This window comes from Megalops cyprinoides, chromosome 8 (genome assembly GCF_013368585.1).
Source record: "Megalops cyprinoides isolate fMegCyp1 chromosome 8, fMegCyp1.pri, whole genome shotgun sequence".
Lineage (NCBI taxonomy): Eukaryota > Metazoa > Chordata > Actinopteri > Elopiformes > Megalopidae > Megalops > Megalops cyprinoides.
In genome coordinates this window covers 27890148-28034326 of record NC_050590.1, presented here as the reverse complement: position 1 = coordinate 28034326, position 144179 = coordinate 27890148, and the positions used below count along the sequence as shown (strand labels likewise).

General features: G+C 40.7%; 2 protein-coding genes across 7 annotated transcripts; one reads left to right on the top strand and one right to left on the bottom strand.

The window, feature by feature from the left end:
• Positions 1-39666: 39666 nt before the first annotated feature.
• Positions 39667-57546, top strand: LOC118781854 (BTB/POZ domain-containing protein 10-like). Of its 3 annotated transcripts, XM_036534971.1 has the most exons (9): positions 39667-39798; positions 40793-40933; positions 49200-49396; positions 52437-52743; positions 52891-52993; positions 54365-54485; positions 55014-55211; positions 55347-55457; positions 56657-57546. In XM_036534971.1, exons 2-9 carry the CDS (start codon positions 40833-40835, stop codon positions 56980-56982), a joined length of 1464 nt encoding a protein of 487 aa, XP_036390864.1. In that variant the 5' UTR covers positions 39667-39798; positions 40793-40832; the 3' UTR covers positions 56983-57546. The 3 variants fall into 3 exon arrangements, with proteins under 3 accessions (XP_036390864.1, XP_036390866.1, XP_036390863.1); XM_036534973.1 differs by lacking the exon at positions 39667-39798 and having other exon boundaries at positions 40844-40895; XM_036534970.1 differs by lacking the exons at positions 39667-39798; positions 40793-40933 and adding an exon at positions 44924-45292.
• A 2087-nt stretch (positions 57547-59633) lies between these two features.
• LOC118781735 (aryl hydrocarbon receptor nuclear translocator-like protein 1) lies at positions 59634-86002 on the bottom strand. 4 transcript variants are annotated; one of them, XM_036534756.1, is made up of 20 exons: positions 85925-86002; positions 75588-75653; positions 73732-73879; positions 73335-73355; positions 72995-73111; positions 71772-71810; positions 71359-71394; positions 70884-71041; positions 70571-70650; positions 70393-70485; positions 68869-68986; positions 66840-66989; positions 66051-66297; positions 64955-65061; positions 64038-64188; positions 63449-63537; positions 62997-63105; positions 60825-60918; positions 60412-60505; positions 59634-60257 (listed from the first exon to the last, which is right to left on the bottom strand). In XM_036534756.1, exons 2-20 carry the CDS (start codon positions 75598-75600, stop codon positions 60100-60102), a joined length of 2022 nt encoding a protein of 673 aa, XP_036390649.1. In that variant the 5' UTR covers positions 75601-75653; positions 85925-86002; the 3' UTR covers positions 59634-60099. The 4 variants fall into 4 exon arrangements, with proteins under 4 accessions (XP_036390649.1, XP_036390650.1, XP_036390652.1 ...); XM_036534757.1 differs by lacking the exon at positions 72995-73111; XM_036534759.1 differs by lacking the exon at positions 75588-75653 and having other exon boundaries at positions 85925-86001.
• Positions 86003-144179: the final 58177 nt, after the last annotated feature.

The window sequence follows — 144179 nt, the reverse complement described above, 5'->3', positions numbered from 1 at the left end:
ACATTGTTTAACATGCATAACCCCACAGCCCCAATAACATCACTGAAAGTCCACATCTCCCTGTAATGTAATCATATTACACCAGTATTGGCACCAGTGTAAATTTGTTCCAAACTGTAACTGTCAAAAAATCAAGATCTGTGTGTTTCATCCATAAACAGTTTATCCAGACTTGAAAATATCAATAATTAATGCCAAAAGCAAATTCATTTCCATTTTGAGCTCCTGAGATATCACTGACTCCTTTACCAGAAGACTGCATGTGCTGACCAGTCCACTGCTCTCAGTTCTGGTTGCTGCACAGGACACATTGAACAATTAATGCAGCAGGTGATTAATTAGCCTGCCCTGTTTACCCAGGGAAAGGATCCAAGGTTAATTCCTTCTGCAAGGAGATACTGTTCTATTAACTGGCATACAACTGAACTCTGTGACCTTTAGTTTGCCATAGCATTCAAAGGAAGACTTTAATTTGCCCCATATGGTGCACCAGGCTGTGTTTGCCTTTACACTTACAAAATAAACAGTGCCCAATGCATGTGGCAGCCCGAAATGCATTGTGTTTTCAACTGCAAAGGTCAGTCCCATTTCAACACTGTGATTACATCTTATTGCAGGTAGAGTACATTTTACTTATTTAATTTTCCTGGTATGTGAAAAGAACAGCCAGTGCTGATCAAGATGCAGAGTGTAATGCTTATAATAGCTACCAGAAAGGTGGTTTTAAGAATGTTTTGCATAACAGCAAGTCTACATGATCTTCACAATGTCTATAAGGCCAAAATAGGCTGGCATTTCACACTGTCTCCATTTCACTGATCTATGGATACAGCCTTTGCCATAGTCTGCTTATTAATGGTACCAATTTCTGGGTAGAAGACTGCACTCTGTGCAAGCTCCCTGCCTCTCACAGCTGCAAACACTCTTCTAATGAACCCATACTGGGAGAATCTGTTTTTTTTAGATCACTAATGGTGTCATCACTTTTCACAGAGATTATGCCTTTCCTCTTCTGCATTATTAAAGGAATCTGGGTGCAATTACTGTCTGTGCCACCCTCCTTCCCCTTTACTTTCAATGGCATTTGTGGTAAATGATAGAGGCTCAAAGCTAATAAGTCACATGAGTGGTGTTCCGATTGCATCGGTAATGCCGAGCGTGTCATTTTTTTTTTTTTTTTTTGACCAAGATTGACTCCTCTTTTCTTGTCTCTTGAAACTATCCCTTATTGCAGAACAGGCTCCATCTACTTACAGACTAAGCTATTCTTTCAATCTCTCACACATTAGGCAACACTTTCTCCTTCATACTCCACTGCAGCTCCACCGTAGTTGCTCTGTGGATCACCAGGAGGTTCTGATCCACATCTTTGATCACTAAGTTTGCAGCATTGCCATTAAGCCCCGAACAGAATGTAGACGTAGCAGGGAGAAGTGTCATCTTGTGGAGTGGGCTGGAGGAGAGATGCGAACAGTGCTGAGAATAATAAGGATGATTCTGCATTCCTGAGGGCTTATTGTTCCTGCTGATTGATGGCTTTAAATCACAGCCAATGACTGGCTCCTCCTCACCTCATATGTACCCTGGGTGTGGTTAGCAGATGGCCCAGTTCCTAAAGTCAGTGGTGAGTTCTGCATCAGGATTAAAAATACATCCCTTGTGTGCAGCAACAGGTTTTAATAGTCAGTTACATCACCTGGGGTTGCATTTAGAGTCCTTTGAGGAACTGGAGTAGTGCTAAAAATCAGATACTTCATTCAGCTGCGTTTCATTGATTCTGCATTCATCTCCATCCTGCATGCTGCATGACAACACGTGTGATGAATTGAGTAAAAGAAACATAATTTCCCTCAATATATCAAAGAAAAGAGCACAAAAGCCAATTAAATCAAGGAATTCAATCCCGGATGCTGTGAAATGAGTTTCAATGAAAGTCTCAAACATCCCTAGTCAGCCATGAATTTTTCATATACATGCTTATCCATTCAATTACAAGTGATCTGTTGAGAGAGAACATGAAAATGCCACACCTCTTCAATGCCTGGGAGAGAAAGTACTTTATTTTATAGGGAGCAAATCAGATGGCTTCTCCGCTCTGGTTGGCTATGTGGAGTCACTGTGTTTGAGTATCTAGGTGGTTTGGGTCAAGCGCAATCTCTCAGTCATTGGTCTTGCACACTAGAGTATACAAACTGTAGAATCACAAATCTCCATTATGATTTATGATAAGAGAACAGGTGGCCTGCTGGGCAGTGAGAAGGATGGGAACTTTAGCCATTTACAAATACACAAGCCCTGAGTTTTAACCCTGACACAGCATTGCTTTCTTAAATCTTTTACCCCAGATCTGTGTAACAGATGTGGTGGCAGGGCTTTGATGAATTGTGCAGAAGATACTTTGACATCCCTTTCCTGGGATTTCATAGCATCGGCAGACATAGCATTTGTCTTTGGAACATGTATGATGTTTGCTGTGGCCTCTGAGGTAGAATTAAACCTAAAGCATCATGTTTCATGAAGCCAGATCTGGGATTCCAGAACAGATGGAAGAGTGTTCTGGGAAAATGAGGTTAACGGGGTCTCACTGGTCTCACCTACAATTACAAAAATGAGTTCTGTCCCGGACATACTGTATTATCCCCCAAACTGGATCCAGTCTGCATGAGACATGCAGTGAGTGTTACATCTCATAAGTTTCTGCTATTGCTCTTAAATTCACCCGATCACTTCTTATGCCTCTTTGCAGGAAATGTGAGTGAAAAATGAGTATTAAAACTCCTCTTATAATGCTTCTCATAAAAGCTTGGCTTTGCTTAGTTTATCATTTGTATAATGATATTTTTATTTGACAGTATATGAGAAAATATTTGACAGAGATGTAATATACAGAGATATTAGTACTTTTTGGAATAAGGTTTATTAGAAAAAGATTTATTACAGCAATAAATGCTGTGTGCATGAATTATCAATGGTAAAAAATAAAATTGTAAAACAATTGATAAATCATTGAGCCACGCTTTAAGGGTAAAATACTGTTACTATAAATCCTCATGGTGCAAATGTAGAATCAGACAGAAGTCATTTGTTAGTGTTGTTGTCCTCTCATCTGGCAGACATTTTTAAGCGGGGTGACTCATATGGCATGCCTTGTGCAGAAGAACTACGCTGAATAGAAACAACTTTAACATAAGTTGCTTTTAGACAAATGTAAATTGGGGAATCTGGGTATAGCTTGTATGGGTGATAATCTGACTGAGTGTGAAGAATAACTGCTGCACTAATGGCAAGGTAAAGTTCATTCTACCACCAAGGAGCCAGAGATGAAAATGCAGGGGCCGTTTAATTGATGAGGAGGCAGTCAGCAGTCAGACAAGCACAGGACGTGTGCAGGGGTGAAGAGAGGATATATAACAGCAAGCAGAAGAGATGGAACTGGAATATGACCGTAGTGGCATTGACACTGAAAATCCCATCCTTGTCTTAAAAGTGCTGGTTTTTGTGATTCACATGCTCTTTCTGTATTTATGTTTTGTTTTCTCTATCAACCTGTCTGAATATTGAGAAACGGGAGTGAAAGATTGGTGGATCTGCTTGTATTTCAGGTGTTTTTAAAATAGAATAGGAGTCATGCAACCAGACTACAGAGGACAACTGCCAGCAAAGATGTAGTCACAACTTAGAAACATTAGCGCAGCATACCTGCATGACAAGGACTTAGAATGATCATTCACAAGAGTTTTGAGGTTCATGAGAAAATCTCAGAAAGCATTGCCACACTCTTTCACATTATCCTTTTAAATTGAGCTGGCAAGGCAGAGGAACAAATGCAATGAGTTCTGTAACAATAATACCCTTGCAAGAGTAATAGTTTTTCTCTGTACCAAATCACCACAGGATTCAAAGTAATATTTTGGCCTTCCTTTGAATAAACACTATAGCCTGGATTCAGTCAACATTGGTCCTTAACTTTAACTTAAGGACATACGCAAGGTTAAATTTTGTCTTCTTGTCAGACACAGCTCAGTAGATTCAACCATCACCAAATTGAATTAGAAAAGATATATCTTGATTTTTTGCATAAGTAATGTTTGCATTTATTCTTAAATCAAAAGTAAGGACACAGTTTGATTGAATCCAGGCCAATATAATAATATTTTTCCTCATGTGCATGAAGTTGGCACATGGTTAGTCATTGTTCCCTTTTTGGTAACCTAGACAACAGTGGAAAACAGGACAAAATGGGGCTAAAAATATGGAGCAAGCTAACATATGTTGGCTTTCAGTCTAGTACAATTCTACAAAACTAAATAAGCCTGTTTCAGCCATCTTTGTAAACCCATCAGAAACAAAATACCTGTGTAATTGAAAGATAATTGAGGTCACAAGGCCACTTTCCTCTGAGCACACCAGCTCACTAATTGCTCTTTATGATTCACAAGCAGAAAAGTATATTCACAATTAAGTTTCTCAATGAAGTTGAGCATGAACTTTTCTAGTTTTCAAATTTAATAAAAGCTCTGCTGAAAAATTAGTATCCATCATCAAAGTAAATTGAATGGAGCCAGTACTAGCTAGGGGATATGTGTCTTTATGAATCTCAGCTTTAGGCAGAAGGTCCTGAATAATATTATATTGCATAGAGAACACATACCTGTTTTGTAAATCAGGAGAATGCCCCAGCAGGAAGTGTGGATCTGAAGAGGCAAGAAATCAGCTTTCTGAATCAGACAACCAGACTCAATGTTACCTGGTGATCACATACACAGCAGCAATCTGCAGAGAATGTACTTATTTTAACCACTAGATTATTATACTGTTATAATGCCACTATATGATCCCCAGATCTCTATTACATCATTTTACAGCTGTGTGAAAAACACAAAAGGAATTTATTTCAGTCAATGACAACAATATGCGCATAATGATAACAAGGATATAGTGCGCTGCTGCCATAAAAATGTCTGCCCTTTGTTTGTGATTGTTCTTTATTGTCCCAGAATAATCACAGTAGTTGCCACCTTCACAGAAGAGGACCTTCGGGGGACCTCTTGGCTGTTAGCAGCCTATTTAATCTATTCAGTGACAGCTGAGGCATGAAAGAATTTCCCTGGCTGCTGTGTGGGAAGGTAGATGGTTTCCTAGTAAGGCTCTGAATAGATGATGAGATTTTACCCGTTGGAGAGTTTCTCTTGCACAGCCACACTTTATGCATTTGGGGACACTGTGTGATGACACAGCAGATTCCACCAGGACATAGCCTGTCAAGTTCGCTGTGGGCTGCTGAACCACAGACCAAACTAATTGCCAGGAAATGGAAGGGGGGCCATTTTAGTGGTGGGAGACTGAGACTACACGCACTCCATAATAGGTTGAGCTACCGTGCGCTGTCAAACCCTGGCCTGTTTCAACATATTCAAAAGGCTTTACTCTGTCTCCATGATTTGTTCATATCAGTGAGTCACTGACAACACATGACTTTCCCACAGAGTGCACAACAGCACCAGGCAACAAGTATGACAATCACATACAATGAGGCTCAATCTGTGAAATTCTGTGAAACAATTTAAGGAGTAAAACTTGCATTAATACTTAATTGCTTCTGAAGTTTGTGCCTAAATGTCAATATTTGGAAGCACACAGCCTTATCCACAGCAACTTACATTGGTTACAGTTTTCTTTTCATAATGTTATCCATTTATACAGCTGGATATTTACTGAGGCTTACTGTGGGTTAAGTATCTTTCTCAAGGTACAACCCAGCAGGGAACTGAGTCAGCAACCTTTCGGTTACGAGTCTTACTCCTTAACCACTATGCAACACTGCCATCCTGCTCCACAAAACACAATCCAAAAAACTGGTTTAGTTTATGTATTGACAACCTAACAGAGTTTGTTAGCGAGGGTGATAATTATAATTCACAAACTTATGCCAAGTTTTCTCTTCAAACACCTTCCATATCAGTTTTTGCAATTTACTGAACTCAAAGTAATTTTCAATAGATCTGAGCAGGTTTCTCAGGCGAAGATTTTCTCTCTCTCCCTCTGCCTCTGCCTCTCTCTTTCTTGTTTTTCCCTCTTTCTGTCTGCTGTAGGAGGTATAAAATGCAATTTGTTTGAGTTTCAAAGTGCCAGATGATGTTGAAGAGAGATCTTAAGTATTCCCAGCATGCCTCTGTCCCAGATATTGTCTCTTCTGCAGATCCTATTGATCCTGTGGTGCACACCTTCAGGCAATATAAGAAGGCCCTTGTTTAGCACCAAGAGGGAGGTAAACAAGCACTGGAGGTAAAGACAGAAGCTTGGTTGTCAACGTCTCAGCATTTTGATCGCACGCTATCTGTGGTTGGATCTGGCCTTGACTCCTCAACAAATGAATGAATGGAAATCACTTGATACAGTGATGGTACAATGTAACAGAAGATATGAAAGAACTTTAGTATGTGACAGCTACTATGTATATAATGTTAGACTATCTATTGGAGGCCATTTCCCTTGGATATTTAGCTCAATGCACTCTAGGTAGAAAAGGATCATAATTCACTCGCCTGACATGAAACAGAGCAGGGCAGACAGTTTGTCATGTAAGTTACAGTTGATGTACAGCCCCAGGGCAGCCAGTGAATCTGATTCCCAATGACAGGCTGCAGGTACTACTGCAAGAGTTTCCAGCAAACATCCAATAAAAACATCCGAGTCCAAACATAAGCATTTTACTCTTTGTTCAGGCAATTGGTCCAAAAAACATTGCTGTATTTAAAAATAGTTCACATTTCCAGATGATAAAACAACAATAATGTGAAGGTGGATTTTAAGCTCTGCTCATCTTGAATGAGCTGAAACACAAGAAATGCCTGCTTTATGTAGTGTCACACTGCTGTCTCTCCATGCTCCAATGGTGAGTTGGTGTTGGACTATCATCTGCAGTGTGATTACAATCAAAAGGATGGGATTATATAGTTTAATTTGTTTCATTGTTTGTCTTCGCTACATGTAGAGTTGTTAGCCAAGGAGCCAATTTTCTGCCATGGGTAAATGGTAGCATCATTGGTCACTTTCTTCAGTCTGTTTTTAGAGGTTCATATACTCCTTCTATCCACAAAGAAAATTCTCTTTCTCTGCTACCGCATGCCAAAAAACAAGGAAACATGACAGCATAGGATAAACAATCAGACAGAATCAATATTTTACCAGATTGTTTTCCATGCCACCCCATCATTTCAGCTTGACTGGAGTATTTCCACAGCTGGCAGCTGGCTCAGTCCTACAGCACCACAAGGCTCTGTTCAGTCTAGAGTTCTTTCCAGTAACACCCGCCACTGCTTTACAGAATCTCTGAACAGGTCTCAGATCCGTACCATGAGCCACAGCTCTAACTGTCAATTGACTTCAAACAGATGCGTTTCAGAGACAGAGAGAAAAGGGGGGTGCTGGGAAAGACAGGGTGAGCTGCTGACTGAAAATTCACCCTCAAAATCAGCATTACAGATGAGGTAATGGCAGGTTCCTAACACTGTATAGCGTGGTTTCAGCTTTTGCAGTATAGCAATCATTGATTGATCAAAAAAATACATTCTCAGTATTTTAATTTTTTTTGTATGGGCTTATAGAACTCACAAAGAATACATTCTAGGAGCTGGTTTACATACTCTCCAATGAGCTCTGATGTTAACCCTGAAACAGTGTAAGTAATTGGACTTCTCTTAAATCATATTGTCATGCACCACTTATCTAATAATGTTCATTGTCACTAACTACTGAGGATGTTCACCTCTCCATCTCAAGAGTGGCCTCAGTGTAATGAACAGGGATTTGTCTAAGTGGCTAGCTATGTCATTAAGAGGGCTAACTGAAAAGGCACAATCAAGGAGGTAAAATTTACTGAAGTTCCCTAGAGTGTCACTTTGTCTGCTCATCGTTGAGAAAAACTGTCATCAGTGTGCAAATGTAAGTGTCGTACAGGAATTCCACCACATAAATCTCTTTTCTTAAGACACAAAGAAAAAAAACATGAACAGTTCTCAGCGATGTTGATGCAAGGGAATGAAGCATGGTACTATTCAAAAATAATGAAGATAAATTAATATTTCATTATATTGTGAAAAATAGTCTGCATCATACATAACAGGTTGCCAAAGCCTATAACAAATCAAACTGATACAATGCTTGTTATTTTGCATCCTATATATGAAACCAGATAAGCAATGTGTGGTTCTCCAAGACAAAACACAGCCAACCAAGTTGGAAGGTAACAAATAAGGAGGTGAAAAGGCTTGTTCATCCAACTGGGAATTGAGCAGAATGCCATACAATCCTGATTTCTTATCAGTGTTATTTTGGACAAAACTACAGGAGAGTGCTGCCTCCCACTGGTTGCTTTCCCTTGGGGAAGTGAACATAGTAGAAAAACAGTGTTCTTCTGCACTTACACAATGTTGCCTCCCAATGAAAGCAATTCTCCAGGTTTTGTAGAGACGGGACGGGATTCTGCAGAAGGACACAGAGCATCTGAGCATCTGTCCATCACAACCTGCATGCAGTTTCTCCTTGTCTCAAACCCTTGTTTAGATGGAATGAACAGCAGTATCATTCCACACAGGCAGAAATACCATAAAGAACTCCACTCCAAAAGTATCTGCTTAGCATCGACTCAGACAATATGCACATCTGGACTCCAATTACTTTGTGAAGCATGCAAATTATATAATATGTATAACAGCATTTGTGTAATATGAGCCCATGTGCTCATTACATTATTTAATTTTCTTAGCAGACACCCTATTGTAAGGCAACATAGTTACATATAAGCTCTTTATGTCGTAATATATTTACAGAAACCTAGATTTAATATAAGAACTTTATTCAAAGGTATAGGAATAGGAAATCTCCAATATGGCAAACTTACAACATTCCGGTCACTAGCAAAGTTCTTTAAGGATTGCTTGTCACTGCTGCTCATGTATTGGTAAAGCTCTTGTGTTCTAGCCTCATTGCCTCTGCCCCTGTTCTGATGCTCAGTATGTAGCTCCTTCTTTTGGGAACCTATATAGTATAATTTAAGATGTCTTCTTCACTGGTCTAATTTACATCTATGATTTCGCTGTGTGCATCTCAAGTTCTGAATAATGCTCTTTTTTAATGAAGTTTGGAGGATATCTGTACAGTCCCCAGAGGATCGGATGGAATGACTAACAAAAACAATAATGTGGAAATCAGAAAACAATATTCACAGCTTCAGATATTTATTGTTGGTCTTTATATGTAAGGAAGACACTAGCTTTCATCTTTGTTACAGTTCTCTAAGAAATTGAAGGGAATCTACAGAATATTTAAACAGTGTATACTGGGGTCATTGGCATGCAAGCAGAGAGGGGCACAAAATAATTGCCAGTGAGTCATCTGTAAAAATGCTAATTAGACTTATTTGTTCATTTAGTATCTTATGATTTCCATGGTGATGTCTTGACACCAGGGTCAGGGACAATTTCAGCTTCCCTCTTCAAAGTGTTTCATCAAAGGGATAGAGAGGAAGCTGTGTGAGTTGCAATCAGGAGGCAATTTCACTGTCGCCACATAAAATGGGATAATCCAGTGCATTAGATTCTAAACTCTTTCTTTTCATGCCTGTGACCATATTGTCTTTATTTATGTTCTGGCTGCTTCTTGTTAAGATTGGGTACAGTTTGATTAATTCAAGGATAGACTTGCTTAACTTTTCACAGTTTTAAGTCTTATTTCATAGTTTACACAGGACACATCATTCTCCACCAAGGTCATTTGCAAAGGTTGAACTTCAATAATTCAAAGACATCTTTTAATTACAACAATATGCCTGATATGTCATTGTGATGCCTAGCCACTAATTGCCTAGGCGTAAAGTGATAAGTAATTAAACAGTTTTCAGACTGAGAAAGACTCTCACAGAATACACAAACAGCTTGGTTGTAATTCACAACACTAACGCCTCAAGGACTCCTTGTTTTTTTAAAATGTATTCCTGTACAGACCTCTGTTTACCATTCGTTCGTCACAGCAGAAGATTAATTACAGCTGGAGGTGTATACAAAGGGATCATGTTGTTTGGATTTGAGCTTAAGTGCTGTAAAATCGCGTGCCTGAAAACTGTATTCAGCCAATAATGTCATTTATTTCAAGGGCACCAACGATTCCTCTATGAAGAACAAAAAACAGTGTAGTTTGAATGGGTGTACTAAGCTTTTATAAATGTACCTATTTTTTAGTACTTCCAAACAACCACTTTACCAAGATTTATTCCAGATTCCAGATTTTTCCATATTATTTATTTTCAGATGATTCCAGATATATTTTTAAAGCAGCACTGATGAAAGGAACATTATTAAAAATAATTTTAGGAAAGAAAAAAAAACTGAAGAAAGAAAAGTGTGAACAGTTAGCTGTGTTATCATCAGGACCAGTGTGACATTTTTGTGACTTAGTTGTCCAGATATTTGTTTTGAGCCCATGTGGTGGGCCCATTAAGGTGTGGTCAAAGCTTTCTGTTTAAGATGCAAGGTACCTTGCACCATAAATACAGAATAGATCAATGGTATGCAACCTCTGGTTAATGTCCACAGTTAATACAGAATTACAGCACAAGGTCAACTGAAAATGCATTTACAATTTGGCAAAGAAATTGGAGAGTCTGGAGACTGCACTGGCGGTCATCCCATCTAAAAGGTTTTCACTGAGCTATTAAATTGTTACATAAAACAAATAAGCACTATGAGGTATTACTCAATAGTACAGCTGACTGGGCAACATTAGATTTTGCAACCTTTAGAGAACTATAATGAGGTGGACTTGGATCTTACTCCTTCTTCTGTGACTTTTACTGCTGGGTAACTAAGATATTTAATTTAAGTGCAGGTGCTGTTAATTCTAACCAGGCCCATAAATCACAGAGATTCTCAGTCCAATCCTGTGATGTTGAGGAATATGCAATGATCATTGAGAGATGTGTGAGAAGGAGGTAGATCATTAGGCAAATCTCAAAATCAAAACATTCTTAGAGAGGTTCAGAAAGAGTTCTCCAACAAGAGTGCTACTCAGTGTTATGCTATATTGGTGACATCATTGGGTTCATGAGATGTTGGTGTACCCTTGTGACGGGGTCTTTACTTGGATATGTCTATGAACACCTAGCTATATATATATATATATATATATATATATATATATATATATATATATATATATATATATATATATATAAGACTATTACATCAGGAAGAGTCCAAGAGGAAAGCATAGTACTACCCCCTAACTAACAGATCCTGTTGGGTGACTTAATAATTATAGAATGAATTGTATGTGTTTTTTAATTTGGCAGCGCTGATAAGTCAGTGTACTGCAGTAGAAAGTCAAACACATTAATTCTACACTGTACACACAGCACCACAGAGAGAAGCACTGTGTTAATCCATGTTATTGTGTCTCTCTGCCACTCTTTTCCCCTCTCTCTACAGCCGTTCTCCACACACTTGAGGAGAGAGCTGTGTCCCAGTGGAGGCAGAGAGGTTACTCTGAGTATGCTGGGAGGATTGGCGGGATGGTGATTGTGGGTGCCCTTGTGTGGCATCTTGGTGGAGCTGCCCCTGCTTTAATCGGCTGGATCTCAGCCAGGGCACAGCTCCTTTATTACTGGCCTGATACTCAGGATCAGAGCGTGATTCCTCTCAGCACTTGGTGATAGGCGCTGTGCTTCCACCACACACCAGAGGAGCTTCTCGCAATGTGTGCTAACCAGTGAAACCAATTAACCAATTTAACCATTATACTGAGAAATTGACAAGTTTTGTCAATGACCAGTGTTATTTCTAATGTCTTCCTATTGAATGCTCTGTTAAATTTTATATCCTATATAGCCTACAAAGTAATTTGTACTGGCTCTTTAAGTAAGTAAGTTCTTTCCAAGTAATTAAATGAAGAATAATTTCAGTTTCATCCCAATTATTTCTCTTTGTCCCGCCCCAGTCAATGTAAAGAAGCCATCCCTAGCTGACGCAAACTGCCACGTTCTTCTCTTGTCTCATCTCTAAACGTCTCATCTCTAAACATTCCAGACGTTCTGATCTTTGTTTTCCTCAGCGAGCTTTCTTGGCATCAGTTGCCAGTTTCATCGCCAAAATGTCCTTTTAAAAAGTGAAAAGTTGCCACAGAAAACAGGCAATTTAATCGTCAATGGACAGAGAAGTATGTGTTTATATCAGTTGGTACGAGGCCTGTGTGTTTACTATGCAATGAGTGCCTATCAGTGATAAAAGAATATAACTTGCAAAGGCATTTCAAGACAAACCATGCTAACTTCGACATGTCATTTTCACTGGGCTCTGATGCTCGTAGTCAGAGGACTCGGGGGCTAACCTCCTGTTATGAGCAAAGACAGAGCACCATGTTTTGGGCTTTTACAGAGCAAGAAAGACCTACATCTACTTTACTATGATTGGCATGGATATTAGCCAAAAAGATTTTTTTCATTTATGGACGTGGAGACTGTCAAGCATTGTACGCTAGCATCAATTGAGGAGGTGGTTGTTAATGAGAAAACCCAAAACAGCATGATTATCAGAAGCATCAGCCATAAGGCGAGTGGCAGTCCTTGAATTGGATGTCTTTGACACTCTTTGTGTCAGTTGAGCTTCTCACAGTTGTGCTTCTACGTTAGATGTTTTGCTCGCGAATGCTTTCAGGAAGATTTACTTGGACTAATTCTTTTGTAGGGACACACAACTGGTGAAACAATTTTAAATAAAATTGTGTCATCTTTAAAGAGAATAAGTTGGATTTGGAACATATTTATATGCTGTTAACAGACAGTGTGCCTGCAATGGTGGGCAGGACACAGGGCCTGTCTGCTAGGTTGGCTGCTGTGGCTCCACACCTGAGATCACTACATTGCTTTATGCACTAAAGCCTATTGTGTGCCAAGTTTAGTGGTGACCTAAAACAGACCATGGACTCTGTTATGGCAATTATTAACTTTATTCATGTTCTATCCTTTGAATGTAAAAATGATTTATGTGTCTTGAAACAATGCCATACTTATACCATGCACTCATGTGTTGTTGTTACAGTTCTGTGCACCTATATGTCTTGCTACAGCACAACTCAGATTTTGGCCATATTTTAGCCATATTTCATATTTTGGCCTTATTTCCCTGGCCCCTCATTTAGGATCATTTTCATTCATTTTAATCTGGCCCACGTTCCAAACTAATTGAATAGCCCTGATCTATGTTAAAACATGAAGTGCCTATTTTGCAACTTGTGCCACAGGAAAGACTTTGGTATCTCTATTTTTATGTCTTTAACCTTACTTAATTTAAAGCCACTCCTCTCCTTATCTCCCTCTATTGGCTAACAATCACAGCCCATATCTACTTCAAAATGCTATTACTGACACTCACCCATGCTACTCTAATTTACTCCCTCCATGTTATCTCTCCCTACAAGCCAGCAGCTCATGTTTTGCAGCTAAATGCAGCAGAGAGGACTGGCTAACAGTGATTCCTGTTGGAAATCATTGAAAAATCAAAGCTCCTAGTGGTCTGGTACAACATCAGAAAGCAAAGCAGCAACCTCACAGTGTGAGCTGTAACAATCTCTCTCCACGAGTATTCATTTTGATCCAGCAGAGTACTTTTCAAAGTTCAAAGTCATTTCCAATTATGAAGCCTTGGAAAATGCAAGCAGGCAGCATCCACCTGCACTTCCACAATGAATGTTTTTTGACTGCATTTATACTCACCTCAAAGGACCCCCCTGACCATCTTCTACTTTGTCTTGCTCCTTTTTGTTTGTTGTTTGTTTGTTTTGGCCATTTTCATCATCATATTTCAACTGTAGAGCCATTCAGGGCAGAGTTTACCCAGAGATAAGGGAACAGCTAATGTACCTCTTCGAGGCTGCACAGACCCATTTCAAAGCCATGTATGTTCTTTGTACCTGCTGAGGAAATATAGTGCTGGGTGAGTCTTAACGGACTCTGGGTGCTTCTTCATTCCGAATCCATGCTGCTGTGGAGTATGAAAGGTAAACCAGACTGCTGCAGGAGAGCTGCCATATCTCTGTGGAACTCTACCAGTGGCCCACTGAAAGATTACAAGTTGGAACAGAGGGTATGTGGCAATCTTGCCTCACTACGTTGTTCTGCTAGAAGTTGTTCTCACTTTAACACCACAGTCATTGTATCATTTCAAATCCAAAGTGCTAGAGTACAGAGCTAAAATAGCAACACTCACTGTCCAAGTACTTTTGGAGTTTGCTGTATGTCTGGCATACCTGATAGCAGTGGTGAGGTGGCTCCAGGACAGCCTGTCCTGTGGAAAGGGAAGGAACCAAGCTGGTTACAATGGTGCCAACACCGGCTGGTGGAGCAGGGCCTGGGGTGAAGCACAGTGGTGTGGATTGGGAGTGCTCTTCTGTGCAGTACAGAATGTACTCAGCTGATGGGGCCAATTGTGTGAAAATGGGATGCTTTGTGAGCTGGGTGGGCTTTTGAGCCAAGACTGCTTCCCTTCTCTCCTTCAGTGTGCAGTTCCTGTCAGCACGGGAGAGAGGATGGCAAGGAACGCACAGAATGGAGGGGTGAAAGTGTGAGTTGAGGCCGGTTCACGGACACACTTTCTAATCTGAGTTTCTTTTTTTGGGTGTATATAGACCTCTCAGAGCGGCACGGGCTGACACTCCATCCCTCCTTATTTTTCTTGTGTGTTAGTGGTTGTATGTGGACTCACCTGTTGGTGTTCCTTGACCAACCAATAGGGGGCAGTGGTGAGAAGGGGAGTTGCATCCCTGTGCAGAGCGTGACTATCCAGGAGGAGGCTTTAAATGCAATGTGATCTGCATTGCAGCACCAGAGTGTGTGAGGAGAGGGAACCATCTTAGAGTGTGGGTCTGTGCAGTGTGTGTACTCCAACTTCTCTCTCCTGGGTCTGCCTGGGGGAGTTGCCTGGAAAACCTTTGAAAAACAACCTGGTTACAGTCTTGGGGAGTGGAGTAGCCACTAACAATGCAGTACTGTTACAATCACAAGACATATAACACACAGGGTACTTTCTAAATTGTAATTTATGTACAAAATCAATTCACATTATGTCGTTGACTGAAGCGATTTCATTTATAAATCAGTTTGAACAATGAACTTGAACATTCCAGGCACTGCTGCTACATAAATTCTACCAGTCGACAGCCTTGACACTCCATTCATAAAAGGCTGCATGGGGAAGCAGTGCAAACTTCCACTGACTTTTTCCTCACTGAGGAAGATTACCAGAGACGCCAGAGGGCTGCTTCTCACCTGATCTGAAAATTGGTGCCGTCACACAGGAGCATTTCATTTCAATTCCCCGCCACCCAAGTGTCACCTGCGCTGCGATTCCCCCAGACAGCTTGTTTGAAAAGCATAAAAATTTTCAATTTGTTTTACATTTCATTTTATTTGTGCATCTCTTCCTGTTTCAATTGTATGGCTCTGGAGGGAACAGGGCAGTGATACACGCCGCACAAGAAAGCACAAAACCACAGCCGAGGGTCATCCAGGGTGAACACGAGCAGGCTATCATGCTCCGATAGATCTGATCTCAACAAACAATCTTCTTGAGGCAGAAGGGAGAACAGTGCTGGGACCTATCGATTGATGGCTGGTAACAGAACAAAGCAGGATGAGTTTTCCGACCTTTAACCTTTCCTTATTCCCTTGTTTAAAAAGCAGTACTGGAAAGCATGACTTCAGAGTTCCTATTTTTGTAGGTAGGAATTTAAGATTCATAAAGTTTGTTTTCCAAAAAATGGGATGACCTTTGTTCTTATCTTCTCATTAACCTGCTGGAGACTTCAAGATGCTCTCAGTGAGTGCTTCAAAAACAACAAACATTTTGATGATGATGATGGTTGTATGTTAACTGAGTGACCAAAATTCTTCAGTAATGTACTGTTCCCTCTGAATTAATAGAAGTGGTTGAAGGGTCAGCTGGGCAATACAGTCTGCTGCCAATATAATAATATAACAAATGGCAGCCTGTGGTGTGATAGAGAAGAGCAGATTCATTTATTTTGATTTCCACTCCCACAGTGTGTTCGTTTGAGTAGTGAATGAGCCCAGAATGTGGCATCATTGGATTCGGCCTCTTCCCATTAGCCATTGAATCAAACAGTAACACAAAGCTTCAGCAGCCCCCTTATCACTAGGGAAGGGACAATAAATCAAAATTGGATATATCGCGATATCCAAAAAAAGTATTATGATCCATTTTGTAATTGAGAAATGATATTGCGATATTTGCTACTTTGGACTATACCCTAATCTTGCCCAACGATACGCTAGTAACTAGTTAGTGCAAGTAGAGCTTTACCTGCATATGTCAAGTTCACTTGTCTCTCGTTGCCCATTCACAACCAAGAAATATCTTTTCATTGTTGCTTTTGGTCCGAGCTAACTTTAGCCAAAAATAGTCTTTGCGTTACCTATAATACTGGACCGTATCTCCATCACGTCCTTGGCAACGTATTTACAAGTAGCTAATGAAGTTGTGTAGAAGACACTCATTTTACATGTCCCTATAATGCCTTGACTAGTAGGCCTAGGTAGCTAATGTTCATTTCTGTCGCCGAGTTGCAGATCGCAAAGATACTGTATGATGTACTTATAGCCATAAACAAACTTTAGGTTGATGCGTGATTGAGTTAAACAAAACTAATTTATTCTCACTAATGCAAAAGCAAATAGAGTACATAGTAGAAACAGATATAATAAATTTATATTTTGTTACTTGTTTCTTCCTTAAACTTCACGACAGGGTAAGAAAACCGTGCAGCTCCACTGTAAACAAAACAGAAAATACCGGAAAATTTGTTACATTGCATTACCACGTCAACCAACATCCATGTCTTTCTCTTAAAGTGACATGAGCCAATCATGTAAACAATCGAAATATAAGGGTATTGCAATAAGCACTGTTACTTAGGAACACTATATTAAAATTACATGTAAGTACTTATTTTAATAAATGTGTATATTCTGATAGCAAACAACATGAATTTGGCGCTTACAGAGACTGATCGCAAGGGTGCGAGTGGATCAATATTTAATTTTGCACCGAAATAATTTTCAATTTGAATATTTTTTAATGTGCAGCCCTGATATGCATGCACATACAGTGTGTGAATGTGAGCTTCCAATTGAATGTACAAAATTCAGGCTCTGTGGGACTGCTGGACCCCTGGTGTGAATTCTAACCTTAGGCTTCTGCTCTTGCATCTCCTCTCCTGTCTGTTGCCTTTTCTCTGCTGTTTTCTGTATTTTGTCAGTTTCCATATTGTTTACACATTATGTAACAACAAAAGCTGCCAAGTGTGTTATAGCAGAGGACTCTGCAAGCTTATGTTTGTCAGGACAATTTTATCTTTGTGGATAGTTGAGAGATACTGGTTTCTATCCACTGGATCACCCTAAATGTACACAACTATTATTGAATGTTAATTTTACTTGTAATTTTTGGTGTATTTATTCATTTATTTGTTGTATTTATGATGCTTTTGTTGTACTCCTGATCTTTATGAGAATTTCTGTTGTTACTTTCATCTCTATGTGTTGTCTAGTAGAGAACTTTATTCAAATGAGAATTTATTTTGTATTTTGCATGGCTAAAAATTAAATATCAATTCTGAATGTTCATACTTTGTCACTGAACTGTTATTAGGCTCTGTCAAATCATGGTGATATCGAATCGCGAACCTCATATCGTATATCGAACCGAATCGTGAGATAACTATATTGTCCCATCCCAACTTATCACACATATCATGAGACATGCTGTATCACTTACAGTAACTCTTTCAAGATGTGCCTACATATTTAGATATTACGGCATGTTCATACCCCTGGTGTCAGTACTCCCGCCTCCTAGCCCTGCGCTTTTGGTTTTTTTTCCTTTTTTCGCCTTGTGTTTCTGCCCGGCCCTTCTCTCCGCCCTGTCTCCGCCTGATTACCTGCGCACCTGCATCTCATCCCCTCGTCGGTCTGTCCTTATATATACCCTGCTCGCTGTGCAGTCATTGCTAGTTCGTCTCAGTGTTTTTTTGCCTGTTTCGTCCCCGCGTTTTCTTTACTCGCTATTCTTGTGATTTCGACCTGCCCGTTTTTGACTCCGTTGTTTGCCTGCCGCTTTGCTTAGTTTGCCTGATCGTGCCTTCCTGTTGTCTGACCCTGCCCGTTCTGACTATCCCGTTTTGGATTTGCCCACGGACTGCCTCCCTGGTTTTTTGACCCTGCCTGTATTCTGGTTTTTTGATTCTGCCGTGTGTTTTTTCTCTGCCCTCGCGTCTTTTTTGGGTCTGCGACTGTGTCCTACCCTGTGCTGCCTGACACCTGGGTGTCATTCCACACGGCAAAGAGAGTGATTCACCAGAGAAAGAGGACGTTATGAATTGGGGGGTACCATTTTTAAGTAACCTCATGAGGATATTCTAAGCCAATGAAATGTGTGCTCCAGTGAGTCATTCATTACTGAATAAATGACTTCTTCCTTTTCAGAAATATTCCCTTCAAGATTCCCAGCATTCTATTGTAAGGTATTGTACCTGACTCCAGGGGACTGGAATTTGGACTCCCCTTCCATTTTCACTTCATTAAAATATTATACTGCCAGTGCTGCTCTCCCTACATTGTTAAATGGAACTCTCATATTATAATAACTGTATTTTTTATCTTACCTAAGTGGACAACAGTTATAATAAACAATTATATCAAAATTTATCTTCTTTAAATTTTGAAGAGGTTAAAAAAGAGAATTAAAGAAATTGTGTGTAAGTGTCATGCTATTATTCCTTTATTATCCATTTCTGATGTGATAAACAATTACTTAAGCACTTGATATATATAAATGACATGCTAATTAATTGGCTGTTGAGTAGTTTGCTGTTGTGTGTCAAAAACACTTTGTGTTTAAATATGCTATTAGCAGCATAACAAGCTGAGTTATCATTCTCTCCCATTTTCAACCATTTTCACTATATGCAGGATGCTGTGGAGATAAAGCGCCCCTCTAAACATCACTGAGAGGGTGCTCCCAGAGCCCCAACACAGTTTATACCTCCCCTCCAATGTGCTTCCAGCCCACTGAGCCCAGGCAGGTCTGTTTGGGAGTGTTAGACACACTGGCAGGTTTCAGACAGGTCACAGTTTCGCCTCTCCATCAACCATGCTCCTGTGTCTCCTGTGTGAGGGAACTGAAGAGAATAGGGAAGAGAGGACCAACAGCAGTAAAGTAAATATAGTCTCAAGTTAGAGTACAGGTGTTTTATACTCAATTTCCATTCACAAACCTAGCAGACTCTTAACCTGTGGATGTTTGCACACGGGTGTCACATGGAAACATGTTTTTTTCTCTCACTCTCTGTACCTGATCATCCACAGCACAGCCAGTGCAGTGGTTCGCCAATCATTTTGGACTGAAAGTTAATCCACCTGACCATCACAAACTCATCATTGTCAGTCACCTGCTTGTGCAAGTGGGGACAGATTTATTTCAGCAGGTACACAAGGGCCTGGGAGCAAATATTGACTGACCCCTCTGGAGGTTGCTGGAATACAAACACAAAACTGATTAAGTCCAAGCAGAGCTCCAGCGAGAGAGAGAGATTACCTTCTGGCTCCAGGCAGAGGCCACACCTGCAGTACTGCTGGCAGGAAGCTGAATGATTGAAGCCAGGCTGAGGGTTCTTTCGGAAATGGCACCACTGGCTCTTCTGGCATGGCTGCAGACATTTCCTTCAGAGGTAAATTTAATATATTATGCTGAACTTTGGGTGTGTTTTGTGCAACAGGATCATTAGGGCTGAGTCAATCAAATCACCTGTCTTTCGATCCATTTCACATTTCATCTAGTTCACATTAACAACTATGGGCAAAATCACAGAAACAGCTCTGTTTTGGTCATTCTGTCAGACTGATTTTGGAAATTTTTTGACTAGAGAGGACAGTTATTAGGAGATTAATCAACACATCTACTTGAGAATTGGAGCAATGTTTGCGCATGTGCATGTGTGTGCATGATGTATTCATTTTTTATTTGGTCAACATATTGTAGGAATGAAACTGCATACAGTTTCTCAAAGGAATTCAGGTTAAATATCTTACATTAAGGTTACAACAGCAGTGTTCTACCCAAGATTTGATTGAGCAATTATGTCTCCAGACCACTGTCTCCTTACTCGACATTGCCAGAAGATTGGAATAACTAGAAAACACCAAAAACTCTATATATGTTGTCTCTATGTCTCCGACACAGGCAGATACACAGTACATCTACATACATTCTAGATAAGTACAAGTAGGTATGCGCTAATACTTTGTGCAGTATCATCATTTTTTATAGAATTGCATGGTACACTGCCCCTAGCCACTTGTTATGGTATTTGCTTTTTAGGAGGTAGCTATGTATGTACATGTTAAATAATTCAGAATGGAAACAACACCCAGAATGTGTTGCAGGATTTGTATTTGCATAATCATCCTTCATGTTGACACAGTGGAGCATGCAACTTAGTGCACCAAGGCAGTTAGAGGTCACAGCTCTCTTTTTTCAAAAGATACAACAGCACCCTTTGCTGGCTATATGAAAAATCTGCATCTGAGTATGTCTGAGCGTTCCCCTTCCTCGTTTCCTCTCAAACAATGCTTTAAACCTTAAACCTAAAATCATACCTTTGCTAAGTGAACCGCATATCACTATGCATCCCCAGACATGGTGTCCCCTTCATATTAAATGCCAGGTTATTCAGTATCATACATCCTGTTTTGCACAATATTTGGCTTGAAAAATATCCCAAACTTCCCCATGTTGTGGGACAAACTGTCAGACCCATCACACAAACCAGATGGCACCAAACAAAGCAGATTACAATGTTGTCGTATATAGAAAAGGAAAATCATATACCTGGAAAGGCCTGAAAAGGAAACATCTTTGTCACAAGGTACTTTCGGGCATGCCAAACAAAGGCACTGTTTTTTCATCCAGTAACTTTACCAACCTTGACCAAACTCCTTATCACATTCCGCACACCTAGAAATTCTGCAGGTCAGTGAAATAATATCTCACAGTACAGAACAGATATTCTTGTCCATTCCCAACAATGAAAACACATAAAATCTGATGCCACCTTCTTTTGCATGCATTTTTTTAGGTAACATTGTTATGGTCTTGTTTGAGGCAGAGTGAAATAATGTGAGTATGAGTATTTCAACATGATTTCCTTTTGCCCTCAGGTTATGTGGAATCCAAAATAAACCCTGTCTTGCAAATATATTGCATACATGTTTCCAAGTGTTGAAGAATAAAAACAACACTAAAACCCTTATACAACTTTAACAAATCTCACTGCAACCCACATACCACCTCCTGCACTTACAAGCACTGATAGCTGTAACCAGCAACCTGCAACATACAGTAATGGACAAGCAAGTCATAAATTAATCCAGCTACCATAGCCACAGAACAGAAGCATTTGGACTTCAAAGCTCAAAAAAGTTCCTTTTATTGATGGAAAAAAGGCTCCATATTGTTCTGCTTCCATTTTTTTTTCAACCAAATTTTCAAGCATCAATAAAACAAACCCTAAATAATAAAGGTATTCATCCTCTGTGGGTATAAGGCCTTTCTCTTGCAAAGTTTATTGACATTGATATGTGACACATTCTTGCACCTGCTACATGTTGGTTAGATTTGCTTAGTTCTTAGATTCAGTTGGCATTTGATGGAGCATACACTACATTTCTGAAGTATAGTACCCAGGCAACAGCTGACAGGTTCCTTGATACTCTGCAGTTCAGACATTAATTCATACAGATGTGCCAATTTAATTTCAGGTCACAATTAGAAACAAAATTACTCTTACATGTGATTTCCACTTTTTAAAATTACCTTTAAATGTTAACGTACAGAGAAAAAGGGATGTTTCTTAAAAATGAAGTAAATCTGAATTTAACTTGATGATTAAAGACTAACTAGAAATTGTGCAGTTGTTAAATGAATAGTTAATGCCCATTAGTGATGAATTGCCTAACGACTTTTCTCCAGTGTCAGCACTTTGTAGATATACTTCAAATTAAAGTTTTATAAAAGAGGTTCAGGAGAGTTTTCTGAACCACACCTACTTTCCCAAAACCAATCAAATCCAGCAAGTGATGTATTTCAACTACCTCCCTTGATGTATCCAGAGCCAGCACCAGCAGAAAACGAATCGGGGGGCAATTGAAGTGCAGTGAGGGGGCAGTGTCTTAACCCAAAAAGTTACGCACGCTGCGCACAGCCATACGATCATTTAACAAGTGCATTATTACACCACACACACACACACACACACACACTCACAGTTCAACAAACCTCAGGAAACACGTACCATGAATATAATTTTTTGAAGGAAGAATGGCGGTTTGGTTAGGTTATATCTACCTTTATAATAAATAAATATTATCACACCTTCGGACGCTGCAAGTCAGGTTCCGCTCTGTTACACAGTCTGTCTGTTGTTTTGCTATAAACACCTCCTTTTTCAGATCGAAAATATTCGGGGCTAGGCTTGAAATATCCTGGGCTATAGCCCCGAATGATAGGACCAAAATAATAACCAAAATCTTGTCCAAAATAAGGCGACAAACGGACAATATCAATTCATTTTCATATGTTGTTTGAGAATTTCCTTTTTCGGGGAAATGATGAGAACTGATAAGTGTATACAGTAAATGCCACATTCCTCCTATGTCTGGTACACCTTATGTTCAAAGTCAGCACTACCTGGATTAGACATGTGCACAGCTACCACAGCAAGGACTAGGGGAGAAGGCCCCTTTGTTAATGAACTAATTATCAAGTCATAGTGGTTATACCTTTAACCACTGACATATCTGATATACTAAAATCAGGTCTTTGGCAGTAATCTCTTTCATGTTCCCACCTGATGCAGCAGGGGTGTGGTGGTGGTGTTGGTTGGTGGGGGGGCAGGAGGCAGGGAGCGGGGGTGAGTATCTGGTAGTTCTCAATTTTTCAATTAAAGGGAACAGAAAACAAACTGGTGTAATGCTGGCTTATGCTTTGACCACAAATGAAGGAGCTGTACTGTCAGCTAGACATTTGATGTGTTGTAGGTCACACACACACACACACACACGTAAACACACTCATACATATGCACACATATACACACACACAGATCAAAGTGGTCCTTCACAGCATTTTCTTGTAACACAATATATTTTAAGATCAGCAAAGATGAACACTTGCAAAAATGTGCAAAATTTGTGCTGTGTATTGAAAATACCTGGAATGAAATGAGCATGACTGAACATTAATGTGTTACTCATTAAGCAGGCTTTTCTTATGGAAAGAATGGGCCTTTCAACAGAGTGAAAGCCAGTCAGCTGTGTTTGCCATGTGTGGAGTGAGGTCTGTCAGTGTGGAGGTACAGTAATCCATAAACACAGCTAAGATTATACTGATTTCATTTGTACGGCACCTCCAGCGTGGCTGCCAGTGACTTATCATGAACAACACTTTGCAGCCGTGTCACATTCTTCATTCATTACACATTGTAATTACCTGGAACAAGTCATGCTTTTAAACAGTATTAGCACAGATGGAAGTGTAATTCTATTTACAGGAGATGAATGGGTAGATCGTTTTCCCTCTCAGCACTTATGAATGCATTTGATGCAAGAACATTTTAAATTCATTCATGCCCCCATACCTGAAACAGTGAGGGATCAGAACAAGGGATCAGGATACAGGGTAACACTCTGCCTCTCCCAGGAATGGACACAGGCATTGCCAGATTGCTTAACATGTTATGATGCAAAGGTACTTTAAAGCAGGAAATTCAGCACTACATCACCAAATCAAGTCACTAAGATCATAAGATAAAATCATTTCTTACTCTCTTTTTCAGCCTGTCCAAATTTAAAGTAAATTAGATTTTGAGTGAAAAAAATAGCCTGGAAATGCACAAAGCTGAAAAAGTCTTGTGTAGTTTCACAAATACCTGGTCAGGGGTGCAGCATACTAAAGAGCACAACCAATACAATAACATGTTGATAAGGTGGGTAGACTGAAACTCTGGAGGGTTGATTGTTCACTACTGTTTTCTTCATTTGTTATTGATGGTTGAAAGGTCTAAGGTCCATAAAAAGTTATCAACATGGACAAGCTCTAAACAATAAGTCAGTTCTTATTTTAAGCATCCTATTGGAGTCAGAATGGTGCTACATTTTATTTACCTCTGTGGCACTCAATCTGAAGTGAAAGGGTTTCACCCTGCAGTAAAGAACATTAAGTGCGTGTTTGAGGTTTGGCTAGAGATTTCAGTAAATTAAAAAAAAAAAACAGAACAAACCTGTAGAAAAACTTCAACCACATGTCTGCGTATGCATGAGTTCCCTGGCTGCCTGCAGGCAATACATCTGTTATGGAAATTGTCTTGGGACTTTCTGAGGATCTGAAATCCTCACCCACTCTGACATATCTGACATATTACCAGTGCAGATGGAAAAAAAAGTTTTTCCTGATCTGAGTCCGAAATTTTCAAGATCAGCATGTTGCCTTGACCTTCAGGTTATGAGAAATAGAAAAAGGAGAAAAAACAGTGCAAGTTCCTACAATGGCCTAGAGCTTATAAGGAAATGTGTAAATAAATATTTTATATTTTTGGGAAGTTGATGCATCGGATGAGATAAACAAAGTAGGACCAGCGCAGTGACTAATGATGAAATGTTTTCCCTTTCCACTGGTACAGCATTGAAAAAAGGGCTTATTGTCTTAATATGCAATGGAAAAAATCTGTCATCTTTTCATACATGGAACAATCAGATCATTTTATAATCTAAAGTAATCTAATCCTCCTTTTTTACATGTAGAGCATGAAACAATGAAAAGTGGGTTATCAAGGTCTAAGCTTTTCACTGGTGAGCTAAATTTTGAGTTCTTGTATTGAATGTTAAATGAGAACAATCTCATCTTCATTTAGCTTTAGGTCTGCAGGGCTGGCATTATCTGTTTTGGGAACAGTGAAGCTGACAAAGGTAGGATGATATCTAATTATCTGGGGGGATTTCAGGGCTGGAAGCCTTGAATCACAAAGGAGAATATTCAAACTTTCATTTCTACCATTCCAAAACAAGACTAGAATTATTGTACCAAATGCAGTGTTTGGAGAATATCCGATATGCATTACTACTGATATCTCTCATTTTAATGGTATGGCATTGCTGCCACACCATGCCATTTGGGGAAATGATATTTTTGCATAATGTAGTTTTTACACAGCAAGGTTTTGTGCTTCTCGACAGTAACATTATTCACAGCAACAAGTAATATACAATTTTGACCACTGAGGTCACTTTCTAGAACAAACTGGTGTCTAAATTTTGACAGGAGCTCTAAAACATTTCATTAAGTGCATCAGGTAACATCATCTAAAAAAAGAAGCATGCAAACATTTAGACAAGCTACTCATGAGTGGGTGCTTGAAAAAGATCTAATTCTACAATTGATTTTTTCAATGGTACTTTACATGATCAGCACTTGAAAATTCGGATTACTGTCCTTTGTACCAGGATTTTCAGAGTTTCAGAGTGGATGCCTGCAAGATGCTTGTAGTCTGTACAGAGCCACAGTGCCCTCCTGTGGCAGGTTCAACAACTCTGTCAGAGGACTGTTTCAGTAAATCTGTATTTTTCCACTCTTCCAGGTATCATGTTTTTGATAACAAGGCAGTCAAGTGGAAGGAAACAAGGCTATTTATATAACATCCTGAGAGGTTTGTAACCTTTCAACCTTTGTGACCTCTCTGAGATAAACTTTGTGGGATTCTGAATATGTTATTTTGGTTTCATACATAATACTTATCCAAGGTCATAGGTTTGGTTTCTGGCTCACCTTGAGGACAATTGCCACCTAAGAGGATGATTTGGTAACTAAAAATGGATGAATTAAGACACTCCTTCAAATGGTACAAAAGTCCTCCTATATTTTAACTTTCCCAAATGCGTTCACACAGATACACAGAGAATGACCTGAAAGGACACTGAATTAATCATGTGTCTGTACTTACTTTAAACATGTGTCTGTACTTATTTTCTTTTTATACTATTCCCTGTTTTACATGTGGTAAATTCACATGAGATGAAATCTAATCTGTCAGACACCTACAGCACATTGTGGATCATTCTTTTAACTACTCCTGATGGCTGATGGATTTCAGTCCAAGGGGGAGTACAGACAATTTGCCTGTCTGTAATAATCATTGGAAGATTTCTGTACATAAATAGTGACCTTGGAGCAGGCTGCAGATATTGTCTAAATTTGTTTTGGATAGAGGCAATTCCACAGAGAGGAATAGTTTTGCAATATTGCAGACTCCTGCAGATGTGAGAGTGACACCTTCAAAATATTGAATTATAGCTCTTACTGATAGCCAATCATCTGGCAGCATGCAGTTTAGTGGAGTGCTTGTGGTTCTCTGTCCGTCTATCTGGTGGAGTAAAAGGACCACTGGGCCATTTTGGTAGTTAATGGATGGGATGAGGTGTATGTGGCACGGTAGTGATTGGGTAGGAGTTGCACGTCTTGCAGAGCAGAACAGATTATGGTATCATGATGACCAATCCTGCCAACACCTCAGCTGTAGTATCTCCCACCTTGAGCAAAAGTCACATGGTACTCCGGGAAATTAGTTTCTTTACTAGTGCAGAGGTCATTTCAGGCCAGGAGCATGAGGCTTCTGTTTTAACACACACTACACAGGCTAACAATCTCCAGGTGTTTCACGATCATGCCATTAAAATTTGAATGGCAATTCTCCCAAATTATTTGCAGCACAGGATGTACTCAGGTTTGCAGTGCCCTTAGGTAGGGCTATCAACTGTGCAATGGAAGAATTTTGCATGGGGTGCAGTGACCCATTTTAAGTGTTAACAGGTAACACATTTTTTGATGGATTTCTTACAGGATCAGTCCAGGTGACCACTCTCTGGGTTTTGTGATGTGACAAGTGCATTTGTACAGCTGACACTCTCCCCTGGTCTTTACTTTTTTATTGTGGTCTTGACAGGTAGACAGGGCAGCAAGTGCTTAAAGTCCATCAGGCAGATACTGGATTAAATCACACAGAATCCATGATATAATACTTTTTTACAGGCTACAGCTAGGATGCAATCTTACTCTCCAAATTACTTTCACATAAATAGTGTCAAAAAATACATTATCTATATTTATTTATTGATTTTCATTGATTTAGAATTTGTGGCATATTCTGCACTTTTTCCAGGTCCTGAGAATAACTTTGGAAGATGAAGAATCTGTTGTCCCGTGATACTTTGTTGACAGAGCCGGTTTGGGTCTGTTGGGTCAGCCTCTGTGCTCTGTGAGCATGCAGGCTCCATAGTTCCTCTCCCCACTGTCAGTACACACCTAGCCAGCATACAGCTGACCCAGGTCCTGACCTTGATCCGTCTCCCTCTCTCCACTGCATCTGATCTGAGACGCTCTTCTGTGAAATATTCATGGGGTTTGCAATATTAAAACAGGGTGAGATTTTTCACCTTAGGGCCCTGGGTCTGTAATAAGAACTGAAACTTCTCACCAGCTCAGTGGAGTTTGGCAGGTAAGACTGATACTGCACTGCAGGGCCAGTATGGGCCAGTCTCCCACTGTTTAATGGATTAACAATGTTGGCATTAGTCAAGTATTCTAGTAATAGTATCAATTACACCATGTAATTCTTATTATTCTTACTAATAGTCTACCATTCAAATGTCTAAATGGATTGGATTAATAGAATGGATGAATACAGTTCCAACCTGAAGTGACTCCACTTGTCAGTCCTTCCGCGTGAGGTCCTGCTTGCAGTGCTGTGCAAGTTAACACTTCACAAGAGTTAGCTCAAAGTTCAGTTCACACAGATTAAAATGAACAAGTTCGCGTTCATAGTTCACAATTCTGAATTTTGAACAAGTTCACAGTCCCAGTTCGTTTCTTCCATTTTTTTCTGATCTTATCTTTTTCAGTAGAAGCTCCTCCTACCCATCCATCCCCAGCCCCCAATCATTGCCACTTCCCACTGGTTGTGTATACTTGTACATTCATAAGTTATGTATTTCACAAGTGGAAGTGCAAAAGCAAATAAAGTAATAAAAAGTTCAAATCACAAAGTAAATTCTATTGTTACTCGCCACCACTTGGACTAGCCATTTTGCAAAAATTGTTTAAGTTAGCCAGTGTTTACAGTGCACCATATACCCTGTCATATAAGAGTATTGTCCAGGGACTATTTTATGTGTACGTCTACATGCACAGTGATTGTTATGCAGGATATGGGCAGTTGGTTGCGAACTGTCGAGCTGTCTAGCTGATGAGTCGCACTAATAAATATGTCTCAAGTATGGAATAACGCTGTCCGTGTTTATTCATAAAGCAGTAACTTTAACACACCCAAGAATTCCAAATCTCACGCAAACCTGAACAAGCTCAAGTTCACGTTCTTTAGTTGCAAACAGATACGTTCAAGTTCACCATTCACCGAAAAAATGAGCATGTTCAATGAACGCGCTCTTCTAACGTGGTCATGCACAACACTGCCTGCTTGTATTGTTTCTGTGTTCCCGTCTGTCAGTGTGGGTGTGTCTTTTTTTGGAGTTTTTTTTTTGCATGCATGTGCTTTTGTTTTGTTTTCAGCCCTTCGCCCCACCTCATGTCCTGCCTGTCTGCCCTGCTGTCACACCTACCACCTGAAGCCCCTCCTGCACCTGTTCCCTGTTCTCTCATCACCAGTCTGTGTATATATACCCGTCTATCTGCTCTGTTTTTCTGCCAGTATGCCTCATCTTATTTGTCTGTTTTGTTCCTGCCTGTTTCTTTTCTGCTCACTCTGGTTTTTTTGACGTTCTGCCTGTTTCTTTGAATTTGACGTTCTGCCTGTTTTGACGTTCTTTTCTTTTTTTTCTGTATTTACTGCCTGTGGATTTTCTGGTTTTGACTTGGACTGTTTTGTTACTACGGTTTGTATTGTCATCAAATAAACACCTGGTTTGTCATCCCGGTCTGCCCCTGGGTCCTTCTACCTGAAAGCCTGACACCACTGTTTCCTCCCTGAAACAAATTTTGGAAAGGAGAGAGGATTACACATCTGTAAATTGACATTTGTGGATTATTTTGCTTGTACTAATAACCATGACAGAATTTTTTAAAGCAATTGTGGTGGAAAACCTCTCCCAGTCTCTCTCAGAACTTGAATTCCAGTGCCCAATAAAGAACAAATATCATTCTCAAGAGTCTGATGTAATTAGGTTTATTGCATATATGGTGATCAATCGCGTACAGTAAACCGGGCTGGTCTGCGCGGAGCAGTAGCGTCATCAGCCATAACCCCAAGCAGTCCCCCCAAGCAGTCGGAAAATCCCCCAAAATACATCTTTCTTCTATGCTCTTACCCCCTCCTTCAGTTTCATAACACATTTTCTGTACACCATTGTCTTTCATTCTGGCATCATTCTCATTCCATATTTGGCCTTTCCTGTACACGACTGTTGCCAAGCTCACATCTGTTTAATTATAAAAATAATTACCCCATCTTAGCTGTACACTATTATCTCCAAGGATGCACATATCTAGTATATAAAAAATAATTAAAGAATGTCAATCCTGCTTCGGCTGCCCTCCAATATTGCAGAGGCCACACATACCTAATCTATGTATAAAAATAACTATCCCCTCTTGACCTGTTCTGCCTTGGCTATATTCCATGAAGAATCCCTGTTCAGCAGCCCCCCCTTTACAGAGTCCAACTCTTTTATCTTACACTCAAGGTCCATCTCTCCGAGCAGCACTTCGACAGAGTCTAGCCAGGCCCCAATAACAAGCCTTACTTGGCATACAGGTATCTTACGGCTGCTTACCCCTCCCATCTCTTCTTTTAGTTTCTGCTCACTTGCATACAAAGTATAATAGGATACATATTGTTTATTAAGGCTAACATATTAAATTATCTGTGCATAGTTAAAATAAAGTGGTTAAAATCAAAAACTAACACATACTGGCAATGCTTAGAATTTACATATGGGGTATACACTTAGTCAAAAATTTTCCACCACACAATGTTATACCTCACATGTTTTAAAGGACAAGTATTTAAACCTTTGAACCTCCAAAGCCACGCTAAGATGTACATTATTTCCTATTTCACAAGGTAATGATTGGTAGTGTACTGGTAGCATTTTATTTTGTTTTTTGAGTGTGAAATGACAGTATGCAGCACTGATAAACAGCTGTATACCAGCTATTGATCTGTAATATGCCATGAATGCTAATTGAAGTTCTAATGCTCTCTTCGGGTATCAAGTCTATAATGTCCACAGGGCGGTCAAGACTCATTCACATCATCAAAAATGCCACTAACATCACTGTTCTGGTAACATGGTTTAAATTTGCTGTTCATGTATTCACTTGATAACCACACACATTTGACAATGTTTTTTAATGCTAGCTTTCACTTATCACCCACCTTTGTAAGCCATTTTAAATGATGCCATCAAATGAAACTTGGAAGTGATAAGACATTTCAGTTCTTGTTTTTATCTGTTTTGATGAGTGATTAGCTGTTTGCAGATGAGAAACACAGTAGAAACTGTCTTAAATGGCCCAGGAGAAAAGGAGTGGAGTTTTATCACAAGTGTAGAGCAGTGAGATGAAAGCTAATTCTCTACTCTGTCCACTAAAGCAATGACTGTTACAGTAATCCTGTGTGTGTCTTCCTGTGTCCACGCTTATTATTGCAAAAAAAAAAAAAAAGAATAGATCTGGGTTACAGCTCTTGGTTACCCTAAAGGTCAGGACCTGTAACATCCTGTCACCTGTCAGTGGATTGCGTATATATACAATACAGATATAAGGAATTTAGCTCATTTGTACATTCCTCACACATTATTTTCAGAAAAGCTATAGTCTGCAATGTAAATTTAAAAGGTGCTGACATTGAACACTGACTTTTATACTGTACATTGCAAGCTGGTTGAATGTGTACGTGTCTAAGGTGTATCTATACTAATGGAAAGAGATGGCAGAATTCAGGTAGGAAAAATATTAGCTATATGAGGCCAAAATCAGGAGGATCACACACACAGCCCCAGCAGGATCCTTCACTAGCTTCAGCAATAATAAAGCCAGTTAATTGTGACAAATTCTTGCAGATTCAGGAGAACATGATTTAGTTAATGAAGAGTGTGGAAAAAGCGCTGTCACTTTCATTACTCGTCCCGTAGGCGTCCTCTCACTCCCTGAATAAGGCGCTGAGCAACAGAAGCATGACCAAAGCATTTACAACACAGCAGGAAGGGGTGGGGGTGGGTGGGTGGGGGGGGGGGGGGGGGGGGGGCAACAGCACCTGTCTTCTCACCCTAACCACGGGGCACAGAGAAACCCAAACCCACTGTGATGCTTTGTAAAGAACAGGATAATATAATAAAATGGGCACAGGAATTAACTGGAGAAGAATATATAAAACATGGTATAGTCTCTCTTAGAGGGCACAGACAGTAAAAGTTGTTTTATTTCACTGCCTGAAGAGTAGCAGCCAGACAGACAGGGCATTAATACCCTGCCCCAGACCTTCTCAGTCTTTGGGAGGTGAAACCCTTGATATGATGCTATGATAGCAACAACTGACATATGGCAGCTTAGTGACTAGATGATCTCTCCATGAAAACCAGTAGCAAGAACCTGGTGATTGTGGGTGGATGAAATTTTGGCCTATCCATTTCCACACTGATGACTCTTAGGGGGGTCAAATGGGTGATAAATAAATCAATGTGTGATAAAGAGTCACCATAACAACAGCAGAGTTTTATTGTTATGGTCCAGGAACTCTGGTAATTTAACCAAAATAGATTCCTTTGTACAATTAAGGCAACAGATGAAAATTTGCATGATGTGTTTGCCATACTACCAGAAATTGTATATATTTTTTCTCACTTTATTCATAGTTGACTGACTATGGTTTTCTCCAAAGGCTCAAGGTAAAAATAAATTTTTGTATTGCTCATTTAATTTGCAAAGCTGACTCTTCTGTGATTAACTGGCATAGAGAATCTTGCCCCAAAGCCCAAAGTAATTGGTTACTATGGAAACACTTTCGTGAGAATGTTACAATTCAGAAGACGCATTTGTTTTTCTACCAGTTATATTTAAATAGTGTTTATGCTCCAGATGTAAGCTTATTAAGATATGGAAATTAAGTCTTGTTAAGAACTTATGGCAACTCACTTATGGGACTGGGGAGTTCAACCTTACTTTTTTGTAAAACAGACATTCTTTGGAGTAACTGCAATGTGAAGCAGGAATCTTTCATACCATAAAGACAAAGGAAAGACAAATAATTTTATTGCTAATGCATGGTGCTGAGAAAGCATTTATCCACAATGACCACAGCTTGAGTAGGGGCGTATTTCTCATTCTGATCTCTTTTTTGGCTCTTGACTGTATTGCATTGGCCTCTCTGACTTCCTTTTGTTGTCAGATATCAGATAGGATACTTACTGCACAGTTTGGAAAAGGTCACACTATTTTGGTTAGCTTACTGTGTTATACATTAGATATTTATACTTCAGCCTCAGGGCTGTACATATGAGTGATATGATGACTTGAACTAGTGATATGAAGCCTGAACTATGGCTCAATTGCAAAATAGAGATACGTTGACCTTATTCAATTGGTGACCACATTTTTTGTCATGGCACAGGATGGTACTAAAAGGTAGCATCTTTGCCACAGCAGCTTCAGTGAATTCAGGGACTGAGCCAGAGACTTCAATCATTAACCAACAATTTATTAGAATAAGTGCCTGTAGAGACAAGCAGATACAACACAACACATACATAGAATGTAAATGTAATAAATATGCAAACAAGATATAATCAATGTCATAATGAATTGACTGTTTAGCCACTTAACTTTCTTGTTTTTATTGACAGTTGGCTTTCACTTCAATCTACCCTCCTCTCTATTTGTACATTATCTAAATTATCACCATTCATTTGTTGTGTTTCACTCTCCATCCCTTTCTCTCTCTTACCATTACCAGTTAGGAAGCTAATAAGGTTAAAATCAATCTAGCTGGCAAGGTATTTGGCTAACTCACTTAAATCTTATTCATAATTGCAACAGCTGTCACAAGAAGTACTTTGCAAAAATCATTGGGATGTTTTTTTTTCCTCTGTGACTCTCCCCTTAAAGCACATACTCATGATATAATGAGGGCACATGCCCTATTTGGCCATCAATTTGTTTATGGTGTGAATTACCTTGCATTTTCCAAAAACTTCCAACCTTGTAATTCCATTATTTCAGCTCTGTTATTAGTAGATACACTGTAACACAAGAGAACCAGTAATGATTAGGGCTGCCAAATATCAGAGCAGAGCCACTGTGTATGTATAGCAAAGTATGAACCACATAGACTATGGACCTATGATGGAACTCAACTTGAGCTGCTTACTGTCAATTGGCTGCAGAGGAAATGTCCTTACGCACATTAGGGGGACATTCTGAGTTTATTCTTTGTGTGTGAAGAGGTCTCTGTTAGTCACTGGCTGGATGACATTAGCCAGCAAGAGTGACCCTGTAAAGATATTCACAGGCTCACTGAGTCCCTTGTTGATAAAATATGTAAAAAGAAAAAAAAGTGTCCCTTTTTGTAGAAAAGAGTCCTCAGTTGTACAACAGATAATATATTGTAAGGTGTATAGATTCAAGATTGTCTCAGGTTTCTGAGACCTTTGCTTTTGATTTGCTTTATTTCTGGCTATGATACCCTTGAGGGTCACCTGTTTTCGGTTATCAGGAACCACAGTACAATGTGACTTTCTGCATGTAACAGTCACATGGAGGAACATTGTGCCTTTGAAGAATAGAAGGTATTTATATCTAAAATATATGCCACTAGGTGAGTTAAATCAGGCAATTTAATGTTGGATGTAGTTTAATGCTGGAAGCAAGGTATCATAGTGTCATCTTGCTGTCTGACCCAGGACAAGAGCTTCAGTGTCAGTGTCACTGCTTGATCTTTTGTAGCTTCTGTCAGGTGTGACAGTGCTAAAGTGCTCCAAATGGTCTGGCCACTACCTGTTCTCTGCTTAATCATGCAAGCCCTCAGCCCATAACTGGCTGTAAAGAGGACTACTGGCAACAATAACATCCTAAAACAGACTTTGAAGAACACTTACACTGTCATACAATTTGTAAATGAGTTTGCTGTGTGAGAGCAGTCAGTCTTGAATAGCTTCACATCAGTGATGAATTGGGATGAGGACAGTCATAAATGGCACCACAGAGACCAAAGGGGAGTGCAATGCTGGAAAAGCCACTTAATTTATTGTTTGCAATGTTGACTGCATTTTGCCCAGATGTGCTGTACAGGTATGCAGCACAGCCCATTGTGTGCCAAAGATCCGAGTGGGTGCATGCCAACTTCTGGTCCAGTTGTTGAACACTGTCTCTTTACTGAGTTGGAGGAAATGGGAGAGTTGTTGCTTCACAAATTTTGTATAAATATTGTTTACGCTTCTTCACACACAAGTAACAGCGAAACACTCTGAGGATATTCCATCCTCTAGATAGCCACACACTGGGCTTGTGTTTGTCCTGCTGTCTGATTCTTCAGGGAACATGCTTAAAGCTTTGCATTTTCCACTATTTTGTAAAACATATATCTTGTAGATAATGCATTGCATCTGTCAACTAGTGTTGTTCAATAAATCCATAGAAAAAGTAATCTGAATAGGTATTTCCAGTCTGTTTTTTCTGTAACATAAACCTGTAGAACTGACAACATTTTTACATTTTTTCACATTTAGAGAGAGCTGTTAAATTAAGTTGTGACTCTCTATGCTAATTAAATGTAATTGTCTACTTTTGATTGATAATTGACCACATAAGCCATCATATTTACACTTTGCAATGTTTATGAGGCACTAGACACTATACTAATTGATGGGAGAGATTAAACACTGCATTTGTTGTATCCAGTTGCACCATGTGCTTTTGGCACAAAAGAAAAAAAAAAGGAAAAAACTTTCCAAGACAAGAAAAGACCTCTTTTTATTTTTAACCTTAGTTACAGGTCTACACACCCATCAAAAGAATACTCCATGCAGATATTTAAATAAACAGCTTAAACCATTTGTGTTAGAGAGGAATCATCTTAAGAGAATGCTTGATTTTGCATAGTGTGAATATTCTTGGCTCATGACTGCAGCACTATATTATTATATAAGAATAATATCTATTTGATTCTGAATGAATTCCAAGGCTGCTAGATACCAGCAGTGAAATGGCTGTCATTTGTTCAGCATGAGGTAATGAGAATTACTGTTTTGGGGTTGCAAGGTCCACCACTGCCCCCTTGTATAGGGTTTAGGATCTCATGCAAAGGGCAAAGGTCAGTTTGCTCGGTAGGTGTCATCTAAACAGGGAGCGTCCACCATGGACCACAGTAGTGTCACATGAAAGGTACAGCAGGTCAGCCGTGTTAAGTTGTTTATTCATAAATCTTGTAAATCTGATACGCAGCTTCCTTCCACCTGTGGGGTCTGTTTCACATAACACCTGCAAATTAAAGACTATATGCATCACTAATACTAACGGAAAGATGGAGCACAGTGTTATCAGTATTAATGGAATCAGTGATTATGGCATTTACTGAAGCTTTAACTAAAACACAGAATACCATAAAAACAGACAGGAGGTAAGGGGGATAACCCAATCCCTGGACTTCTGTACCCCTTGCCTGAAAGTTGCTGATGTCCTCACAAACCATCCTGGACTGCAGGCCACTTGCTGTCATGTTCTTTTTCCTCATATGAGTGGCAGAAGGCATGCTTACTGCCCTGACAGAAACCCTAACCATACCATGAGGAAAGATCTAAAGGGCTGAGCTGTTTGGTTCTTTCGGAGGACTTATTCCCTGTGTCATGACATAGCCATTCCTGGTCTACATTTAGAAAGCTTCTCTCATGGTTAGCGAATGTGTCATCATGGACCTGTCAAACTAGGTCAGGGTTGTCCACTCCGCATGGATCAGTAAGGTATAGGTAAGCCTAGCTGGAGAGATCACACCTGTTACAAGAATCTGGATCAGAATGAGTGTGAATTGTGATCAATAGTAATATGTCACTTTGGTTGTGGTATTGTGTGCTACTGAAGATCTAAAGACTAATGCAACTTCAATGGTCAGCAGTCACCTGAAAAGCTCAGATACTTGTCGGATGTGAATTTTTTCATTCTGAAATACTCAGTGTTAGTGTTTTGTAATACTTTTTCTAATCTACACTTTGAATGAGATTTTGTTTTCTTTTTATTGCTGTTATGTTTGTTTTGATCCCATGGTTACAGGGCTTATATTATCACGGTTTTAAGAAAATAAATTCAGATATGTTTTATCCCGTAAAAATCTGGGTGTGAACCTTCCTTTAGAATTAGTAACCAATAGTTATGTATAATTGAGCATTTCATCTTTGAGTTTTGAACAAGCACAGGTTTTTAGAAATTGTAATTTAATTTTCTCAGTTTTAATGTGAATAAATGTAAGATCGAAAACTGCATAGAACTGTATAAGTTCTAAGCAGCCGAGTTAAAATGAAACGGCTTCCTACAATCCTCCCAAATCGTCGCTTGTAAAGAAAAGTCCGTTTAAAGAAAGGTGTTGCGAATGAGTGAAAAATATTTCGCCTTAAGGAAACAAATATTGGGACTCATTTAAACAGTTGTTCGAACAGTTTTCACTCTCCATGGAAACTTGATATCGACTACACGAATTATTCAGTTCTATAGGATCAATTGTATCATTACTTCATATCCACAAATAAGAAACAGCTTTAATGTGTGTTGTGCAATATGACTCCATCACAGCAGTCAAATACGTGTCAAGAGTAGGATATGTATTTGCTATAACGTAAACGAAATGACAATTTTCTCAGCTGTATATAGTGACACTGCTCTGTGTTGTCGTTCCATCCGACAATATTTTTCCTGTCACATTTTTTTCTGATATCAAAGGTTTTTTAAGAGCTACCCAGTCACAGATCACTAGTCAGACAGGTCGGACTCTGAAATCCTACCCAAACTAAGCTGAAGCCATAAATACATCCTCACTGATTTAGTTGATTTTAGCACACTTGTTCAGCGTCACAGAGATAAGCACAAGTTCAAAAGCAGGGCAATTACTCGGATTCTCCGTGAGGGCACTGAAAGCTGAATTAGTGGGAGTGTTGGTCACCGCGCTGTCTTGCGCATGCTTGTCCCCATCATGGCGAGGAGTGACATCAACGCCAATAATGAAGGCGGCTCATCAATGGACACAGGGCTATAAAAGGATCTTTGGGAGACTTACACTAATCTCAACTGATAGGCTGATCTACAAACTGGGTTTACTCTGCCGCGTAGCCTACCTGCCTACATCACAACTTTGCTGAGGCAAGGCAGTAAAGAGGTGGTAAGTAGCCTAGCACCTATGACGAAATCTGTTAAATTACTGAATATTGTTTAGTTCCACTATTGTTATATATTAAAGTATGTCTGCAGGCATACCTAGTATAATATAATTTAATAGTAACGCATTTCCTACTTGGTAAATTGTAAAGGTAAAAATTATGTGTGTGTGTACACACAGACATATATATATATATATATATATATATATATATATATATATATATATATATATATATATATATATATATATATAAACTACTAGACTATATTTGTGTTGTGGAATCTAAGAAGTGTGCTACTCTCAGTATAAATGGAGAAAATATACACGGGTGTAAACGCGCACTAAACTATTTTTCCTTGATTGACAGGACATCAAGATGTTTATCAGAAGTTTGGTCAAAATTGTTTTAATAATTATCGTCTGTATTTTATACTATTCCTCGCAGTCCCAAGGAAAACCATTGAGGTATGCCAAATTCCAGTTTATATATCTGTATATTCCTATTATATTAGGTTAATAACAGGGTGCTGATAATACTCATGCATTTATGTAAACTATGTTAGAATGGTACGTTATCAGAAAGATTCAGTGTACTCAATAGGCATGCGAACATCTGATTTATTTTATTATGTCAGTACTTACATACTTTATTTTAAGTCTGAAATTTCTGTTGCATTTCACAGGAAAAGGTCTGTAAGCGAAGTTCAGTTAATGCACAACCTGGGGGAGCGCAAAAACGTGCAAGAGAGACAGGACTGGCTACAGATGAAACTAAAGGATCTCCACACAGCTTCGCTCAGACAGGCGGAGAGGGGAGAAAGAGTCCGAACTCGGAGGCTTCTTCCCGAAGATTTGCCAGGACTGGGGGAGTTGACCCCAGACGAAGTCGAATTTATTTTGAATCTTCTGGAAGGGCTTCTAAGCTCACACTAAAATGGAACTTTCATGTTTTGTAGCCTATCATAATCGGTACACGTTGGGAAACGTCATGACCGATGGCATTTGTTTCTCTGTGTGTATATATCGCAGTTCACAACTGCGATGCATTATTTATTTAAAATTTTAAGACGCCAACGCTATCATGAACCATATGCACCTTGTTACACTGTGGATATTACTATTTAAATGATCTCTTCTGAAATATATTGATTTTGGACCATCTACAGAACAAATGTATTATACATATAGGACCAAAATAGGTGACGCCAACCACCGTGTTATTACGGTTTTTGTGTGTCAACGACGATCTTGGATGTTTAAAAGAATGTAAATTGTTTATTTTGTAATATATACATGTGCCATATCATTTATATAGTTTATGCGGTATATATTTTATTACGGTATTGGGAACCGCATGTGAACCTTTTTTACTTTAATTATTGTTGGAACATGTAACCTGCATAGCAAGGAAATCAAATTAAAGCCTTTTTGTACTTTGCTTTTGATGGTCAGTAAATTCAACCTCTTGTTAGCTATTATTATTAGTGGGCTAGGCTAGTAGTAGGCTAAAACTATGCCATGAGATTTGAACACCGAATCGTTTTGTCAGCGATTAAATTTCATAATAAACCATAGATATAACAGCATACTTTTGGTGAAAGTCTTTTGTTATCCTGTTGACAAGCTTTGAATTTAATGCCAAATTGTCAACCATTCATATGACAATTTCATGAACAGGCTACCACAAATCTGACGTCTCTCTGGAAAGGAAATAAATCGTAATTGGCTACATTTCATTCAAAGCTGACAAATTCCCTCTTGTAGCTTAGATTAAATATGAATAAAACATTTTCAGCTTTCAAAAAAGCCGAGTTACGTACAAATCAAAACTTGCACATTGTACACGTGCACGTTGCAAAAAACTCAAACCCCTAGGCTACAAATGATGATGAGTATAAAAATCATACCCGTGGAGGTTATGCAAAAATGTATCAAAGATATGGTTGGCTCTGAAAAGTTCAGGCGCACATGATGTTTACTGTGGAGAGCCAATCATGTTCGGAATGTCTTTGCATCCTGTTTGTGAACTTGTTTGCGATTGGTCATCTCAGTAGAGTTTTATACAGTTCCTACGGTAACAAGAAAAATCTCGCGAGGTTTTATGTCACGTGAAAGCGGTAGTTGGGGCTGTCGATATAAGTGGATACGGGAAATGAAGTGGTAGTGTTTGTTGTATTAGTACGTTTTGTATTTGCTAACAGTTGTTGGGCTTTGTACTACACCCACATGGCAGTTGATCTCGATCTTTAAAAGGTAAGAAAAGGATTTGTTTTATTTAGCGTTCTTCTAAAAGGTAGGTAATAGTTGTGCCCTGAATGCTGCCATCTTGGTAAATCAATGTTATCTACCTTACGAGTTATGTGACTACGATTTGCTAACGTTACAGCTAACTTTAGCCGTTTGTCAGTTGTCTACATTGGGATTGTCTAAATGTTAACTACAGCTGGCAATTTTACTTGACGGTTTTCTGCTTGCGAAAATGTTTGATATACTTATTTATGGTAGCAGGTTAACATGCTAACTACTTAATTAGCCAGCTACCAACGAGACCATTTGGCATTTAGATGGCTAACGTTATCTGTAGCTGGCAAGCAGGGTATACCGACCTAGCAACGAGGTATCTAGCCCAATCTAGACTAATTTTGATGTCGTACTTGGCTTTCTTCCTAATAGTGATTTTCAACGAGAGCGGTTCTTCCTTTTGTTAGTTAGTTTGAGCTTTATTTTGCTGCTTGGTTAGCTACTCTTGTGATAGCGAAACCACGTTAGGACGACAATTGGAAATATTAGCTAGCAGTTAACTATCTGAAGAAGACACCTAAACACAATGTTATGTTAAGCGTTGTTATAACGTTATTGGAGCGTTGTTTGGCTCTCAGCTATCAGCTATAATATACATAACGTTATAACATTTGTTAAAACTGATTACAGGTCGAGCTAGCTAATGTTAGGTGGTGAAATTGTGAAATGTACATCTTTGTGTTATTACTGGTAGGTCACGTCAATGTAGGCAACAAACCCAGTGATTTTGTGTGTAGCCAAGATTGTTAGCCATCTAGACCTAACTCCCTTCCCTGACGTCAGGAACATCTGTGCTGCAGCCCTGTTACACACGATGCAGTGGGACGGAAGGTTAAGTGCTAACTCGCTGGCCATCGATACTTTCCGATAATTAAGAAGGTTATACGTCCAATTAGGAGTTTATAAGTATATAAGTTCTTCACACTGTTTTCGTTTTCATTGTTAGGTAATGAGTGCTGAAGAACCTGCATCTCATTACATTTGTGATGGCAGCATGTCCACATTCATACGACAGCAACTCCAGCGATACAGAGAACTGGGACCGAAAGGTAATCAGTAGGCCTCGCAAGCTCTGGAAACATTCAGGGTGAGTGACAGGTACTTGAGTTGTCATCATGGAATAAAAGTGGAAGCATAGCATCTCAATGATGTACCTACTAGCTGCAGTGTTTTACAGCTAAAAGCGATGTCTGAAACGCTATACCTGATATTAGCAATATTCCTGAACCCGTTGCTACTTGAATCCAAATAAGGATGAGATTTGTTCACGTAGTGTTGATCCTAAACATTTTCTAAAAGCTGTGTGACACCGTGGTCTAATAAATAGATTGTGTAATGATGTAGAAGGCTATTTTTTCTCTGCATGGTGTAGAGTGTTCTGCTTTAGTACGATTTCCTTTGTCCCTCTTCAAGGGAAGCTGGTCTGTTGAAATGTGCCTGGAGGTTTCTTGGGCTTTGTTTGAATTGTGTGTTGCATCCCATGAGATATTTTGGGAGGGAAAATATACAGAAATTGGCTTGGTTATACTCTGCCAAACCTGTCACAAACTTTTACCGCCCATGCATTTTGGTTATACTGTGAGCATATTGTGGACAGTAAAAACAGACTTTCATAATGTATGCCTCTGTGTTGGAGGTAGAATGTTAGACAAGGAAACTGCTTTTGATAGTGCATGTGAAGTAAAGTGATATTTGATATTGTTTGAATCCCAGTTCATTGAATCATTTTCTCTATTGGTAGATCATTTCATTCAAGGGTAATGTATGTTATAAAATTGTTTTATGGTGGCATCTTTAAAGTGGGACATAGATCTCCAGGGATTACACACAAATATGAATGTATTAACTACATTTTACTTTTATTTGCTTTGTATATGCCCCCTATCCAAGGCAATTAACATATCTTGTATTTCTGGCATAGTCATTACACAACTGGCTACAGGTAGCTCAGGTGATGTATGTTGCCCAAAGGTACAACAGTGTCCTTTAGGTATTAAACCCTGCAACCTTCTGGGTTCAAACTCAGCTCTTTAATCCCTGCTGGCTACAGTGCTCTTCCGCCTATATGTAGATTACAAAGGATAACAAAGTGGCGTGAACTTTATATATTCTGAACCTGCTTGTGGCTCTAAACACAATCAAAATCAATCATTTTTCACCTTCTTATGAACTGTTACAAGATGGTGTTATTTTTGTTTGAGGAAAATGAGGGAGCGTGTGTGGGGTGTTGTGTATAGTTGAAGTTAGCAGGCTTTTGAATTTTGCCCCTTGGATTTACTGTTTCAGTTCTGTATAATGTCAAACCAAATTAGGAATTTGCTTGACCCTGCTCCCTTCCCACCACTCATTCTGAACAACCTCATATCATCCCATCCTCCTCCACCTTCTTTTTAACACATAGTCTTTGGGGTAAGATTTTGAAAGATAATGAGCTTTAATTTGCTATGAATAATGATAGTCTATGGACATGCTTTTTATGTATATAATAACTAAATAAATATTTTTTTTTAAACTTTTTCCTAACATTTACAAACTTGCAGAATTGTCTTGGAGTTATGGGAGGGAAAGGTGCCATAATGTGGTTCTCAACAGATGGTCTGTGAGACTGACTCTTCTAACCCTTTCTCAGGTGGATTAACCTTGTACTGCCCCACTAAAGAAATCCTTTCCTGTTGTCTAGCAGGCTCTTGTCATTTAGTCTGTACCGTGTGATTCCCATCTGTCTGACAGTCCTATTAGACTTGTCCAAAAGAGTTTGTGGATGGATGATACACAAATACTACTTATTGTCAGTTTCTGGGTTATTAAATCTGTCATGTTTTAGGCACTGGTACAGTGCCTAGCATTGATGTTTTCTAGTATTGAAATGCTCAAGGATGCAGAATACTGAGCTGCATTTGTGAAGCATGCACATTTTAAATATACTTCCTTCTTTTATACTCTAAATAAGTGTGACACTTTCTGAGGCCCTTCTTTTTCTGGTGGGGAAAGGATGTCTCTCTGAATGGGAAGAGGGTCATCTGGCAGGGTTGCAGCTGTGAAAGAATTTTGTGTAATTGTCTATTGCCAATCCCTATATTTTGAGTCAGGGCCTGTGCTTCCCTGTCAGTATACTGTGTAGCACCATCTTGGTCATGAAATTTATCCCCAGTTTTTCAACCACCAAAGCCTCTTCCATGCACTATTGTAGTCCCCCCCCATACTGGAGGGCCAGATATTGTATGTGGTGGGATGCTTATGGAGTGGATTACTTGACTGAGAGGCATGTTTAAGTATGTAGGCTGCTTTCTATAAATGTTAACAATGTGAGTATCTCTTATAAATGGGACTTTAGTCACATTTTAAACAAATGTTTTTGGTGCATATGTTGATGCCTGGAAATCTGAGGTTGAACCCTGCTTAGTTTAAATCAGTGAGGAGTTTCATCATTGTTTAATAGTTTCCAATTTTTGTTTGATAGACCTATGTCAGAAGGAAGTTTCTTAGCAGCTGCTGTGTGGAGCCCTGTTTAACGAATTGAAAAATGTAATTGGTAACATTAAAGGTAGCTTGGGTGCAGGGTGTTGCCCAAAGTAAACCTGTGCATTTTATCTGTCAAAAACGGAACAATCATGAGCATGTGAAGAACTTAATGAGAGGACAAATCATTAGCCTGTATAACAGTCTATATTTATAATGCATTAAATTTTCATTTGTCCCTCCATCATGTTGTTCATAAAGTTTTGTGCTTTTCTGGGTGGATTGGCTCAAAGTAAGAAGCAAACTCCTGTTATTGGTTAGCTGGGGAGGAGGAGTTCTCAAGCCCTGGAGAGGCATGGCAGCCTTGTGTACAAACACTGGATAGAAACTATATGACATTACTTTCATACCTTGGCCATGCTGTCTGACCATACCAGTCCTCAACAGTCTTGGTTTCACATATTCTTTTTCATTCCCTAGAGACAATACACTGTTGGTATTGTTCTCCAGATCCTCAGTGTGAACGTGGAAATACTCACTTGTTCTTAAGTGCTCTCTGTGTCACACATATTTTCTGAAACTTTAGAAAATACCATAAACAAGGTTTATAGGGTTTATAAGAGCTTTGTTTTTTCACATGAGAACCCCATATTTTGAGCCTTAATATTTGTAGCAATGATAGTTATCATTTTTGAGTAACGGGCTTTGATAGAACAAAACGTGAGCTGAATTGGTGATGCTTTTGTTTGTATTAATAAACTACTATTCCAACTTTGTTAGAAAGTAGGTGTTTTCCCATATAAATCGCATTGTGTGAGGGTAAATGAGTAACGACCTAGGCTTATAAGATATCATTCGTAGTCCTGACCGTATTATTTTATTGTGCCTCTGTGAAACCAGTTTGTAAATTGATTATCAACTTAGAACAATTTTCACCACGGCTGATTAGCCAGCTGGTTTTCCAGATTTCCATTACTGAAATGAAAGTTCACGATTGATTGACAGTCGAGTATTTTATAATCGTCCGCGTGGCCAGTAGGATGCACATAATAGGTCGATATTTGTCATTCCTAGAAATTAATCCGGGTCAGTAAATAAAAATCTGAAGCCTTCACTATTGGTAACTTAGCTGCATGGCTATTAACGCACGCACGATATAGAAATTTAGAAAACCTGAATATGCCGCCTTTAAATATCGTCGTAAATTTTGCTATTACCAGAGTTTACTTTTAACTCGCATGAACAAAAAAAGGCAGCTGCATATCATACGAACCTATTATTGTTGTCGGAAGAAAGAAACACGTAAACAGTCCATCAGTTTTATGGAAACGGTTTTGTCCGATCACTGTTACTTCCTGTTGAGTACAATGAGAATGGGTGGCCGTGTTTTTATTGTTTAATCGGCAACCGCTAAGAAACATCCGTGTCTATGCGCACGAAAGGAATGGCTAAACAGTTACGACTTTGGCAAAGGACCAAAATATGCGGGCTGTCTCGTGGCGTTCCCTTCTCGTTTTCTCTTGATCACTGTCGCAAGATGATGCCTCTGCAAGCAGCCGGCAGTCGAGGTGAATGGCGCGTCCGGCCTCTGGAGAGCAGTTTGCAAGGGACTGAGGGCGTCGGTCTACGTCAGCAGGGCTGCACTCCGCGCGTCTGAGTCAGTGCCGTGGATTAAAACGCGCCCAGCCATTCAGTCCCCCGGGTTTCACCGCATGAACTGAATGGCTCTCCTTGCGTCTCTTACCTTTTGTTTCCTTGTCTGACTGCGATCGAGAGACGGCTGTGGAAATGGGATGCGATGCCGAGAGCACCCAGCTAGGATGTTAACGGGAGGCCCCGAATTATGCTGAACTTTGAAAGTAATGCCCAAGGATGCTAAACCGGCTGGCAAGGCTTCATTGTTCGGAGGAGCCCAAGTCATTTGTGCTTTTATTCCTCAGCTCGTATCGTGTTGCTTTGTCTCTAATTTGCCACGCGAGTCAGACGGGTACGTGATACGTCCTCGGCTTTGTCTGTAATTCTCGCCGTTTGAGCGATTGCGTTCTCGATGCATGTGACAAATTTCTGTGTTGTAAGAAAGGTTTGGCTGAAATTTCTGCAAATAGTCCTGAATGTGAAAGTTGACTGAGAAGTGTAAAGCATGCAATGCAATTGGGAGGGGGGTGTAGTTATTTTTTTCCTCTTGGGAGGGCTTGTCTTGTTTCAGAGGGGCTGGGGCTGGGGCTGCTGCCACAGTGTAGGGATTGTGCCACTGAAGATTCACCTCAGCCTCTTGCTTTGCATTTGTTCAACTGCAGCATAGTGGTGTCAGGACTGTGAAATATCAATTTAATCTTTTCTCAAAGAGATGAGACTATTTCACTGCTTAACTAATTTTCTTTACATATGAAAAAATGAAATGCAGAAAAAATATATAGCGAGGTCAGTGTTTTCAATGTCATCCCTTTAGAAGCTTGTTAAGACTCACAAGCATTAAGGGGGCCATCCAAAATGGCATGCTCTGCAGCTGTGTAGGGATGAACCAGCCATTGGTTCATTCAGTCATCATGGGGGTGTCTCCAGGCTGCGTCCTTAGCATTTTAGCGTTTTATGAATGGATGGCTGTATCTCTAGGGGAACATCACAGCTGCTGGTACGCTGTACATTTTAAAAAGTCAAGTCTGCACCTCTGCTACAAAGTGTCTGGATGTGTGCTTTGCAAAAACAAGGTAAATAGGAAAGTGGTTCTGTGCCTTTTGGCATCCTTTGTTTCCCCAGACCCTGCTTTTCTGCAGGTATGTAGCAGCAGGGACTTAGTAGCGTCATTCAGGGTGACTGGGTCTGTGTGAGCAGAGCTCTACAGCAGCCTGAGTCCTCATTCACGCCATCCCAGCTCTGCCTCATCAAACATTGCTGATGTGCACTAATGGGAACTGATAGTGTAGTAAGCCCACAAAGTTACTGCTGGCTCTCAGGCTTGTGGTGTTGAAATGTTGGCTTGTGGCACATTGCTTCATGTAGGTTTCAATCATGTAGAAGTGACAGGTTACGCAAAGGAAAAAAAAAAACATTTCCTTCTCTCATCCTTTTACTGATGTAATGTAATCATTTGAGACTTGGATGCTCATCATCTGCAAACTTGTCGCTCCTGATGTGCTGATGTTGCTGAGGGTGGGTGCTTTGTGGCTATTGGATTACAGAGGATAAGGAACACAGGACTGCAGCACAGAAGACTGTGACCTGCGGCTTGTGGTAACACCTGGGGGTGCACAACCTGAAACTGAAACTAAATCCTGAAAACTGGGTTGACCCATGAATCACTTGCAGTGGTTTCATTCACTTAAAAATACTGAACAGATGTTGATGAAAACCATAATCAGACCAGGTGATAAAACACATTCATCTGCATTTTTACAGCTTTTGTTCTTGTTCATCTAGGCTACATCTGCTAGCAGAAGGAGCATGTCTAAAGAAAGACTGAAACAAACATCGTATTTACTTTGTGTAAAGACATTTTTTTTCAACATCACAAATGTGGCTTTGTCCAAAGAGTGCTGGCTTTTCTTCTCTAAAATGCCCTTATAATGGTGAGGGGTCTGTCAAATTCATAGCAGCTACAATATTTCACAGTCACAGTTTTTGTAATTTTGGGGTTCACAGTATAAATTTCACAGTGTGGAAAAAAATGCAGCTGCCATGAATTAATTTGCACTAATTACTTGAATGGGTATTTGCATTCCTTTTATTCATTTTTAATTGTGTTATGCACACAAGTATATTATTCAGTACTACTTGGAAATTCAGAAAGCAAAGCACAGTAATAACAGTAGTTGTGACTAGATGATCATGGTTATTTAGGACAATTAACAAACGTATGAAATTTGGAGGTCTGTCTGACATGTGTATCCAGTACCTTTTAATGTGTATTTTGAACTATTTTTTCACCTGCTAGCAGGTGACTTAGAATCTTAAACATATAATAAGTTGTGTGATTGAGGCTAGCAATTTTCAGATTCTCTAGAACCAAAACTCAGACCCAGTTGCAAGAACAGCTAGAATATCTACTAGCTGTTAGCAAGTATTAGCTAGCTATGAGAGAGATTTCATGCTGAGTGTCACCACTTGGTGAGACTGGCTTGACCATTCTTTTTAGAACCAGTCATCCAAAATGTTGCAGTGCTGGTCTCCCATATGCTTCAGTTCTTTAGGGTGCTTGTTCTGGCCCAGGCCCAGGTTTCAGTGGGCTGTCACTGCCTACAATGACCAGAGTCCATGGCGGCAAATAAAATCAGCTTCATTCCACTTGGGAAGGGTGGAGTTTGTCAGCCAGGCTCCCATCATGCCACCTCCTAGGCAATGTCTAGCAGCTCTTAAGCCGTCAATAGAGATGTACCCATTTTCCAAGGTTCATTCTTTCTGCCGTGGTGAAATATTGCCCTTGGCTGCAAACAAGTGTGTTGTAGTTGTATTTGTCATACTTCAGCTCCTTTGCACCAGTGTTGTAGATAGGCAAGCTTAATGTAGTAAAATGTGAATCCTTGAAGAGGGGAAAATACTGAAACTGTGACAGTGCTCATTGAGGAGTAGCTGGTCATGCATATAAATCACTTCCAAGCACTGACCGAAACCCTCTTCATTTAGAGTTTGAATAAAAAAATAGTTTACGATTTGTCTGTAAACTACATTTTATGGTTACTACTTTATTCCATTGCCCGTTTCATGATTGTCATGGCCAGGAGTTTCGTAAGGCCCTGATTAGGATATTGCTGCTGTGGGTACTCATTGATTTGCATGTAGCTTGTAATTAGAGCTGAGAACTGAGCTTTAGGTTGGTACAGTGATGAGAAACAGTCCTACATGGAGTAGTGCTTTAACCCTAACAAGATAAGTGCTGCCCTGGATCACTTAATAAGATTCAACTTATCATTGCCATTTGGAGCTGTCAAATGCCTAGCCCTGTAAAATAAAAAAATAAAAATTGTTTCAGTCATTTCTAATTGGTTTAGATTGAATTCTCTTCCCAGTGAAATTACTGTTTTTCTTCCAAGAATTTCAATAAGATCTGTTGTATCTGCTGAATGGAAATTATGAACCTGTCACTAAGGGCTGTAACTGAAGTGGGGATTGAAGGGTGTACCTGTGAATGGAACAGATTTGGCAGGGGAATAAAATGGACGTCATTCTGGATGCTATAACAGAGGCAGTTATTCTTAGCTCAGTCTGTTCCATCACTCTCTCTGTGCTAATAAAAAGCACTTCCTACTGAAGGAGTGTGTGGAATGAAAAGCAGCACAAAGTTCACTTTGTAGAGTCACTGCCAAGGTTTTCAAAGGCATTGATGCCTTTAAAGGTTTTGTTTTTAATGTTGAGGTTCACTTCTGTATGTGGGTTTCCAGTCAGACGTTAATGAGTCCTCGGCTACAGACTGTATTATATTCTTGCTTAAGACAATTATTGTCAAATTTATAATATCTTTAGTGTGTAACCTTTTATAATGTGAGAGAAATGGTGCCTTGATTAAAAAAAGACTTGGGCAAATCACACAGGGAGCTTTTGAGATTCTGAGGTTTTATATCTCTTCAGTGGGTGGCTCCTTCCTTTAAAACCTTGCTTGACTTATTAAAGTCTCCTTTATTTAATATGTTATTTTTACTATAGACCTGTCTGTATATTTAGGCCTTAAGCAGGGTTCTTTTGCAGAACTCGCACAGCAAAATGAACTCTGGACTCTCCAAATGTAGACATGAAGGAATAGCACTGTATATCCTTTTATATCCTGCTCAGCAATGATATGATATCCCTTGTCCTTGCCATAGAGGGGGTCAGTTGAGTTATCTGCAGTTATAGACTCCAGAAGTGTACGTCACACTCACTTGTTCCTCCACACCCATGTGCATGTGATTCACTGTCTCCAGTTCCCTGTGGCGTGCCTGTCACCTGGAGTCGGACTCAGTGAAGATGAGCCTGCATGGTACCTCCGGAGGCTGTGACCGCTCCAGAGACCATCGCCGCTCCAGCGACCGCTCTCGCGACTCATCTCATGAGCGGAGTGATGGCCAGCTCACCCCCTGCATCAGGAATGTCACCTCGCCCACACGGCAGCACAACATCGGTGAGTAAGCACCTGTCTGGTCATCTGCTCTGATCATATGAATGCCAGTTACTGCTCCAGTGCTGCTGGTGACTTCCAGCACCCTGGCACACTACCTGAGCAGTCATGTAGGATCACTGATTATGCAATGCTCTGCAGATACTAATTAGGTCAGTGGCTGTGCTGAGAGTGCATGTCCAGATACCACTAGGTAGTATGGATGCACTCCGGAGTCCTACCAAAAATACTTAAAATAAGAAGACACAGTGGTGTGGCAATTCTTGCAATGGAGTATAATCCCGTCCAGGCGGCGTACATGCCTGCTGTCCTTTAAACTAGCCCTAATTATGAAGCAACAGCAAATCATTAAGAGGTGTAGGCAATTACACGGCAATCAATAAAGCTACAATTCCAGCTTTTGATGGCATAGTTTTTCTCTCATAGCGATTTGCCCTGGATTTGTCATAACTTACCCTACTTTCATAACATCCACACTGTGTGACCATAGCAAAGTATAGTAATGCACTGTATTATTCTTAAAGTTCACAAGCTTTATATAGCAAAATGTCAAAGTGGCATTTAGATCTGATTACTCTCAGGCTTAAGACTAAATATAACACCCTTTTCTTGCTGTCACAACTTGTCAAGTAATCATTTTGAAACGTTAGTTATGGTCTTTAGAATAGTAATTTAAGTGGTTGATTTTATCCGAGTGGCAATAGTTTGCAGAGGGGGAGTGGCCCCTGTGGCTTCTACCTATAGGAGAGAGCTTGGGACACATAATGGAATTGTAACTGATTGGTTTATTAGTGTTAATATATGGTAATTACTGATATAAATCATGTATATTGAATAATAATCTAATGACTGAATGCAATATTTATCTGTTTTCCAGTTATTCCAAATGAATGCAACCACAGACATAGGCTGAATTTGGTATGCTTTTAATGAAGAGATTCTGTTAGAAGCAGTAACATGAAGCAGTGCACTATCAACGTAGAGCTGGTCAGTCTTTCCAATTTTTATGAAGTTATTCATGCACACAGCAAAGCTAATTCTAGTGCAGGTGCTAATTCTAGTGCAGGTGCAAATACAAGCTGAGTATGAAGTTTGGATGTGCACACATGTAGGGAAAACGTAGGGAGCTGCTCTGCCACTGAACATAATGGTTGTGTAAACAAATCTGCACTCCACACGCACTGCTTATGCATGGCCTGTTCATGTCGTATACTCCTGATTTGAAATGGGGGTTAAGAGACAAGTGAAAACACATGTGCAACTAGTTTTGCTTATGCAGTGAAATTTCTCAGATTAGTAGCATGGGATTTCTGATATGAAGCCTTCAGAATGATGTGAGCCCACACTGAAGATTCACAAAAAGCCTACAGGATTCATTACAGTGAAGTTTTGGTTTAATCCCTGCTCTGAATAGGGACCTTCCCTGCCATAGGCACAGTCAATTGAAGGGCCTCTTAAAGTGTGACTACAGTTCAGAGGTTTACAGGTGACCTTGTTTGGCTGCTGTGACTAAGTGAATAAACATCAGAATTACCATAACTGAATATCCTTTCTGCTAAAGCTTTATTTGCTATATATGATATGGCAGCCCCTCTGCAGTGATATAACGTCTCTTTCAGAATGTTGTAATATAGCCTGTACATCTGTCAGAGCAAAATGTAGAACTGATACATAACTGAAATAACTAAATTGCTGAAATCTCATTTGAAAAGTCACTTGACATTGTGCCAGTTTGAAAACAGGTGGGTGTGATGACATGTGTACTACTCTCTATTGGTGTCAGCTTGTGGGCTGTGTGTAGGCAGGCCAAACACAGCTTTGACCCCCTTTTGCTAGTGGGTATGTGTTTTCTGTTGGTGGCAACATTCACAACACGTGAGCGAAGAAAATAACTGCATTCTCTACAGTGTATTCAACATCCACTGAGACAGCTGGCTTGTGGCACACTATTTCCTTAGGTTTGTGAAAGTTTGTGAAAGGAAATCTCCTGAGAGTAGCGGTGCAAAAAGGATTTTTGCTCGCAGTGTCTTAAGGTAGTCTGAAATGGATCCCTTTGTAGCACTTGGTGGCGGCTTGATGAACCTGACGTCACACACTCACAGAACAAATCATCTGGTAAGCAGCTTGCACTCAGGTTGTGTTGCTTAACGATTTCAGAAGCGTCAACAGGGATAAGTACTAGCTTATGACCGATGAAGACTGCGACAGCTCAATGATCTGATGAGGAGGACCTCACCCTCATCAGAGGGTATTTAGGCAGAGGGTGAAACCCAACTGAAGTCCCAGGTAGACACATTAATAACAAAAGTGTAGGGCAGAACAGGGGTTTCCTGTATGTGCGAAGAAGTACCTGAGTAGGATTATAAGAGGACAATTTACCGGCAGTATGCTGCCAGCAACAGGTAAGCACAGAACGCCTTGGAGCTTGCTTCCAAATTTCAATGCATTATTTTACTCGGGTATGTTGAATAGATTGGCAATACTAGCTTGTATGTTAAATTAGCTAAATGGGTTGTGATCTCCCTATGAAAGACATCTATACATTCCTGTTCTATAGCGTATTCCTGTGTTGTCCTGTAAAGGAGACGTACGGGAAAGCAGTATTAGCATGACAGTACTAAAGACCTTCAAAAGGTCATCCAAGTTGTTTCCCTTTTCTAGATCTGGTGGAAAGGCTTTAGTTATGATGTCTGTCATTCGTCACATGGGTGTGTTGTAGGTATGTGTGTGAAAATAGTGTAAAATGGCTATACACAGGGTTTTTGTATTACATTGTATGGATCAGTCCCTCATACATGATTAACAGACTTTTTCATACAAAATGTACATTGAAAAGATGCTGCTTTATTGTTGAGTGAATTCAAAGCTGCTCTGGATGTAACGTACATTGTAGGGGTTAAAATGTCAATGGTGAACAGAGGCAGAAGACCTTTTGTGTTGTACACTCCCTCACTTGTAAGTCCCTTTGGATAAAGGCATCTGTCAAATGAATAAATGTAATGTAATGTAAATGTTTTTGTCTCCCGTGTCCTGTGGCTCCCAGATCGTGAGCGGGACCCCAGCGCCTCATCGCGGCCCAGCAGCCCCCGGCTCCAGAGGGCCTCTCCCAACAGCTCCAGCAGCAGCGGTGTGATGAGCAGCCGCACCAGCAGCCTGTCCAGCAGCGAAGGCACCTGCAAGGGCCTGACCTCTGGCCTGGGCACTGGAGAGATGGTGTACATCTACGACACTGCCAAAGAGGGAGCCCGCAGTATGAGGACCCCTGAGAGGGTCACACTCATTGTGGACAACACGCGCTTTGTGGTGGACCCCTCCATCTTCACAGCGCAGCCCAATACCATGCTGGGCAGGTATGGCCCAAAACACTTTTAATTTTAAAGAATGCATGTGTATACTATGGAAAAATAGTATTACGTAACTGCGTGGATCTGATGTGGGGATGGATGTGGATGTGATTTGAATGGAGGGTTCTTCTTAGGAAGACTGGTTTCTTGCAGAATGTTTGGGTCTGGAAGGGAGCACAATTTTACACGCCCTAATGAGAAGGGGGAGTTTGAGGTCGCCGAGGGAATCAGCTCCACTGTGTTCAGAGCTATTTTGGTAAGGGTGCTACTTAAATTACTTTTAGGCAAGGTGATGTGACACTAATAATTGATTTCTGTTTATTAGTGTCTTCACTAGGTTTATTGGTATCCAATGAGAAAATGTATTTTGTTATAATGTATAAGATAAGACTATTAAAGATAAGACTATTAAAGTCTCTTTTCAAAGCTAGTACAGATGTCAGTGGTGTGTGTTGGTGTTTTGATGAGTAGACCACAAGTTTGATTTTTTTTTTTTAAGTACTAGAAGAACACATAATTAGAATGAAAAGCCGTTCCCGATCAATGTGCGATTCTCTAAATTATTTTCTAGTGTTAATATTGTGTATTTACATCAAACGTGCATTGAAGCAGAAGTGAAATTCCTGCTTATCAAATGAACGTCCATCAATGGCAATGCAGGTAGTGGGGTTTTTATAAGCATTATGTAGTTGTTGGAGTTGAGTCATATTTTGTAGAACAGCGTCACTGCCTGATTCAAGTGTTTGTGCATGAATTGTTTTTACATCATAGTTGATTGACATGCCAGATGCTGATTAATATTTTATAAATTCTTCATGTTGCATTAAAACTGTTTTTGCCCAGGGTTGATACTCCTTTGGGTATATACATCTGTTCACCAGCATAGCATGTTGCGTCTTGTGAAAATAGTGTAATGCTCTGCAGATAATCTGTACAGCGTTATGTAACACAGATTTAGCAGGATCAGCTATTAATACTGTACAACATGCCCCGGCTTTCATTTCTGCTTCAATGTACACCATCATGCCACAGTAGTCCCCTTGAGACACAGAGCAGGAGAATAACAAGGTAACCGTCTTTGTGCTTCTGCGGCTGTTTTGCGTGTGCATCTGTGCGGCAGATTTGGTGTGCTTTCGTGGTGTCATTGAGAATGTGCCAAGCTTTTGATTGGTGGTGTGGTGCCTGTGCATCTGTGTCTTCGCTGAGGAGGAAAAAGGTGGATTAGATTAATATTTAAAAGCGTGATGTAAGTGCTTCTGTGGTCGAGTCAAGTCAGGCTTTTCCCACATGTGACTGCAGTGAATCAATGCAAATGGCTTTAAGCTAGAGATGTGAAAGGACAGGAGTGACGAACATAACCACAGGACAGTGAGCATCAGGGTTTGCCGTGGCAACAACAAAGCAGCCATTTTAAAATGGAATCCTGTGAATAGAAAGCGTCACCTTTTTTTTTTTCTTTTTTTCAAAGAATTGAACAATCTGCAGTTACTAGCTGTAAACAGATCTGTGCACTTAGCAGGGGAAATCTTCAGCGACGCTGATGTTTGCTTGCAGGGAGAGGGTTTGTGAGTAACGCTGTCTCAGTAATGGCTGCCTCTTTGTTTTCGGTGCAACTCGTCGCTGGCAGGATTACTACAAATCTGGGATAATCCGTTGCCCCGATGGAATCTCCATTCCGGAGCTGAGAGAGGCATGTGACTATCTCTGCATCTCCTTTGACTACAGCACCATTAAGTGCAGAGACCTCAGTAAGTATGCTGTTTTCTTCTTTCTACCTAATAGATCTTAGATCCTTTGCTCCTTTGCATGCACTAACTGATAGTTTACTGCAATTTAAGAATGCATTGAGCGGTTTGTCAAACCTGGAAGATGGTATCTGTGGCCCTGAGTAAAAATAAAATGTAAGTGGAGTGGTTTGATAAACCAAGCAATTAGATACCATTAAATTGATTTATAGGGGCTGTTGGCTTTGCATGTGCTGTATATAGAAAAACTGTGTCAACAAAACAACAGAAGGTGGAATTCATTTCAGTCTCTTGTTAGAATAATTTGTTCCATATTCCTATAATTTGTGTGTGCATACATGCATGCATTTGTGTGTGTTACTCAACGTATGTGATGTGTATGTTTGTACCATGTATATCCAGGGTATATTGCCTCTGTTTGAGAACAGTCCCAGGTGCTCTGTAAACATGTGCGTCTGTTGGAGAGATGCGGTGTCCTGCCGTGGCCATTGTGGAAACACTGACCTGTTGTGTGGTCACTCCTACATGCAGGTGCACTCATGCATGAGCTCTCGAACGATGGGGCGCGCCGACAGTTCGAGTTCTACCTGGAGGAGATGATTCTGCCGCTGATGGTGGCCAGCGCGCAGAGCGGGGAGCGCGAGTGTCACATCGTGGTGCTGACGGACGACGACGTGGTGGACTGGGACGAGGAGTACCCGCCGCAGATGGGGGAGGAGTACTCCCAGAGTGAGTGCACACCCTCCAGCCATTTCATTTGCTTGATGACCAGGCTCACTTGCTGAAGTATTTCACATCTCAACTCGGAATGCTGTTTTTGTACCATGCAACAGGAGTTGAAAAATTTTATTCCTTCCATTTCAGTAATATACAGTACGAAGCTGTACAGGTTCTTCAAGTACATTGAGAATCGGGATGTTGCCAAATCGGTTTTAAAGGAGAGAGGACTGAAGAAAATACGATTAGGCATTGAAGGTGAGACACCTTTGTTGTGATGTATATGTTTTTTTTTAAATCATGCAGTCTACTTGAATACACCATTAAATACACAAATGTTTCATATTTTTCTAGTGTTATTAGTATTAAAATGTGTATTAGTATACACTGTAATTTAATTTTGAACTTTTTCTCATATAAAATATTTGTTGTCTATATACTGGTTTGGGCCAGTATTGGTGTGATGATTTATGTATCATCAAGGTTATTGCATGATGCACCAACAGTCTACTGGGTCATTGTGTGTTTAAGTGTGAATGACAGAACTTTGGCAAGATGTGAATCAGTTAAGTGTCAAGTGTTTATTTAACCACATGGGAAGTGAGACTCAAAGGACAAACTAGGTAAATCTTAAGCTCACCATCACAACTTGACTTTCTTATTTTAAGTTTTCAAGAAGTAAAATACCACAAACTCAAAGAAAAAAAATCTTTGTCATTTACGTTTGTCTAACTCAGAAATGCACTTTAATCAATGTTGTTCACTATAGCAAATCTGCCCTGAAACAGCAGGATTTGTTAAAACAGTTGACACAAACACTGAAACAGATGTGCTTTGCAGAACTGCAAAAACACCTGCAAATGCAGTAATATTTTCAGAAAAAAATCAAATGCTTGCATCAAAATAATACTTTTGTAATCATATAAACCGCTAATATCAGCCTTGTACAATATGTAAAATACAAAGTATATGGTGTTAACTATAAAATGTTCAGTATATTTCAAATGGTTTCCTTCTCGCTCTGTTGGGATATTGTGTAATGCACCATTACCTGCAGAGCTCAGCACATGCATCAAAGTAAAACTGCACACAAGACACTTGCCTCTGCTGTAAATGGTAGAAAAAAACAAATTGAAAGAAAAAAATATTCAACATCCATTCTTGTATAACAGTCAGACCACTTAAATCTCAAATTTATACAGTTGCCATCAGTGCATTGTTATTGAAAATGTAGGATCTCATATGATGTGAAAGCTGTGTTATCCTTGTGCATCCTTGTTTATGGTATTGCAGTTTTTTTGCTCCTCCCCATTATTTGGGGTATTAATGGTATTTGCTGTATTAATGAGTTTCTTTGGTAGGAATTTGATTTATTTTCCTGTCGTGATTCATCGATTTTTCAAAACTGAACCAATCTCTGCACTTTTCATAACCCCCCTACTGTCACCCTCCTGCAGGTTACCCCACGTACAAAGAGAAGGTGAAGAGGCGCCCGGGTGGGCGTCCCGAGGTCATCTACAACTACGTGCAGCGGCCTTTCATCCGCATGTCCTGGGAAAAGGAGGAGGGCAAGAGCCGGCACGTGGACTTCCAGTGCGTCAAGAGCAAGTCCATCACCAACCTGGCGGCGGCTGCCGCGGACATTCCTCAGGACCAGCTGGTGGTCATGCACCCGGGGCCCCAGGTGGACGAGCTGGACATCCTCCCCAGCCACCCGCCACCTGGCAACAGCTACAGCAGCACCAACGAGCCAGACCCTGATGCCCCCTCGCCAGCTGTGTGAGAGCAGCAACCTGCCTGGTCGCACAGCATGCTACAGCCAGGGGCAAGAGCGGCGCAGGAACCGTGATGCCTTGGCCCCTCCTCCACAGCCTTACAGCCTCCAGGACCTGAGGAATGCAGGGCAAAGGACACTAGAAGGTGCAAACCTTGTCTTTTTTGCTGTTTTCTACTTGACCAAAGGATTTATTTTCTATCAGGTGTTTGGAGATGTGCTTGAGCACTTCTTTTTTTGAAATTGGGTGATATGTTGTTATTGTTCCCTGTTTGAGTTTGGGATTTTGTATTGTGTTTGCCTTCTCCCTGTACTGGTGTGATATGGCAGGTGGAGACAGTAACCATAGAAACAGAGCACTTGTGGAGCCTGTCTGAGATACAAGGCCCCAGGTTACAGGCTCTTTATTACCATTCACTTCTACTTCACTCAATGTCCCTCCTAGCCTTATTTGTGACACATAGTGGGAATGGGGCATCACCAGCCTGGCCTGTCAGTTTGATGCTATGTTTTTCACTAGCCAGGGCTATTCAGCAGGTCGTGGATAGTTCCTGTGGTCAGGATACTTTTGTTCACAGCTTGGAAATAAAAGTGTAATAAAAGTCAGCATTGTCTGGTGTTGTGTGCACTTAATGCTGTGGTATTTCCATCATGCACCCGCTAAGAGTATGAGTGCTGCATCTCCCTTTCTACCTGATCACCCTCTTTAACATCAGGATTCTCTGGACTGATTAGTGTGTGCAAAGACAGTATTGTTCTTGGATCCCATTAACAGACAAAGCAGGTGCCCGTTCACAGCTTGACCAAAGCGAGTCTGAAATGACCTGAGTGATTCCAGGCCAGGTTGCCTGGAAGCAGAACCAACCTGACAACTGGTGGTTTTCCATTTTGTGTCACTTGGCTCAGTTACCTATAGCCACCAGTGCGCCACAATATTTGGGAGGTATCCTTTGGTATCTTGGGAGTGGGTGTGTGGGCTGTTCATTTAGATATCCTATTTTGAGGGGGCTCAGCATAGCGGCAGTGTTTGGGAACCTGTGTGATCTCAGTATGTCTCCTCATGGGCAGTAGGCCATGCAGACCACACAAGCAACACTGTATCCTAGCAACTCTTAATAAGATCATCTTGGTCTCAGTACATCCTTGTATCCTCAGACATCCAGCAGATTCATCATTGCAGGTAAAAGACACATGCCTCTTTGCAGACTCTTATGTAGCACAGTCCCCAGTTTCAACAGTTCTACCTATTGGCTAGGATCAGATGTGTTTAGTGAGGTAACATAAAACCCCACAGCTAAGTTCCCTCCCTTTTTAATGACTCCTGAAGATGCCCAGAAAATGGATGACATTGCCAACAAATATAATCACAAATGCTCTTCCTAACTCTGTTACTGCTCTGGGTTTACCTGTTTAACTACAATGTAGAATGGGAATAAAAGATGTCACAATTTGTTGTGGGAGATAGAGAAGGCTGCCATTGTGTCTGAGTAAATATTCAAAACCGTATTTATACCATCCACAACTTTATGAAATTGGGTGGTAGAGTAGCATAGTGGTTAAGAACCAGGACTTGTAACCAAAAGGTTGCCAGTTCAATTCCCTTCTTGGGCACTGCTGCTGTACCCTTAAGCAAGGTATTTAACCCACAATTGCCTCAGTAAATGTCTATATATATGGATAACATTATTTTAAAAAAATGTAACTGTAACTGCATTTAGCAGACGTAAGTGGTACAAAATGCATTCTAAAATTTTACTGTTTGTTTAAAGGATGACTAGAACTCTTTGAGTCTCAGTTGTCAAAGTTACCATATTTACCTGCATTAAAATATGCATTGTTATGTTGATGACTTCAGGAAATATGAAAAATTACAATTTTCAGGTTCAGATCCTAGCTGGGGCACCAACCTGAATAGCTTCAAAAAATATTCTGTTGCGTACATTAGGTAGAATTTCAGTGGATGTTAAATGAGACAGGTATGACTTCTGTTGCCTCCAATTTCATAGTTACAATCATAAGCTTTATATGAATGATCTATCAGTAGGTCAGCGGTGCCTTCTTCCCACCTCTCATGGCTGCCAGCAGTCCACCACAGGATGGCAACAAAGTACAAAAATACCTCAACTCTTTATATCAACCAATAGGAATCTCCGGAACAAAGACTGATGTAACTAATGAATTATATAGGGGATAAACTGCTTATTATATTCTAAATGATTAACAATAGTAATGAGTTTAATTGAATGCATATAGTGTTATGTCTGAATTAATTGGAGCCTTCATTCTTCAAATGACTCAAATGTAACAACTTGATACTGCACTTTGATGCTTCTCATGTATCCTAACATATCAGCTGCAATTTGCCTGCAAAAAACGAACATTCAGGACTTTACTGCACCTGCAACCATTCATTTTAATGTTTGTTTGCAAACCTGCACCAAAGTGTGTACCACTTCATATTAATCCTAAAGGTGCTTCCTGTCCCTTTTCTCTGGAGCCATTCCTGATTAGACTCAGAATGTACAGAATATGAATAAGGTGCAAACACCAGAACAATCACATTGGTTTCCTACAAATCAAACAGGAGAAAAAAAGGTTGAAAAAGCAAGCCAGAGGCAAGAGAAACAAAGACTTTTATTTTAAAAATATGTCACTGCTGCTACAATACACTTCTACCATATATTTAGAGAAAAGAATTCTTACATGATAGAATAAACAGGTTTATGATACAATTCTCATAGGAAATATTTAACATGGAAACCTTTTTGTAGTGTAAAAACACCATAACACTAAAACTGAAATGGCATTTGAAAAAGATGGGGATGATGCCAGTGCATGTGGATGGACATAGAAAAGCTGGAGAACTGGAACATTTTTACTATGGATAGGTGATGGAAACAGTTACACTGTGGCGACTTCGGTGAGAGGGCTGTACATGCCGATTGATCCCAGCATCCTTTGCATGGCTCCTTGCAGCCTTGCGTTGCAGTGGTTTTGTAAATCCGCATTAGGTTTGGTTCGGGCCCTTGCTGATATGGATCTCAGATGTATGCCTCCTGTCCACCCTGCCCCCAGCCCTCTTTCTTCGAGCCCTGTCAAATGGTCCCGGGTGGGCCTAGTGGGCTCTCACAAGGGCCAAGGCAGATCACTGAAGTCCACTGGACCGCCCAGCCCAGCGTCGGCCTCCAGCAGGCTCATGATGACAGCCATGGCTGCCTCATCATTGCTGGGGCTGCTGGAGCCCGGATCATCCATGATGTCGATGCCGATATGGGAGTTATCACCTATCACATGACACACAATCCTTCCTCTCACATTTCCTTGATTTGCCAACAGTCAGTCTACTCAATTCTTACTTACTTTTAGCCATAAATATATTTATTTAATGCAGTTATAAATTTAGTCCTCTGTGGTGGAGTGCTAAAAGATCATACTTACTCATTATAGAGTTATTGGAGTAGGGGTAGCCTATGGAGTCCGGTCCTGGCAGCATACCCGCTGAAGGAATGTCTGGAGTTCCACCATTCTGAATCTGTGAGAAAGGGAGACAGGAATCAAGATTCACAGTGTTCCCCTAACTCCATATCTTTTCTATGGGCTCAGTGCCTTCACAATACTACATTTCTTTTACCATATTGAAGGTTACAAAATCCCAGTTCACAGCTACACCTATAGAGGTACTAGCAAATCCACTGGACTTTCCAAGGAGATTCACACCCTTTAGTTGAAGTACTGATTTGGTTAGGATTACTCTGTGGGCAGCACACAGAAGAAAGTGTTTATTTGGTTCCTGACTGTACTGAGGAGGGTGAGGAGACAGATGTGGGGGTGGTGGTGGGGGGGTCTCATACCTTCTTGCCTCCTGGGGAACAGGTGTCCGGAGGAGGGGTGCTGGTGATGTTGAGCGGGCTGGAGCCACAGCTGGAGGGTGATGAGCCTCGAATCCTGTCAAAGATAAAAGCAGCTCTCTACAACAAGACTGCAGGACAGTGGCATGGCAACCTTCACAGACAGAGTATACTTACTAGCCACTACACAGCAGGTCTGGGTAAAGACCAATGGCAAGCACTATTTCAGTTCTGCATCTAGGGTGTGCCTCCTCAGTTCAGGCCTTAAATTATTAAAATACACTGATGTGCAAAGAAGAGGTCAGCCAGTTTCTAATCCCTGATCACATGTGGCAAGTGCAGTTATAAAGCTGATGTGTTTCTTACAGTGTTGGGCAAGCTACTTGGAAAGTGTAGTGAGCTAAGCTACCAAGTTACTCTACATTAAATGAAGATTCACTAAACTGAAGCTAGTGAAATGTAGCAAGAGAAATGTAGCAAGCTAAGCTACACCAACACGGCAAAAGTAGTTTATTACATCAGAAGCTACTTTTTTGTTTTTTTAAACTGAACCAACTTCATGCGAAGTCAATGCTATCTCAGTGATCAATATAACTGTCAGTCAAACAGATATGCAGTTAAAAAAAATTTTCAGTTCAATTGTTTGTTAAACAATAACCGGTGATCGTTACTCTCGCTGCTCCAAAACCAATTTGTCAACAAAAACAAACAAAAAAAAAACATCACATAATAAGCTCTACATAATAACAAAAAAGTGTCGAGTTCAGTTAAACACATGTATTTGTCAAGGTACGGCCATGTTGATGCCTTCTGGGTCAATTCCTTTCCGTCCTCAGCGTTACAGGTTCCCTCTGCCATCTTTCCACCAAGTAAACTCAAGCTCGTATGTCTGTTAGGAATGTGCATCTCCATCACTGAGGCCGATGCGATACACATCTCGATGCATTGCCAACGATCCGATATATTGAAGCAACTACTAATGCCATACGATACGATTCACGCCTATCGCGATGCAGTGCGATTTGACATGATTTGATTCAACACAATGCAATTCAACGCAATACGATGCGACGCAAAAGAATATGATGAATTCAATACGGTAACAGATAGTTTGATTTTATTTCTTTGGTTCTTCTTAAGCAGACAGCAAATCATAAATTAACTAAAAAAGTGCCATTCTTACTTCACATATTTGTTTCTCTAGTGCTGCAACTCAGTAAGCATCTCATTCATGCTGTTTGTTTTTGAATTAGGTTAGTTGTGCTGCCTGTGTACTTTATAGCGGCACGGCATATTTTGCAAATTGCATGCGTCTTGTCAAATTGTCTGTATCTCTTGAAAAATCTGCAGTGTTGACAACCATTTGATTTGTAGCAATTCAGTGGAACGTGTGACTCTTTCTCCTCCATGATAATCTGTGACTCACCCGGACACGCCTCCAACTCGCGCAAGACTTGACCGATAGACTTGACGAGAACTGGCCACTGATAGCAGTGGAGATGAGAGAGCGCGCTTGAGAAACAGTTTAGAGAGGAGGAATCTAAATATAAAGTTATTGGTCACATTTCTAGATAATAAAGGCATAGGGCCTCTACTAATAATTATATATAAATAAATTGGAAAGATGTTAGAAACGATGCATCCCGAGGTCATCCCAAACTGTATCTGGTGCACACTTTTTTAATCGGGGCAATCGCATTGTGAACTTTTATGCCGGTGCACTGATGCAAATCGGTGAATCTTACCATTCCTAATGTCTGTATTCCCTTACTCCCCTGTTGTAAGCATGATCCCAAGGATTGGTACATGATGTCACAATGTCATACGGAAGCGCTTCTGTGCTTCTGTGGCTAAGTCCGTGTATGGCGGTGGTGTCACGTACTGGTCCTTGTTTTATTTCAGACCGCAGCAGAAAGATCCAAAGAGGGTTCCTGAAAGATCCGCTGTGCTTGAGCTTCAGAAATGCTAGGGTAAATGTAGCTTGTGTGGACGCTACCACACTACAATAAAAGAGCTTCGCTACTGAAAAGCTATCTGATTCAGAAAACAGCGACGTTACCACCACGCTACTGAGAAATGTAGTTAAACTAGTAACGCCACTACTTGTAGCGACACTACTGCCCAACACTGGTTTCTTAATTGTAGAAGAGGAGTGGAATGAAAGTAAGCTCTCACCTCTGGATTTCCATCACTTCCTCAGCAATCATGCGGCCGATCTTGCCTGCCCCTGCCCGCGTGCCCCCTGGGATACCTGGCACAGTCTGGAGTGCCCGCTTTCCTGCACCTGTCACCAAACATACACCAATCATACTATTAATGCAGAATCCTCCTGCTGGGTAGGCTACAGCACACAGAGAAAGGTTCTGAGAATGCATCATTATCAACTAACAGTAAATTAGTAATGCTTCCCAAGTACACAAGACTTAAGGTTCAGATTTTCTGTTTTTTTTAATACTGCTTATATGCAGATTTATCGAAATACATAAATATCAGTGATACGCAGTGCTATGAAATCAATTCATCAATTCATCCAAACTTGATCTTTCTACATGGGTTTCAATTGCTGAACCTTGCTAGCTCAGCTGCTATGACACAAGCCCAGTGAAGGAGGGGAAAATTGGCCTTACCGTCTCCAGCGGTCAGCACACTGTCCATGCTCTGGGGTGAGGCGGTGAGCTGAGGATAGCTGGGGTCTGCACCATCAAGTGTACTGCCCCTGCGAGAGGGGATCTGTTACACTACACATACATATCCCTCTACACACCCATCTCAACTAGCTCACAGACAGGCCCATGCAAATCCACACAGCTTTCTGAACACAGCCAGGCTCTGACACTCTTCCTACAGTGACTCCATATTGACTCCATATTGCTTTTATAGCAAGATCACAGCACAGAAATAATACCATGACTACTATCATCAAAGCCTTTTAAATATGATGAATGCATAACTGCCAACAGGATGTATATGGTAGTGTGTGGCTATAACTCATACAACATTTCTGTTGAATTTTCTGGAACAGAATCTTCTTTCATCACATTTCCCGGAAGTTTACATCCAGGCAGAGGACACTGGGCATGAGCTTACTTCTGTACACTGAAGTGGTGTCAGTATGTGCATTGTGGTATGTGTGGTATCGTGACACAAATCGAATTGTAACCATTGTAACAGTGCTAATAGTGTGTCTCACTGACAATGCGAGGCAAGGGGACTTACGAGACAACAGTGTTTGTGGAGACAATGTATTCCACCTCTTTGGTCCAGGGGTTCATGAAGCTGAACCAGCGGCTCCTCAGGGTGATGAAAGAGCCGTCTTTTATCTTAAACTTGTAACAATTGGTGTTGATCTTTTCTCTCATCTGCAGCACTGCAAAGAGGAGTGGCCAGAAGGTCAACTCATCGCGACTCACTCACTCCAGTTACACAGTGATACCATCACCTTGGTAATATCATTACAAAATTTAAGACTGCGCGAGTGTAGATCTTTGATATGCTCATTTTATTATGGTCAAACTCTTTTGGACAATCTGTTACAATTTAATTACACATGCAGGTCTGTAATAATCAGCTGCTTACAAGCAACAAATTGTATCAGCAAAATCAAATTGTTTTCTACAAAAAAAGACAGATCGTTATATTAAGTAAAAAACTGAAAATTATAATAGATAATCCGGCGAGGTGAGTTTGATCTTGAAGAGTCATAGTTAAAAATAAAAAAGAAATATCCTGCACTTCCTGCATGAAGAAAACACCAAAAAAGGAACCTTGAAAGTTTAAATAAGCGAATCGTGATCAAACCATTCAGTAAGAGTTGTTTCAGCCTGTATTCTGCACCCTTCAGCCCCCTCTCACTGACACACACACATGCACGTACACACACACACACACACACACACACGCACACACACACACACACACACGCACACACACACACACACACACACACACACACACACTGTTGTGGGCTCCCTTCATTTAGTTACTGCGTTATCTCCATATGTATATGCCTCATGTTTCAGCCATAATTCACAGCTGACTCATAGAGCAGGGTCTGTCCTACTCCAGACCACATGCTAAACTGTGTACTGAAAACCCCCATGCCTAGCCAAGTCAAAATTCTCTGCTGGACTGACCTTGTTTGTGGCATTCTGCAAGGTGCCCGATGTCATCTTGATGGAAATACTCATAGAAAGATGTGCCCAGGAGCTCTTGGGGTAAATAGGCAAGAATCGCTGTGGCCCTTAAAAAGGACCAAAGAGCACTAAATACACATCAGTTCACATTATATAAAACCCTGACATCTAATAACAGCTATATGCCCTTACACAAAACAATAATTAAATGCAACCAACCACATTTCTCTTTTAACTAAAAAGAAACACTTTAACACACTGAGTGATTTGCATGACACTTAATATCAGCAGACTAGTACCAGCTTACTTCTACAAAAGATTAACTGCACATTACCTGCATATCAGGTGACTAACAACATGACTAACACACATTACACAATGACCACTTAAACCAGGCAGAATGTTCATAGAGATAACACCAGCTTTTCTATGTCACTGATGAAAAGATGCATAGTGGTAGCAGCAGCACTGCAGCTCAAGGTTTAAAGGCATTGCATTATCTCTTAAACACTGGGCACTGGGGTATTTTTAAATAAGTTGGTTTGCTCTGCGTCAGCCTCAGCTGGAATGTTCTACGATAGCTAAATTTGGAAAATGACCAGGGGTTCTCTCACACACAATCGGTCTCCTAATTCCACAATGAGGCAGACGTGGGAGATACCTCCACACTGGGCTCTGAGAAGAAAGTTAACACAACCTTTCCTCTTGAGCGTAATCTGCACATTTCTCCTTAGGCTCCACAATTCCCCAAAGAGGTCACAACTTCACCTCACTCATTCTGACCTCTCAGCGTTGACAACGTTGTTAAAAGGGCCAACCCCATCTAGTCTCATTTTTAACTACACTTGCTTGGGGTGGGGCTGATGTCATTGCTTAGACAGAGAGACAAACCGTCCTTGGCATCTCAGAGTTTCAGCATACTGAAACTTGAAACCATCTGAAATCCAAGTATGACACAGTATAGTATAATCCAATACAGTGCAGTCTGAAATTAATGCCATTGGAAATGTGCTGCTAATGAATGTAGAAAAACCCTGTAATTTTCTTCCCTTAAACATATGTTGACTGGACATGTAAAGCTAGCACAAACACTCACCTCTGGTCCACGAAGACAAACTTGCCGTCGATGGCATGGCGCGAGACGTACTCGGTGGGCTTGACGCGGATGTCCCCGTTCATGGGCTGGGGTACGATGTGGGGGTGCAGACGGCCAATAGCCACGAGGCAACTAAGGTTGCAGCCTTCATTGTCCGGCTCATTGTCCTCCTCCAGACCCATCTTGGTGGGCGGCCAGCTCTTTAAGTAGCCAGTGCTATGAATCGTGCAGAAGCTCTTGCGGTCGGCTGCAGACCAGAGAGACCACATACACCCCCCATCTGTCAACCTACAGTGTGCACCTCATAGAGACTGATTCATCACATGAAGGATGTCATAATCTAGCTGATCAACAGGATGGTTCTTAAAGGAATATACACCAGTCTTCCCTGTTTGAAATATGACTTCTATTTTTTGTATTCCAAGACAAATTCACGCTTAAAAAGGAATGTTGAATAAGACTCACCACTAAAATCAGTAGGATCTAAACAGCGGTTTTATATTCTTTTCTGGAGGGCCTGTGCTCACATGGTCTTAACTAAATATACTGCTGATTTGCTGCACTTGCCTCTGCATTCAATATACTGATATCACATGACCCTCAATCATGGAAACTCCTTGCATAAAATACCGCTACATATGCACTACTTTACTTCTGTTTCTCGCCAGTTATGAGAGCTTGTAAGGACTCTCCACTACCTAGGACAAACGTACTATGTTACAAGGACCTAGTCCTGTAAAAAAAAAATATAAATTAAAACACACCAGTAAAAGAAAGGAGAGGTAGTACCTTTCTTTTTGGAGCAGGTTGAAGGGAACTCCTTGTCTTCCATCTTCACAGAGGGCCTGTTGCACTTCATCCTGCAGAAGAAGGAGCGTCGAGCTCCTGAGCACAGTCTGGACGGGCCGGGGGTGATGTCCGTCTTCACCGGGAGGCCAGCTAGAGATGGCCACAGCACACTGTCATTGCACCTGCATTAACACTGCTGTACCTTACGCTGCTTACACATGACTAGCGTGGGGGCGTCAACGCAACGCTCAGCATAGGCTTGACATGCTGCTCAGTCCTCCACATGACAAGCGTCCTAGATATGTAATCACGGAAGTGCCATTTTAAAAAGTAGAGATCAGAAGAAATAAGGCAAAGACGGAACCTCAAGTTCTTACTATCTCAACAACTTTGATGAACATGTATTTCAACAAACAACAGACAAATGCCCAGGCAATTGCTCTGATAGTTCACCCAAGGAGGAAACGAGCCCATAGAACGTGGGTTCTATTTGTGTGGGCCAATTGAGTGAAGTTCGCTCTTTTCACTTGATTTGCGTGCAGTCAGAGATTTGTATGTGTAAGCAGATTGAACTCTTTTACTGAAATATCAAGGTGTTATTGACTCCCTAAATGTTTAAAACGTTTCGGGTGATTTACTTTTACCCATAAGTTGTTGTTAAACCGTAGACATTCAAATTTGATGACTCAGAGACATCTTCCATATTAGCAAACACTCTTTCAAATACCTCTTCCAGCTCTATCGGCATACATCGCATAGACTTCTCGGAGATGCATGTGTGCTTACAGGGATACTAATACACTAGCTAGCTATCGAGTTTTTTGTAGCTCTGTAACATTATATAAATTCATGTTTGGATTTGGCACTTTGACAGAACTAAGCTAGCTAGCTAGCTAATAACCAGGGATGTAGCAAGCTTCTGAGTATGCTGGGTATGTAGCTAATAACTATAAATTATTACAGCCGAATCTACAGACCTGGCAGCCCCATCTCGATGCTAACTTTGCGCCATGCATCGTTTCTTTAGCAAGGTTGTGGTACCACTTGGAAGTGGTGTCACACAACTCTGAAACGCCTGACACACACAGCTTCTCCAGTTTGTCCTCCATTTTGACTTTGATTGGATCTTTAAATTTAATGTTTATATTTCGTGCCGGTGTCGCATCACACTGTAAAATCATTGGTTTCACTCGGAAAGGTCAGCGGCAAACGGGATCAAACTTCAACCAATTTGAACTTTGAGCGCGCTTGGTTTGAGCGCTACGCTACGCTGAGGTCGGAGGCACGACGCTCTCTTAATAGGAAAGCAATGGCAAAGCGAGCATTGGGAGATTTTGACACTAGTCATGTGTAAGCAGCTTTATACTCTATCTGAACTTTCACTGTACCTGCATTACTGTTACTGTACCAGTACTGTCACTGTAAGTACATTACTCTTGTGACAATGCATTGAAATCACACTGCTCCTGTAACTGGCCTGGACTCTTAACACCACTATATGTATGCTGCCAGCATTAAGCAATAAGTCAACTACTCTGTCACTGTGACTGCGCTCTCTCTACTGTAGTGACAGCTCCTGAAATAAATTCACTGGTCTCTTGATAATTTCCAAACATCACCTTGTGGTTTGTGGATTGTCAATTGTTCTAAAGCAATTATTCCAAATACACAAAACATATGGTGTCCTTTAACAATGGAAACAGATGACAAAGGAGCACAATTAACTGCTCCAGCAAATTAACAACAACAACTACTCCTCACTCTTGTTCAGAAAGAGGGTATGCTTGATGTACTTTTAAAGCAATGGAAACAATGCACCGGAACAAAGTGTCATAGCTGGTATAAAAGAGGCCATTTCGGGGGGGTGGGGGGTGGATTTTGGCACAGCGCTTTTGCTTGTGTCCTCGACCCTCATTTAGCTGCATATTTGGCCTGATTAATTCTGTTCCCCTCCACCAGACACAGAGTGTTCCCACTCAGCCTGCCCCCACCCCCTCCCTCTGTAACCAGAGAGGCCAGGATATGTTACTTTTGGCATCAATGAGTCGTTCTCGTGGTGCTGTGTCTGAAGAGGACAGCTGCTCTTTGACTTTGGCAATGTCTTTCGGATGCAGGTAGTCAAATAGACTCTGGCCAATCAAGTCATTCTGCAAAGAGAAAGAGAAAGCAAGTAATGTAAGCAGGCACATTGAAATCAATGATGGAGTAAGCTTGGCATACATTTACCGTAAAACTCTTATTAGTAGCTCAAATTACCCCCAAGGCTGTGAGAAACTGGCTACTGCTGGAGACAGGTATTTAAATGTCTCACATTTAAAAAAGAGGGAATCATGAGCAGAAAAGAGAAATCAGGATGGTTACAGTACAGGTATCTGGTATCCTCTACTAAAAAAAGAGCAGCCTCAGCTTACTCCGACAACCAAAACATCACAATTTTTCTTCAGTATGAGTGTTGCTCTTTTCCTTGTATTATTAAATTTAAAACAGTTCTGTACCTCAGTTGTTTTAGCACAATTCACCCAATACCAGTTGGCTACCAATTTGTCTAATAAAGATTTTCACTGTACTTGCATTTTTTTTATCTATATCATCAGATAATAAGCGGCCTATCAAGAGAGAGCATGAGGACCCTATCATTTTACTTTGGCTTTTGTCTATTATTTTCCTCTACTTTTGATAGGCTTAGAGTCTGATACAATGCTGCAAGTTTGAACAAACCACATGTCCACTGATCTTTCCCAACAATGTTTCATTTCATAGAGAGGCTTTTAAAAGAGAAGTTTGCTTATGTAGGATTTCACCCATTATCAACATCAAACAGAAGACCCCATTTCTACTCTTTTGCAATTTATGCCACCAGCAACATGCCATTTGTTTCCATACATATTTCTTCATGTTGTTATAGGCTTTGAGTCTGAAACACTGTTGAATTTTTCAGCAATGTGTCCTGTCCTCAACAAGAGGAAGGGAGGGTGTTTAAGTGTGGTCTAGTATTTGCACCTTGCACATTCACATTTGTTGTCAATAATTTAGACTATACAAAAGCTATACCACAACATTAAATGAATTAACACTACTGTTACTTGTTGAATAGACTGTTGCTGAATTAGAATGCAGGTGTAAGCTTCAATGATTTTAATATCTGACAGTTAAATTAAACGTCAAAATTTTCAAAAAAACATGAACATTACAAGGGGATTTTGACTTACTTTTGTAAGTCGCTTTGGATAAAAGCGTCTGCTAAATAAATAAATGTAAATGTAAAATTTTGTTTATTCACTAAAATAAGGTTTTATCCCCAGCCACTGAAAAGGACCATCTCTTGTTAGAAACTTATCATGTAACGGAAGTTTTATGGCATGTTTGCATACACCATACATAGACAATGTAAGCATGTTTCAGCCACTGTGATGCTATAATAACTCCAAATGTGTGGACAAGCGGGCTACAAACTAAATTCTTGGCATAACTTAACTAACTAATTGATATTAGGTATACCTCAACAACTGACAAAAAACAGGCTCTTATGTGATTGGGTTTTAAAGAAACCTACTTGGCTGTAGTTAAGGATTTTGTAAACTGATTCCGATACGAAGAGGATTTTGCCACGATCGCAGCCGACGACGAAGAGAAAGCCATCGGCAGCCTAACGGAGAATGGAGAGGAGGGGTTACTTGTCTTCCATGCACAGGCACAAGGGAGATAACACACTCCTGCCAGAATGAACTTACTCTTAATATTAAGTGCTTCAGTTCATCGTCTGATAGAAACGCTGGTTTATAGTTTGCCTCAGTATATGGGTTAGCAGCACCTAAAAGGAAAGAAGTCAAATAGGTTCAAGTGTGTGGGCAGTGCACATAAAAGAAAGGGCATTTGTATCTAACAGATCATTTATCTCATTTATTAGATGACTACCTTCCAACCTCTTGGAAATTAAAAAGATACCAGTGTGCTTTTACACATATTTAAAACAAAACTGCTTCTCACTGCAGTGCGCATATCATTACTCTCCCACCATGTCCAGCCTCTGAACACCTTGCTCACCTCGTAATGTCTTCATGTGTTGGACAGCCATTCGTAGCACCGTGAGCTTGTCTAGCTTGCGGGACATGGCATTGCAGGTAGGCACTAATGACGCCAGCTCGTCGATGAAGCTGTTCATCTTGTCACGCCGTCTCTTCTCGATCTGACTGTGAGCCTCCCTGCCACCCAAAGAGCACAGTTCAGCACAACAGTCCATATCAGCAGCACCACTACAATCTACATCTATGCACTGTCTGACATGAGTGAAATGTAACTTCTCATTTATAAACAAGGAGCTTGGTGTCTCTCAGACATGGAATGAAAGGGGGCTGAAATCCTGAGAATGAAACTTATTGAGCTCAAAGACTACAGTGAGTCTCTCCATTGACCCTCCACTGAACAGGCGCAGAGTCTGTAGAAACGGAACACTCATCCCATTTCCACACAATCCCTCACCAAGGAAACATGAGGAGGGGTTGGGACGCGATCAGTTTACCTGGCATTCTTTATCCGCCCCTGTTCCGCACACTCCCTGGAGAGAGATGGAAAGATGGGATAAGAACAGATTTTTTTGGGATGATAAAAATTACTGTTATATTCTAGAATGCAGCACCTTTCTAAGAGCACCACGTAAATGTAAGGCATAGCGGATCACATGATTGTGCGGCTTATAGTTGTTAGTTGTCTTGGCGCATAAATGGATCCCCAGTTAAATCTGTAGAATATGTGTACGGTTACACAGTCTTTAGTTCGAATTATCATCAGTCATGCATTTTCACCATGATGTTACAATAATAAAAATTCTTTATAACAGCTCAATACAAAGTATCTGAGATTGCATTTTATGTATTTTAATTTATTTCAGCACAAAGTGCTAATCTATTGCAAATAATATTTAAGTTACTCTACCTTCCAAGTTGTTTATCTTTGTCTGTGTCCATGCTGTCCCTTCAAAAAAAGTTATACCATTAGTATTACTATTCAACAATTCAAAGAAATTTTTAAGATGCTAATTTATTTCCATTGCTATGAAAAAGAGGGTCACGACATGTAAATTTCCTTTTTAATAATGACAGTAAAATTAAATTAAATTCCTCCATTTATCTAGAAAGGATTAGTTGTTGTGTTGAAGAAATCAATATAAAGAGATGAAATAGTTGTTCTTTAAAACCAAATCAAGTTTTGAAACAAAACAGAGAAATATTAATAGCATAACAGTGTTAACAGTGAGGGGAGCCAGCCAAGCAGCGTGAACATTTCCCTTCTATACGGGGCGGCAGTGTAGAGTAGTGGTTAAGGAGCAGGACTCGTAACCGAAAGGTTGCTGGTTCGATCCCCACTGTGGGGCACTATTTCAGTAAATATCCAGCTGTATAAATGGATAACATTGTAAAGAACTGTAACCTATGTAAGTCGCTTTGGATAAAAGCGTCTGCCAAATGAATAAATGTAAATGTAAATATTCAAATCAGAGCAGTTGTGTTGTAACCTCCTGTTAGGGTACTTGTTAATGAAATACATCATTTCAAACACCAGGCTTCATTCCAGCCCATTCAGACCAAAGAATAACTCACAATTTGGTGCCTCTTGGAGCTCCATCACCATATTTTTATATTTATCCAATATTTAGATACTGGGCAGATTTAGAGAGAGATTTGAGATTGAGATTTTTGTCATCAGAAGATTTTCTGTATCTTGCCTGTGTGTGTGCGACTTTACAGGATGCTTGTCTCCCTCTCTGGTTAATACAATACTGCGGATGCTCACACTTGATCAAGTTAATGAAAATGTAAAACTTGTACACATTTGAGAAATATATGTTAATTATCAATAAATCATGGTATGTTTTTTTCTATGGTATGTATGCTTTGCACTGGACCTTAAAGCACAGATTTGTCTCAGTTGGATTTTTTTATGAGGCTGATCCAAAATGGTGTTTTCTTTTAAATGTAAACGTAAAGGCAATCAGAAAATGCAATGTCAAGTTCTGCTGGACCCATCTTATACAGCACCCTGTGGGATTTAGAGCGGTGTTTAAAAAAATCAAATTGACCAACTGATTGATTGTGCTCTCTAAGAGGACACATTATTGTTTCTCCGAGTTCAGAGCTTCTCCATGCACACTCACTGACCTGCCATTTTCACACCCTGAGACCGATTTCCACACATCACTGGGATTTAAGAATGGCTTCACCTCTGAGTGACAGCCTAACTTGGGGATGAGGAATCTCAACCCTGTTGCTTGCGATCTGAGGGGACACAATTCATTTTTTCTAGAAATTACATGAAAAAAATAATAAGAATAAGAAGAGGACTTGTCTGTTAAATGCTGAGAATACAAAAATGAGCTTTTGAACTGCTACTGACAGAAAAGGGGATCCTACCAACTGCAATACGGGAATAGATCCAGCCCTTCACGGTCTAATTACACTGTATTTATTTGAGAATTCTGTAAGTTGTTTTGATACTTACTCAAAAGAAAATCCATCAATTCTGCAAGGCAAGGAAATTGATTTATTATGGTTTCATGGGATCTGCAACAATTTCTTTATGTCACTGGCACAGCAGCTGATTGATTTATACCAACTACAACCAAAAAGTTGCAATTTAGATTTGTGAATACTGTACTTGGATTTAGTTATTACTATCAAAAAAAAAGAAAATTAGTTTAACCTATGAAGGACCACTTGTGATCTACACCTTCAGCACACAGTAAAAAATTCCAGTACTGATAAACATATTGGATAGTACACTGTTAAAAAAATTAATTGGGGTGAACACACAAAGTTGCCTTAAAACAGTGCTTGTGACGACATGAGTTCATAGGTACTTTGCCCCAGTGGAAGAACTTAGGCGGAGCAGTACTTACTGGTAGTCTGTGGAGCTTCCCTTCCTCTTGCGGGTATAGTCGATCCCAGGGGTGCTGATGGAGCTGCTGATCAGTTCGGTAGAACCAGGGGACATGAACTCATTCATTGTTGAAGAAATGTCCATTCTTTGGTCTGCCATTAGATCATCTGTGATAAAAGAAACAAGAGACATAAACACAGAGCACTGTTTTTCTCAGACGGGTGCACTTCACCTCTACAAATATCGGACTAAATAAACTGACTGAATAAATGACATACAGTGTCATGGCATAGAGGTACTGAGTATGTAGATACAGATATGTAATATGTAGAACTGTTAACCTTGGCCTGAAGACAACATCTGATTAAAACACAATGGCAGTTGCTATCTGAACCGATGTATCACTATATAGTGTTATTCAGTTATTCATCACAACTTCTAAGCTTCTGTCAGGTACAAATAGTGTTAATTTGAATTTGAAATAAAAGATATTCTGATGTCTTCGTGCAAATGATTAGGCTATGTAAGCGATTTTTCAGTGCTTTTATTTTGAAAGGTCACACTGGAAGTGATGGTGATGAGTTACGCGGTTTTGACTGATGAATGAAGAAGTTAAAAAAGCTTGTCGATCAGTTCAGAGCTCCCATCTCCTTGTTTAATCAATTATTATTAAAAGTATAGGCTTACAACAGAACGCTTGGTTACAATGATAATATTTTCATGCTGCCGGTGCTCTGACTTCTCCTCATACACTACCGGCAAATGATCTCCATAGCAACGCCTATAAACTTCTGACGGCTCTGACAGCAGTACAGTTTTGCGGGTTAAGATTCCATGACCAATCAAAATGCATTCTCGTTTAGTTAATTTCAGCCTACTTTTGTCATTCATTAGGTTAACTGGTCTTCGGTCTTCAATAAAATGACCGTTGGAAATTTGGATGTAATATAAGTTAAAGACAGCGCGAAGGACCGCTGCTTTTTCATTGGCCAGGCAATTAGTTTCTGTTGTTCGAGTGTTTGATTCGTAGTCTTGGAAAAAAGCTTTTGTGTGTTTGCCCAAGTAGTTTCTTCTGTTATTCCTGTTTTTTGTTCGTGATCTTGAAAACAAAGTTTTGTGTGTTGTCCTGAATTTGTTTGAATTTTCAAATACATATCTTTACAATATTTTTTCAATCAATTCCCAAAGTGTTGTTGTTGTCATTTTTTTCCCCAAAAGACAATATTTCCCAACTCATATTTTTACAGGTATGCCACATGACATCAGGTAAAGGGTGCACGGAAGTAGGGGTTATGGGTCACGTAACGTCAGGGTCACGGGTGCACGAAGGTGTGCACCTCAGGTGATTTAAACGTCTATGGCGGCAAGCACAGTCGTCGGGGAATTTGATATGTATTATATGATGGTATATTGTGTGAATTTAGTTGTTTTCTCACTTAGTGTTTTAGTGCAGCTGTATGTGTAAAGTCCGTGAGACGGTGGTGCATTTTTTGTCGAGTTTATTTTATAGTTTTGTTTTGTTGTTTTGGGTAGGATGGTGGAGCCGGTCCGACGGTCTATTGCAGACTGGCTGGTCCACACACACTCATTCACTGTTGGGGTCATTGATGAGGTCAGGAGGCGTTTGTTCAAAAAAGGTTGAGAACCACTGCTTTAAAGATAAGATTCTAGTCTAGTAGTATTTTACTTCATATCCTGCTAAATGGATAATGTGTACAAGAAAACAAAAGTAAATGCAAGTTGTGTTGGACATGGGCGTCTTCCCAGCAAATGAATATAACAGACTGAAACAGTGGTGAATGAAGACAGCACACACCATATCCACTTCAAACGCAGCGCATGTCTTTGAAGTGGCTAAGATAAAGGAACACTCACCACAAATGTTCATACAGGCCGTTAGTCTCAAAGCATCTCACTCCACTCACTCCCAGTCTCTCTGGCCTGCAATGAGATGAAGGAGACAGGGTAAGATGTTTCCTCCTAACTGCCTCTTATGAAACACAGCCATATGTCAACATGTGGCAGAGCTCTTACACTAGGCGTCCACACAGCGAAACACCTCGTGAATTTTGCCAAGCGAATTTTCGCTCTGGGGGCGTGGTCGCGAAAACAGCAAGTATGATTGGCCAGTAGCAAGTGTAGTTGTGGTGCGGTAACGTAGCAAGCAATTCAGCTAGCTTGTGAAGTCAACCAGTCAACTGTGATGAAATGGCATAGACATTGCATTGTGTAAGATCTCCACCAACTTAATTACCTCCCGTTTTTTGCCATGTTCTGAATACAATAAGGTCACCCAGACATTGTAAACTCATATAAATGTTTTCATGCCAACCCTAGCCTGGCTATCCCAGCAATCTGCGTAGTGTATATGTGGTGTCCGAAAATGTTAGCGGTTAGCCTGTCACCTAGCTTAGAGTGTTTAAATGAAGATCTAGATTGGTCTATTTGTCTCAGCTAAGTTAATGTAACATAGAAACAACAACCTGTGTTGATGTAAACACAAATGGTTGCCCATACATCTTTTAATCATATACATATTTTCATGCTACATGTAGCCTTAAGTCTCTGCCATCTTGGTCAGACTTTTTTTGTTACTCCTGCCTCTCTTTTTAATGTCACGTACTAAACACATCACACAATGAACTGATTGGTTCTCACGTGGTTCTCATTTGCATAAAGTTGGGATTTTGCCATCTCAATTTTGCTTGCCTTGGCGATTTCGCCCCGATTTCGACCAACCAGAGTGAATTTCGCCCCCATACAAACTGAATGAGAGCGAAGCGAAATTCACTGAAGTGGAAGCGTACCGTTAGGGTCCCTGCACAATGGTGTGTGCCATCTAAAGACTGTAGTAGGAACTCAATCTATGCTGCAAGGTGACATAAGAGGATCCAGTGGTCAGTTCTGATAACAAACTGACAATTGAGATGAAAAAATACGCAGGTTATTGAAACCCTCCACTGAAGTGGCAGTCAGTTGTTAATATTAGCAGCAGAAATGTACAGATTCAACTGACAGAGAGAACGGGAGAGACAGAGAGACAGACAGACAGAAGTTACATTACAGTAAAATGACATTTTACATTACAGTAAAATGTAATTCCCACAATTTAACATCATTAAATACTGTCAGCATGTGAATTATTGCGTTGGTGAGATTACAACTAGAGCCCGACCAATATAAGATTTTTAAGACCGATACCGATTATGATATTTGAGGATTTAAAAATCCGATAATGATATATCGGCCGATATTCTCTTTTTTTTTCTTTTTTACAGAAACACAAAACATAAACAAAGATTTTTCCTAACATTTGTTATGTGTAGTTATTTAAGAGTCCTCACCAAGATAACATGACATAATGCATTTTAGAAATAAACTTAAATAGTACTTTGAACAAAAGTACAACAAAATGTAATAAAGTTTTGATAAATAAGAGTCAAATGTATAAAAATACAAAAAAACTTTTAAAAATATCATGCCATCTTCAACGTGTAAACTGATACAATGACCTAGAGTAAACACTGCTGTTGCATGCACCTAATACTACATGACTGTCTGCAACGAGGACTTCTGACATTGGGATTTCACACTACACGTTTGAAAGAGAAGCTAGATAACTTTGTTTGGCTATCAAGCCATGCTAGATACTTGTTCAGCCCACATTTATTTACGTGTCCCTCTGGTTTAACCCTTTTCGCACATAACTTATTTTTTATGCTATGCAGGTATTAATTACATGGTTTGTTCTGTTTTCATTAGTGTTATTAAGCTTCTCATAGTTTTCAGTTAGTATTTGCTATTTGTATTTTTTTTTTTTTAGTTAAATCGCTGTTTCCTCGACACTAAAATTAGCTAGAATTTCTCCAATCTAGTGTTCTAATCGCACCAGTTTTAGCAAATGCGCTAAATGGCTAATCACACCGGTGTGACTGTACGCGCAAAAGAGTTAATAATTTCCAATGCACCGACTGTAACTACAGACATGCGAGTCACAGATATATTTACCATTGCTTAATTTAGGCAGAATAAGTTAAATGCTATAGTTTAACATTAGTGGTCTTCCACTGATAAATATAGTATTAGCTAGCTTTGTGGGTAACCTAATTTAGCAATGGACAGTGTTATAAGCTGCTGTAAGCGATGTTGCCAGAGAATTTTTAGAAGTGAAGAGGGAGAAATGATAGGACCGTTGTTTACTCGCTAGAACTGCCACACTGTTTCATAAATACACCTACAATCAAGTTTGTCAACAGCTTAGCCTACACCACCCAACTACCGTAATGTTAAATGTAATTTTGATGTTTGACTGACGGTACCGGCTTTCACGTTACTGCAGCAAAACCAGGCACGGCTGACAGGAACGTTGTCAGGCTTATTTAGGCTAAGAGGAGAAGTGATGGGAGATATTTATTATTATTTAAGTAATGCATTTCACGTGACAATTATCAATTTACCATGAACACAGACGATCTCCGTTGTGGGCTACTCTGCTCGACTCTGCTTGGGTCAGCTGATCAGGGGCGGAGCTATAGGCGGGGCAGGCGGGGCAGTTGCCCCTGGGCCCGGGCCCCTCCTGAGTTGCGGGGGGCCCCCTTTAATGCACATTCCAGGCTGCGTCCTTACGATCAGTGCTCTTTCTTCTCCCACTGACAAATCAATAAGCGGTGATCCGCTATTTATATAGTTCTTGCCAGGTATACTACTTCATCAGGGTGGGGCTCAAAATTTTGTAATGTATATAGTTTAGCCTAACCCAGCCTCTTAGGGAGCAAGCCAGCTCAACTAGGTGCCGGTCCCAAGCCCGGATTAATGGGGAGGGTTGGCATTAGGAATTATAGCCTAAACTATAATGAGAATAGATGATTAACTGTTTAATATTGGCCTATGGTTTTGCACTCCACTCTTGTCACTGGCATAGGCGGGGTTGGGGCCGGGGGGCCCTTGACCAACTTCTGCCCCAGGGCCCTTTGTAAAGTTGTTCCGCCACTGCAGCTGATTGTTGTGATTTGCGGCGTTCCAAACGTGTGCTGTAAACAGTGGAGTTGCAGTGTGCCCTCTGGTGGACAAACTGCTCAACAACAACACTCATAACATGGTTGAAGGATCCACCTTCCATCTCTCCACTTCTTTTTTAATTGTCATTTATCAGCCGTTATAAATGCCGATAACGATTTTTCTGCAATGACCTCATATCGGCCGATAATATTGGCAAGCCGATATATCGATCGGGCTCTAATTACAACTGCCACAGCTCTCTCTCTCCAGGGCAACGGTGTCTGGAAAACTTCATTTAATGAGATTAAATGGGCAGAAAAGAGCACATTCAAACCTCCATTTAATTCACTTCTGAAAAAAAGACAGTTCCGAAAAGGTGACAGGTGAACTACACTTGCTTCAAAAGCACATCCCTGTGTAATGACCGAATCATTAAAAATGTTGATTCTCCTCAACTGAAATGTATTCATTTTAGATAATTTAGGATCATTTCTAAAAAAGAGTAATCTTGCACTGATGGGTACTCTGGTTTCCTGACCAAAGTAATTGCTTTTTGACACAATTGAGTACGCACTGTCTCATTTCTTTCAACCTCATGAAAGACCCATAAAACCTGCAGTGCCTTTTGTGACTGTGGCATTCCTGCTTCTATAATCAAACTAGAACTAATGCTTTCCTGACAGCTTACTCTCCATTGATCTCTTTGCCCTTCCACCTCTGATATAGCTAATGCCAGTTATTCACACAGTGTAATCACAGCTCCCTAAGCCCCATCTGCTTCTTCACCTCAAACCTATTTCTAAAATCCACAACACAGTGTTGTCCACACCAACAACCTAAGCCACATTAGATTTGCGAGAGCTCTGGAGATATCTGAACAACACGTGTAAGCAACCTGATCTTGTTTGCCTACCATCTCCATGCCTATACTGATATCATTTCTCAGAATCTACTCTCGCCTAACATACATTTAACATAGGCAGGCAGACACATGAACGCACACGCATGCACACAAACAGGCAGGCAGGGAGAAACATGTGCACAAGGCTCACACATGTGGGCAGGCAAAAGCACACACATATTTCACAGGGGTGGGCAGACTGGTGCACAGTAGTTCGGTCAGCTCTGTTAACGGACAACCCCAGCACGGTTGCCAGGATACCTGGTAGACCTGCTTGAAAACACACCATTTATGGCACTTCCGGATTACATTACTGTCATTCCTCTCTGCGGCTGAGGAAAGGGGCCCCCCGTCATCTCTTTGTTGCAGTTGTGAACTGTGAGGAGACACGCATTCCCCACAAGCGGCCCCCATGCAGCCCATCCCCTCTCCCTCCCCACCAGGCCGGCTAACTAAATCAAATGTCAAAGGAGTGCGCCAACAAATGGCACAGACAGAAGGCAGGCCTTGCTCATCCTCCCCTACTCTGGTGGCTCCATATGTGTGCTACAGTCATATATGGAGCTGGTCTGCATCGCCTCTGCTCACCTCAGAGAGTGTGTCAGAGTGATCAGGAGAGGGAAAGATGACATAGTTTTGACATATCTGCTTTCACAAGCCACAGGCTGTTCAGTTTCCTTCCCATGTTTTCCTTCTCTCAGCTCTTAAATAAGCTTCAGAGTGTGTTTTAGAAACAGCATGTTCAACTTGTGTCTGTAACTCAAACCTCCTTCCAGTCTCCCTGGGCTTGCACTGGAATGAGAGGGGGCTCCGACTCCACCATTTCTTTTGGGACTTCTTATGGAACATTATTTCCACGGTGGAGCAGTTTGCCCATCCCTGGAAACTCTTGCTGTGACGAACAGCAGTGGGAATGCTGTGGATCATGAATTGTTGCAGCTTGTCTTTGCAATTGGCTTGTTAGGAGTGATTATAAGGCTCAAGCCCTGGCAGTGTCATCTGTCCATTCATGCTACAGACAAGTCACACATCTCTCACAAAACTCCTCCCATAGTCAGGTGGAATTCTCTCTTCCCAACTGTGACCTGCAGTTTGTGACCTGACTACCTGCCCAATCAAGACCACAGCCTTTCCACTTGTTATGGCTTTGCTTACATGATGACTAAATGTACCAAAAATACAACTTTTCAACCAATCTTTGCGTTGCTATCTCTAAAACCGTTCCCTGTGTGTTTGTTCAACACATTAACCATCTCTATGTGACAGACCTGCTAAGAGTTCTGGTTAGACAAATATCACACCAGACATACATCAGCAGACATGAAACAGCTCCAAAAAGCAAATCACTGCTGCATCAGTTTAACTCGAGTGTGCAACAGCAACAACGTGTGACTTTTGGTACATGCAAAAGCGCAACATCCCATCCTTGTGCTAATTATCAGACCTTTGACCAGCACACTAAGCATTAATCTCTAACCTGGGGCAATAAGTAGCTCTTGTCATTTGGATAGGAGACATGTCAAAACAAATCACACTTTGTTATTTGCACAGCTTTCTGGAGCTGTGGGTGGGTCACAGCTCTGCATGAATGGGATGTGGTGCCAACAAAGGGGGTGGTGACTGGCACACAATACCCTAGAGTCTGGCATGGCTAACCTGAGGGCAAAGCGGAAAGTTTGTGCTAGAAAAAGGACCTCGTGTGCAAGTGGCAGGTGAAGTATCTGGTGACGCTGGGGGACAAGCTTGTGTGCTGACGTGTGTGTGAGGGAGAGCAGTGGTAGTAGTGTCATGGGCAACAGTGGTGTCATCAACCACTGTGAGGGCAAGCTTGCCACGTGTGTGATCCAATCATATCATTCTGCTATGGACAGAACAGTCTTTCCACCTGGTTAAAAAGAGCCAGCAACTTACATCCATCCACCACCAGCAAAGAATAAGTGACATCATCCTCACTAAGTAAAGCTGGCGTGTGGCAAATGGGTGATGAATAGGTGCTGCAGGGACAGGATGTTGAGGGGATCATGGGAGCCATCTCATCACTGCCCTCACAGGTTTCAACAAGGCAGAGATGGGCAGGGGTGGTGCACAACCTTTCCCCAGATTAAGTCCTGCCTTGTGTGTCTTACAGAGCTCTCCTGCAGCTCTGAGCGCCAGGGCTACTAAGCTTCTCTCTGAGTGGAAAACCTTCTCTAAATAACCTTCTCTGTACACACCCGTCATCAATAGGCATATATATCAACCCTTCTTTATTCCCTCCCCTACTGGTCCAACACCCAAAACCACATTTGTCTTTCTCTGCTTCCACAATCATCTGGTTTTGCCTCTCCTCACCCACACTCTCCTGTTACCCCCTTTGACAATAAAGATAAAATTTACTCCCACAATGGTCCACTAGGAGAAACATTGCAATAAATCAGTACAGATGCACCTCGTAAGGTTATCCAAGGCAGAACAACAGGGTACAGACATTGTGGGAGTTTACTGAGTCTGAAGATGGTACACTTGGACCACTTTGTGACCACAACTGCATATTCCATTTACAGACCATGTACTGTACTCTGTGACTGCTCAGGAGTATCAAAAGTATGGAGGCTGACAATTAGTCTGTAAGAAAAAGGTCTGGCTACCCTCTTCATTTTCTGCAGGCATTATTCACATGCAGGGCCAGAGGAGAGAGACAGAGGAACAGAGGTGTGCTTTTTCCACTTTCATGCCGGGATGTTTACATGCCCCTCTGAGGAAAGTGTGACATGGAACGTCATCATAAACAAACCACAACAGGGGAAGACACACAGCTGACAACAGCAAACTCAGTGATTCAAAATCTATCAGCTCCAAGCAAACCATAATGGCTCTAGTAATTCTAAATGCACTCTCCATAACCCCTTTGTTTTCATCATAAAAAGAATGTCAAGAATGACAAACAATTACAGTACAAAAAAGTCAATGGAGGCCAAAACCACTATGATTATGAAACAAGCCTTAGAGAGTCATTTTGACATTTCTGTCATCATATGAGAAAACAAAGCAAGCAACAAGAGACCATTCAGCTCTTTCCTAACAAATCTAAATACTAAAAACACAGAGCTCTGTCTTCCCTTGGATGAAAATATCATTTGAAAGTACAAAACTGATTGCCTGGTATGATCACAAAGGGGCTGAACTGAAAATGATCCATTGCAAATGTCTCAGACCCTAATGTATTGTTATCAGGGTAGACTGGGTTTCCACACATAATGCAGAAGGCAGAGAACAACCTCAGCATATTCATTGTTAAAAATCCATACAAAATTGGGGAAACCTCAGTGATCAGGAATACATGGCATGAATCGTTTCAGGTGATGTGGAGCAGGAGGAATCAGAGAACTAATTCTTAACAAAACACATTTAAATACCTTAAGAACTGGGACCAGGGTACAGATGAGACTTGGAACTTTGCATTAAATTGTGGAAAAAAGTTTATACCTATGCCCAGCCACAACAATCAGACAATACAGTAATGGTGATGATGAATGAATGTCCTGGGCAAGATGTAAGTAGCTGGAGCTTCAAGTCCTCTTGAAGTGTTCTGGGATGTCAACCTTGACCCTCTCTCCACCATCATTCACACACAAGACAAGACCTAGCTACCCACACAATTTATCACAGTAAACATGACAACCTAGCCATTTTATGCCTACCATTTTACCTTAGTAAAGCATCAAATTCCATACATTCCTTTTCCTTTTAATAAAATAGTTTCACATGTTTGGGTGTTGAAACTCGTTCATTTTTTTCCTCCCCTGTAAATTATCCTGCATACAAAAATTTGTCTCAGCTTGCCTTAAAATGTTACTTATTTCTTTATTTCTTTTCCTTCATAAAAAGGGCAGGACAAAACACACACAAACTTCACTCTAGGTTTTGACTTTCAGTGCTATTCCATTCGTCTTCATAATAAATATTACATACCCACAATATTCTATGTGTGTGTACACACATATCTATCTATCCCTCTATCTATCTCTCTATATCTTTATATAGATAGATGCACACACACACACATACATCTTTCAGAACATTTCTTCCTGAATATATCATGTACTAAAAACAAAGACACTGAATGTACATAGACAGACAACAAGTCCTTGTGTGACTATTTTGGATGTTCTATCTACTATAAATGTCAAGCCACCAACTACTGTATTTCTGCATAAAAACTGAAACGTGTGCACCCACACACATAAACACATACACACAGACACAGACACACATACAAGTGTGGACTGGAGAAGTTCAGTCAAGACGGAATCAGATGGAATTCCTCACGCATATTCCAGTTTTACAATTTAAAAAAATTCAGAGAAGAACATGAATCTCATGAATTTTTAACTTTGCCCTCGATTTAAGCATGTGTCTTTGATGTAAGCTCTGACTTAATATTTACAAAGTGTCAGGCAAGTACTCTAGGGGTGATTCCCAGGTATGATCACAAAGGGGCTGAACTGAAAATGATACATTTCAAATGTCTCAGCCCCTAATGTATTGTTATCAGGGTAGACTGGGTTTCCAGACACAATGCACCGAAGGCAGAGAACAAACTCAGGATATTCATTGTTAAAAATCCACATAAAATTGGGGAAACCTCAGTGATCAGGAATACATGACATGTCAGGTGATGTGGAGCAGGAGGAATCAGAGAACTAATGCTTAACAAAACACGTTTAAATATCTTAAGTATTGACTTAATATGTACAAAGTGCCATGCAAGTACTCTAGGGGTGATGTTCTGGGACGATGTGATCACAACATATTATTGAAATGAAGGCTATTTACTGCTAATACTGCCATTTAAAAAAATTCTAGGTAGTGTTACTATCAACTGCATAAAATCTTCCTTATTCCCTATTACCCATTGCTCTGTCGGCAGCTTGTCAAAAAATTAAGCCATCCAGATGTTATTAATGTGCACATTCCTCTATATTTGTTTCAAGCAGTCTTGAGGGTTCTTCGACACCCATCCTGTCACCCAAGGGGTACACGTCTTCTCCCCTTTAAATTAGGTATTTAATTCAGTACTAGGTTGACAGTCACCCGTATTACTGCTGCTCTTCCTGCAAACATATGCGCGCACAATAAAACGTGTTTGAAATAGCAATGTGAGAAATGGAATGAGTTGAATTAATTCGGCTACTGTATAAAACGTTGACGTATGTATCCAGTTTATTTTAAGATCAGATTTAAAACTCTACAAATCCAATACACAAGCCAGATCAACATGTATCTCGACCACCTCTTATGCTAGAACATGTTTACTGAAACTTAGCTGGCTACAGTTTTATGACTGGAAATCTTCGTCGCAGGTAATAATGGTTTCCAAACCTCCTTGACCCAGAAGAGAGAACACGTTAAGCGTAGCCTACAAGTAAATTGGAACGCGATCGGTTCATTCTCAGAAACCAATTTTCCCCTTCTGTATAAAACACTGATCGCCATTCCTCCAAGTCATGCCAGACAAGGTTAGGTACTTTTGGCTTTAAAATGACTGCACTTAACTTGTACAGTAGCTACTGGGATATGGAATAATGATAGAATAATGTAACAATGTACAAGAATGCATTCTGAACTTACAGGTTGAGGAAAACGCCACCGAGAGACAACAATTGCCCCGTTTTCTCATGTCTACCCTGAGAAAGATGACTAGTGAAGTAGCTACTTCACCCAAATTGTTTCAATAAAAAAATCAACCTGTGTAAAACAGATCTCAAAACGTGGATGTAAAAATCGTCGCCGGTGGATACTGGAGTCTGCTCCGCAAATAAAGAGCTAATTAAACATATCAAAAACACACTTATGACGTTAAGCCAACTAACACCAACGCGATACTGACACTTGTCAAACAAGAAAATACATTATTCTGTTATAGTAAAACATCGAATGGAAATAACTTCCTTATTGGATCTTATGCAACATTTGACCTCCAAAACCGAATAGCGATGGCGATTAGCGGGCACGATTTCACGAAAACAATGGTACAATAACGTTTCGTGGTCACTCTGTGTCAAATGTGTCTACCTAATACTTACTAACTGAAACAACCAACAAAATGTGCCTAACTGGTTTTGAATGCTGTAAAATAGTGTCATTTCTTTCGTAACATTAAATGGCATCTATGCCTTTAAACACCACCTCTAGTTCAGTCAAGCACTGCCCCTCCTCCCCAAAACGGCAATATGTCATGATGAAAAGTATATTCTTACGATCTGATTTTCCGCCGTGACAACAATTTAATGTTAAAATAAGTTAGCCATGTAAAATAATTAATCGTACTTACGTGGGAAAAGGTAAGAAACATTTAAACACAGCCTGACATCGACGGCAGTAAACAGCAGCGGTATATGACCTACTTTCTCCGTTCTGTAATGACTGTCGCACCACTAACCTACTTTTTTAACCAATTACCTCTCTGGAACAGCCTATGTAGATCCTTTAGCCAATCATAAATAACATTTGAAAACCAGATGGCCACTGAAAATGTGAAAGGCAAATCAAGAATCCAATGAAATAGCAATGATGACGAGACTCGGCCAATGGCAGAATTCCTTCACGTGGAAACGTGTGCTGCTCTATCCTGGGCGTGCTAATGAAGAGTGAATCGGTGAATGCTGGAGCGGAAATATTGGTTATGAATCTTCAATGAAAACCCGAAACGTGGGACATGCCTTAATCCAGAATTGCTGAAACAGTTTTTATTTTTGTAGCGATTTCATATATGTGTATGTACCTATATGTATCGTAACTTAGTTAATGTCCCGAGTTAAAACTTTTCGACTAGCGCTAGAACAGACCGAAAGGTTATTCAGAATTTGATTCTTCTGGTCGCATAGAAGGAGCGTTCAGTTGTATGTAAAATCAGTATTCGAACGCCATTCAGAGTAAAATGTATGCAATTTTTGCAATAAGCCTGTCTGTTTTCCTTGAAAGTCAGTAGATACATCCTATCTTTTCCCTGTCATCACCAACTTCTGCTTTGACACATGTATTTCAAACGTGTCGATATGTAGTTAATATAACTGACTAAATTTGACTTTTAAAAGGCTAGCAATTATGGCATCCTGTAAGTCATTGTAACATTCAGTCTCCACAAGACCACGATGTCAATCAATTTGCAGCAGATTACCAGTTTATTGCATGATATTTACGGGAATTTTTTTGGTGTCATATCTCTGTCCCAAGATGTACATTACGGGCTTTTGTTGATGACTCTTCTTTTTTGTGGATCCAGGATTTCGCTGTCCTTGTTCTTTGTCCAGGACTGACGCCTTTTGCTCCAGAAGGTCCACAGCTGTACTGACCCGACTCCCTGATAGACTGTTTAAAATCCAGATCAAGGACTCAAGCAGACCTGATCCCCAGGCATTTAATCTCACATATCTTTATCAATAAACCTCCCTCCATTTATTTCAGCTGTTTGGAAGTATTTTCTCATCATAGTTGTTTATTTATTTAACTACCATATTAAAAATGTGGTAGTTTTTGGGAGCTGTCAGTAAGAACGACATGGGTTGGGTCAGTTCTAATTTATTGCCTGCCTATGTTTTCCCCCTATATTAATTTACATTGCTAAGGTGCTCAACGATAGGCTATATTTAGGATTTCATTTTCATCAGTCACCACTTTGCGATCAATCTTCTCTTTAAGTTATCAATACTGTTGATCTGAATATGAATATGAATATGAATATGAAAAATATTATCTCGATCGACTTTTACTCACGATAGGCTATCCAACGTTTGCCAGTACTGAGCTGTGGAAGTCGAGCCTAACATACGTGTTTTCACCATCAATTTGCAATTCGGCCGCGTGAATGCCAGTCAGCGATGACGTAGACGGAAATAAACGGCGTCCGATTTGAAAGTTTGAACTGGTTATGATAAAGCCTGAAACAGCTGAACTTGTGATTTTGCAAACAATAGTGTAAAAATATCACCCGAGCTGTTAGTGCTAGAGAAAGATGAGGAGAAGGAGTAGCAGCAGCAGCAGTAGCGCAAAATGCACGAGACGACGTAATGACAGTTTGGGGTTTGACGAATTTGGTTTCGCACTGAATAAGAAAAAAGACCAAAAGCTGTTGCATAGATGTCATGATTACAGGTAATTTTTAAAAAATTTAACAATAGGTTGTTAAAGAACTATGTTTTCGCCGATTTGCTACAGAGGTTGCTTTCGGGGGAAAAAACACATAATAGGCCAAATTGTTATTTTTTGTTGTTCTGATTACGGGAATGTTTGCTGGGGTATCAGGCAGCTGTTCGCCAATGTGTAAAACGTAATGTTCGCGCATGTGTTGACAGTTAGAACTTGGAAAAAGTTGTGACTAGTTTTGTTTGGTGAAAAATCGTATTTTTTGACAGCTATCCGCAACCGAACTCCGTGAGGGTAAAGGAGTTGTGCGAACTTCTCAGCTACTGGAATGGGTCCAGTTTCATTTGCAGAAACCAGGTACATTTCGTGGAGAAACAAGACAGTGGGGTTGGATTTTTGGGGTTTAAACGAAACACAAAGTTACGCAGCTAAGTTTTTAGCAAACATTTTATCCCTTCCCATTACCGTTTTACAGGAATATTTAAACTCAAACAACCTGAATTTGCCCACAGTCTGATGTAGGCCTATTCTGTTTTTTTTTTTCTGCTACACTGAGCTGAAGCGAAACGTTGAAGTTGGATCAGCCGTTTGATGGATATCGTATTAATTGTATGGCAGAGTAAAGTTCTGGACTCATACCCTGACTGTATGGAGCACTGGTTTTGGACTAGACACTTAACCTATGCACAAAGCTTTCCTGGTTTCAGTAGGTCATAAAATGTCGACTTGATATTATAGCATGACGATAGTTTAACTTTGAGCCAGCTCTCAATGCAAAGTGGCGAAATTCAACAAATTTCTCATCAATTTCATCATAATTTCTGCTTAGATTTACATACCAACTCTGACCATGACAAGCAACAAATTGCGACCACAGTTACAAAAAATTCTTGCAGTAGATTTCATGAATAACACACAAATACGTTAGCGTTTTCATCAGTGCTCTCAATTACCAAACAATCGACAGAACAGGTTAGTCTTAAAATTTCAGATGGTTTGTACCGTGAATCGTAGCAGTGCCTTTTACCAACTGAATAATGATAGGGGCTGTATATTTTATTAAAATGACTTAAATGTTGAATTTACTCCACTATTGGATTTAATGACGTTCGTATGGGAACACCCTAATATTTCACAGCCTGAGGCCGCCGTATCAACCAAACGACCGCGTGTAGCCGCCCTTCTGTCATACGCTGACCTTCAGTTGGCCGCAGGACCTCACTCTATATCCACGGCCACTCACAGCATCAGCGCCAGATTCACGACGCCCTGATTGCCCCGTTCTCACCACCATTTTGGGAGCGCCAGTGTAAATAAGATTAACATATTACAATGGCTAACACGTATCCTTGGCTAGGCTTATTAGCTAGATAAGATGGACCACCTAAGTTGACTAGCTAAATCATATTAGGCCAATTGCCCAAGCAAGCAAAACAACATTTTGACTATAAAAGCTTGACGATAACGTGTCATTCACTGCTCTTCATTTGCACCCAAACATGAGACACATATTATATGTTTGAAGTAATCACATCAAACGGAAAGAAGCCACACACTTAGGCAACACGTTTAGGAATGGCCAGCAAGTGTGTCAGTCCCTCCCATCACTGCCTCTCCTGTCACCAGTTTTGTTTGAGTGAGTTGCAGAGTACAGATAAAACCAGGTCTGCTCTGTGGAGATTGTCTTGAGCTGATAGGTTTACAAATTTCTTAAAAGTAGTTACCTTCACTTACATTAAGTAAGGTTGTCCTACTTTCAGTGCAACTTGAGGCATTGTTGTTAGCTTTGTTATTTTAAGGTCAAATCAGTGTCTGGATAGAAACATCTGAAATTCATTAACAAAAAGCTACTTTTACGTTCAACTTTAGTGCTTGCTAAGGTAGCCAAAGTCAAACAATTCATGAAATTATATCTGCATTAAACTTTGGCTATGCACTGCTAAGGCCTTTCAGCACATTTGTTTGATACATGCTGTGATACTTTAGCTACATTGGGTTACTTCACACAACATGTACACACCACTAGGCACATTGCTGAACACTTTATCTCAAACAGCAAAATATAGTCTTCAGCACAATAAAGGAAATAACCATGGAATGACGATGGAAGTATGGTTATCTGCAATCTGATGCATTCTACTGGTCTATATTTCATTTTGAATGGAGATTTTATGTCTTAATCTGGGTGTGTTTTGCATAGTGATTCAAGCAGTGACAGTACACATAATTTTTAAATTTTATGTTGCAACTAATGTCTAAGTACATATAGTAACCAAATACTTACATGGTTATTTCCTTTATTGTGCTGAAGACTATATATTTTGCTCTTTGACATAAAGACTTCAGCAATGTGCCCAGTGGTGTGTACATGTTGTGTGAAGTAACCCAGTGTAGCTGAAGTGCTATGGCATGTATCAAATCAGTGTGCTGAAAAGCTTTAGCAGTGCATAGGCAGAGTTAATGAATTTTCTGTCTTTTGTGGCTTTTGTCAGTATTAAACCTGAATGTAAAAGAAGTTTTTTGTTAATGAATATGACTTTGTATTATGTACCAAGTGAAGTGATAGACATTGCCAGTGTTCCCATGTCTGAATACATTTTGCTATGTTTCCTGGGGTAGTGAAACTGCACATCTGCCTATTTGACAAAGACTAATATCTGTTTTCTGTCTTTCCTTTCAGATTGAACGTTTTATCAGAATTGGAATTCCCCCTGCTCTCCGAGGGCAAGTGTGGAAGTGTCTCTTGAACATTGATACTTTAAGGCATGCCAGCACTTTCAATTATCAGGTGCTGCATTAATCCCTTTTCATTATATCATGTATTGTTGTGGCTGAGCAGTGTTCTGCATCTTGTTTACTGTGTGGTGTTTTGTAAAATATGTGTTTTAAGATGATCTGTTTCTCCTAGAAATGTCTGAAAGAGATCAGAGAGCCCCTTGTTGACCTTGGGGTGAGTGAGTACAGCATCCTTTCTGCCATCGCCACTCTGAATGAGACTGAGAATGAGATGGGGTCCACCCAGTGCTCCTCTCAACCCCCCCATGCCTCAGCCTACTCCAGCAGCGATATTGGCATCTTTCGTGGGATTGCTCTGGATCTTCGTGAGTTCATTTATATATCTCTCACAGTCAGTTCATAAGTGGTGAAATCAACAAAACAGATTTTTTTTAGTTCAGGCATCATATTTCAGATTGAGTTGTCACTATTAGGTTTCCAAGTCAGATGCAGTGGAAGACTGTAGTCTTCGGGTGGATTGTAATATAGATTTCCTTTTACTCCTGTTTTTGTGTGTGCCAAACAATATAGCAATATCACAAACACAGATTCAGATGAAACTTGGAATCAATGTTGGGGATGTTCTGAGGGAAGGCACTCTGAAGCCTCAGCCAGAATTGCCTCTGATGTGATTTCAGGTGCATGTTACACATTAACAAAAGATAACACAACATTGACTTAGAGTGTGCTTAATATATGATTTACCAAAAAAAAAAACTTTAATATGCTATGATGGAATGTAGCCTCCAGAAAACACTGTGCAACACTTATTACTCTGTTTTCATGCTTGCTTTTTCTTTGTGATGCGTGAATCTTGAAAGCATTTTTCAGTTATGTTAACATTTGCCACATTTGACCATAGTCTAAATATGTATAAACTACTTTTTATCTTAATGTGTCACAGGTCATCTCCTCTATGGTCTCCAACATGTTTAATATGCAAATGATACTCATGAAGATGGTAGGACATGGAAATTGTGTAGACTATAGCATTAATGTCTTAAATGCAGGGGAGAAAAAGTTTGTATGTATGTATATAAGATAAGAGGACGCTGGATAAGAGCGTCTGCTAAATGCCAATAATGCAATGTAATGAGAGGTAAAGTCTGATCTTCCTAATGTTGAACATAACAGGAATCTACAGATCCTTGTTGTCACATGGCATGGTAGCCATATTGTGTATGGCAAGTACTTGCTCATGTACTTGAATGTGTCTTAAACTGTAAGTTGCGTAATATTAAAATTCTGCTCGGACACTACAACCCCACAGGTTGGGTTGTAGTGTCACACATATACTTTGATTCATATTGGTGGAAGCACACGCTTGAGTCGTTATACTATGTAAATCAATTTTATTTGGAATGCCTAAAGCTTTTTCCATATTTTCTTCCAATTTGGAATGCACAAATGTCTCATGAAGCCACCCATCACTGCAACCCCCACTTGATAATCCAAGAGGGCACAGACAAACATGCTCTCCTCCAAAATGCGTGATGCCAGTCTTCACTTCTTTGTACATCATGATCCCCATGCCAAGCTGGCACAGACATTAGTTGGAGGAAAACAATTAATGTGTAGCTTTATCTAGGCAGACTGTGGGCACGCTGACTGACCATTGAGGTTCACTACTGAGCAATGGGATGGATGACCCCTTGGCTGACCTACCTACCCCCATATCCCTGGTAGAACAAAGCCAAGTTGTACCACTGCTGTGGGCTCATAGTCATCATCGGCTGATGATATGGCTACTATCAATTATCGATTATGGCAAAAATCATAATCACGATTATTTTGGTCAATATTGAGATCACAATTACTTAACACAATTACTCATTGACTTTGGAAACATCATGCATTTATTGAACTTTAAAAAAAAAAAAAAAAACTTGTCATTTTAACAGTGGATTTTCTTGAACTTTAAATATAATTAAACTGAAAAAAAGTAAAAAATTGAGATTATATATATATATATATATATGTATATGTAAAAATGTGGCACAATATTCGTTTTATCTCGATTATTTTGTTTTCATAATCGTTGGAAGCCAAAATTGTAATTTGTAAAATAAAATTCGAATAATCGCCCTGCCCTACTATCAAGCCTGTACCATGGGAATGTTGTTTGGAAACAATGTCTTGTTTGGAATCTCATAAGGGTGCCGTTTCCCCCTTTCTCACTGTATAGAATCCAACTGTGGTCTCTGAATTAACGGTCACAAAACATTTAAGTTTGTGATTATATATGAATTTTTGAGCTCAGCTCGCAATAGCTGTCCTACAAAATGCTACACATTTTACTTATTTCCCTCAGTAAACTTGCTTTTGTCCTCATAACTCCACATTTATGTTCTCTGAAGAAACTGGAAAGGGAGGTAGAGCTATTTAAATAGCCAGTCACATACCTTTGCCCTGAGCCAAGCCTTTTAAAATGCTCTGTTAACTCTGAATACTGAATAAGACTTGTTTTTACTTGTTGAAATTAAAATGACAACATCCTCCAAGTGTCATATGACCATTGCTATGCCAGGCAAGAAAGGAGTGACTAAGTTGATTGAGCTCGTTTCACCCTGAACTTGCCTCTATTTCAAACCTGTCCTTTGTATTTACTTAGGGATATGACATTTGGCACATCATACCTAGAATACCTTGTGTCATTCTGGGATTTATTTGGCTTGCTCTAGAAGGCATGAGGGGAGGAGTATGTTCTTGTAGGCTTATCTGTGTTTCTGTTCAGAGAGGTCATTTCCAACTCATCGCTCTCTAATGGGTGACACCCCGGAAGCTATTGAGGGTCAGGCCAAGCTCTTTCGAGTCCTTACTGCATATGCCAGGTATAACCCACAGATAGGATACTGCCAAGGTGAGTCTGTCAGGCAGTCCATCATAATGGAAATGTTGATTATATATCTAACAGCTGTACACAACAATGAATAATAATAACAATTCTATAACAACTCATTTCTATCAGCTGTGCTAAGAGGACAGCTCTTTAAATGCCTATAATTCTGCTTTTTTTTCTTGTGCTTTTGTTGTACCCGATTATTGGAAATTTGGTTGTGAAATTTACTTTTTAATCACAAGGTGGCAGCAGAGTATGATTTACATTTTCCTAAAGAATGGGATAGTGCACCCATCTAATGTGTTTGAAACAAAAAATGCAGACTCACACTAAAATCTAAAAGGTCCCAAAGGGTGGATAATTATCTATATTCACAATTAATCTTTTTTTTGGCAAGGAATGTCCCACATTGCGGCTGTGCTCCTCATGAACCTGACTGAGGAGGAGGCTTTCTGGGCCTTGGTTACACTCCTAGAGAAACCTAAATACCTGGCAGGGCTGTTTGACCACGCATTGGACAAGTAAGAGTCTGTCATGCAGTTTATAGATACACTGGGTAAATATGTGCAGATTAAGCTTGAGAGAGACTGAGATTGAACACAGCTGAATTGAATTAGGCTAAAATCTTAATTTGTTTTACTAATACTTAAGAAAAACAATTTTGTTTGAATGAAATAGTTAGGCCATTTCATTGTAATTCAGTCATCACATATCACAAAAAGAGAATAACCTGAAACAGGTTGTAGTGGGGGTTTCCTGAAAGAATTTAAAACTCCTCGCTAAGATCCAAGGCATGAAAATATGACACTGAATGGCATTCCCAAAGGGAAAGTATATGTGTTGTAATCCCACAGTTTCTCTTCTTTTCAGAGCCCAGCACCAGGCGAGGGTCTTCCACCAGCTCTTAAAGCATAGAAAACCTCTGCTGTCCCAGCATCTAGTGAGTGAGAGTGGTTTCTGAAGCCCAGATGGCTGAGAGGGGCAGAGCTTATCCAGATATCTGCAACAGAAGGCCGCCCCGCACACAAGTACATCTTCTGGGCTGCATGGGTGTGCTATGGACCCATGATATGAAAAAGATGATATTCCATGATATTCCATATTCTTTTTAGTATGTTTCTTACCATATTTGATGATTTAAACACTGTCACTACCAAAATTCAGCCAGCAGCTTACAGCGAGGTCTGGTAAAGCTCTCTCCCTCTGCTCAGCCGCCCTGCATGTCCCGCTCCCTGCTACATGAGGGGATACACTCCTGCCGTCCTGGCCAGAGACGGTCCCCAGTGCTGCATTTGCCGCCAGGCCACACTGAGCAGGACACAGCAGATAAAAGAAATCTATGCAAGTGGCAGAGCTTTTTTTCCTGGAAATGACTTCTGTGGGGAAAAGAAAAGCCCATACCTAAAAATGATGCTCTATGGGGACCCTGTGTGGGTTGAGTGGAGTAATAACTCTGAGGGCAAAGGTGGTCAGTGATTCTTGGGACAGGTCTGATTCATGCATGGAATGCCTGATGTCTGCCACCCACCAGGCCCAGTCATCTCTCTGTGCCCCCTGTCTGCCATCTCTGCCTCAACCCCCTGAGAGAGCAGACTCATCCCCATGAATAGCACTTTGTCTTATTTGTGCTGCTTGACAGTCTCATAAGGGATATGCCTCCCCTCAGTGTTGCTTCAGTGTATCCCCTGAAACACTGTAGAAAGCACAGATGAAGAGGCTTTACCAGTTTCTAGCAGATTATTATAATGCCATATTTAAAGGTTTAAGGTCAACATTATATGTTCATGCCTTAGCTGTTCAGATGTCATGATGCCATTGTGTGAGTTTGGAAAAGATATTTATTAGATCTTAAGTTTACATCTTTATCATTTTGTTAGTTGTTGAGCATGATGCAGTTATAAGCTTCTGTGATGGATGATCCTCTCTCCCTCTCTTGCTCTGTGTGGTCCAGGAGGACTTGGGGGTATCATCCCTGTACTACGTGATGCCTTGGTTCCTGGCCCTCTTCACCTCCCTGCCCTGCTGGGACTCTGTGCTGGCTGTGTGGGATGTCATCATGCTACAAGGTAAGGCAGCTCACTGAGCATAGGGGGCAGCTCCCCTGACTTACCCTTCACTGTTTCAGACATTACATGATTTTGGATCAAATCCATTTTTCAAAGTTGTCTAGGATACCATTTATGTCAAAAAAGATCCTTTTTAATTCGAATCTCCTCTGATCAATTGAGGAGTGTGTCTGAACATAGCACGTGGTTGACTGAGGTGTGTATATCCTCTGTCTTCCTACCTGAAACACAAAACGCACAAGTATCAGTCAAGTATTCTCACTTACTGCACACATTTTTGGACTAATCTATCAGTTAATTGGCATGAATAAAAGGACACACCAAGAGTGCCTTTTCATCTTCTTCAGTTGGATCTTGAAAGCTCCTCCTTCCTGCAGAGGTCAATCAAACTTTAAATACCACTGTTATTAGTATAATGCTGCTGGTGGTATTTGCTAACAAGTCATTCCTGTAAATGTCCCTCCTTGGTCTTTGTGACAGTGGTGACCGAGGGGGCCACATTTTACAGGTCATGGATGGCCAAGAGGCAATTCTTGAATATCTGAGAGGACAGTGTGGGGTCAAACGGTCACCCACAAACTTTAAACTGTTTACACTGGTAGGACTCTCTCTGTATAGAATGACTGGAGCAGATTTAGAATGTGAAATGAATGAGGTAAGCAGTGAGCGTGCTTGAATGTGTGGTCAAGCTGGTCAAGCTTTAGGGCCTGGAAACATCTGCTCCTTGCTGAGGATGTGCTGCCTGACCAAGGTTTGCAGGGCACATGTGCAGGAGCTCCTCTCCGTTCATGGGGATACTATCCAGCGTTGAAATCTCCGAAAGCCTTTGACACTATGCAGTTTTTTGAGTTTTCGTGCAGATATGTTGTAACACCAGGATGGCATGCTCTGATGTTTTGGGCAGACATTTTTAGAATACACTGGACTTGTTTAGAGTATGAAATGTTAAATAACTGCGTAAAATGTGTCAGGTGTAATTGAGAGCTTTTAGAAAGAGAAGCATTCAAATAAAATTGTCATTTTACAATCTGCATTCTTGTCCCTGAACTTTTCAAACAGACATTAATATATGGCCTGGGAAAAATGATTATTATTTAAGTAAGTGCATTTGGGTTTCTGAGAAACTGTGGTGGAATGCTGAGAGTGAAGACAAAGGCAATCATGACACCGCCAGCACAGCCCCACATGCACATGCTTCATCCAGAGAAGCTCAGTTTTATGAGTAATCTGTCACTGCAGTACCTGCAGAAAGTCCTCATGCATCTTTTCCCTGTGGGCTCAGAACGGTAGTGCTGCAGTGCTGAGTGTAACAATATCACAAGCTTAAGGACACTTCTACTTGGAGCTCCATAGTGAAGGTCACATTAAACACAGATTCATATATGTGTCCTTAATGCGCAGTGAGGTCACATGTAAACTGACCTTAGATTTGTGTGTTTTGCGTGGACAGTAACAGTAGAATGGAATGATTTACTATCTACACCCAAAGAGATGTTCTAGAACATTCTCTCCCTGAGGTGAGAGGGCATCAGCTGAGAATGTGTATTAACAGCTTGCTAAGAGTTCCAGCTGCACTGCCTTACTGCTCTGCCCTCTGTCTGGAAAACAATAGCTTCTTAGCTAAATGCTTTTGTGGTGCCTCAGCGCTCTCTTGAAATGGGCTCCTGGGTGGCACACGGTAGAGCTTAAACCTCACATCCCTCTTTGGGGGAGAGTTTGTTCTCATATAGACTGGAATGTAATGCTAAAAAGAAAAGAGCAGTTTATCTCTATTGCATACTGAAGTCCTGAAAAATGAAACGGTAATGATGTGACCAAGCTACAACTTCAATGACAACAGTAGAGTGATTACATTACGGACATATTTATTTTAGTAACATTGTTTTTGCACCCAGAGTGAGTTCTGATTTGTCAGCATGCATGGCTGGTGTGTTGGACAAACAACACACCGGAAAACATGAGGCACTGTTTTCTGTGCCAGTGAGCTTGCACCCTCACTTAGTGGCAGTCGTGAAGCAGTGATTTACCCTAACTGCAAATCCAGTTCCTGCTCACCACTCCCTATTGCATATTCTCCTTACACTTAAACCAATGTTTTTCCAGTGCAGCATGGTTCCTTCTCACCTATCACTTAACTGTACACATCCTGTACACATCCTGTCCCCGTACTGTCGCTGTACCTACTGTATGCACTTTTGTAAGTTGCTTTGGATAAAAGCGTCTGCTAAATAAATAAATAAATAAAAATAAAATAAAAACTTAAATGGGTAAATGTCAAGTAAAGCAATGAATGCCAAATGAACAGAGTGATGCTGCTGTAGAGAGAGTTGTGAACCACTGACAGGTTAAACTTCATACATTTATTTTACTGAAAGCAGCAGTTTCCCACAAATTGAAGTCTTGCAAAAATTCCCTGATGCAAGGGAAACTTAGTGGCTTGTGATTTAAAATTGTAGTTCACAGACTTCAAAGCAAGATGTATTCTTACTGGTGGAATACCTGAAAATGAAGGAAATGAAGGTGTGAATCATTTAAATGAAGACTGCTTTAATTCTGTGCCCCCTGTTCAGGGACCATGAAGTGTTTGGTGACCCTCTTCTTCTCCTGGTCTTTGTAGGGATCCTGGCTGTGTACCGCACAGCCCTGACCATCGTTGAGCTCCTGGAGCCGCGACTGCTGCAGCTGACCGACGACACCTTGGTGCTGCCCATGCTGGTGCGAGTGCCTGTCGAAATGTGAGTCCCACAGCTAGCCATGTAGAAACAGAGGTGAGACTGGTTCCCCTCATTAAGTGTATTGATAAATTGTATGCATAAGAGCATGTTGACAACATAGGATGGGATCTCATCTTCACACCAATTATGATGCAGTTTTTTTTTTATTTTTATCTGCAGTAAAAATGCTGCCTATGATTGCCATCCATATAGGGTACTGTTGACTGAAAGTCTCATGCAAAGTGAGTGAACCTGATTGCATATCCACGCTCAGTAATCCAGGACTCCTTCAGGGCTTCTTGTGTTGAGAACTAGAAGCCACGTGACTGCTGAAAATAAATGAGGGTTTTGGATTGTGAGTGTTTGTGAGACTGTATGTTCCATCTCTAGCCTGCAGTGAGGGGGTTTCTCCTGGGTTTGACAAGAAGTGGACATTCTGCATGTCTGTGAGACTGAAGCCCTGACATTGGAGAATGACCCTCTCTCTTTATCTCATTTATTATATGTGTCAGAAGCTCAGATCTCAGTGTAGAGATGCTGTCAGACTGTTGCCCTACCTATTGTTTTCTCTGTTAGACTGTTCATCATCTTTGAAAAGCAGCCAGCCTTTAATTTTTAAAGTTTTATCCCTTATTCTTACAAATCATTACCATATTGGTGTACAACTGTGTGATCTCACAAGTTAAATTCAGTTTGACAGAAAGAGGACAACATAAACCATGAAAAGGAATTTTCAGAGTCATTTCCACATTGCCACAGTACACTGCCACAGTTTAGTGGCAAAGTAAGTGGACATTTCATGTTAATAAAGAGTTGTATATTTTGACTTGATTTTTGATCAGTAAGGACTTTAACTTCATATCTTTGCAGTGTTTGGCTTTTTCAGACCTCAAATATGAACATCCAGTCAATCAGTGTAACTTTGTTAAAAAATAAAAATGTTGATCTTGTGCCAGTTACCTTGGCAACTTCACAGCAACAAAGAGTCTTGTGCTGGCACAGAATGTCCCAGTAACTGATACTGAGTCACACCCTCATTTTCATTTAAATTTTTAAGCTCCCATAATTAATGTTTTCCAGCCTGCTCTGTGTTAAGAAATTGCTGCTGTACTTGGCTGATATACTTTAGATGGTGGGGCACCCATTTCTCATAATCCCAGGGATCTGCCTTCATGTGAAATTGACAGAAAACATGGTCCCTTTTGCCTGTGAAAGTCACTCATTATTGTTTGTGCTAAAGAGCACTTTATGACCGTTTGGGTTAGTTGGTGGTGGGGTGGTAACTATGGCAACAGTACCATGCTCCCCTTTTGACGGCCCTGCCCTGAGGTTGTGCATAAAGCCATTTGTGGCGACGCCTCAGCCTTTCACTGATTAGACCCTGTTCACCGTTCCCCCCCTTCTTAATGCCACTGCATGATTCCACTCCCCAGTAAATAGAGAGAGTTTCTTCTTCCATCAGTTGTTCGTCCAAAGAAATTAAAGAACTGTTTATGCACTATCAACCAAAACTGACTTGTGACCCACCCCCTTGCATTCATCCTCTGATACAGTGTTTGTACTCCTCAGTGCTTTAGATGTATGTTATGTGAAAACTGCCAGTATTCCCCCTACCCTGCATGAGTTGCAATTACTGACTACACATACTGATATTATCTCATTATGATGTGATATAGGCCAGGCGATCAGCCTGCCAGATAACCATCTAGACAGCTCTGTGACTCAGTCTGGTTTCTATTTGGTTCTCCACTCCTGATTCTAATCATAAAACATTGGGCTTATAGATATGCCTTCAAAGCACAGCTGAAAATGTGAGACAGGGCATGGTTTTCTATTGGGTAAAAACCAGATGTCATCATTCGATCAGCTGGATAATTGACTCTGAGAAATGGCTTTTGTTATTGTTTTGTTATGCAGTTTATCATAGACTAAAGTGATTGAACTTTCCTTGCTCTAATAAAATCTGGAGACAGTGGTGGGAATGTGCAAGTTGAATGAGGTTAACATAAAATGGATCTGAATCATTCTTCAAAGTGTGGTTTACTTCATATTTTTGGTGTGTGTTTGATAGCTTTACCACTCCAACTGCCATTCACATGACAGCAGGAGTACAGCTTACTGAATGGTCCTTATTGTTACCCTGGTCTTACACCAGTGCTTAAGTGGTTTCCTTGGTCCAGAGACCAGGATTTGTATACTAACTGAAGGCTTGTGCTTTAACCTCAGTGCCCCTCAACATTTTCTTCAGAGGAGAAAAGAGCCTTGAAGCTATCAATTAGAGGAAAGCAAAGAGCGCAGTCTGGAACTGGTTTATACTTGATCCAACCCTGTCAGATCATTAAAAGCAATGACAAGGCCAGAGAAATCCTGGACCATTGCATACTGAAATCATACAGTATCACTATAGGATCACGGTAAGAATGACCATAATCATGAGAATGAAACGCATAAGGTACTGACTCTTAGATTCTTGAGCACAGATGCTCAAGTCATTTCTGATTCTGCAAAGATGTGACATAATGTTTTAGTTAGTTCTTACTGTAGAAATGTTTTGCTACATCTACTATACACAACAGTCAGTTGCAGATCCACATTAAATCACATAAAGGCAAAAGCCAAAACCATGAGTATCATGGTTTTTTCATGTTTTTTTTTTTTTTTTTTTCTGCAGTGTTGATATGCTTCTCACTATGTGTAGAGACAGTTTGGATTTACAAAATCCATTTGTTTTGAGCACTCCATTTTCTCCAGATGTTGAGAGACTTCAAAGTGCTGTTTGAACAGCAGTGCTCACTGTAATTGTAAGCTAATATACTTAATGCCATTGACCTCCAATTGGTCAGGGGACTCTTGAGACTACTCCCTGTCTGGACTGTTCAGTGCCCTCTGTGTATGGTTGTCATGACAGCTGCTGTAATCTCAGGAGCAGCCTATGGGCACTTTGAGCCCATATAGTACTTACACATATGACAGACTGCAGAGAGCCACACTCACTCTCCCTCAGTGACTGTGACTGTGGCACAATAGATGTGTTCAAGGGAAAGAGACACATGATAAAACATTAGAATGAACTATGCATGTATCAAGCGCTAATATGAAAAGTTTGACCACCCTCGAAAATTGGATGCTCTCAGAGACATTATTTTCTCAATAAAATATCTCAATGAATAAAATGGTAGCCCAAGATAGCATATTTCAACCAGAACAGCCTCTCATACTAATGTGAGACACTGTTTTCTGCAGTGGTTGGTATAATTAGTTGTTTTATATTAATCTCAGCTATACTGTACCTGTGAAAATGATCTGTTAGAGGTAACACATCTTGGTTGTCTCACAGCTATAGTGATGCTGAGTGTTCAGAACTGAGATGTGCATATTAAATTTTCTATGGCTGTCCCATTGTCTTTGCATCAGTTTGCATTGCAACATTAATTCTAATAGGATGAATTTAAATGAATTGTAGCTCAGTCTCAGATCCATTACAGAATAATGTAGAATTGAAGTCTGGACTTGAGCCGCAGTCCAGTACTCAGCCCTAAACCTGATGGTTGTGGCTTCAATTCGCAAATTTGCAAAATACTGCTGTAGGGTATGTGAGCTGGACCATCCACTTGGTTGACTATAGTTACTAACTAAATAAAGAAGTAAAAGCTGAAATGTGTCACTGAATATGTGTGACATGTAAATGTAACATTTCATACACTAAACTAACACCCAGATGTGTCTCTGTATGGGGGAGCAGCATACAGTATGTTTTTTTCTGGTGAATTTGACCTAATCTTTATTTTATAAAATCATGTTGATAATTTTTTCCAACAAATATTGATCTTAATTACAAAATATGAGAGGAGAATGTATAACTGTATGTGCCAGAAAAAGTTCAGATCATTCTTAAATGTGCAGGCATTGTATTTTACTGTCCATAATGCAAGTTTCAGCTTTATAGAAGTCTGCATTCATCCAATTCAAATTGGTCTTTGTTATGGTTAATAATGATTGAACATCATTTGTAGTTTCCTGGTTTCTGTGTTAGATCTCCCGTATAATTAGTTCATGTCCCATGGCCCACTGTCCAAAGCCAGGAGCCAACAAGGGTTTTCAGCTGGCTTGCTCTTCCTGACTCCTTTCTCTCCATAATCCTTCTTAAACACTGACTTTGAAGGTGCATGTGATGGTACACTGAGTGTGGCATGCTGAAAACAGCAATGATGCCAGGGAAAGAAAGAATGCCCTAGATAAGGGTTTAGCAAGGCAGCGTGATTTGTCTTACATGTTCAATAGTTAATTGCAGCCATGGTTTTGTGTATATAGTAATACTATGTTACCTGCAGTATATCAGTTTTTATGATTTTTAAAAATTTGCTGGTTCTATATTTGTCATGATATTTTGTGTGCTACATAAAAAAACGCATGTATATGTATTGGTTTAACACTAAACTCCAAACTGGGCACTTTCATAAGTAAGATGATTTTGTGATGGTTGTTAAAAACTGAATATTTTATTTTCATGTCTGGGCTACCTGTCTTTGTCCGTGTTAATCTTGATGCTGTATATGCTTTGATTTGATAATCCTTTTGGTTTTCATGCTGTAGCCAAAAGTGCACAGACATGATTATTTACAGTCTGTCAGAGTCTGTTTTCTTTAGGACAGGGTTAGATTGGTAGAGGTCCCATGGGCACTCGCAGAGAGGGTGGTGTCATAGCCCTAACATATCAGATGTAGACGTTCTTCCCTGCCACCTGCACTGTGACAGTCCTCATGTCCTCTAATCCAATATCTGTTGGTCAAAGTGGGGAAATCAAGCAACCTTATACACTAAGCTGATTAAGGACTGTACATTCCCTCCATCTGGTCCGTTTTTTGCACCAAAATGTGGCTTTTCTGCAGTTGTCAGCATCAACTGTAGGACAACATCATTCTCCCCCTACCCTTTTTAGAACCCCTTCGTGCACCTTTGGCCATTGCTGCCTAACTTGAAGAGGTGACAGTTCATTTGTTAACTGTCAGCTATTTTGTAAATACAAGCCTTTTGTGGACCTCCCTGTTTCATTTGGGTTTTTATGTGAGACACTGAAGAACATTTAGTGCTAAGACAAGCTGTGTTTGGGGTATTTTTTAGTAATCTTCAGAATTACAACCATCAGTAGCATGGTATAGGCCTACAGTAGCACAAAGTGTGTAGAGTGCAAATGAAACTTATTTTTCCCAGTCTTCCTAAGGGCTGCCCGCTTCAGCAATCCACAATAATCGTGTCAGGGAATAAACGTGTTCATTCATTGATCACACAATATTAAGGAGCTCTGGACAAGCCAGGGGTTGGGTGGGAGGTTCAGGTTGACAAAACAAGTCAATCAAAACAGAAAAGGTATTGTTTGCCTCAAGTGTCACCATTGGATGCTCTGGGAGAAAAGGAGATCCAGTGTTCTTAGCTTGTCTTCTGTTTCCTTTCTTCCATTCTTAGTGCCCTAGTGCCGGGCTCACCTCACATGAGGGTGCGCTGAATAAGACGACACGTCTGAATGGCTGCACGTAGGGTGTCAGGGGCCACAATGAATCCTGTCATTCCCATAGGCCTCCATTATTGGACCCAGCTATAGAGATAGTATTCATTATTGAATACAGAACCCCTCCTTCAACCTGACTGCTGTTTGTGTTGGTGGTCACCAGGGAATGGGGAGTTAGGCATGAAATGAGCTCCTGGGTTAGACAGCAGTTTCAGTCAAACTGTATGGCTGATGTACATCAGTTTTGTTGTTTTTTCAGGCTTCATTCAGCCATAATGACTTACATGTGTTTATAGAAAAACTGATGATTTTATGAAGTATCTATTTCTTGATGCTTCCCCAAGCATAATATTCAGGCAAGAAGGGAATTTGATAATGTGGAAGGCAGTAAAATGTCATCTTTCCAGTAGATAACCTCCCCACATTCTCAATGCAGTGACATCTGCTGGAATATGCAGTCAGTGACATGTGTTTCTCCTTATGTGTGCCAGGTGATGGGTTTCTTACATACCACTGTAGTGCAGTTGTACATCCACTTGTCATTCAGTGGTTCAGTGTTGTCACATGTTCCCATCTCTCCTCTCTGTCCCGCCAGCTCTCAGCACTGTGTTTTGGTCCCAGCCCTGTGGTGCACTGAGGTGCAGGAGTGGGAGATAGACTGTATGAACACCCTGGTTCAGGAGCAGGCCAGAGAGGGACCATGCTGCCAAGGTACAGAACAGATAGTGCACACACATGCAGCATCCTACATACTACACTCTGCAGCATCACACACACTGTGCACTCTGCATCTTACACACTACAGTCTGTATCATATACATGTTTTTTAGTCTATAACATATACTGTATGCACTGTGTAGTCTGAACCATACATGCACAATATGTAATAGATATCATATACACACTACACAACAGAGAAATCATACACATGCTATACAGTCTGCATCCTACACACACAGAACACATTATCCATCATACATATCCAGTCTGCATGATGCATCTATAGCACTGTCCATATCATACACGTACAAAGGGAGCACATAGCCACTGACTAGGTTCAGAGGTTGCGGTATTTTCTGTTGTGCAATTGAGATGCCGTTATACCCACCTGTTTGGTGGTGTGCATGCAGGTGACCATATTAATTGTGTGCTGTCTAACCTTTCTGGCAGTCACTATGTTATGCAGAAAAACAGGCTGTTAGATATTTTGAGAAAAGAAAACAAGAGATGTTGGATTACTTGCATATAAATGAATGCTAATTCTACTCTGCAGAAATAAAATATGCGTCAAGTTATGAAAAATGAATTATTAGTATTTTTTATTCATGTGAATTGTGCATGTAAATCAAGCAGAAGAAATAGGCCTTTGCCAACAGCAGCAGCTATTTTCTGTAAGTGCAGAGCAGTTTATGTAGTGTACAAAGGCTTACACAATGTGTAACTGGAGACATGGCTGGGGCATTGAAGGTCAAGCGCAAAAGTCTCACAGGTGTAACTAGAGACATTATGCCATCCTCTGTTTGGTCTCTAGTGACCATACCTTACTATGAGTCTACAATAGCAAGCAATGAGTTTAGTTGGATAAGCCTGTCTTTGGATGGTTTCTTTCTCTTAGTGAAATTGCAGAGGTGTTTTAAACAAACACCAAGGAAGGCACAACAGCTTGTTTGTCTTTGGGTGTCTATATTTTTGTAGTGGATTCATTGAGCAAAATAGTGAAAAGAACTACATTTCTACTTCATTTAACCATGTCAGAACCAGTCCTTTAGAATTGTCTTTGACCTTATTCTTAAGAAAACTGGCCTGCCCATGTTTAGTAGGTTGTTTCTTGTCGATGGTGGTGGCGATTGTGTGTGTGTGTGTGTGTGTGTGTGTGTGCGCACGCTTGCCTTTTCAGACTTCACTGCCTAGACAGGTGTATTGGTGGACAATCTGCCTCTTTGCCATATTCAAGGTCCTGTTCCCAACTGCCATGTTCACCCTAGTTCTTAAAAGCCCCTATACACAGAAGGACTGACTCCTTTACCCCTGCAAATTAGGAATCATTTCATTTAAAAAAGATGTATACAAGCTATCAATAGATCTCATCCTTTGTGATTTTCAATTGGCAGATGAGATTTCACTGATTTTGCTATTCAGGTGCTGTGAGGTAACAATGTGGCCATTCTTAGGATCCTGTTCCTTCATAGCAAGCTGGCTGAGATGACATCAGACAGTCATTGTGTTTGTTCTCTTCTGAGAATCTCTGCTACTAAAACCATGACCTTTAGCCAAAGACCTTTAGCAAAAGTCCACCAAATGAGAAGCACTGAAAGGCAAAGTAGGATTGTTCAAGATGGTCATTACAAAACTCAGGGAAAGTGTTAGGCAGGATGTAGCAAGTACTTATAAATTAGCCTTGTACAGGCTGAGGACTGACAGTGTGTATGGTATTTTCCTGGGTTTCATTCCCAAATACTGGTTGATGCATGCCTCACAACTTGAATCAAGCTCATGTAACACATACATTTGACCTGTTCAAATAGTAAGGTTTATTACTTTTTCAGATGATCACCCCAGGTTGTCTTTTAAAGTAAAAAAAAAATGTTTTTTGTTTGTTTTTTAGGCTTTGAAAAACTTGCTTCATGCTTGGATTTTTGTTAAAAAAAGTAAAAACTCTTAATGATGACCAAAAGTACATGTTCAACACAGGCATGTTTTACAGGGTCTGTTGAAGTCCAGTGTGTAGTGCTGTGAGTGCAGCCACACACTGCCCACAAATTGCAGTCCTGAGGTTGAGGGTGATGTCATTTAGAGAGATGGGTAGGATTGAACTGGGTCAGGCCAATGGGGACTCTGTGTTTGGGCCTTCTCTTTGACTGGTGAAGACCTCTCACATTTGCTCACAGAGCCATGTTGTTCCCTGTGCTGCTCTGTCTTAGTCACTTAAGGTATTGACTCACAGTAAACAGGTTCTTCAGAAATCTTATGGAACTGTCCCCTGGGAGTGAGTCTGAGCAGTCATGTCTGTGTCTGTGCTGTAATGTGTCTGGGTGTTGTCTCACAGCAGGCCCAAAAACATTTCTTCAGATGGATTTCTCTTTGCTTTTTAATCGTTGAGTAGTCGACCCCCATATCTCCCCTCCTGTTGTTGACTAGCTCTCACTCGTCATGCTGGAATGGCAAGCAGCAGGCACTTTGCCTGTTTGCCGTGAGTCACAGACTCTGAGACAGATAGAAACTCCCGCAGGCCTCGTCAACGTCTTGCTGGATGGCAGCCGGAGGCATGCAGGGAGTGTGGATGCGTCGGGGCCTAACGAAAGTCTCAGTAACATGTTTCACCGTGCATCAGTCTTCATCCCGACGGGTGAGTCACCCCCTAGCACCGTCTACGCCCCCTGGCTCCGGGGAGTGGGTGAAGAAGTACATAAATCAAAATAAGTACTATAGAGACAGTCCATCCTCAGCCTACTTTCTAAGCTTCAGATCAGCCTCTGCACTGCCATCTTGGTTGGTGTTAATGACCTTCTATTGCCTGTTATACCCTTCCTTCACCCTCTCATCAGTCATGTTATCCTAAGGTAGACCAGCACTGGACCTAAGGATTAGGCAGCTGAGATCGTGCATTTAAGTGGATAGGTTACATTCAAGTTCCGTAAACAATATCAGCCTGTCATGATTTTGGTGCAAATATAAGAAAAAGCACTGAGGTAGAAGAGACATTGACGTGGAGATTGAACTCACTGCTGGCCAGTTACCTGTCCTTTCTCGATGAATCTCTCTCTCTGAAGGCAGGTCTTTTGACTGTGTTTCATGTGATTTTAACTCTTCATAAATCTGAGGCCACCCCTGAACTTAGACATTTAATTTCTCACTGTTTTTTTTTCTGACAGTACAGTAACTGGCCTGCTGCCCATGCTGTATTGTTTTTGCAGAGGAGAGTAAGTGAAATATGTGACCAGTGAGGTCGCAGGGGTTGTAAGCTAAGGTAATCAGTGAAGATGCATTCAGTGTGGCAAAAGAATACGCTCACCCATTTCAGCAATATGGTGGATGTAGGGGGCTGGGACAATCACAGCCCAGTCATTTCTGAGGTTACATTAATGATGTTATAGTGTTTTCTTATGTGCTGTCATTTACCTTGAAACAACTTCCCACTCTTGGTGATAAAGGTCTCCCTCCATCTGCTACTCATTTACATGTTTTTTCTTTTACCTGAGAATTCACTCTTTGATTCCTTTGTTTAATTAATACTGTGGTCTGGGGTTAGTTACTCTCAAGCCATTTCTCTGGTCTGTGGCGAGAGTGCTGGGAGAGACGTTGGGGTCAGGAGGCTTACTGTAAATGGATTCAGCCCAGAGCATGCATCACACAAACTGCTTCCTTGTGAGGTCTTTTCTTGTTTTCCCAGTCTCGTTCCTGATGTCCTGGTTTTGATACCCCTTCATTTTAGGTTACTTTTCTGCTCAAGTGGAGGATGGGATAAAGACTTGAAAAAGAAGATCCTTTGGACACAAGACTTGTAAAAAGTAGTCTCAATAGGCCTTCTCTTCATTGCATAACACCTAATATGAGTGGAATCACTCTGATGTGTCCTTCAGTTCTCTTGGCTCCCTCCACTTAGACTATTAAGAGTTCTTGCTGACTTCTTGAGTTGTGCTTCTACTGATGTGCATTCTGGGAAAATGACTTTTTTTTTTCCAAAATAGCAGAGCTCCTGGGGTTTTTGTTTTCTGAAAGGAAGAACTTTTACGCCCTGTTGAACAATTCAGCACTCTCAACTTCTTAAATGTCTGAAACTTATCATAACCTTTTTAAATCTTTTTTTCTTTATCCTGCAATGCTTACTGAACTGCCACTGAATTTTTGAATCCTTGCCTTTTTAAAACATTGTGTTTTCATGTTTTCTTATATTACTGTTTTGCCATTCAGCGGTATTAAGAGCAGATACTTAAATCTAAAAATTTAACATTACTACACTCTCGTTGTCTCGCTTCAGTCAAAAGAATGAAGATTGACGTTCAGGATCACTTGGCTGAAGTTTCAAACTGCAAACTCCTACAGCTGCAGCAGTTTAGTACTGAAGCGCATGCTGTGCCCCATTGTTCTCTTCCCCCATGAGAGAGCTGTCACCTGCCCAAAACAACCTTGCTCACTTCTGAATCTTAAGTCACAGAATTACATTTGCAATGAGCCTGCTGTTCATCGCCGCTCCAGTCATTTGTCCTTTCTTTTCCCTCACAGTGATCAGAGGAGCGTCTTGCCTGGAAATGCACCTCTCTGGGGGTCCTTTTGATAGCACCTCCTCTTGTAACTCCCTTTGCCTTCTCACGCTGGTGCGAGTCGCATCAGCACAGTAATGAGGCATGCATTTTTTGACAGGCTCTGAGATCCATATATGTTACGGCGCTCGCGCTTAAACCCAGAGCTCTAACATGATCCATCTGACAGCGTTGAAGAGGTGCCAGAATTAGTTGAGTGGTTTAGAAGTAGCATCCAGAGGTGCACTAATATGTGTGGCCTGAAAGCAGCAGTGTCACATAAAAAGGAGGATTATATTTTGCTTGTCTGTGTTAGAATCTTGTGACTTGGTGCTACATCAGCACTGCAGAAGAACTGATTACTGGTACCTACCCCCCCCCCCCCCCCCCCATCAAGGTTTTGCTTTCTGGTGCAATGACTCAGCTTGTTTCTTTGAGCAGAGAAAAAAGTGCCTGTGTGACTACAGCTGTTTAAGGGGACACACAGGTGCTTTTTTAAGGAAGGGACAGGATTAACATCAGGCAGGGACTGTCATCTTCAGCACTGGAACTGAAGTGTTTTTCAGTGCTTATCAGTAAGAAAAACTACTCTTGTGTCAAGGCAAACCAATTGAAAAGGGCATTGATGTAGAATCACTGAATACTGCATGGATGCACACAGTGATACAAAAGGATGGCTTAAGAGCCAGAGCTGACACTGGGAAGGACAGAAGGACCTGATTGCATGCAAAAATGTGTGTAACATCCTTTGATTAAGCCGATTCTGTAACTTGAGACTATTAAAGAATATGTTGCAGAAATGGCTTCTGATGTTGGCATTATAGCTGAGGTTGAAATGTATTTATTCCTCATACAAGCTTTCTTTTGATAAGCTGTGAGGGAGCATACAGGTATTTTGAACAGCAGCCAGTAGTCTTGTCATTTTGCTGGAGTTGAAATGTTGAGTGCAATGAGGTAAAAGCCCTTGGCAGAAAAAAGCTGCACAGAGACATTTCAGCTTGTCTAAATAAGCAAGCTGAACTTATCTACTGGTAGGCCTGTTTCAGTCACCTTGAGAAAGTTCTGGCCATTGCAGAAAATTATTAAACACATTTGGATTTGCTGAGCTTGCTTTTAAGTTGTAAATGGAGACAGAGAAATACAATGCCAATCACAGAAAAGGCTCCAGGCTTCCTATGACTTTTGTGTCACACTGCTGCTGTTATGCAGGTGGCATATTTCTCTGAAACCTGAGGTAGCTTGCTTTTCCTCAGATATGTCACATGAGAGCACTGTCACAGAGCACCAATTCACTATTTTTGTACACGCCTTTGTGGTAATTTCACTTTATCAAAACGCTCTAATTGTCTGTCTTACAAGATGACCTTTAGTGCCTCATATTTAAAGGAGGTGATAAACAATATTTCAGCTACAGTTTACTTCAGTTTACAAACAAGAACACAATATGGGAGCTAAGGCTGGAGCTTAGTAAGGTTAGGAAGGTGAAATTCTTTCAGAAGGAAAATCCGAGCTCCCCCATGCTGGCAAGAGGCCACTTTGGACCACAGGGCCCCCTTTTTCTCTGGTGTCTTAAATCACATGTGGAGAGAACCTCATTTTCAGAAAGGAAACAATTAACATTCCTCTTTAGCCTTTACACTCATCATTGCATTATGACATTTATATCTGGCTCCATATACAATATTAATTCCACCAAAATTAGTCATTTTGTGTCATCCCTTATCTTTTGTGTCACTTGTGTGCTAGGTTTGTCAAGCAGAAAGTGATGTTTTTACAGCCTGTTAGGTATTCATTTTTAAAGAAAGAGTCTGTCACACTGGCCTGGTCATTGCCACTTTCAAGGATTGTTTAATCAAATCCAGGCCAAAGGGAGCAAGGCAGTTTGTTTGGATCTCCTTGTTAGACTGAGATGAGGCAAGAGTGTGCAAATCAATGCCATTTAAGAGCTTGACTTTCTCCTGTTTCTCAGCATTTCTGTCTGTATACAGGTTTATGGGTGTACTCCCAGTGCTACTGTCCTTTGCGCTTTACTTCTTTTGAAAAGATCTGACTTCTGCTGCAATTCTGTCATCCTTAATCTTTCCTCCTGAATTCCTCTTTACAAGTTTGCCAAAAGGCAATACATGTATACATATATACATGGCTGATGTCCTCAGCCAGGGTTACTTATGTAGCTTACTTTAAAAAAAGCATATTTTCCATTTGCTAAAGCAATTTAGAGTAAGTACCTTACTCAAGGTACTGACAGTACCTTGCAACTTTCTACCGACTGGACTAATTTGTTGACCACCAGACTGTTGCCACATGCAGTTACAAGATTCATTTTTGTGACCTGATCTGTAAAGCAATGCATTCATTGCTTACTCTTTACCAAGGACTGTCAAAATACATGTGAATGGGTGGCAGCAATCTTTCATCGTCATTAAATGTGTTGTCCTCAAAGAAGAGACCTGTACATGCTGATTTAGGCTACCTGCAGCGTGATTAGATCTTTACTTAGAGAACAAACTTGTATAGGCAGATTTAGATTACTGTATGTTATTTATACATTTGCTTCAACATATTTATACATTTGCTACTTCATATTCCCAGAGGTCCTGACACTATTGATCGGTTTGTTTCATTTTGCACCTCAAGTTGTTTTTATGTCATTTGTGTCAAATCATATTGAGGAACCCCTCCTAATGGCATTAGACATGCTTGTTTCCTTTTGATTTCTTAAAGGCAGTAAAGGGGGGCCCTCTGTTATATGCCACAAAGGAATATTAAATGCCTCAATTACTGTGGATTGTGACAAATCCCAGGGACTTATTTCCCATTCTGCTCTGATGATAATAAGCAATTTTGTTATTGCTTGAAATCGACTGTAATTGAACTGTCATTTGTGAGTAAATTGTATGGGTGATAGGATCTGACTGAGTTTCAGAAGAATCCAGCAGACCTCTCAGCTCAAATCTGTGTCTCTCCAACCCCGAAGGGGAAAATATTTTAGAACACTTTAATTTTGCTAGCAAATCCATTTCAAAAGCCTTCCTAATGAGTCTTTTCATTTTTTACATAGAGCACGTAGACATTAAAGCGTCTAAGCTGTAAGCAACGTCTTTTTCCCCTCTAGGAGATCTCGCTAAGCCTTGCAGCAGTGCATTACAGAGAGACACTAAGAACATGGCTCATTTCTGCTCTTCTGAGGACAGTTTGTGACATTATTATGATTGTTATTATTATTGCCCCCAAGTGAGGAATCTCGGGCATAACAGTGAAGGCAGAAATGTTAACAGGAATCTTTGTGTAACTGTGCCAGCCATCTGGAGACTCTGCTCAGTTGACCAAACCATCCTTTTCAAGTGCATATTTTCCCTGATCCTCTCAGAGAAGCTGTGCTATATGATCAGAGGGGATAATGCCTTCAGACGCCTCCTGTCATTTTACCCAAATAGCTCCAAATATAGCCCCACTGCAAAGTCTGCAAAGATGTGTTTTGAGCTCCTCTATTTAGGGTGAGCTTATGTCAGGCTGTACATCGTGTCATCACATGTTGCAAATGTAAAATGGCAATACAAGAAAATTACAGATAGCAATGTAATTGGTTATAATTGTAAATTCTATGATGATGATGATGATGATGATAACCATGCTAATAATACACATTATAATACTCAAAATTATAATGATGACATGAAAAGCGCCCTATGCACCCAACAGGAGGGGTCTCAAACTATCCCTCTTCAGACTCCTTGGAGACATTGAGGGTCCTTATTTGGTCTTTGTCTCAGGGGCTGACACACAGCAGGTTTAAAGCCCCAGTTAAAACCCTGGTCCTGAATCAGAGTAGAGAAACAAAGCTATGTGTGGGGGAGGTCATTGATGGAAAGCCCCAAACTGGCCATTCCATTCCGAGCGCAGTCCCCATAGCACTTAGTCTGTCAGGATCCTATATTGCCCTCTTATACAGGGATTAGAAAATCCCTCAGAGACAATGAAATCCTGTTTTGGGAAGAATAGGGCTTCTCTCGGGCTTTCTTGGCATGGCTACTTTTCGTGACTGATGCCGGCCTGGAGTATTTTTAATCATGTCCTCAAGGAGTGGGCAACCTTTCTTCACAAGGTGGGAGATGGTGACATGTTTGGTCCCACGGTGGGGAGGGCAGTCGAGACATTTACATGAGCCTGTTGGCAGACACAGCTCACAGCTGTCTCATCATGTCACAGAGCAGCCTCTCTCATTGAAATGCAGAAAAACAGAACTGGAGGCACATGCATTCAATTCGGCTTGTCTGCAAAATCAGGATTTCATCTGGAGCTATCCTGGAATATGCTTAAATACCTGTGTTAAAGCACCTCAAATTCACTGGAGCATGTACTTGGATGCTCACTGAAACAGTCTGTGTGTGTGTGTGTGTGTGTGTGTGTGTGTGTGTGTGCGCGCATGCGCGCATGCATGTGTGCGTGCATGTATGTGTAATGTGTATGTATTTTAGCTTCTACAGCGTATTTTTGTTTTTGGTATAGCTTTTAAATCTCACTGCTTGTCATATGATGTATACTGCCCAAGTATTCACTGTCAGTGTAATTGCTTAGAGAAGAGAGCTGTTCAGTAAAAAAAAAAAAAGACTACAAGTTTTCCTTTTCTCAAAGAGGATTAACCTGCTGTAGTGCATTTAAGGTAGTTGACAGCAACAGAAGAAGCTACTGGCCTGACTCGGGAATACTATGTGTATTTAATCTAACAGTTTGTGTATAAGCTGTTGTAACACACTGCATTAGTTAGTGTCAGTATAACCTTAAACTATTAATTTACCAGGATAGTTTCAGGGAATGTGCACTTTTTCATGTGTATCTGATTTCAGGATGAATGAAAGGAATGGACTGGATGTCACCTAAATGTATCACTAAAGTTAAATAATCATGCTGCAGGTAAGAATCCTACAGCATGGCTGTATTTTTGCATTGCCTTTGTCCATAGGCTTTAACTCTTCCTGTTGTGGCTACACATTGAGATAAATGTCTTGACCTTGAATCTGTGAAGCGTATGTATAATATAATTAATATGACAATGTTTACCTGACGAAATAACTCCAGCATTCCCCTGCTAATCGCTGTATGTAAGGTGAATGCACTATAATTAATTGTTGAGATAGCTAATCACAATAGGCAGAGCTCAGGGGAGTGTGTGCCTACAACAAAGCCAATGTTAATTTGAGTGGGGTCCATCAATAGTGCAGTGTAGTATGGAGTATGAATTCCAACTTGTAAGGTCAATAGTACCCCTTCTAACGCCTTTGGAAAGTAGCTGTGTAGTTTGATGATATATAGTGTGAGTCTATTTAGATGCAAGTAGAATGGGGTGGTCTGTAAAACTGATTTTTCTCTGGGGCTACTGAAAATATTCTCAAGGCCTTAAAATTAGCTTCAAAAACAGCTGCAGTGGCATTTCTTCTGCTTATCCCAATTGGCCCAGATTTCCTGTAGAAAAAAAAAACAGTTTACATCAGGGGAACCTCAATATTGTCTGATTACCCCAAATACCTTGCAGCAGTGGTTTTGTCTAACAGAATTGTTTGAAGTGATGTTGTTATTCATAGTTAATCAAAGTCTCTGATATATTCTGTTTGTATAGGCTTGACTTTGGACTGCAGTTAGGTTATGCTGAGAAGTCTAGCTAAAGAGTGACAGCACACAATGAGGTGACATGGTGTCAGTGTTACAGGGAGCATTGTGAGAATGTTCCATATTACATGTTACCTGGCTGGGAGTAAGGGTGCCCTAAGGGACAGACCTGAGCCTGCTTGGTCCTCTGGTCAATGGAGGAGTGTAGACCTTAGCAGAGGAACTTCTATGAACCAGCCCCCATGTTGTGTCCTCCTGGGGAGTCATAGAGCTGATAGCTGGCTGTCAGGTAGAGATGAGCTGGTGTGAATTGATAGATGTGGGAGAGCAGAGAGGGGTACAATGGCCCAAGTGCCAAATCAGGGCCTCCATTATGCTGTCACTCCTGTTGCTCAGGGAGACCTCCCTCCACCAGGAAGAAGACACGCGCAGCAAAAGCAATAGAAATAGGAAGGACTTGGGCCATTCAGCCCTTAGCTTAATGCATCACCAGCCGCCTCTCAGGAAGGAATCTGAAAGCGGGAAGCTTTGGGGGGCTACCAATTATTTATTAAGCAGAGGCGCCGGCCACTTTCATTTCTCTGAGCAGTTAGTTTTAAATGTAATTCAGCTGGAATGTAAACAGCCGTTCAGTAAAAGGTTGAGGAGGTTGCTGAAATAATAATGAGCTTGTGGGAGCTGTGAGGGTTGATTTCCTGTTTTTTGCCTGTCCTCCATTCCCCTCTGTGTTATTGTTACTTCCGAGTTAGTTAGCATTAGCAAACACTAAAGTGTCGACCAATGCATCACAGAGTGCCTGTGTACTGGCAAGAGATCTGAGTCTCATTAGGACATTAAGGCATTTGAGGGGTTGGTGCTGATGAGAGCTTGGCACATTTTGAATTGAGGTCTGATAGCTTGGCAACTTTCGTTTAACAGCAAAATGAAGTCCTCGGGTGATCAGGACCTTTCAGTTTTCCCAGCTGAAACAAAAACCGTTTCTTTTGACCAAGATGTGAAAGGACCCATTTAGCATGAGAGGAAGCCAGTAGCTGTGATTGCCTAGTTATTTCTTTCAGTCAGCGAACACTTTTAAATGATTTTTTAAGATGTCTTAGTCTTTCAAATCACAAAATAAACTGCTTTCAACTGTATGAATATATGAGACGGATATTGAGTTCATTAAGTTCAGCATCGTAATGTGACTGATAACATTTGAACATTTGTATCTGCTTGGAAATCAATCCCCTAATGTTCCAAGAAAGTAATTAAACTTAGAGAGAAGTTATACACATTACCCTTTGGTAATAAATTGTTGCAGATAACTGACTTCAAAGTTTGTTGCCCTTGGTCATATTTGTTTTGTCAACCAATCACTATCTAAATCAGTTTCATTATGTTAAGTAGAGTAGGAGATTAAAAGAATCATGACTCATAACTTGACAGTAGTTTACATCACCACTCTGCATCTCAAAAAGTAAGATGTGGCATCAGATTACAACATAATGAATGGATTTGCACTTCTACAAATCTTTTACTGTGGCATTTCACTGTACTGTGGGGGTGAAAATTTCTAACTATATGTCATGATCATCTCTCACTCACAAAGCTGAGAGTGTGTATGATGTGATATAAATCATTCAAAGGAGGTGGGAGTTCAGGATGAGGAGTTTTAATGTAAAACAAGTTTTTATCACCCACACATTTCTGGATTAGGAACATGTCCCTTCTTTCTGTGCTGACATGTCTAGTGATATCATTTCATTGGCAGCTGCAGTGTAATTAGTATAATGGAGCATCCCTCTAGATTGTCAAGGGTAACCATATATCATACAATTATCATATGTTATAACTATATGAGGAATTATGTGACCTTGTGAAACACCATTTTTTTCTTTCAGTTCGATACGCTGTACATTCCTGATTATATGTGCCCCTTGTAAATATTAATACTGGACTTATTTGTGTGGTCTCTTACCTGTTCCCATGCTAACATGTTACACAGAGTCAGAGATCAGCCTTTGTTGCAATTCAGTTCCAAGGTTGCAACTAGGACTTAATGCATAGGTAAAACAAAGCAGTGGTAATTATATTTTCGCTTTTGTGTGTGCTTTATGTTCACATGTGTCACATTTATAGAAAGTGACCAGCTATGAAATTGTAGACAACTGCAGGATGCCAGCTTGTATGAGCCTGCTTCAGATGTTTCTGTGTGTGTGTGTGTGTGTGTGTGTGTGTGTGTGTAAATATAATATGTGTGCATTTTAGCTCCTCCAGTATGTTTTTGTTTTAGATTTTGTGTGTGGCTGGATGGGATTTCACTATGGTCATCACTGGTTGTGTGTGCAGGAATCTTAGAGTCTCCAGATCATTAGCTCTAGTGTGTGGATGATATTTAGACAAGAAACGGCTCAGAAATGAAATATTGCTGTACCCGGGCTCGACAGTGCGAGTGTTTCACTCACATTTGTGACTAAAAACAGATGTGTACGAACTGTAAAATGTATTTAGGAGAATGTGTGCGAATAAAAAGTATTACAAAATTCAGCCCAAGCAACCTTTTTTTTTTTCTTTTTCAACAAAAAGGTTGATAACACAACAATGGCGATAATGTGGTCACTGCACTGAACCAATGTTGTCTGTTGAAAAAATCACATGATCCACTCTTCAGTGCAAAGGGCCGCCTGTTGCCAATTTAGCGACTTTGTCACTAAATGTAGAGACTTTTTGACCTTCCCTAGCAACTAAAAATCTTATCAAGCGACTAGCGACAAATTTGGCGACTTCTTGCAACTTTGGCAACCTCCATTCTCGTTGTCGAGCAACAACAAAAATCACCTTTCACCGATTTGTGAATGACGTCACTTTTGCCTTTCCTTGCCTACATTTATAGAAGTAATGACTGACCTATGTAGAATCAGCCACTGTAATTACAAGGAAGTATATGTTCTACAGATCTAACAGATACTATGCAGCTCGGCCAACGTCACTGGAGGGCAGGCAGACGCAAAACCTACGCTGTGCCTATCGCCGTGCATGGCTATTATAAAACTCATAAACACTGTATGTATAAAAAGAAAGGTGGACATATAGGAAAACTTATATATACTAATCATTTTAGGCTGCTGTCCTGTGTAACTACGTATACCGACATTTTGGCATTTTATACTCACTACTGTACCATGATGATGCGGACACTCATAAATTAAGATAACCATGAAATCCGACAGCGTTTTACTGGTAAGTGCACTGTGCACAGAGTGTTGGGAAAAATGTGGGTTAGAGGAGAGCTCAGCCACCCTGCCCTGTCCTAGGTCCCGCACATCATTGCTGTCAGAAATATAAGTACCATTGCATAATTATAATTCTAGTAAAAGTTGTGCATGCTGTGAAGTATATTTGTTTGTACAGAATTACAATTGAAGCGATCACACCAATGGTAACAATCCAAGCATGTAGTGTTTTTTTATTTTTTTTTTTTTATAATGCTATAGTAGATACTCTTACTTCAGTAATGATTGCCAACTGATGCATGAAGGTAACTGCTATGCATATACACAAGCAGCAAACTCTCCTCTGACTGACATCTTTCTCTGTGATATCCTTTGTCTAAATAGACTGAGCAGACTTTTTTGGCATTTAGAACTAAGAAGAATTAATTATAGAGGTGTTCAAACCGTTCATAGCGTTTATACTGTTTATACAGTTTAAAGCAGTTTAAGGTATAAATGATTACATAATTATTAAATAAAATCAGTTGGAAGCAGAAATAATTAAAAACCTAGTGTACTTTTTGTATTCAAATATATTAAATAATTTTGCTTGTAAATGTCTGCTCGTATCCCTTTATTAAGGAAGAACACATTTGATAAATTTTCATTGCACCCCTAAAGTTCTTTATGCGCTCCTAAATTTTTCAACTTAGGAGCCCATGTGCTCCTTGGGAAAAATGTAAGTGTCAAGCCTTGTGTTCTTTACTCTCCATATGAATTTCCTCTCATGTCTGCAGCAGTTGCTGATTAGCTGTATTTTCCTGTGTGTTTGTATGGCACTCTGCAGGTGGCTATAGGGAAAAGTGACAGGTTCATCGGCTTTCATATCCCATGGCTCTCCAGTGGGAGCCCTCAACAATTCCCATCCTCTCCACCTGTGACTGAAGTCCACCTTTGAAAGACCATGAGTTATTTTTGTGCAGTGGACCTTTTCAGGTGTCTGGGGGTTTGAGCATAAGCCAGTGACCCAGGCGAAGTTCAGTCCACTCAGCATCCACTCTGCTTATAACACGCCTTCCTGCCTCATCACTATTTATAGGTCAGTTTGATCCCCTACAGACCATGCACATACAACCTCTTTTATTTCTGAGACACTGAAGAACCTTAAGGGATTATCACTTGCAAATATGAAAACCTTAAATATTAAAAATATTAAATATTAAAAATATTAAAATCTGTAGTCTCAGCAGAAGGTGAAATCTGTTCCCATTCTCTGCATCAGTGTAACTGAGTGTGTAAGTGGAGGGGATACAAGGTAAAGGAGTCACAAATCCTCTTGTTTTTGTTGGATTTAAGTTTGAGGAGAGATCCACAAAGACTATTACTGTTTAAGTGGAAAACAAGGAGAGGGTTATATAGCCCTTCGGAGCTAATCAGTCATTTAAACAGAGGTGGCTGTAGATATAGAGAGAAACTAAAAGAAGAAATACTATGCTAGTGTAAGAGAGCATGTTGAACCTCACGTTTTGTAACTAAATGTGCTGGAGGCTAACTACAGGTAGGCCCCACTGAATAGTATTAAAGAAATTCAGCAACTGTTTTAAATAACTAATTGCTGGTGACTGCTGGACAAAGGGCTATGGAAACATCGGCTGTCCCTTTGTAGTTGTTTCAGTTTAATCCAGGAACAGCCGCTCCTCTCTAAGTGCACATTCCCTCTGTGTTCCTTGGCTCATAACTCCTGCTGTTTGTGCAGGTCTCCATTTACCGAGTTCCTTCTCAACCTTATCAGACTTCCTACTGTGCCAGGCCTTTGCCCTTTTCCACACTGCTTGTGAAATCACTCTCTGGCATAATGCAGTTTCATTAACAGCTGTTTCTGCCGTTCTAAAATCCATGGCACTTCAGACCTATGCCCCAAGTGTGCCAAATGTATCGCCCATGCTTTCAAGTAATGTGGAACTAATATTGTGGTCAGATTTCAACAGATATAGAGAAGTACATTTTACATTTTACAAAATACATTCTTTTGGCCAGTTTGTCTTCTGGCTCCATTTTAACTGCTACAAACCCTGCTGAGATTACACTGTAAGCATGTAAGTGCAAAGCACACAATTTGTTGCTTCTGTTGAAACTTTCAAGAGACCCTCAGAGATGGATGCTGGCTTCCTTCCCTGCCACTGTGTTTTCTTTCTGCATTTTATCTTCTCATGGTTACCCCTCAGGGTGAGTAGTGGAGAGGCAACTTTGAGAGAAGGCCATGGTCTTTGATGCTGGTGATGAGCTTGAGTGATAAGCAGCTTGCAAGTTCACACAGGGCTAGCGTGTGCTGAATGAGCCCTGGGACTGCCTGACACCCCCGATGCAGGTGTTCCTCAGTAATTTGATGCTCCTGCTTCCCACACTCTCACTTGCCTCTTATACAACTGTGGTGGACTGCCCATGCATCGTTTAACACAGCTGTTAATAAAGAATAAATACAGAACTGATCTCAGTCAGTCGACCCCTTCAATGTGCCTTTGCTTCCGCACACAAAAACAGGACAACCTCCCCGGTGGCCTTCAGAAACCGAATGTGCCACTACATTAGCATCCACACCATTTCCATGTATCGTCTTACTGCCTTTTGTGGGTCAGTGAAATGTGAGTCCTATCAGACTGTGGTAGATATGCTAATGCATGCTACTTTAGAGAGGACTCATGTCCACCATGGCAGCGAATCTCTGTTTGACCTAAGGCCCAGTCTCTGCAGCACCTAATAGAGCTAGGACAACGATGGTGACTTTCACCGGATTTATAAAATACATGCTATCAAATTTCATTATGTTGTGTTGTCCACATAACCCCCGTTCTTGTCAAGTAGCTTTCAGCCTGTTAAGTGAGTGCTACTAGAGAAAAGGTTCTTCAGTAACCATGGACCAGGTCTGCCCTGGAATTGTTCACTTTACTTGCTTCTGTGACAGTCTGTTAATGCCGAACTGTGGTTTTGCAGCTGCATAAAGTATATTAGGTGGCTGGCTTATGATATGCTTATGATGTATTTTAGTCTTTCATTTGGGCAGAAACAAAGTCCAGGAAGGATGTCCACAACTACAGATCATTCTTCATCCTAGGACTGAGGGTGGGATCGTGATGGTTTACATGTTAACAGGTTAACCCTTTTCTCAGGGCTGTCCCAAATCTGTTGTGGTTTGTCTACAGGAGTAGTTACACAACAGGCTGGAGTCACAGTGCAGTCACCTAAGCACAACCAACACACCTTCAGTTGTTTCCCTCCCATTAAGGATATTGGTTACCCTGCATGCTATATTATAAATCTGCCTTGGAAAATATCACAGGGCTTTTTGACCCTGATTTAGTTCTTCATGTACAAGAGGGCGTTGACAAATCACATTTTGCAAAACAGCACTACTTCTCAAGGTGTTTTGAAAGTTTGTATGCTGTATCACTTTATTTCTTTCTGCCGTAGGCTTGGACAGTGGGACTGTGTAATAGTTTGAGTCTTATGTTAACCCATTTCTATTTTTGTATCCTCTCTTATGGTGTGGGAAATCACCTTTGCCATTGACTGCCTTACAGTCATTTATGAACATGCCATTTACTGCCCCTGCACCATATAGTATCTGTGTACATCATGGCGCCATCAGCTTTCTTGGCGGTTTTTGAAGTGGCAGTCTACATCTTAATCCATAATTGATGTTATTAGTTTTATATAATTCTGAATTTTGGTCAAATTGGATGCAGCCCACCCACAATGCACCCTGCTCATGAAGTCCTTCAGGTTACCCAATTAATCCTTAAAACAAAAGTCAGTAATCCTGTGGAGCAGGTAACCTCTTCTTTGTAGGGGCTCCCTGCTTGTCTTTGCTTGTAAGAACAAGTTCTCATATCTTTTAATACTCTCATAACATTCATCAGCATAATTACAAAAACCTGGAAAAGAAAATCATTTGTTTCAAATCGAGCTCTGTAATGGAGAACTGGTTTTGAAGAAAAAGCTCTTGTCTGATAAAACACTACCTCTCAGCTATAGGTTTGAGAAAATGCTCAGCTATGTGGGTTCAGCCCCTACTGAACTTCCCCTGCATCATGGTACATGGTTCTGTTTAATCTTGGTCTGACAGAGTTCCTGTTCGCGGATGCTGTATTAACAAGTTTCCAGGCCAACCCTGTTTACATTTCTGTGTTAGAGGAAGCCTCAGCAATCAACTGCAAGGAAGGCTTGCACAGTGTGCTGTACTGTGGCAACCTGGCCACATCAGTTCCATTATTTGCTCTAACTCCCTCTAACCATTACTAGCTTATTTAATGTCCAGTAACCCCCCCATGTATAAGCTCTATTTTTTCTTCAAGGCTTGATTAAACGGCCAACTATTGTTTTCCAAATATTTGCAGAAGGCTTAACCTCCAGGGTTAGTGACAAATATTTATATATATATATATATATATATATATATATATATATATATATATATATATATATATATATATATGTGTATAATATATAATATATGTGTGTGTGTGCGTGAGATCCATGCATTTTAGAACTGGTGCATATACACCAAAGCTTCAAATTATTAGTAGAAGGGATTAAATGTTTGTCATTTTTCGGGTCGGGAATGTCACCTCAAAGATTTTCAAAAAATACCTTAACACTGTATAGAACATGGCCAGAGTGTCATTGCAGACAATGTGGCTGAAATGAGTGTAAAGCTATGATAAATGATAAGTTCTTGGTTTAAAAAGATTTATTTAATAGCTTTTGTGTTTGTGTCACGTTAAAAAAAAAATTGTATCAGTTTGGTTGACTTTTATATTCTGTGCAGCAGAAATCAACATTATAATCAAAACCCAAAATCATGGAATAGGAGAGCCACCATTTATTTATTAACAGGCTCTTTGTATATACAGCAATGGATTTCTGTAATGTATCAGATAACAAAACTCTGTTGTCTTTTGCTGTGAGTCATGTGTTCAAGCCATTTATGTTTGTTTTGTTTCTGTCACCTGTGGTTAAGTGACCCAGTCCTGTGTATATACAGTGCCAAATTTAGCTCAACAAGTAATGCATTTTGTCATCAGTATTTTTTGGATGCACAGTTAAATCAATATGTGCCTTACAAATTCTTTGGTCTTGAGTCTTTTAACAGTCACTTCAGGAAGTAGATGCTCCAGGGAATTTCTGTAGAAATCACTTGCAGGTCTTGTTACTTTATTGACTAGTGTTTGATGTGTTGCTTGACAATGTCAATGTCAATGAAATGTAGAGATTTGATTGTGTGCAGTACACAATATCAATCCCTTTAAATTTCCCTGACTATGATGGATGTGTGGTGCTGTTAATATAACAATTAATATAATGCTTTTCATTTTGCTTTTTATTTGGTTGTTTTGGTTACTGTTGCATTTATTAACACCCCCAGAAGACGTCAGTGAGGAAATGTTTTGCTTTCTGTCAGAACAATTGGTATGGAAGAAAGAGGTCCAATGTGACATTCACATCTGTAGGGGTCAGAGCTGCTATTACTGAATGAATAATGAAACCTGACTCCTTTATGCTCCAATCACACCATTAATAAGCACATATTGGGCCTGACCTTGGCATCTTCCCACTGCATGATTAATGCAGGTAGCAGAATGAAGATAAGCGTGCGGTATTGGAACACAGTACAGGAGGCCAAAAACCCTGTGGCCCTGAGGACTGCTGTCTGCATTTGGGCCAACATTGAATGACAGAGGGATAAAGTCACAGTACACCTTGTGACTTACATTTCAGACTGATAGGAGGATGTCTAAAATTCGCTTGTACGGCAGCAGTTATTGACAGATACAGCTGATGGTTTTGTTTGCTCACACAGGCTGAGAGAGATGGCCCCTCTGGGCAGTGCAGTGATACAGCGCTCTGTGTACGTACTGTTCCTTCTGACCCCTCCCTATGGAAGCCTGTTCTTGTGTGATAACTGGCTTTTGAAAGCAAGACTGCTGTTTCAAGGTCAGGACTTATACAGCAATGCTGTCTAAATACATGGATTTAGGCATAGCCTTCAAAACTGAAGATAAGGGGGAATTCTTTTATGGAGCGGGGATTAAGACTGATTGTGACCACAGTGACCTTTCTTACTTGATGCATAATCCAGACAACTCCCAAATGCTGCTTTGTGATACCAAGACATTGAACTATAAATCTTTGACATTTTTCATATGGTCATAATGGACCATTTACAGCTGTTCCCAGTGTTGAGTGACTCACGAAGTGGAAAAAAGTGTAGAGAACTAATATGATAAGACTTTTGTAAGGTGCTGTGGTGATTTTTTTGGGATAGTAGTGATTCAAACAGTTTGAATTATGGGCTTCAGCTCATCATGGAACACCTCAGTACCCTCCCACCCAGCCATCATTTGGTGTTTTAAGGATATTCTGCTCTGAATAGACCTGCATTTGAGCATTGTACAGCCATTCAATGTGTCCATCTGAAAAATGTCAAGCAATCTCTCCCTCATCTCATGGTTGATTGATCACTCTGATTCATGTGCATTTTATTGATAGTGTTTGTTTTGGACCGCATGCCTGTCACCTTGCTGTATTTATGAGCACATCATATCAGAGCTGATCTGCTTTACTCCTGTTCCAGAAATTTCCAGCTCTCTAGAATTTCAAAGTGAGCTGAAGGTAGGCCTGCCAGGCACACATACTCTCTTTGTCTTTCTCTCCTGACTTGATGTCTCTTTGTCAGAGGGTTAAAGACCTCCTCCTGTCCTGCCATGCGACCACCTGAGGGCTGATCAGAGACCTGTGAAGAGAACAAAGCAAGGAGGCTGTGGGTCGCATAACATTCTCAAAGCACCGCTGTAACATTGTAGCAACATGCCAGTGGTGCTGCTGAGAGAATGTGATGTAGCTGGGGGCGGGGGGATGATTTTTCTCCCAGGTGTTCAGTTGTGAAGCCCCATTGACTTTGGTGTGTGAGGGGAATGGCAACTCTGTCAAGGGGTGCCCCTGGATAAAACAACCCCCACCCCCTCTTTAGAATGTCAAGCTAGGGAATCAAAATAGACCACAGCTAAATTAATGGACAACATCCAGCAACATTAGTTTTCCTGACTGATTTGTAGAATGTATGTCACACTGTTTTCATCCCTGCTTCAATCCATAGTATTATTGAGCTAACCACATTTATAGATATTTAGCTTGTAATGCTAAGGTCATTACATGGTTGTTTACATAACTAATAACCTATCTGTAAGAGATTATGGGGATTTCACATAGTCATTTTCCTTTTGTGGCCTTCAGGGGCTGTTCCTGGTCTGAGAAGTCAGCGTAGAATCCATTATTCCATCACAGGTTCATGTGTGCACAAACCCAATCCTTTTTTCATGATTCAGAATGATGGGTTGCCCAAACATTTTTGTGTGGTGCATAGCATTAAGGTGCAGGTGCCTGCCTGCTCTATGCAAATAGCTGAACACCAGTATCTCTCACTGGGAGAGGGGTTATTGTGTGGCTTGATCTGACATCAAGTTCAACAAGGCTCCTCATGAGTGATGAAGATGTGTTTACATCTGGTGTCCTCGTGATGAATACACTGAATGATTTATACCTGCGCTGTATGCTCTGGCTGTTTGGACAGCGGTTTAACACCGGAAATGTTTATGGGGCAAAAGGAGATGCACCTGGTGATAAAGACTGCAGAGGCAGTGTACTGTATTTGTGCTTATTGAAGGGTGGTGCCCAATAGTCCTGACTGCTGGTAATATCAGGGTCAGTAAAAGCTAGCTCTGAGTTTACAGAAACCTGAGAAAAGAGTCAAAAGCTACAACCAAAAGCTGCACTGGTCACTAAGGTAAATATGTTCTAAATGTCCGGTTAGGCATTTGTGCAAAAAATAAATAAGTAAATAAATAAAAATTACCTTGCTGAAGTCAGCCTGAGGTGCTATCATCCCTACACTTCAAACAGTAGGTGTGTAATTTCAGCCATGTGTCAGTGGAGTGCCAGAGATCCTTCTTTCGCCCACCTCCAAAACCACAGGGTTAAGCAGTCTTGCATTTGCCTGCCTTTGTTATCCAGTTAGGCCCATCTCCAAGGGGTACAAGTGCCTTTAAAACCACAGAGAGCAAACCACAAATAAATCCTGCAGGATTACCACACGCCCTCCAACACTTCACGATTAGGCTTGAGCCACCCATTAAGTCATTTTAAAGGACTGCAGTCTAGCCCACCTTGGAAAGAGCTCAGAGACCTTAGGACTGAGCTCAGAGGCATGCTGGTTTATAGCCCAGGAGGAACAACTGAGGGAGAGAGGAGATCACCCTGTTATCATCCACTCTGAATCACTCCTTAAGCAGGATTCCAGCCGTGCCACTTCCAAGTGTACCTCACAGCCCAGTAGTATATGAAATAAACACACACACACACACACTCGTATTTCTCTTCACTGTGGGGAGGGAAAGATATTCACAGTTTCTCACAGTTATCTTATTACAGTAAAGCAGCTGGCATCATACATTTATTTTCTGAAGTACCTTGATATCACTGGTTTCAAAGAAAGATCTAATGTACCATCCTATTACATCCAGTATTGCATACAAAAAAGTTTTTGGCCACACCTGTTTTTCAGGGTTTGGGCTAGCCCCCTTATCTCCAGTAAAGGGCAAACTTAATGCTTCAGCATACCAAGACATTTTGGACAATGCTATGCTTCCAACTTTGTGGCAACAGTTTGGGGAAGGCCCTTTTCTATTCCAACATGACTGTGCCCCAGTGCACAAAGCAAGGACTATAAAGACATGGTTTGATGGGTTTGGTGTGGAAGAACTTGACTGGCCTGCACAGAGCCCTGACCTCAACCCCATCGAGCACCTTTGGGATGAACTGGAACGGAGATTGCGAGCCAGGCCTTCTCGTCCAACATCAGTGCCTGACCTCATAAATGCTCTACAGAATGAATGGGCACAAATTCCCAGAGAAACACTCCAAAATCTTGTGGAAAGCCTTCCAAGAAGAGTGGAAGCTGTTATAGCTGCAAAAGGGGGACCAACTCCATGTTAAAGTATATGTATTTCAATATAATGTTGGTGTAATGGTCAGGCGTCCGAATACTTTTGTCCATATAGTATCTCCTTCTTTGGAAGATGCAGAATATAAATAGTGGTAGCCCTTAACAGGCCTAGGGGCACTCGGACTAACTGCGGTACCACTTTGTGTGAAGGAGTTAAAAGATTAGTGAAGAATTAAGGCTGAAGAGATTCTTTTTTCAGGTTTCAGTGACCATCAAACTTGTGGTGGTGTCTAAACAGAGTGGATGTCCCTTAGTCCTGGCCTGAGTATCTCAGGGTTAAGTCCTCATGTGGGCTTTAGCGGATATGTTTCAACAGGATGTTCATCATGCATGCTACACCAAAGCTTACCTTGCTGTGTTTTGCTTTTACTCCCTAGAGGGTTACAAGTCTCAACAAATTCAAAGCAGCCTGGACATACACTTTCCATAAACACACTTTAAAATAGGTGGAGATAACAACCAAACCTGATAATACAGTTGTAAATGGTAAACAAAAATCCACAGCTGAAGTCACTTCAGGAAGCCATTTGAGGAGTTGGTATATGTTGCTTTGTCAAATGTTTTTCAGTGCTTTGCATGCTAGATTCAGTGTATTTAAAGTCTCAGGAATTCCAGGCTTTGATGAGTGGCCACACTAACTGGGACCATGGTCTTTGTGGCTTTCCTTGAGTCCCTGAATATGTACAGGATTTCAGAGCGAGGAACGACACATGTGTGGCTCTTATTGGTGACCAGAGAGGGTGGTGCTGGAGTGGTGTCAGAAACAGATTACAGCTGTATATCAAGACCTCCTAACCAGCCTGTGATTCTGCAGCAGTGTGTAAAGCCACACAGGCAGCCCCTGTATTACTGTATGTTACATCTACATCTAGAGCAGTGTCTTCTAGTCTAGGCCCTAACTGGGATAGACACACATCCCATTTGAGATGCTGCTTTTCTTCCCCTTTCTACTATGGAGGGCAGACAGGATGACAGGAGGAAAACAACCTTGGATGAAACGGCAACGTTTGAGTGCCACATGATGAGAAGAGTAAGATTGTCCTAGATGGTGGGTGCTGTGGGCAGGGAGCCACTGATTGAGATGGTGTTGTACAATGGCCTTCCTGACAAATCATGCCTGTGATCACTCTCTAAGGTGGGTGCAGCTTCAGGGTCTATAGGCAAGTGCAACTGAATAATGAGCCTGCAAAGACTTACAGCCAGCCTCTCGTGATGGATAGTCCCCTCCTACTGGGAATGTGCTCTGTTATCACTGCATTACCCATCATCCTTTAGAAACATAGCAATCCCATCATTAGGCATTACGCATTAGGCTAAGTAAACCTTTACTTTGTATCAGTAACCAATTCATTTGACTCCCAATATTCAGAACGGATGCCACAGTACAGTGCCACTCCTTTACCATACACCCCAGGAGCAAATTCTACTTCTCAGTATTGCTCCCATGGACTCACCTCTTTATCACTGCTGATCCACAAGGAAATCTACAGCAAACCTATAAAGCTCTAATGGGTCCACCCAAAGTCCCAGAGAAGTTCAGTGATGAAAGAAGTCTTTTCAAAGCCGGATCTGGAGTTCTTCCTGCTTTATTTTTAATGGTATGAGCTGAGCAGCCTGCAGTGTCTCAGAGAGGAGCTGTCCCCCCATTGCCCTGCAGCACAATTGCAGTATTTGTGCTCATGCTGTTACTTGTCATCCCTTGAAGTTCATGACAAGAAGGAAAAAAAACTTCTAAACAACTACTTTAGCACTGATGTTGATACAAGTCAATTAGCAAAATGAGGGACAGACCATAGGATGTACCATTTGAACATGCAGTCTCAGCTGTACAGTTTTAGGGAGGCAACACTGGTGGCAACACAGACTTGGTCATTAGTAAGTGCTAAGACTCGGTAAATAACCAAATGAAAACAAACGTCCCAGATAAAATTAAAGTTGAGGTACCATGAACACACGAAGTAATTGGCAGCAATCAGCTTGATATATGAATTTATACAACCTAACACATATCCAGGGTAGCCCAAGGGGTCTCCCAACACCATCTGTATTTATTGTGTCAATTTGTCTAATTCTGATTCTAGGTATTCACATTCTTGGATTACTCAAGGCAGCTGATTAGTGATTGGTGTAAGAACTGCACTTTCCTTTTGCAGAAAAGGCAGAGAAATATGCATCACCATCACAGGATAAACCAGAAGATGAGATGAAAGAGAAACAGGGCTCTGCAGAAGCACCTGTGGGAGAGGACAAGAAGGCAGTAAAGAAAGGTAAGTGCAATCTGTATTAGGGGCAAGACAGAGGCAGATGTCAGGTGGGTTGAAAGGATTTCCCCCTTTGCTCCATGTTTAAAATGACATGACGGTTACAAGTGACTGTAGAACTGCCTTATGGCCTAATGCCTTGAAAATACACCCCTCCCTCTATTCGTAAAATCCTTTTCTGCCTTGAGAGAATCTGCCTTTGTAGTCAGTGTACAAACCAAATATTCCACCATTAAAGGCAGATTGATTAATGGTGTCATAATAATACCTGCATAAACCAAATCCAGTATTAAATCATCTGAAACATTATTCATTTTGTCACGACAGAGCAGTGCTACAGTTACGTGATTTGCAGATGAGATTACTGCATACGTTTAACAAATAAAACAAAAGACATGTGCCTTTTTGTTTGGCATGAATCCCTGGAATGAATTATGGCGCATGCATGGCTTCAGCATTCAAAGCTCTGGTCGACAACAGTGCCTGTTGTCAACAAACCTGTTGTCAGCACACAATAATTTGACATGCCATAAATTTCGTCACCAAATAGGGAGCGACTCTCTATGCCAGCTGTGTAAACCAGTGTTTTATCAGTGAACAGCCCTTATTTTTCTTGCCATGTACACCAGATTGCAGAGGGAAGATAACATTTGCCAGCCCAATCTTAAGGCTTGCCACACGTGGATTGCACAAATGTTCCTCTCCCTCTGTATGTTTTTACTTCATAGTGGATGGGAATCTTTTCCTGTGTTAATCTGGTTGCCTGTGATAACACTGCCTCATACATAACATTCAGTATGGCCTGAGTGAGCCCATTTTTATTTTCAAATGTTATTGTGCAAATAAATATGCCTACAATTGGTTATACTAAGGTTTATAATTTCTGATCGTGTAATCTGTTTTTTGAGTAATTTTTGTTTTTGAGTCTTTGATTATGTGATCTGTGTTCTAGATGTAAATGTATGTGAACGGGTGACTTGTGTTCAGAATGTATATGTATGTACTTTGTGTCTTGTCTTTAGAAACAGGAAGTGTCTCCACAAATGTGTTCACGCGCATGCTGCGAATTGCCAGGCGTTACCTGAAAGATGCAGGCCATGGGCAGAGCATAGACAGCAAACCATCTCCCTTAAAGTCCAACCCTGTAGTCCCCAAGGCACAGACCTCCTCACTCACACGCATACAGGTGAGCAGGGTTAAGGGCAACAAGGACCCAGGGTGAACTCTCTGTTGCCTGAGTGAAAAGGGCAAATTCCTAATTTTGCAGTTTCACCTTCTCACCCTCTTTCATCCTCTTTCTTCTTGTGTGTGTGTGTGTGTGTGAACCATTAAGCACAAGGTTTTCTACAACATTATTCAACACCATGACATAATACCATAATTTAAACTACAGTATTTAAAACACATGTAGACTTATTCTCAGAGGAATCATCAGTACTTAGCCTCAAACCATGAACATTCCCTGAGTTTTATTTTCACATAAGTAAAGCAGATACCTCAGTGGTCAGTTACTAATTTTTCCCCCAAAAACCCAAATTCCTGTAAGAAGCTACGAAATGATGCCACGGTGTTTCAATGGCCATATTACATTGTGGTCACATTAAAATGGTTTTCTTTACATTTCAAGACAACTTAATGTGATTTGCAATAGATATGAAAGTATAGATTACGTTTACTTGAATGTATGAGCAAGAGCGTTTCAGAACTGGGTTATTGGTGATAAAGAGCAGGGCAGGATATCCTGGACCCCGGAATCAGGCTGAATACAAATCAAATGGCTCATTCCCTGGGGCCCAACAGCGATGCTCTGTGCCATTGTCATGGCCTAATATGTAAATATGGGCTTAAGAGTTGCAGTTTGACTTTTGAATTGAGCAGATGTCTGGTTCTGATTCCGCCTGGCCTACAGTCGCCTTTTGCTTTTGAAAATGGCCCTCAGAGTGACTTGAGAGGGGGCCTTTGGCAGCCCTGTCTGAGATTTCAGAGCAGAAAGCTATTTTTCACACTGCTATTCAGGATCAAGAATTCCATGCACTGGCAGGGTGTGAGAAAGGAGGTTTCCTGTTTACTAACTTGGAGTGCCAATTTTGGGGGAAACTGCAGTTTAAATTCTCCTCAAAAGTATTGAATTTGTCTTTTTCTTGCATCCTGTCATTTGCCAGACACTTTGTGTAGGATTCAGTGGCTCTGTCTGAGCTGTTTAAAAATCTGATCCTCACAGTTGTAATTGTGCAGAAAGTTTTAGCAGTGTATTTCCAGAGCTCTGGAAAGATGCAGCCAAGCAATTGAAATCCTTGAAAACCTTCATTGTCTGTTGTTGAATGAAAACATTCCTGCCTCTCAATATATTATGACTTCCATAAACGTTCTGTTGTGTGTCCCATGTTTGTGTTGTTTTGTAAGAAACTGACTTTTGGTTTTGAGTGAACAGATAATACTCAACACCTCAAAACACACAGTCTTGGTTGCGCTCACTTCTGCCATCTTTGTTTCCCAATATTCAAGATATCTGATCCCACTTTGAATCACTTACAAGTCATTCATTCACTGATAGTGACTTAGGTAATCAGATGTTGCAGAGTAGCATAGCTTTTAGAGTAATTGAATAATCTTAGGTCACATAACCATTTTTGTGAAATGATTTGAACCATTTCTTATAGGTGGTCATATCTGAGGGTGTGGAAGCGCTGTTTTTATTTGTTAAAATTAAAACAATGGTGGCTGCCATTCTCTGCCACTTTAGAAGTCTTTCCATGCAGCATCTGTATAACCGCACTACATCAGCCAGGCTTTCTGCTCCACCCCCCTCCCCCCATTCCCCACCACAATTAGAGATGCTGGGAATGTCCTTCGTGGTGTCACCAGCTGCCCTTAGTGTTGCAGTGACAAGCGGAGGCCTTTGGGGGGTGGGGGGTGGGACTGCGTGGGAGATGCAAACAGCAGGCTCTTCCGCCTGTCTCCTCATAGTAGTGGAAGGGCCTGCTGTCCATTTATCCATTCAGCAAAAGTGGCTGAAACTGCCCCTGTCGTGTCAGTGTTTGCATTGTACTTTGTTTATTGGTGGGGTTTTTTCTGTGTTCCTCTGATATACAGCACATCAGTCCAGCTCAGATATACAGAAGTGGAGAATATTTTTTTAACATTTGCCTAAAACTAAAGTAATTTTGTGAGAACATTACTTGTTACAGTATATCCACAGTTGCAGTGAAGGGAGAAAAGAAAACTCTCTTGACATTTCCCTTTTAGTGCGTTCCCATCAGATCCCCACTTTCATGGTGGCTGCTGGTCTCTTCCCATCTGAAGGGCGTCCAAGTGCACATACCTACTTCCTGCCGGGCAAGAAGAGTTCTCATGCATATCTGTCCAATAATCAAAACATTTGGAAGGGTAGACCATCTGACACTGTCCAGAGATTAGGTTCTGTGCCCTGTTCTGACTGAGAGGAAGAAGACAGCAAATTACACCTAACTGGACCTCAAAAATCATCACAAACAAAGGGGGAGGTGAACCACATGTGAATCTCATGCACATTCTGTTCTCATTCTTCATCATAAATGGTCAGTCTCAGCTTTCTGTGAACAGAAAACATGCAAAACTATTAACAGCCCCAGAACTCTAAAGAAGCCAGGAAATGCAACACCTATGTATCAACAGCATTACAAAAGAGGAGGGAGGCCACAGAAAGTTAGCCACTCCTTTTGTTTATTTGCTTCACCAATGCCCAGAAAATGAAACATCTTACTGGTTGGCCACAAACCTCAGCTGCCAGGGACAAGAGTGGAGTTGGACAGTGGAGCTGTCTCCTGACCTCAGGAACAAGTCCCACTCGTTTTGGTCCAGATGTTTTCACATGGTGATAAAACCATTTTCATGCTGTTCCCAAAAGGTGCCCTTTTTTATCTGAGTGCACTAAGGTCCAGTCTGTGGTCTGTAAATACTACCTCACAAAGGAGCCTGTGCCTGATTTATCACCTTTGTTACCCGGTCGATGATGCAAAGTTTTTAAAAAAACGTGGGAACACCCAAGCGGGGCAAATGTCTGTCAGAAAGGGCAAACCCAGTGACATGAGAAATGTGTTTGGAGCTAAAGAAAAAAGTTTCTCTACATGGAACCTTGCTGAAAAGAATAAACAATGGAACTCACACACGCAGATTTACAGCAAGGCCTTAGAGGAACAGCCATCATGACCAAGCAAAAGAGTGTGGATGAGTCATCTCCTCCATTCCCATGAAGACAACCCCCACCCCTTAGCCAGCTCATTACATTCTCTCCCAATGTTGCTACGATGTTGTGGAAATCCTATCAAGGCTGCAGAAATGTGGTGCAGTGTTGGTCTTATTGTGATTTAAAATGGTTTTCCATGTGCATATTGGTTCATACAGAGGTCGACCCTGTTTCCACATGCTGTTTCCTTATCAGTTACACTGAATGCTCTGTGACATTGCTTGTGGCACTTCACATACGTCACTGTGTGCTTGGAAGGAAGCCTTGTGTTTGTCAAGTCTTGTTTATTGTTATGCTGTGTGCTTTAATTATTTAAACAGGTCTGCAACTCATCCCTAAGGTGAGAAATTGTATTAGCATGCTCATTACTAGCCAGTGAAGTATCCATTCCATTAAAGCACAAATGGAAATAGAAATATACTTTCATGCATTTTAAGAGGCAGTGCTGGATTACTGGTTGTAAATGCTTTCACATCTTTGTGTTTTCTCATGTGTTTGAACCGGTGTACAGCATCAAGTACCAGGAATATGTGAACAAAGTTAGAGTAGGTGATTTTTTCATTTATGGAGAGCTGTGGGAGGAGTGAAGGTTAGAGCAAGGTTTGAGAGCTGTCACCATGTCTGTTTGCTTTACGATTTTTTCAGGTATTGATTCTGTTTGAAAATGGCATTGAGAGGTCCACATTTATACATGTACTAGAGCTAACAGTACTAAGAAGGCATCTTTGGAACAATCCAGTTGTTGTTCCTTCATAGCATTAATCACTAATATGCATGAAAAACATTTTGTAAATGCACGGTATTTGCATTGTAATTAACATCTTGATGTGGGTTCAGCTTAAGAAGAGTGCCTCTTCGCTTGTAACTGCACAATATGAGTAAGGGAAGGTTTGTTCTCTGTGGATGCTATTATAGGCACAGAGTGAATATTATCCTGTTATGCACCAGTAGAGTTCTGAGATAATGCAATAAGGTATCACTAGAGAGCTTGTAGTTTGTGTCTTTGGAGGGCAGGGAGAGGGGCTTTGCATATTCACAGGACAAGTCTGTCTTGAGTGTAACAGTACCTATCAACTTGAAACACCTAGGCTGATCAATATACTTTCTTGGTGCCTTGTAGCAACAACTAAGTATTTAACAGTTAATACTGATTATAATTATCCAATTTGCTGCTGCCTGTAAGACACCTACCCAAAGACCAAAATTGGTTGTACCAGAGCCACCATACATGTTCATCTGCTTGCATGCATTAGTAAAATCCTTGCCCTAAAGTGGAACATGTTTAGAGCTCTTTATTTTTTATTTAACCTTTATTTCACCAGGTTTTTACAAGAGAGACCTGGCCAAGAAAAGCAGCACACCAAGTTTCAGACAAAACAAAAATTACATAAACAAAAATGACATCTGCTTACAAAAGCAGTGTGCAATGCTTCTCTCTTTGTTTGTCACCCGCCTATATCTCCTTTCACAGTCCATTCACCCTGAGGCCTGTGTGTGCACCCTTTGCTATGCACCAGTGGAAAACTGTTGCACTATTAGTGTGCGCTGGACATTGACCATTTGCCAGCAGTGTATTTGTCATGTTTGTGTAGTGTTTGGGCAGCCCTTTTTGCCCAGCCACACTGTATCCAGATATGTGGATGAAAATGTATTGTTTCCAGGGTTTCCCCTCCATCCAGACTGACCCCTATTTGTCATCTTCCCTTCCTCTCTAGATAAGAGCCAGGAAGAAGAGTCAGAGAGGGTCATTCCAGCGGCTGGGGGCAGGGCGGAGCAGGAAGGGGACTCTATCCTCTCAGGATGCGGACGGAGGGGTCACAGAAGCTGGGTAGGCACAGACGTCAGACTTATGCTTTATTGCTTATAAGAATGCTTTTATATCTTCTTCATGTAGTATCTATCCAGAATGATCACGTGAATGAGGTGTACAGAATTAAATTCCATACTTTATTATAGAAGAGTTGAGAGCATTCAAGTTGGTGTTGGTGTCTTTGATGGGAAATGCCAGAGCAGTCAGAAAAGTTCCCAGTGTCCACTTTTACAGATTGTAAAAAAAAAAAAAAAAAAAATCTGCATATTCCAGCAGGTTTAGCCTTTTTTGCTTAAACCTTTCTAAACCTGTCTTTTAAACATTTAAAGGTGATTGGAATGTCTTTTAAGTGATATACATTTAGTTGAATAGACACTCTTTATTTTAGCTGTTTAAATTTTGCTGAAGTTGCTGACACTGTGAGGCTCTGAGGCATTTGACCCCACCCTGTTTATATGAAAAAAATGAAAAGCATAAGCTTAGCATAAGTGTCACACAGTCATAAATTTCTGAGTCTTAACCACCACTTAATAGGGCTGCTGTTTGCTACTTAAGAACAAAAAGCACATCTTTTGTTTGCAGTTCAGAGTGTGATATATATCTACAGGCATATTAATGTAGGACAGTTTTGATTAGTCATAAGATTTATGGAGCTACTCCATACAGTCTTTATTTTAATACTTTAAGTCTCTGTCTCAACCCTGGGAAATTGCTTTAAGCCATCAGAAATTCTTGCAATAGGTGCAATGAGCATGTGCCTTATGTGAATTTGAGTCTAATGAAACAGGCTGTACAGAAAATATAAGGTCATAAAAGCAGTATTGCAGACAGTTCTGAATGATCAAAATGTCTCACTGGCGAATGTCTGGTGAACTGTGCAAGGTCTCTAAGCAGTGCCCTAGACTTATTTTCAACCACAAATGAAAAGGTTAATAAAGGCCTATTAAGTTGTCATTATGAAATCTTATGGATAGACTCATCCCTGATTTCAATTACCACATCCAAGAGGGAAAGCTCCTCTTTGACCTCACATGTGGATAAAACATATCATCTGTGCACCTGAAAGAACTCTCAAAAAATGTGGTGGTGTGATATAGGCCCATTGTCAGAGAAACCAGACTTTACCCTATACAGTGGTAGTAGTGATAACACTGGAACTCTTGTGATTGTTCAGGTGGAACGTCTTTACGGTTTTGCTCCAGGCCCTTTGTGTCCCTTTTATTAAGAGTCAGACAATGCATCCCAGAAAAACCCAGACGTTTTCATGTTCTATTATGTAAGCAATACCCAGAGCATCCATCTAATCCTCTTTTTATGCACCATAGGAAAATACTGGGTGTAATTGGTGGGGATAATTGATCCCTCTTACCCAGCTGTAAATGGTTCCCATGACCCCTCCCTCACTAACAGGTGGAGTTACCATGGTGTGTCTGACTGACATCTCCCAACATTGTTGTGATTTTATCCACGTCTTTATAAGATTCTTTTAACTGGCACTAAAGCTCAATTTCTATTTCTTATTTCGAAGCAATTCTTCGCTTATGCTGTGTTTACCTTGTGAATGAAGTGTAGTGAATAGCCTTAGGAGCAGAACACTGTACCCTTGGTGTCTCTATCTTTACTAGTGAAGTGTCAGCACACGCCCACTCAAGGATATGTGAATATGGTGCTCTGACTCCCTGCAATAAGTCAGTATTTTTTTATGAGCCCTCAAAGCATGTTAGAGCTAATTACTGTGTTTGTAATTGCACAAGTATGGTATTGTTTCATAATATTTTAGTTTAAACAGGCAATGACCCCCCTCAGCATTGCTGCTTTCTGCATCCAGTCCAAAGCAGGCATAGCAAAATTAATTCTGTGGATTGTGTGAGACTGATTAACGTAGTTACACACAAAACAAAGCGAATCTTTATTTGGTGTTGATGTCTACTATAGTGATGGTGAGAAATCACATTTGTGTAACTGCAGATGACTTTTACGTTCAAAAAGAAAAAATATATTAGATATCTATAAAGCCTAATCCGCCTGGCATGAAAAGTCTGTGAGGTCTGGATAATGAAATCATTTCGGTTCAGTACCAGCAAGCTGTAGTTACTGATGTTCTTGCTTTGTTATCAGAAAATGGCCTGAATCTTTCAGATCAGAATAAACTGTACAGGGAGATCAGAGCCTGTATTGATCTGAAATCGCCCCATGACTGTCTCAGAATCCAGCCCATTTGAGTTTCTTTACAGTAGTAAAAGTGCTCAGTGTTGGCAGTTTGTAGGTAGTTGAAAGTATGTGGAGAGTATGGAACATGGTGACCATGCACATATTGTAAAATGATGCATGCTGCTGAACTTCAGTCTACTCTGATTTTTAATGGGCGGCTCTGGAAAAACAGGCCCATCTGTAGAGAGCCTTTGTCCTTTTAAGTGGCGTGGAGTTTTATCCAAGTGGGAGCAAACGGCAGAGGCAGATGTGGCCTTTAGCTCCTGAGCCCACTTCAGAGAGACCATATTCAGTGTCGCCAGCTGAGCCAGCAGAGCACTTGCAGGCTGTTCGTAAAGAGGCGTCTGTTTTGACCAACTAATGTTTCACTAATGTGGCCACACACGGCTAAAGAAAAGTATCCCCATTTTGCCCAGTTACTATTGTTGCTCAATTTGATATGGGGGATAAAGCCAGAACAATGGCAACCATCATCAAACATCATGGCAATCACATTTTTTCCATAGGGGACTAATTTTCAAAAACAACTGGTTGTATAGAAACATAGTGAGATTAGTAGTAGTCCTTCTTCAGAATAATTATAGGCAAACACATCAGGAGAAATGATTTTGGATCAGTTTCTTTTCATGTTGGCAAGCCTAACAAAAACATGTCACACGTCTTTGCACAGAGACAGAATCCTCACAGTGGGCCTCTCCATAACAGGTACATACCTGTCATTCCTTGTAGTTCCCTTATTAGTGTCAAGTGGCTGAAATTGCTTGAACGAGGGCCAGGTCACCTGGGGTCATTGAGTGGATTATTCAAATGTTATGTGAGATTTATAAAGTGAAGATTTGGATCCTCTTTCACTCTTTGTGCAGAGCAGTCTTGGTTGCATTTCAGCACAGCAACAGTCACCCAAAGTCTTATATCTGAATGACTGGAACTGACAGTGTACACTGTTTAAGTACACTAATTAAGTCTATAGGCCTATAAGGTACAGCTTTATTAGTGAGAAATCTGAGCCCAACTATTTTGCTGAGGGTTGAAATCTGAAACAATCCAGAGACAGTGCTTGAGTACTCTCTGAAGACACATATAATTGTTTTATGTTATGGTGCTTAGTCTGTGATGTGGATAAGCTTAAAAGGGCCTAGTATTGCATTCCCATGTCTAACAGCAGAATATGGAGTACAGGAATCTACAGGACACCACTGCCCTTTTCTCATGTTCCTCCCACTCTACACCTCCTATTACACTCTCGTTCCTTCCTCTCAGTTACTCTGGTGTCTCCAAAGCATGGCATCCTCACCTTCCAATTACCATGTGTACATTACATTATTGGCATTTAGCAGACACTACATCAGTTACAATGTTATCCGTTTATACACCTGGGTATTTAGTGAGGCAATTTGGTGTTAAGTACCTTGCCCAAGGGTACAACAGTAGTGCTCCAGCAGGGAATCGAACCGGCAACCTTTTGGTCACGAGCACCTCTCCTTAACCACTATGCTACGCTGCCACCCCTGTACCATTTCCATTCATCTGAACATGTTTTTTATAAAATTCTACAGTACTGCTAAATCTACAGGCGGCCAGGAGAGGTGGCCAAACCTTAGTAGCTAAAGCCCTGTACACACTGGAAGAGACTAAGCAACGCGAGACCACGGAATGTTTATGAAATTCGACGACTTGCAGGCAAAATGATAGTTGGCAACGCAAAGTGGGAGGGTTCCGAGTTAAACTAATCTCAACTTTTGTGGTGATGCAATTGAGGCGACTACCAGTGGGAACGAAGGATACCGTTGACTGACAGATGAGGCCAACACTGAGTTCCCCAAACTTTGGTTCCTACCACTACGGCTTTGATTTATAAACTGCACTGTCTGTGAACTAAAAGAAATTCAACATGGGTGCATTGTCACTGTTGAAGCGTAGCTCTGTCCGTATACATGCACTACCGATAAATGTATGGTCTTGTAGAACTAGCTAGCTACTGCTGGTTTCACTCGGAAACATTTGGGGTGGGAAATATACAAGAGGGATACCTAGGCAACCAGAGTCTGGAATGTCCAGTAGCGACCAACTGTCAGTGGCAAAGCGACGGGCAATGAGCGAATCGCTTTAAATGTGGACAGGCCTTAAGAATCAAGTATCTCTATAACAGAGCATCTGCTTTACAAGGTGCTCTTAAGGTGTAGTTAATTCCATCAGGCCTGTTTGAGTTATTGAGGACCTGACCTTCTTGTCCCCTGCCCCTCCGTGCTGCTCCAGTGCTGTAGGTGCTGCTCCCTGGCTCCCACCAAGAGACCTGAAGATAAATCAGTGCTCTGACATTTATGAGGTTACCACAGCAAGGGCCCGCTGGCGGGTTTGGCTCGGATTAGCGCACACAAATTCAGTTCTGCAGAAGAATGTGTCTTCCCAGCTAGATGAGTCCTCATTTGTGTGCACGCGTGTGTGTGTGTGTGTGTGTGCGTGCGTGCATGCATGCAGTTGCTGTGTCAGCATAATTATCACTTGGTGATAATTGTGTCGGAATACTCTAGCAGAGCATTATGGGTCACATGTCTGATGGGATGATGTTTGTACCCTTCATCAAAGCACATTACATTGCATGAAACTGTGCCGCACAAAATGAATGTAATGAATGTAGGTACACCAGTTTATCCTAAAGAAAGCCTTGGGCCACTCTCTCCCTTGAAGTCCTTGTAGGATTATAGGATGTGTGTTGTGTGAAAGGATGTGTGCTGAATGAAGGTTCCCATCTCTGCAGCCCAGAACCGGCCCTGAGGAGGAGGAGTTCTGGCCCTGTGGGCAGGGTGGCACGCCGCAAGAGCAGCTACCAGCCCTTACGAAGGAACTCTGTGCGTTGTCTTCGCCCTCAGACTCACCTGTCCCCTTCCCCCAAGCCCTCAACCCTCAGCCACTCCTCCAGCACCACACCAGGAGACTCCCTTCTCAGGTAGATACCAGCTCAACACAGACTTCTCACAATGTTCCATTAACAACACCATCTGTAAGGTTATGAGAGCTGAATGGCAGGGATGGCTCTTCCTCCTAACTTTCAAATGGTGAACCCACAGTGCTTTGAAACTGATAGGTTGCTTTTGTTGCCTGAGGTTTAATAGCAGGTTTTTTCTAAGAACGGAAGTTCTTTCCTTTTGATGAGGGTTGCTCTGCAGGTTTGTTCTAATTAGCACTTCTAAAAATTTGTTTTATGTTTGGAGGCTATTGTACTTTGAAATGAATATAGTTGTATTTATCATTTCAAACTGTATTTTTTAATTCCTGGTGATAATTAATCATGGTAATGAAAGATTGGAAACCTAAATTACTGTCTTGTCTTTGCTGATTAGTCTATTTGTCCAATGATGAAGCAGACAATAGAGAAAGAGTAGGCTATCTGCAGTTTCAAACCATAGATTGTGTAGATTTTTTATTTTGTGTAGCCATTACATAATTAAGTAGATCTGAACTGTTGTTGTTGAAGCATAAATTGTTTCCAGTGTCCTGAAGAATAGTCAGTCACTTCTCAATGAGTCACACCAAAGTCATATTATGTCATGGGCAAAACTCTTCAATCATGTTTACATTTTCACATTTACATCTATTCATATGGCAGATGCTTTTGTCCTAAGTGATTGCCAGTTAGGCAGAGTACAACACAAGCAAAAAGCCATATACGGAGTCAACAATGTTAGAAGTGCTGCATGGCCAAGTTTCAATAGGCTAGACAAGGTACAAGCTAGCTTACATGTTTTACTAAGTATGAGAAAGTGTTAATCTCATGGTGTGCAGCATTACAGAAATATCTAGAGGGTCTTGTTTGTCCACTGCATTTTCTAGTAAAGTGCACTCTTCTCTCTGATTGTCTCAGTGACCCTGTTTTCAGATGCATTAGGAAAGCGAGAAGGAGGTGTCCTGAAATGTTCACAAAGAGCTAGTGTGTGAGGGCTTGTTCAGAGTGCATTATGCAGTAATGAACTCAGGGTTCAGACAGGCCCCCCCATGATTAACTCATCTGGAGGATTACTTTGTTACTGCTCTTGTGGACGCAGTCCTAATGAGTCTGCTGCTCTCAGTCTATCCCAGCCACCCCTGTGAACCCGTTACAAAACCTCAACAGCGAGTTAAAGTCCCATTTAAAAGTTTTACTGACATTACCCAGAAGCACAGATGTCACAATACCAGCTGTGCTTGAGGCCTTGGTACAGCATACAGGAGACACCAGTCCCTGTCTCTGGTCCCCATGAATGAAGGCTGTTGATGTGAGGAAACGCTGCTGAGCATGTCAGTCTTCTCCTCCCAGGCTCCTCCCTGCCATTTGGCTCCCTATAGACCTCTGGCTATCCCATAATGAAAAGCAGTCCTCTAGAATTCCTGTCTTAATTAGTGGCACAGCCACATGGCTCCTTCCTTGGCTTTGCAGCCCAAAGTGACACATTCCAGGAATGGAAAAAAGGGGTTAGTGATTACGCTGTAAAGAAAGACCTAATACTTCCTGACACGCAAGGGCACTTTAGTTGAATAGAATTTCTCAAGTGAACGAAGCAGACGGGACTGATCTAAAACAAATTCTATTCCAGTGTGTGCCACACACCAAGCAGCATGTGGCAAACGCTGTGCACCATTTCCGTCCCTCGGATACGTCTGCGCATCCCTGTCCGCCCTGTTGTTTTCCTAACCTTTCATCTCCATGTCACGATGAGGCAGGGATGATTCCCAGAGGGGGTTAAAAATAGCCAGAACCCTGCCCTGTCACAGACCTCATCCCTGGGAATTCATTCACTGTCTTAGACCTGGCCTGTGAGCCAGAAACCAATAGGTGTAGAGTGGACAAGCAATCCCAGGAAAGTGACAGCACACAAATGTCAGCTCTGTCGAAAAATCTGCCCTTCCTGCCCAGTGGAGCAAAATATGTATTTATATACAGTGCATCTGCTCTTAACCCCTAAAGCATCTCTGCTGGACGTTAATGGTGCCCTTTGGAAAGGCCTGCCATTTGGTCAGAAACAGGAGCAGATGAGTCACCTCAGTTATGAAAACAAGCAGCTTTTCATCTCACACAGATTAACAGGAGAACCTGCAGGAGCATAATCAGTGGCGTCCTGCAGCAATGACACTTTCTCAGGGAAGGTCAACACCACCATCTTTGCTCCCCACCCCCCACATCACCAGTACTACTGCATTGTGAGGCAGTGGTACTTCAGGTCAGAAAGTCGCTGGTTTGAATTTTATGTGGAGGAGTGATGTAAGAAGAAATATGTTTAAATATATTGTTTAAATTTTTGTTCTTAGGTTTTATGCATTTCGATATTACAGTGATTAAAGAGTTCATTTGAAAGGGCTTGATTTTCTTTGGAATCATGTCCGATTCATACTGAAATATTTCTGAGTTATAGCAGTGGACCTGATATATGAATTTGACATAGATAGGCAAGCTTGTTGGGTTGCACTTTGTAAGAAAAAACACACCCTGGAGGCTTTGACAGACTTAAGGTTTTGAATAAAAGTGGCAGTGATTGATATCATTAGTCACTTAAAACTCTCAAAGCTTATCCCTGAATGAAAAGGGTATTACCTGTGGTGAGTGATGAGGGCTAATATCAGTCAATTCTGAGTCATGCAACACTGAATCAGAAGTTCATCCTTCCATAAGAAGATCATAACTTTGCCCTCTGATGGTGTGTATGTATTACAAAAGAGCATTCCGGCAATTGTTTAATGTTTGTAACTGCCAAAACACTGAAAAAAATCCCTCAAAACCTCTCTTTTGTCTACACTTATCACTATTTCAAGGTAATTGAATGAATGTCCTTATTATGGACTACTGTTCATAAAACATGAGGTGCTTCAAAACTGGTAAATAAACTCATGGGGTGGTTAGACTGTGGGTTTGTGAATTACACAGTAATTTCAGTTTTATGTTTTAATCTTCTGTTTGCTGAGTTTTGCAAATGATTTTCTTGAAATCAGAAGCACTGCATGGGTTTTAATGCCTATTCTCCTCAGAGTCACTCTATCCTGATGTTGTGACATAGTGCGTTTCTTAACACAAGGGCCCTAAGGTCTGTCTCTGCACACTTTCCCATAAAGACCAACTCTGTGAGAAATTTACTTTTTTAGGTTGCTAAATGTGGATACTAGTGGAATTTTACCTGGGTCTACCACTGGGCATGCACTGCATCTGGTGTCAAGGTATACTATATCAAAGTGAAACTGAAATAAATACATTAGCAGCACTAAATATAAGGCTGTGAGGAGAAATCTGGGGGTCCACTTTGCAGATAAACTTTAGCCACCAAACACAAGTTGTGGGCTCTGAGAGTGGGGAGAAGCACAAAACCTACTCTGTCAAGCAGAGCCACCGAGAATGATGCAATAGCAGCTTGGAGAATGCATGATGTCATGTAGTGAGCACAGATGTTTACCAACAGCAACATTCTGTCATGTTGCCTCATTTGTATATAAGCCAAATAGGGCCCTCACCTGAAGGTTCTTTCCACCTTTAGAAGAACATTGGAATTCTTGGAAATCTCATTTTAAATATCCTCTAAAATCTAAGTGTTTATTGCTATTGTTTACATATTCCCAAAATAAGGGGAATAGTAAAACAACAAACAATTTTCACTGGAGTACATCTTAAAACATTTTAAGGGGGCACACAAAAAACATTTTTCTTAAAATAGGACAAATTTTAGACCTGTGCATTTGATAAGTATTACTGTATATCATTGCTTGATGAAGTTTGTTTATGGAATATTGTCTGTAGTGGAGAAAAACTGGCAGTCCTAGATGTTTGGATTTCACATTTTCACTGACACAAAATGAACTGACACAGAAACATGTTCATATGTTTTGACATGAAAATCATATGTGTAGTTGTAATTGATAGGTTTCCAGACACAGAATGAATGCAACTGAGGTAGACAACCAGCTAAACATGTATTTCTACA

What these genes read in the sequence shown, in the direction of transcription:
- LOC118781735 (XM_036534756.1), bottom strand. An exon ending in ATTGATGGATTTTCTTTTGA is followed by an intron (nt 73,112 to 73,334) that starts GTAAGTATCAAA and finishes GTGTCCCCTCAG; the next exon opens with ATCGCAAGCAACAGGGTTGA. An exon ending in GAAGTGATGGAAATCCAGAG is followed by an intron (nt 60,919 to 62,996) that starts GTGAGAGCTTAC and finishes TATCTTTGACAG; the next exon opens with GATTCGAGGCTCATCACCCT.
- LOC118781854 (XM_036534970.1), top strand. Translation starts at nt 45,168, where the DNA reads ATGCCCAAGGATGCTAAACCGGCTGGCAAGGCTTCATTGTTCGGAGGA. An exon ending in CTGTGTTCAGAGCTATTTTG is followed by an intron (nt 52,994 to 54,364) that starts GTAAGGGTGCTA and finishes CGTCGCTGGCAG; the next exon opens with GATTACTACAAATCTGGGAT. An exon ending in CATTAAGTGCAGAGACCTCA is followed by an intron (nt 54,486 to 55,013) that starts GTAAGTATGCTG and finishes TCCTACATGCAG; the next exon opens with GTGCACTCATGCATGAGCTC.